The 121,896-nt window shown below is 46.3% G+C and overlaps 3 protein-coding genes across 8 annotated transcripts in view; all 3 read right to left on the minus strand.

Moving 5' to 3' along the window:
- DDX11 (DEAD/H-box helicase 11) overlaps positions 1–16,860 on the minus strand; it is an 84,466-nt gene extending 67,606 nt beyond the window's left edge. For 2 of the 6 annotated variants that reach the window (XM_084809364.1, XM_084809363.1), the window contains exons 1-9: positions 15,846–15,924; positions 13,392–13,538; positions 12,461–12,697; positions 10,528–10,614; positions 9,665–9,822; positions 8,748–8,802; positions 7,631–7,738; positions 5,197–5,284; positions 548–753 (exon numbers count right to left, since the gene is read on the minus strand). In XM_084809364.1, coding sequence (XP_084665490.1) covers positions 548–753; positions 5,197–5,284; positions 7,631–7,738; positions 8,748–8,802; positions 9,665–9,822; positions 10,528–10,614; positions 12,461–12,697; positions 13,392–13,535 — 1,083 coding nt within the window. In that variant the 5' untranslated portion in view covers positions 13,536–13,538; positions 15,846–15,924. Of the gene's footprint in view, positions 1–547; positions 754–5,196; positions 5,285–7,630; positions 7,739–8,747; positions 8,803–9,664; positions 9,823–10,154; positions 10,356–10,527; positions 10,615–12,460; positions 12,698–13,391; positions 13,539–15,509; positions 15,802–15,840; positions 15,925–16,554 lie in introns of those variants that run through there. The other 4 variants (XM_084809360.1, XM_084809362.1, XM_084809365.1 and 1 more) reach the window with 4 other exon arrangements.
- Positions 16,861–25,174: 8,314 nt separating this feature from the next.
- LOC146339439 (uncharacterized) lies at positions 25,175–33,289 on the minus strand. The gene is made up of 3 exons (XM_084809369.1): positions 33,152–33,289; positions 31,232–31,336; positions 25,175–27,295 (listed from the first exon to the last, which is right to left on the minus strand). The coding sequence occupies exons 2-3, from the start codon at positions 31,320–31,322 to the stop codon at positions 26,325–26,327; spliced, it is 1,062 nt and encodes a 353-aa protein (XP_084665495.1). The 5' UTR covers positions 31,323–31,336; positions 33,152–33,289; the 3' UTR covers positions 25,175–26,324.
- Positions 33,290–50,870: 17,581 nt separating this feature from the next.
- On the minus strand, positions 50,871–118,225 carry OVCH1 (ovochymase 1). Its single transcript, XM_084811877.1, has 34 exons — positions 118,183–118,225; positions 116,378–116,552; positions 107,475–107,651; positions 105,615–105,787; positions 103,981–104,076; positions 101,560–101,711; positions 100,064–100,256; positions 99,105–99,231; positions 97,824–97,957; positions 97,370–97,510; positions 95,401–95,531; positions 95,210–95,303; positions 93,952–94,080; positions 92,971–93,039; positions 91,468–91,648; positions 91,296–91,368; positions 89,439–89,634; positions 87,030–87,184; positions 85,703–85,859; positions 80,413–80,514; positions 78,810–79,034; positions 78,046–78,171; positions 75,538–75,676; positions 73,164–73,303; positions 69,622–69,756; positions 67,503–67,538; positions 66,185–66,409; positions 65,096–65,269; positions 63,704–63,736; positions 58,046–58,265; positions 56,204–56,367; positions 55,621–55,719; positions 53,251–53,384; positions 50,871–51,195 (listed from the first exon to the last, which is right to left on the minus strand). Exons 1-34 carry the CDS (start codon positions 118,223–118,225, stop codon positions 51,025–51,027), a joined length of 4,719 nt encoding a protein of 1,572 aa, XP_084668003.1. The 3' UTR covers positions 50,871–51,024.
- Positions 118,226–121,896: the final 3,671 nt, after the last annotated feature.

Consider the following 121,896-nt stretch of genomic DNA (forward strand, 5'->3'; position numbering starts at 1 on the left):
AACAGATCAATTACACTTAAACCCATCTACGTCTTGCCGAAAAACCTCAATATAGGTGCTTTTTTGACATGTCAAAGGACTTGTAAGATAATGTACAATTAAAAGAACACTGACCATGAGAAGACCACTTCTAATATTTTTCCCCATTCTATATTAATTACAATAACAAACCAGACCCAAAATAGCCTCAAACAGATAATTCAATGTGCCCTAAAATCATATCTCTGCACCTAATTATAACATGACCCTCACGTATTAAAAATTGGTCCTTGCTAGTCAGGGAATTCTAACACTTAAAGCTTGCAGCCCAAGTTCGTACACTCAGCTTTAAACCTGCTTTCTCCTCAAAACCTACCCCATGACAATTTAGGGTGCAATCCTATGCAGGTCTAAATCTGCACAGGATTGCGCCCTTAGAGCTCAATTTTTGGAAAAGACATGATTTTTGCACATCTTGTTTAGTAGAAGAAGTCAAGGCTATAAAGGAAGAACACTGGGTGGCTTGTGAGCCCCATGTCCCTTCAAGGCTGGAATACCAGGTACTCACCTGAGCAGCTGGGATGGCGTATCGGCTTCCGTAATATGGGCAGGCCTTCATTTCTTTCCCCAGAGTCACCAGCTGCTCTATATCCTTCACCTGGACCAGAACCTCATCCCGAAGAAACTGCATGTGCTCATAGGAGTAAAATGGACAAGTTGTTCGGCTCACACGCCTCTTCTTCCCCTCTGCCTCCTCTCCCAAGCTCTTCTTCTCTGAAGGTGAAAAAAGCCAGAAATAAAAGCTGCACGAGCAACATGGAAAAAAGTGTTTCATAGTAACATTTTAGTAGAGTCTGCATACGTGGCACTTCCTAGAACAGCCTTCCCCAACCTGAGTCCTTGCTGATGTTTTGGACTTCAACTCTCATCAGCCCCAGCCAGCATGGCCAATGGTCAGGGACTGATGGGAATTGTAGGCCAAAATATCTGGAGTGACCCAGGTTGGGGAAGGCTGTCCTAGAGGAACATAAGCAAAAGGCAAGTCCCTGCTCCAGCCTAATTTCAGAGAGCTACATGGAAAGACGGGAGAGGAAGAACAGCGAGGCAAAAGGTGAATATTTTATTTATTTCTGCATTTCTATCCAACCTAAGAAATATTCAAGTTGGCAAAGCATACAAGATCTGATTTAACACCTAAATCAAAATATTAAAGAGCAAACAACAATAAAACACTTGGTAAAAAAGAACAGCAGTCTGAAAAATTATTTTAACCAGTAGGGCCTAAACACACTTATCCTATATTTTATCCTCCAGGAGATAAGAGGCAAAGCAGGGTCATTCCGCCATCCCTGTTGAAAATCTTTTTCTTTTCCCTCCTCATCCCTTTTTCTTTATGTCTCATGTCTTTTTAGATTGTAAGCCTGTAGGCAGGAACTGTCTTGCTTTACTGATTGTTTGTAAGCCTCTCCAGGAGCCTTTTTTTGAGCCAAGGAGGGGCACTGTTGTTCATTCGGTCAGTCGCTTTCGAATCTTCATGACTTCATGGACCAGTCCACACCAGAGCTTCCTGTCGGCCACCGCCACCCCCAGCTCCCCCAAGGACCAGTCCGTCACCTCCAGAATATCATCCATCCACCTTGTCCTTGGTTGGCCCCTCTTCCTTTTGCCGTTCACTTTCCCTAGCATCAGCATCTTCTCCAGGGTGTCCTGTCTTCTCATTATGTGGCCAACATACTTCAGTTTTGCCTTTCATATCCTTCCCTCAAGTGAGCAGTCTGGCTTTCTTTCCTGGAGGATGGACTGGTTTGATCTTCTTGCAGTCCAAGGCACTCTCAGAATTTTCCTCCAGCACCACAGTTCAGAAGCATCTATCTTCCTTCACTCAGCCTTCCTTATGGTCCAGCTCTCGCAGCCATAGGTTGCTACAGGGAATACCATTGCTTTAACTATGCGGACCTTTGTTGTCAGTGTGATGTCTCTGCTCTTCACTATTTTATCAAGATTTGTCATTGCTCTCCTCCCAAGAAGTAAACGTCTTCTGATTTCCTGGCTGCAGTCAGCGTCTGCAGTAATCTTTGCGCCTAGAAAGACAAAGTCTGTCACTACCTCCACGTTTTCTCCCTCTATTTGCCAGTTAGCAATCAAGCTGGTTGCCATAATCTTGGTTTTTTTGAGGTTTAACTGCAACCCAGCTTTTGCACTTTTTTCTTTCACCTTCGTCATAAGGTTCCTCAGCTCCTCCTCGCTTTCAGCCATCAAAGTGATATCATCTGCATATCGGAGATTGTTAATGTTTCTTCCAGCGATTTTAACTCCAGCCTTGGCTTCATCAAGCCCAGCACGTCGCATGATGTGTTCTGCGTACAGGTTGAATAGGTAGGGTGAGAGTATACAACCCTGCCATACTCCTTTCCCAATCTTAAACCACTCCGCTGTTCCATGGTCTGTTCTTACGGTTGCTACTTGGTCGTTATACATTTTCCTCAGGAGGCAGACAAGATGACTTGGTATACCCATACCACCAAGAACTTGCCACAATTTGTTATGATCCACACAGTCAAAGGCTTTAGAATAGTCAATAAAACAAAAATAGATGTTTTTCTGAAACTCCCTGGCTTTTTCCATTATCCAGCGGATATTGGCAATTTGGTCTCTAGTTCCTCTGCCTTTTCTAAACCCAGCTTGTACATCTGGCAATTCTCGTTCCATGAATTACCTTACAGGCATGTGAAATAAGTGCCACTGTTCGATAGTTTGAACATTCTTTGGTGCTTCCCTTTTTTGGTATGGGGATATAAGTTGATTTTTTTCCAATCTGTTGGCCATTCTTGTGTTTTCCAAATTTGCTGGCATATGGCATGCATCACCTTGACAGCATCATCTTGCAAGATTTTAAACAGTTCACCTGGGATACCGTCATCTTCTGCTTAGGGATGTACGAAAATCACTTACCTTTCGCGGATTATGCTGATGATGGGGGGGGAGGCGCTCCGGAATCCTGGCCGGCCGGCTGTGCTCCGCAGCAATTCTGCGGAGCCGCCGGCCAGCTCCGCCAGCAGCCGGACATCCAGCCGCTGGCCAGCAGGGACGCAAATGGCGGCAGCCGTAGCCGCCGCCGTTTGCGTCCCTGCAGTCAGCTGTGATAGGCTACGTAAATGTTTACGTAACCTATCACGGCTGACTTAAAAAAAAAAAAAGCGCATACGCAAATGGCGGCGGCCATGGCCGCCGCCATTTGCGTTCCTTATTTTGGCACGTCTTAGTCTACGTAAACATTTACGTAGACTAAGATGGCGAAAATAAGGGGAACGCAAATAGCGTAACGTCTACGCTATTTGCATTCCCCTTATTTTCGCCGTCTTAGTCTACGTAAATGTTTACGTAGACTAAGATGTGCCAAAATAAGGAACGCAAATGGCGGCGGCCATGGCCACCGCCATTTGCGTACGCTCATTTTTATTTTTATTTTTTTTAAGTCAGCCGTGATAGGCTACGTAAACATTTACGTAGCCTATCACAGTGTTTTTTTAAAACCTAGCCGTGATAGGCTACGTAAATCTTTACATAGCCTATCACTTTTTTTGTTTTTTTGGTTTTTTAACCTGGAAATGGCGGCGGCAGCCGGTCGGAAGACTGGCTGCCGCAGCCACCGCCCCCAAACCACCACCAGAGCTGCCGCCACCAGGAAGATCCGCCCAAGGTAAGTCCCATCCCGGGGGGGGCAGGGGGGCGGGCCGTTCCACCACCACTTTCGGGGGGCCGAATGCGCTGGCATTCGGCCTCCCCGAGATCCATGGCGGAACTTTCGTACATCCCTACTCCTGCTGCCTTGTTATTAGCAATGCTTCTTAAGGCCCATTCAACCTCACTCTTCAGGATGTCTGGCTCCAGCTCACTGACCACACCGTCAAATTTATCCCCGATATTATTCTCCTTCCTATACAGATCTTCCGTATATTCTTGCCACCTTTTCTTGATCTCATCTGCTTCTGTTAGGTCCTTGCCATCTTTACTTTTGATCATACCCATTTTTGTCTGGAATTTACCTCTGATGTTTCTAATTTTCTGGAAGAGGTCTCTTGTCCTTCCTATTCTATTATCTTCTTCCACTTCCGCGCATTGCTTATTTAAAAATAATTCCTTCTCTCTTCTGGCTAACCTCTGGAATTTTGCATTGAATTGGGCATATCTCCCCCGATCACTGTTGCCTTTTGCTTTCCTTCTTTCTTGGGCTGCTTCCAGTGTCTCAGCAGACAGCCATTTTGCCTTCTTGGTTTTCTTTTTCTTTGGGACTTTTTTGTTGCCGCCTCCTGAACAATGTTGCAAACTTCTGTCCATAGTTCTTCCGGGACCCTATCTACTAAATCTAGTCCCTTAAATCTATTCTTCACCTCCACTGCATATTCATTAGGAATATTAGTGAGCTCATATCTAACTGATCTGTGGGTCTTCCCTATTCTCTTTAGTCTGATTCTAAATTGTGCAATAAGAAGTTCGTGATCTGAACTACAATCAGCTCCAGGTCTTGTTTTTACCGACTGCATAGATGTCCGCCACCTTTGGCTACAAAGGATGTCGTCAATCTGATTTCGGTATCGACCGTCTGGTGAAGTCCATGTATAAAGTCGTCTCTTAGGTTGTTGGAAGAGAGTGTTTGTTATGCACAGTGAGTTGTCTTGGCAAAATTATATCAGCCTATGTCCTGCTTCATTTTGTTCTCCCAGACCATGCTTGCCTGTAATTCCAGGTGTCGTTTGACTACCCAACTTAGCATTCCAGTCTCCTATAATGAAAATAACATCTTTTTTTGGCGTACTATCCAGTAGGTGCTGCAGATCCTCATAGAACTGATCTACTTCTGTTTTTTCAGCATCTGTGGTTGGGGCGTATATTTGGATCACTGTGATGTTAAATGGCTTACCCTGAATTCGAATTGAGATCATTCTGTCATTTTCTGGATTGTATCCAAGCACTGCTTTAGCCACTTTATTATTAATTATGAAGGCTACTCCATTTCTTCTGTGGTCCTCTTGTCCACAGTAGTACATCTGGTGGTCATTTGATGTGAAAAATACAGTAATAGCAAACTCATTATCTGCACATGAATCCCTTATGGAGCCAAAATGGTACCACTGAAACACATACAGCATCCACTGTTTTACGTTTGCACCATTAAAATCACCGCCACCATTAACCCAGCATGAAATACCGTCGTACCATGTTTATTCTTCTGCATCTCCAGACAGTGATCATTGATGAGCTGGACAGCTCCCAGGCGCCGAACCTCCTCATTGACACACAGGTTCTGTGACAGGCAGGCAAACAAAAGCAGAGGCTGGTTAGAAAAATGTCATATTTGAGTGCGTTCCCTTCCAGTGTTGTAGAACAGTCCTGCAAAGGGGGGGGGGGGGCGGGATGGTAATGATAAAAAGCCATACATGTTTAGACACAGAAACCCAAAAGGATGTTCAACATCAGTAATGCCACAAGGGTGACACACTTCCCAATATCTGATCTCTTCTACCGTGTGTGGATTCCCGAAGATATATACAGTCAGAGTCAGAAATATTGGAACAAGGATAACTGTTTTGGCAGTTGGCCTCTGTACACCACCACACTGAAGTTGAAAGGAAACACACCCAGATGGGAGCGAAGTCAGGACTTTCAGCTGTAATTCAAGGGGTGTGACAAAAGTGGGGCACTAACCATTCAGGAAGACTGAATGGCATACAGTGGCATACACACACACCCATCGTTGGGGACTCATAAGTAATGGAACAAACAAACATAATTTCAAACTTAAGAATCGCCTTTAATACCTGGATGAAAAACCTTTGCAGTCAATGACTGCCTGAAGTCTGGAACCCATGGACATGACCAAATGCGGAGTTTCCTCCCTCGAGATGCTTTGCCAGGCCTTTACTGCAGCTGCCTTCAGCTGCTGCTCGTTTGTGGGTCTTTCTGCCTTCAGTCTTGTCTTCAGTAAGTGAAAAGCATGCTCTATTGGGTGGAGATCAGGTGACTGACTTGGCCATTGAAGAACATCCCACTTCTTTGCCTTCAGAAACTCTTGGGTAGCTTTTGCTGTATGTTTTGGGTCATTATCCACCTGCAATATGAAGCGGCGTCCTATCAGTTTGGCAGCATTCGGCTGAATCTGAGCAGAAAGTACAGCCCTGTACACTTCAGAATTCATTCTGCTGCTTTTATCAGCAGTCAGGTGATCAATAAACACCAGTGACCTGGTTCCATTGGCAGCCATACATGCCCATGCCATAACACTGCCTCCACCATGTTTGACAGATGATGTGGTATGCTTTGGATCACGAGCTGTTCCTTTCCTTCTCCATACTTTTCTCTTCCCATCACTCTGGTACAAGTTAATCTTGGTTTCATCAGTCCAGAGAATCTTATTTCAGAACTGGGCAGGTTTTTTTAGGTGTTTGCTGGCAAAGGCTAATCTGGCCTGTCTGTTCTTGAGCGGTACCAGTGGTTTGCACCTTGTTGTGAAGCCTCTGTATGTTCATTCATAAAGCTGTCTCTTGACTGTAGATGTTGACAATGACATGCCTACCTCAAGAGCGTTCTTGACCTGGCTAGATGTTGGGAAAGGGTTCCTCTTCACCATGAGCAGCATTCTGCAGTCATCCACTTTAGTTGTCTTCCGTGGTCTTCCAGGTCTTTTGCTGAGCTTGCCAGTTAATTCCTTCTTTTTCAGGATGTTCCAAACTGTTGTGTTGGCCACTCCCAATGTTTTTGCTATCTCTCTGATGCATTTATGTTGTTTCCTCAGCCTAATGATGGCCTCCTTCACTCGCATGGACACCTCTTTGGCCCTCATGTTGGGAGTTCCAGTGAACAGCTACCAAATGCAAATGTAACACTCAGAACCACCTCCAGGCCTTTTATCTGCTTGATTGGTCATGGGATACCCAGGAAACATGCCACCCCTGGCCATGCAGCTGCTTGTCAGCCATTCGTTCCATTACTTATGAGCCACCAATGATGAGGGGGTGTGCATGCCACTGGCTTTACTTCCTGAATGGTTAGTGCCCCACTTCTGTCAAACCCCTTGAATTACAGCTGAAAGTCCTGACTTCGCTCCCATCTGGGTGTGTTTCCTTTCAACTTCAGTGTGGTGGTGTACAGAGGCCAACTGCCAAAACAGTGATCCTTGTTCCGATATTTCTGGCCCTGACTGTATTTTTATTTTTCCAGTTTACATGCTGGAATGCATAAAACAAAAACAGAAGATGCAATGATTCTTCACCTTGTAGGGTTTTAAAGGATTGCTTTAATGTTCTGCCACTGCTACTGGAAACCCTTTCCAAGTCAAAGATTCTAAGAGCAAGTCGGGCCACAACGTGCAGCACATCTGGCTCCCTCTTCATTCCCCACGAACGCTTAGTAAGGGAGCTGCATGATGACGTGACATCAATGCTTCATGCGCTTCCCCACCCAATATCAGTGGCTGTTGAGAGGGGAGAACACACAACTAAGGACGTCCCATCATACATTTCCCTACTCAATGTTATAGGGTGAGAAGGGGGAACCAGAGACCAGCTTGCTAATTTTGATGGCAACCCTGGCATCAAACCTGCCAAAGGGATGTTTTAGGAGCAACAGGAATGTCAGAATGCTCCAAGCTTACCTGCCTTGACCCCAAGGACACCAGCCGTGTCTCCTGGCCAAAAGGGCTCTTCTGAACCTCGTGCACGAACTGGGCCAGCTGGGAGTGTGTTCGGCTGCAGTAGTAGATCTGGGAAAGAGAAACAGAAAAGAAATGCAACTCAGAGGATAAGGCTACTAGTCCTGGTGGCTATATGCTACCTCCAGTACCAGAGGCAGTACGGTACATGGGCGGGAAGGTGCTGTTGCACTCATGTCCTGCTTGTCGGTTTCCGGTGGGCAGCTGGTTGGCCACTGCGTTAACACAATGCTGGACCAGATGGACCCTTGGTCTGATCCAGCAGGGCTCTTCTGATGTTCTTGGGAACAGAAGTCCAGATTGGATGTTACAGGATTTGTGCTTTTTCCCTGCTTCTGCAGCAGGACAAAGGGACATTTGCATGGCTTGCCCAACAAATACAAAATTTCACCTCCTACATCGGGGGGCAGAACCATAACTGGACCCGGAGGGTTCAGCTACGCCTGCCCCGCCTCCTTCCCAGAGGCGCAAAGGGGCCTCAGCGGCTTTGCTTCGCTGCACGCAGGGCTTCTGTGACTGGGAAAGTCGGCACACAGTGAAGTAGCACAGGGGAATCCCCACTGTTCTCTCCAATTTGTGATCACGGACTGGAGAGAACAGTGGGAATTCCTCTACCTCCTCCCGAACCCTTGGCAGCGGCAGCGCTTATGGGGAGGGTGGGGCTTGAAGTTCCACGGGGGCACAACCCTCCACGGGCCAGAGGTTCCGCACCCCTGCCCTAGATGAAGGTAGTGCCCTAGGGGCTTGCTAAAGCACAACCTGAGCACCCTTTGGAAAGTACGCAAGGGTTTCTTTCCCACTTAGGCTGGGTTTCAGTGAATGAGTCTGAGCTGAGGAGTTGGCCAGGAATCTCAATGGAGTTTAACAAATTTGTGTGAGGGTTTTTTTAACCCCAATCTGTTCTTATCCACCTTTATAGCCATAGGAACGGGACAAGTATACAACAAGATGAATAAGTGGCTGGGAGCAGGGGAGGAGTGAGGAATTCATGCAACCATGTCAGGGCACTTCCCATGTATCGTTTTGCAAAGCAGTTCTAGGACAGCTGCTGGAGCCTGACCTTCATTACATGTTCCTCCTCTAGATCATCATCCTCTTCTTCTTCTTCCCGTAACCTAAGGGGTGAAAATAGAAAGGCGGCCTCCTATTCAGTAGCTCCCCGAAACCTGTGTTTGTCCTATGCAGTGCCAAAGCCATAGCCTCGAGTGAACGAATCGCACAGCACTCGAGCTGGGCTCCAATAGCTTCCGTCCACCTCCTATGGAGAGTCAGCACTGTCCTGCCAGTTCCACACTCCTGTACCTCTAAGTCAGTTGGGGGAAAGGGGTGTGGGAGGGCCAGACTGAGACCACAGGGAGTCCATTCAAACATACTCCCTTCATGTTAAAACTAGCATATTAAAAACTTCACTCAGCACATAGGTGAAGTATGGAATTCGCTTCCAGAAGATGTAGTGATGGCCATCAATTTGGACAGCTTTAAATGGGGGTTAGACAAATTCCTGGAGGAGAAGGCTATCAGTGCCACCTCCACCATCAGAGGCAGTATACCTATGTACCCCAGTTGCTGGGGAACATGGGCAGGAGGGTGCTGCTGCACTCATGTCCTGCTTGTGGCTTTCCCGTGGGCAGCTGGTTGGCCACTGTGTGAACACAATGCTGGACTAGATGGACCCTTGGCCCAATCCAGCACAGCTCTTCTTATGTTCTTGGCATGTGAAGCTAAACTCTTCTCCACAATATGCTACAAACTGGGAGGAAGGAGAAAAGGAGTATGATGTGCAACGGGGGAGCATTTGAGCACAGAACCAAGCACCACTGTCCAAAGTGGTACAGTCAAGGAAAGAATTTGATCAGTTGATTCTGACCGTTATGCTGGTCCATCCTTGCTGGAAAACCTCTGTGGAAGGGGATCCCAGTTTCCCTGAGCCGCTTCGTCCCTCAGCGGAACATCTTACAGTCTCACTGCCATCCTTACCGACTTCCCGCTTTCTTCTCCTCATCGCTCTCGTACTCCGCAAGGATCAGATCTTCCTCGCTCGGATCCAGTGGCTCCGAAGAACCCGACTCGCCCGGACTGGACAAAACATCTTTACTGAGCTGGAGCAGATGCTCCATCTCCTCCTCTTCAAGCCTCTGTGACAAGTACAGTGGAATCATCAAGCACTCCAAGGCAATTAGCACATCATCCTCTAAGGCAGAGGGAGGAAAACTCTTTCGGTCTGGGGGCCGGATTGCCCGGCAGGATGAAGCTGATGGCAGCAAGCGGGTGGGGCCCCTCCCCTCCCTTCTGGCACCAAGCCAGAAACGTGGAAATCTACCCAATATGAACACATAATCCAATTATAGAATTCCTTCCCACTAATGGCCACTAACACAGATGTCTTAAAAGGGGATTGGATAAATTCAGAGTGTGTGTCACTAGCCATGATAGCTAAAGATTACACCTCCATATTCGTATTGATTACCAACAGCTGAGGACAGACAAGGGACAGCTATCGCCTTCATCCCCTGCTTGTGAGCTTCCAGGGTCTCTTGCTGTCCATCACTGGAAACAGAATGCTGGATCATATTTGGTCTGATCCAACAGACCAGGTCTTATTTGTCTACAGGTCAAATATTTGGCTGCAGCTCTTCATAAGCTTCCAATTTGTCCACTTCTGTCCTACTGCCCGACATTTTTCCATGGGGCTTTATGAGATGCCCTAAGAGAAATCATCATCAGAAATTTTATTTCAAGGGCCCTGATCCTATACAACCCATGGCCCTGTAAAACTCTAGCAACAACATTTGGACCTTTAGCAACTCAAGGACCTGCCTCTGGTGTCCAGGACAGCCCACCTTTCTTTTAGATGCATATTTCAGCTGCACATTGTGGCGGATTTGCTCAAGGCGTTCCTCTCGCTTCTTCCTTCTGATCTGCTCTTCCTAAAAGTCAAGTGAGAGTAAGCAAAGCTCAACCACAAAAGTCCTGAAACTAGAAGAGCAGCAGCAACATGTAGCTTCGGTGTCCACAGCGAATTCCAGGCATGTTACGCAAATCCCAGCTTTGGCCTTCCATAAATTATATGTGCGTCTAGTCCTCATTGAGGCATTACATTTTAAAACAGCAGCTGCAATGCAGGCGAAAAAGAAACTTAGTTTGTATGCAAGTGGCAGAGAATCTTTAGAAAATTACCCCAGAAATTTCTTTACTAGGTGAATCAGAGATGCAAAGTTAGTCAGTGAGCAGGTACAGTCAGAAACAAATCAGCATAAGATTTAGTGGTTGTGTATAGCATTACTAAAGACTACAGGTACTACCAAATATTTAATAGGGAAAATAGTGCCTGATGCATTTCAGGCAGATGCTATTCATCAATAACAGAATTAAAGTCTTTTCTCACTAAAAAAAGTGTTTTCTAAAAGATATTTGAGCGAAAGGAGATCTGTTAGTATACATGTCTTTAGCTGGAATAAGACTATATAGATTCTAACCCTGATGAAAAGCACATAAGGCACTATGCTCTCTATGCTCTCTATCTATTAACTATTTGATAGTATCTGCAATTTTAGCTTCTTCTTTTTTTTACCACTGGCGTACTACCACTAAACCTTTTGCTGGTACCTGGGGGTGGGAGGGCTGGTATTCCTTGGCCCTTTAGAGATAATTCCCCCATTTTTAGCTGCTTACAGTAGCGTTCCCCTTGGCTATAACACTGATTTTTTAAAAAATATCAAGAAGTGTTTGGGCACCATTTTCTCCCTGGCTTAGAGTTACAAACATATTCACATAATTATTCTGCACTTGACATATCACCTGCTTCTTTAAAGAGACAATCTGCATAAAAGACAGAAGGGTGGTGGTAGTTCAGGGATGCGGAACATGTGACTGTTGAACTGCAGCACCCATCATCCTTCACCATCGGCTATTCTGGCTAGGACTGATGGGGGTTGCCATCCAGACATTCCTCACCACTGTGCTGGATGGATGTGGCTACAAGATAAAGATGGAAGCTACAGAAGCAACTGTCAGATATGGATCGTCCTCCCCCCTTTGCAATCAACAGTTCACGGAGACTAGCTTCAGGCTGTCACTACTTTATTTTGCTAGGAGCTGGTCTCTTTACAAATGCACATTCCAGGAACACTCTCAGACTGCTTCAGGCCCCTAAACCACTAATCTGCGATCCCTAATAGAGTTGTCGACAGTTTGGGCGTGAACCTCTCATGGCCAGACTTGCTTCGCGGTGATGCCCCTCCCTTAGGGAGGGGTGGCTCCCTCCTATGATGGCTTCCAAGAGTGGTTATCCTGGCAGAGCGTCTAAACCCTGCCCCTAACTTTTCCCACTTGGCTCTGTGGCGCGGCCTCGCGCCTCTCGAGTCACGGCCCTCTTCCTCCTCCTCCTCCTCCTCGGCCATCTGTTTGTCGAGGCCTTCAGAGGAATCTCTCCCAGCATCTTGGCTCATTAGGGAGGTTCCCTCCCCAGCCTCTGATCTAACTGTTCCAACTCTGATTCAGAGTCGGAGCTGTCAAAAATCTCAAGGTGCTTGGACTCATCCCTGACAGCAGCAGTGTCTACCACATATCCTTTTCTATTTACATCTCTGCATTCACCATCTCATTTGGTCTTGCTCTACTCAAGGGATAGGCAACCAGGTGTCCTCCAGATGTTTTGGACTACACTTTCCATCATCCCTGGCCCTTGGACCTGCTCGCTGGTGCTGATGGGAGTTGCAGTCTGAAACATCTGGAGGGCACCAAGCTGCCAATCCTTGCCCTAGTCAATCTTACCTTCAGCCTATGTACTGATTCCCGCTCTTCTTTCTTCTGCACAAACTGGGCTATCCAATCTGGCTCTCTGGTCGAGGTCTGGCTGGCTGTAGTCTCTGTTATGCCTTTCTCAAGCTGCTCTTTCGTATCCTTCCCATTAATTTCAACTGCCAGTAGCCGGGCCTCTTCCTGCCTCTTTTTCTCTTCAAAGTCTCGGAGCCATGAGAGGGCTCCACAAATAAGACTTAAAGATTTTCCCTAAAAATAAAAAAGATGTTTTTAAAAAACAACATATTTATTACAAAAACCTAGGCAGGGCCATTAACATTTAAACACAAAAATGAAATCCCCCAAATTCTTTACAGTGTAATTATTTTTCATAAGCTACCTACCTGCTAGCCAGCTATTCACCTAGGTAGAGTAGCTATTTATTTGAAGTATTTTTATCCTGCTCCTCAGCCAAAAAGGCTCTACGTATCATAAGGAAAGCAAGACAGTCCCTGCCCGTAGGCCAACAATCCAAAAAGACAAAAGGAAAAAGGAGTGGGGAGGGAAGAGGAGGAAAACATTATGCCTTTCACAGCAAGGCTGGCGGAATGGCCACTTCCCACTCTCATCTCTCTCAATACAGTCTGCTGGAATGGTTGCTGGTGGTGTCAGCTGAGGGTGCAGGACCCTTCATGGACGTGGGCTTCGCCAGAACTTGCAGAATGGCCCTGCTTCCCCCTCTCAGCAAAGCAGGCAGTCAAGCAGCAAACCACGCCGCTGTTTCTCCCCTACCCTTTCCATCCACTGCCTCTTCTCTGGCTGCCACTGAGCCCACAGCCCTTCCCCCCTAATGCAGGGCATTCCTTCCTTCATCCACATGCATGTCACATAGAGTTTGAAGGGTCGCTAGCAGAAAGACAAAGCATAAGCATTTTAAATAAATAACACATCAATAGAGACATACAGTGCCAGTCGGACTCTCAAATATGCCAATCTTTCCCTTTTCCAAGACCTCATAAAGTTTAGCCATGAAGTCTTCCTGAATGGGATATGGTGTGTAAGGAAATGGAAACTTCATTAAGGGCTTTTCTTGGATTTCCCCAGCCATCTCCTGCAATGAAAAAGAAACCCATAATAAAACACTATGAAACATCTTACCTTTGACTTCTATAGACAGCACTTTACGAAGGCACGCTAAAAGGAGATCATAAGAATGTAACAAGAACCCTGTTTGATCGGACCAAAGGCCTACACAGTCCAGCATTCTGTTTGCACCATGGCCAACCAGATGCCTGTGGGAAGCCCACAAGCAGGACATGAGCACAACAGCACAGCTCCGAAAGAAAATACTACATAAGCAGACGGGAACATCACAGGGATTGCCAAAGCAACCCTCTCCCGTGCTGCCCACATCCGAAGTTGCCTAATAAATCCAGCAGTGACACCAATGGCCTGCAAGGCTGAATTCATCCCTCAGCTATCTTAGGACTGTTTTACAGGACTTGGTATGGATGTGCCAACAGGTGGGCTAAAACTGCTTAGTTGTGCGGTGCCTGACATGGCAAACGTGCATATTTAAATTGGGCCAAAATTATGCATGATGAGGTGGCAGGCTAAAATATTAAGACTACTGGACTGTACCAGTTTAGACTGCCGGTGGGGCACCTGGCATTTCTGGACGCTTCCTCAACATACAACCCGCCTCTCTGGATGTCGAAAAGTAGCACATCAAAGAGAAAAATCTGTGATTCTAGCCTTCGTTTCCCGTTACGCTGGTGACCGGCCCACGCCACGCCTGTTGCAACTGGAACAGGCAGCAAGGGTTTGCAGCACAGCTGTAGGAGGGCTCCTGGCCTGGCTCCTGCCTCTCCACTTCTGTGCAGCTGCCTGTCCTGTACTGGCGCTGCAGTCAAGGACAAAACCACACTAAACTTGGGGAGGGGAGGAAAGGGGGGGAGGGGCTGCATATAGACCATGGTGCACAATGGAGTGTGTCCGTGTGTGTCTCTCTCTCATACTTTGGACTGGACTTGTCAGCAGCAGGCTTGCTCAAAAGGTTATCTTCCACTGTGGGTTTGTCCCCTAGAACTGAGGCGCCAATCTTACACGGACATTTTACTTCTGAATAGACAGACATGCGTACGATTGTGCTGTGAGTACTGGGTAGTATCTCCGGGGGAGAGAAGAGGGAGCTGAAAGTCCCTCTCGTTATGTTTAGAACAAACAACTCTGGTTTGAGGCACATCCACCCCAGACAAAACCTGAAATGCTGGCTGGCTGGGGCAAGCTGGGAACTGTAGGACTTTTTTTCTGTCTAAACATGCGTAGGATTGCCTCCTTACAGAGCAATCCTACACAGGACTGCAGCTCAGTGGTAGAGCACATGCTTTGGATGCAGTAGTCCCAGGTTCAATCCCATACTTCTGCAGATAGAGCTGGGAAGGACATCTTCTTGAGACCTGCACAGCTGCTGCCAATCAGTGCACAGAGCTGAGCTAGATGAACCAATGGTCTGACACAGTAGAAGGCAGCTTCCTACGTTCCCTGAAAAATATGTTTCCACTGTATTCAATAACAACAAAGTCCTGGGACACCTTAAAGACTAACACATTGATTCTGGCATACATTTTCACAGACTATAGGCCACTTTATTCATTCATTTATTTCATTTCTATACCGCCCAACAGCCGAAGCTCTCTGGGCGGTTCACAAAAATTAAAACCAAGCAGCACGCAATAAAACAATTTAAAATATACAGAACATTAAAACCACTTTATCAGCTGCATGGAATATTACGGAGGCTTAGAATACTGCACGCATGGGGGGAAGAGATCGTAAACAGTGGGGCCAGAAGGAAATTAAATGCAGGAAGTACTGAGAAGCGCCAATCACGTTATTAACTGTGATCATTCACAGTGCAGCTGTTGCTGATTGCACAAAACGTGCCGGCACGCCGGTGTTCAGCTAATTAACACACGCAGTGGCGGGGGGGGGGGGGAATCCTTTATCCCGATTCAGGCCCCTGGTGATAGAATTGAACCTGCTTATGAATTCTAACTCTGCTACCAAAGAACCCGCCTACTCTCTGGAAACGGCAGACGACGGGGCTATCCCCTAGGCAGGCGCGCCTGGATTTGCAGGAATCCTCGCCTTCCAAGGAAAAGACCCCGAGAGCTTAATGATAAAGGGCGGGACAGAAGTGTTTTGAGGGAATAAATGAATCCTCTGGACTTCAGCTGCCCCCTGACAGGCAGGCACTCCGCCCACTCCTGGCACAGCTCCGGCGGTCGCCAAGGCGGTGGGGAGACGGGGGCGAGGCGAGAACGCGGGAGCAGCTTCCCGCCCGGCCGCCCGCGGTGCCCCACAGCAGACTCGCCCCGACCTCCGCGAAGCGCCATTTCAGCGCCACCTACCCCACCTTCTTGTCCCTCTCCAGCCGCCGTCGCGCGCCGCGCCGCCATTTCGAGCCAGGCGCCAAAGCGAGACCGGGCTGCCCTGGCCCCGCCCACCCCTGGCGCGGCCGCCAGAGGCGCCTGTCTCGCGGGCGGGGGGCGGGGGGAAGCACGGAGCGGAAGCGCCCCGCCCACTCGTTTAGATTCTCCGCCGAGCACGCGCGCCCGAACGCTATTGGCTAAAACAAGGACCTGCGGCGCGGCGCCGAGCCGAGCCGCCCAATGAGCCAATCGGGGGACAGCAGCAGCAGCAGCAGCAGCAGCAGCAGCAGCAATGGCGTGGCCTCCGCGCGCGTGCCCGGCCTCGCTTGTCCTCCGTGCAAGGGAGGCTGGCGGCCTCTCTGCCGGTGGGGCGGCGAGCCCGCGCTGGGCTGCAGCCAGAACCCTTCAGGAGCTATGCGAGGCGCTGAGCCCATGTTGGGGGGGGGGGGCGTTCCGCAGCTTGGACAGCTCCTTTGGAGTTCTGCCTGAAACCCAGAGCGGATGCTGTGCCCCGCCGAAGCAGGAGCCACCAGCCTCCGCTGCATCCGTGGGAAGCCATTTCCAGAAGGGGACCCGGGCTATTAGCGGCCTCACGGGCAACACAGCGGCCGGTCTGGGGCGGCTAAAACCAACCAAGAGGCCTGCAGCGGCACTGCACAAACTAGCGAAGGGCGCAGTCCTACTCTTACGTGCCTGTGGTTCCAGCCTTCGTTTCCCGTTACGCTGGTGACCGGCCCACGCCACGCCTGCCGCAGCTGGAACAGGCAGCAAGGGTTTGCAGCACAGCTGTAGGAGGGCTCCTGGCCTGGCTCCTGCCTCTCCACTTCTGTGCAGCTGCCTGTCCTGTACTGGCGCTGCAGTCAAGGACAAAACCACACTAAACTTGGGGAGGGGAGGAAAGGGGGGGAGGGGCTGCATATAGACCATGGTGCACAATGGAGTGTGTCCGTGTGTGTCTCTCTCTCATACTTTGGACTGGACTTGTCAGCAGCAGGCTTGCTCAAAAGGTTATCTTCCACTGTGGGTTTGTCCCCTAGAACTGAGGCGCCAATCTTACACGGACATTTTACTTCTGAATAGACAGACATGCGTACGATTGTGCTGTGAGTACTGGGTAGTATCTCCGGGGGAGAGAAGAGGGAGCTGAAAGTCTCTCTCGTTATGTTTAGAACAACTTAGGCGCATCCACCCCCAGACAAAACCTGAAATGCTGGCTGGGAACTGTAGGCCTTTTTTTCTGTCTAAACATGCGTAGGATTGCATCCTTACAGAGCAATCCAATGCAGGACCGTAGCTCAGTGGTAGAGCACATGCTTTGGATGCAGAAGTCCCAGGTTCAATCCCCGACATCTCCAGATAGAGCTGGGAAAGACTTTTATGGGGGGTGGGGTCCAGATGCTGTTCATCTTGGAACCTGTGTTTTCTCACTGCTTCTGTCTTTTTTCTTTGCCATTCCCATAACACGACAACCCATGGCTTGTTAACAATGAACAACCCACAAAGCCAACCCACTGAATTCAGTTGGGGTTACTTCTGAGCAGACATATATAGGGTTCCTCTGTAAGCTTTAATAATCTAAAAGCGCACTTTGCCCGGAGCAAGACCCGTTGATTTTTTGTAATGTATTTAAAATATTTTTGTTCCACCCCTCAGTAACACTTCCAGGGCAGCTCACAACAGAAAATAAAACAATTAAAATAGATTAAACACTCCAATTAAAAATACAGCGGGACTTACTTCGAAGTAACTTTTAAATTGGAAGGCAGAAATCCTATGCCTACTTACTTGGGAATAAGTATGTATACTTCTTTTGTCTTACACACACACACGGTTTTTGTAAGATCTTGCCAGATGAAGAGATCTGCCCACAACTCTATATAGATTGGGCTCATCCTAATAAAAATATTGTCCGACCATGGATTTTGGAGAAGTGGAATGCAAGGCCACAATTTTATATTAGGCTAGGTACACTTCAACCCATTGATTTCAGTTGGCTTAGGTATGGCTACTTTTTCATAGATTCAGCTGCATAGACCACTGTCCAGTGCAAGGAAGGGGAAGGAAGGAAAGAACTACGATCACCTTGTTATAGGACATCATGCCCATCCTATATTTTAAATATTTTGAGGTTTTCTTCATTAATTATTTGCCCCCTTGAGGATTAATCTTTCTTTTTCCCCTCTGCTGAACTTCATTTTACTTAGGGTGCTTCCAGAGGGCTCACCAATAAAAGACACTGCAGCTATCCCATCTTTTTGGGTGCTTCCAGATGGAGGGCTCCTAGAGCTAGCAATCAAATCATTGTGCCACTGTTTTCTTTCTCCTTAATGGATTTTCTGTGGTAACAGGAAAGAGGGAAGAAATGATGGAAAACATGGAAGGCTCAGAAGTAGAAGACCCCTCTGTAAATGTCCATGAATTAAAAGCCTCGTCTGGGAGGACCCATTGCCCTTAACACTGATTCACACAAAACGACAACCCAGAGTATGGGTTGTCATTGAATCATGGATTGTTGAGTCATGGGTTGTTGTGTGAACCCAGCCATACTAATAAACCATCGTTTGTTAAGCACAAACAACCCAGAGTTCACAATCCAACAACAAAGCATGGGTTGTCTTCGTGGGTTGTTCATGGTTACCAAACCATGGGTTGTCGTGTTTTGCGAATGGCAAAGAAAAAAGACAGAAGCAGTGAGAAATCACAGGTTCCAAGATGAACATCATCTGGACCCCACCCCCTATAAAAGTCTGTGAATGAGATGGCATGATAAAAACCTCATCTGGAAGCACTGAGAGTCCTTTGCCATCTGCTAACATCTTATTTGCATTCTATTCCTACCCTTATTTATTTGCAAGTAATTCTCGTTGATTGCAATTAAACCTATTTACATGTAAGAGGGCTTGGGACTGCAACCCAAATTACTTGGTATCTTTCAGCTATTCTCCGCTAATCTAGTAGGCAGATTGTGTGCCTAACATTGTACTTTCACAGTAGTTTTAGTACCTTTAGCAAAATAGTCTAATGTCAGTTTGTCACATACAATAGAAACATAGAATCATAGAATAGTAGGGTTGGAAGGGGCCTACAAGGCCATCGGGTCCAACGCCCTGCTCAATGCAGGAATCCAAGTCAGAGCATCCCTGACAGATGGCTGTCCAGCCTCGCCTTGAACACCTCCAGTGTGGGAAACGCCACCACCTCCCTAGGTAATTGGTTCCATTGTCATATTGCTCTAACAGTCAGGAAGTTTTTCCTGATGTTCAGCCAGAATCTGGCTTCCTGTAACTTGAGCCCATTATTCCATGTCCTGCATTGTGGGATGATTGAGACGAGATCCTGGCCTTCCTCTCTGTGACAACCTTTCAAGTACTCGAAGAATGCTGTCATATCGCCCCTCAGTCTTCTCTTCTCAAGGCTAAACATGCCCAGTTCTTCCAGTCTCTCTTCATAGGGCTTTGTTTCCAGTCCCCTGATCATCTTTGTTGCCCTCCTCTGAACCCTCTCCAGCTTGTCTGCATCCTTCTTAAAGTGTGGTGCCCAGAACTGGACACAGTACTCCAGATGAGGCCTAGCCAGTGCTGAGTAGAGGGGAACTAGTACTTCCTGGGAATTGGAAGCTATGCTTCTATTAATGCAGCCCAAAATAGCATTGGCCTTTTTTGCAGCCACATCACATTGTTGGCTCATATTCAGCTTGTGATCGACAACAATTCCAAGATCCTTCTCGCTTGTAGTGTGGTTGAGCCACGTATCCCCCATCTTGTAACTGTGCCTTTGGTTTCTTTTTCCTAGGTGCAGAACTTGGCATTTATCCCTATTAAATGTCATTCTGCTGTTTTCTGCCCAGCACTCCAGTCTATCCAGATCACTTTGAATTTTGTTTCTGTCTTCCAAAGTATTAGCTATCCTGCCCAATTTTGTGTCATCTGCAAATCTGATCAGCATTCCCTGCACCTCCTCCTCTGAGTCATTAATAAAAATGAAGAACACTGGGCCCAGGACTGAGCCCTGTGGTACCCTACTTGTTACCTCTCCCCAGTTTGAGAAGTTCCCATTGATAAGCATTCTTTGAGTCCGATTCTGTAGCCAACTGTGGATCCACCGGATTGTTTCATCTAGCACACTTTAAGCTAGTTTGCTCTTCAGGATATCATGGGGCACTTTGTCGAAAGCTTTGCTGAAGTCGAGGTATATTATTTCTACAGCATTCCCACGGTCCACAAGGGAGGTGACTTGATAAAAAAATGAGATCAGATTTGTCTGGCAGGACTTGTTCTTGACAAATCCATGTTGGCTTCGAGTAATCACTGCATTGTTTTCAAGGTGCTTACAGATGGATTGCTTTATCATCTGCTCCAGAATTTTCCCAGGGATTGATGTCAGACTGACTGGTCTGTAGTTCCCAGGTTCCTCGTTTTTACTCTTTTTGAAGATAGGGACAACATTAGCCCTCCTCCAGTCATCTGACACTTCACCCGTCCTCCATGATTTCTCAAAGAGAATAGACAGCGGTTCTGAGAGTTCTTCTGCCAGTTCCTTTATTACTCTAGGATGCAGTTCATTTGGCCCTGGAGATTTGAACTCATTCAAAGTAATTAGGTGTTCCTTGACCATATGCCTGTCGATCTCAAGCTGCAATCCTGCCCCTTCAGCCTCTACTTCGCCTTTGCCAGGGGAGTCATAGATCCTCTTTTGGGAGAAGACTGAGCCAAAGTAGTAATTGAGCACCTCTGCCTTTTCTTTGTCATCTGTTATCGTTCTGCCATCCTTATTTAATAGCTGAACCACCATTTCTTTCCTCTGTCTTTTACTATTCACGTAGCTGAAGAACGCCTTGTTTTTAACATCCCGCACTAACCTCAGCTCGTTCTCAGCTTTGGCCTTCCTGACGCCATCCCTGCAATTCTGTGCTACCTGCCTGTACTCTTCCTTTGTTACTTGGCCTTCTTTCCACTTCCTATATGTGTCCTTTTTTGTTTACAGCTCATCTCTAAGCTTTTTGTGAAGCCACACTGGCTTCTTCTGTTGTCTTCCACCTTTTCTTCTTATTGGAATTGTAGTAATTGTGGCTTGAGAATTTCCTTTTTTAAAAGCTCCCTCCCATCTTGGACTCCTTTTCTCGTTAGCGTCGCTTGCCATGGGACCTTACTGATCATTGTTCTGAGTTTATTAAAATCAGCTTTCCTAAAATCCACGGTACGCGTTTGGCTACACTCGGCTTTTGCTTCCCTTAGAACCAAGAACTCAAGTACTACATGGTCACTTTCCCCCAGAGTTCCTGTAACTGCTACTTTATCCACTAAGTCATCTCTGTTGGTTAGGATCAAGTCACGGATAGCCAATCCTCTAGTTCCTTTCTGTACTTTCTATAGGAGGAAGTTATCTGCCACACAAGTCAGGAATTTCCTGGAGGGGCCATGTTTTGCAGAATTTGTCTCCCAACAAATATCGGGGAAATTGAAGTCCCCCATTACTACTACATCATGCTTCCTTAAAACATTGGCTATTTGCTTTTCAAAAGTTTCATCCTCGTCTTCTCCTTGATTAGGTGGCTGGTAGTAGACTCCGACCATCAGGTTCCTTTTATTCTTTGCTCCATTTATTTTGATCCAGATGCTCTCGATGGGGCTACCAAGCTCATCCTCCTGTATTTCTGTGCAGAGATACGTCTTTTTCACATACAGTACAACCCCATCTCCATTTCTGTTCCTCCTGTTCTTTTTGAACAAGTTATATCCTTCAATTGCTGTATTCCAGTCATGAGAGTCATCCCACCAAGTCTCAGTTATACCTATCAAGTCATAATTTCCCTCTTGTATTAAGAGTTCAAGTTCATTCTGTTTGTTTCCCATACTCTGGGCATTAGCATATAGACATCGAAGACCATGTGCTTCATAGTCTGGCTTTCTTCCTACATGTGTCTGAAGACTATTATTGGGCGCTATTAGAGCTGTTCTCTCCATTGCAGTGCATGAGCCTACATCCATTGTTACCCCAACTTTACATCTCCCTTCCCCGTAGGATTCAGTTAAAAGCCCTCCTGATGAAGTTCTTCATGCTGTGGCCAAACATATTCTTCCCATCCTTTGTGAGGTGCAACCCGTCCCTTGCCAACAGCCCATCTTCCAGGAAGTATAGCCCGTGGTCCCAGAATCCAAATCTCTCACGTTGGCACCACCTTCGTAGCCAGTCATTCACCTGGATTATTTTTCTTTCCCTTTCTATCCCTCTTCGAACCACTGGAAGTATGGATGAGAAAACTATCTGGGCCCCGAAGTTCTTGAGTTTCCTTCCCAAAGCTTCAAAGTCTGACGTGATTTCTTCGTAGCTCCACTTGGCATTATCATTTGTTCCCACATGGATGAGAAAAAAGGGATACCTGGCAGTGGGCTTTATGAGTGCAGGCAACCTTTCAGTCACATCTCTAATCCGTCCTCCCGGGAGACAACATACCTGGCGAGTCCACGACTCTTCACAACGTACTTGGGTCTCGATCCCATGCAGCAAGGAGTCTCCCACTACCATCACTCTTCTCTTGTTGTTGTTGTAGGCCTGGGTTTCATCGACTCTGTTTGACTGACCTTCAGCCTCTTGCTCACTCTCATGTAAGTTCCCCTGTGATTCTTCCTCTGCAGGCTGTCCTCCAGTCTTATCCGCAAGTACCTGGAATCGGTTCCACAGCTCCACTGCTTCCACTGGTGCAGAGTGGCATCTAGTTCTTCTTCTCCTGTCACCCTTTTCCAAGGAGTATCCTCTACTCCATTTTTCTTTTCCTCAGCATTTCCCACTTCTGCCTCATCTTGCTGTTGCTCTTCAAGCTTCTGGTCTTCCCTTTGCTGCTGTAGTTTCCCCATTCTGTCCAAGAACTCTTCGTGTTCTCTTATTCCCCAGAGGGTCGACAGTCGCCGCTCCAGTCCACTTACTTTTTCTTCCAGCAGCGTGATCAATTTGCACTTGTTGCAGGTGTAGGCCATGTTGTTCTCAGGCAAGAAAACAAACATTGCACACCTTGCAGGTCACCACCACTGGAGAGTCTTGTCCTTCCACAGCCTCTTTTCCCTTTTTGTGTCTAGCTTTGTGATTGTTCTAGATATCGTACTCTCCAATGCAGAAATTATATCCACCTTTTGTACAGTGCCTAGTACTTGCAGGCAGTTTATAAATGAATGTAGTAGTCCACATAAGAAAAACATCATGTGGGAAGTCACCCTCACTCAAGGCTCCAATCCTAAAAATATTTAGGTTTATACATGCTGTATACCAGGGATGGGGAAAGTGTAGATCTCCAGATATTGTTGGACTGCAATTCCAATCAGCTCTAGTCAGCATAGCCATTAGTGAGGGATGATGGGAATTTCAGTTCAACAACATTGTCCATCTTTCCCATACAGAACACAATAGAATTTTACAAGCTTGCAAATGGGTTCAGGCTTACAGGCTGCCAGCTAGGCTCTGCTTCATGCCAGTGACTGAACCTGGACTTGCATGTGTGCGACCACGGAGCTCTGCTGGGTAATCAGAAAATCTGTGATTGCTTGAACAAACAGAAATTGGGCTAACAAGATACATTGTATTTATAATTTTAATACAATGTGGTTTCTTTAAACACAAAACCAAACTCTCTTCTCCCCCCCACCTCCCTTCCTGGCACATTTAGCCTTGTCATTTCCTCATCTTCATTTGCAACACAAGGTAAAGTTCTCCTGTTTCACTTGGGGTCAAGCTACATATGACAGCAGGAGATCTGTGTCTTTAAACTACCCCATTAAACATAAAGAAGGGGTAAAGTACAGTTAGGACACTTGGGCAAGGGTGCTGAGTCCTCCCCCCTTCCACCACCTCTCTTTTCCCCAGTAGACTCACTTCCGGTATCCTGCTTTACCCATGACTGCAGACAGGCTTGTGGGGCAAATGACACATGTCTTTAAGCACAAGTCACTGTAACATGACTTTTCCTATACTCAATATTGTGGCATTGCTGCTGCTTTTCCCTGTGGTGAGATGAAACCACTACTAATACTGCTTTAACATTTAAAGCATACAAATTATTTTTTTTAATGAACTTCTCAGGATTTCAACCCATGCCAGAATGAAAAGCTTTCCAACAGGTCTGCTCTGTTTCTTTTCTAGGGGGGCAATCCTGTGGGGATGGCCATAAGCCTCTGAACTGTGGGGTCTTACAGCCATCCAAAACAGAGCAGGAAGCGTGACGGAGGCAATCTTCACCTCCACACTCCTTTTGCTCTGTATTTTTTGCTAGATGGGCTTTTTGCCTGTCTAATGGGGGCAACGGGGAGGGAAGGAAGCTGGGGAGGCCTGGGGACACGGCGTAAGCTGTCACCTCGGCTCCCACCAGCATGCCTTCTTTCTCTTCCCTCCAAGGTCGCCTTTGCGACCTCGGAGAGGCAGCCAGCACAGTTCTCTCTGCAACAGCTACGAGGGGAGCTCAGAACATTGTTTTCGACCTCGGATCCAGGAATCCAAACTATCCTATGCCCCCACCTCACCCCCAGATTCTTTCTAAGGGCCATAGGATTGCTCTCAAATTGAACAAAAGAATAATTGCTCCTGAAATAGACATGAAAACAGATGTTGGAATGGTACAAAGCATGCATATGAGGGGAAACTGATAGTGCTAAAACAGGGGTGGGGAACCTCTTTCAGTCCCCGAGCTGAATTTAATTTCATATAAGTTCTAGGGAGCCTCATTACAGTGGCAAGTGGGGCCAAAATACCAGCATATTATAGCTTAAACCTTTTATGGTCAGTAACTAAACTTTAGTCATTTCAACCCTTTAGAATGGAGGAAAACTGCAGAGGCTGGGAAACCACCAAACCATCAGTGGGTGAGAGAAGGGGGGACAGAGGAAGTGAGTATGGTCATATGGGAACCCCAAAGGGCCAGATTGGGACACCAGGAGGGCTAGATTTGGCCCCCAGATTTGAGGTTCTCTACCCCAGTTCTAAAATATGTAACCACAGTATTAAAAGTTGTAAGGAACTTTTAGTCTAGAACACAAAAAGACCCTAGGATACAGAGAAAGACATTAAGGACAACAATGTTTGATTGCGGCCAATGTTTGATTGTGGATACAAATTAACTTCCTTAACTCCTACCAAACACAATATTATGCCTACTGCAGCTCAATCTTTTGTATATATTTACTCAGATGTGTCCCACTTTGTTCAGTAGGACTTACTTTCAGGTAAGCACATGTAGGATGGCAGCCTTAGCAGTAAGCACTCTGGGAGCCAAGAAATTAGCTTAATAATGTAATTTCATAAATGGTTCATTAATTCTGAGGATCTGATTAGTGACCAGAAACATTTTTTATTTTTTAATATGCACACACATATTCATGCCACCTTTCCAGGCAGAAAGTATCACCAAGGTTATTTACAAAACTAAAACCATTACAAAGATAAAATACTAGTAGTATTTTAAAAAAAAACGACTCAACTGTGAGTTAAGCTTTATCAGGTCTTCCAACAGTAAAGATGATGCAAAAAATGAAGACAAAAAGATTTAGAGATATTTTCAAGAATGAAAAAACCTTGCTATTTTGATATTCATTCCACTTGACAACTAACATTACTAGTTCTCTAAAGATATTAAGTATATTTACTCTACAAATGAATACAGATTTTATATCAGTCTAATTGTCATGACTTCCCCCAGAGAATCTAAGGGTGCTAAGATTTTTTTCTGCTAGAGATCCTTACCCTCTCACAGTAATAGTTTCCTTGGGGAAAAGAAAAGACTACTCAATCAGTTAAAGTCAGTAAAGGCATAATCCTATGCATGTTTAGACAGAAAAAAAGCCTTTTTCCTATCTAAACACACATAGGATTGCAGCCTACGGTAGATATGTCCAGAGCGATTTCAGCTATGTTCTCCTGAAACTGCTTATGATCCAAAGAGGGTTTGAACAAATTACACTCTCAGAACAAATAGAAGAGGAGCTGTACTCTGAATCTGACCTCCGGAGACCTGGCATTCCCCTTTCCAAAGCCTTTCCTCATAGCCAAATGATAAATTACCTAATAGCCAAGCTCCCATCCCGCTACCAGATAAGTCCTACCTACCATAGAAACCCACACCACTGTCAAAACGTGAATACAAATGGAAGTCTCTTTCGCATTACACATATAGGTTTTCTGAGTATTATGTATTTCTTTAAAAATATCCTTTCAAGAAATACTCATTTGGAAAGATATCCATCATCCCATTTACTCCCCTATCTCTAGGTTGCTTCCCTGCAATCTACACAAACCTGGGGCAGGGGTTGGACTACAGCTCCCATCATCCTCAGCCATGGTAGCTGGGGATGATGGGAGTTGCAGCCCAACTCCCAAAGATTTGCTGTAGAACTCCATTGGAAACCTTGTCTGCATTCTGTAGACTTGCATGGAATTTTTTTCCTGCTTGGATCCCCAAATGTAGAACAAGCATGGTAGAATCACTAAAGCTTTCCCCACGCTTCCAGAGAATTGATCTGGTGATTCTTTCTTGTGTGAATTCTCTTGTGAATAGATACATAGGAACTCTGACTGAAGCTCTTCCCGCATTCGGTACATCTGTAAGGCTTTTCTCCTGTGTGGGTTCTCCAATGCACAGTAAGTGTTGATTTCTGCCGAAAGCTCTTTCCACATTTGCTACACCCATAGGGCTTTTCTCCTGTGTGGATTCTCCTATGCTGAATGATGGCCGTGAGGAGGCGGAAACTCTTCCCACACTCTAGGCACTTGTGGGGCTTCTCTCCTGTGTGGACTCTTTGATGAAGCAACAGGGATGCTTTCTCACTGAAGCTCTTCTCACACATAATGCACTTGTAGGGTTTTTCCCCACTGTGACTCCTTTGGTGGCAAACAAGGTGTGAATTTTGATTAAAGCTTTTCCCACACTGTGTACATTTGTAAGGCTTCTCTCCAGTGTGGATCCTCTGGTGCCTAATGGCATTTGACGCCTGAGAAAAACATTTTCCACATTCACCGCACTGATACGGCTTCTCTCCTGTGTGGGTTCTCTGATGTATAACAAGGTCAGCATTCCGAGACATGTTTTTCCCGCATTCAGTACACTTAATGCATTTCCCTCTCGTGTGGATTCGCTGATGTTGCATAAGGTATGACCTCTGACTGAAACACTTCCCACATTCCTTACACTGATAAGGCCGTTTGTCTACACAGTTTTCTTTTATATGGGCAGCAGGTCTGTTTGGTCTATCCACCTTATCAGATGGGTAGAGACCAGTTTCCTCAAGTTTCTCTGAATGTGTTCCATGAGAAGTATATTTCACCACTCTCTTCTTGACAGATCTTTTGGATTGCTTTTTCGACTTGAGCCAATTGTCAGAATTATCTCCCTGATCAGAAGCTGAGAGAAAACTCCCTCCAAGCAACTCTTCAGTGGCATTTGCAAGCCTAACTTTAGCTTTAAAAAATAAAGTGATTTGAACATGATTAATTTTACATACATGGAGAGAGATGCCTAAATAAATACATATTGTAAGGGCTATGTTTTCTCATGCATATACATCATTTGATTGCTCTCGGCTTTGTTACGAAGAACATAAGAAGAGCCCTGCTGGATCAGACCAAGGGTCCATCTAGTCCAGCATTCTGTTCACACAGTGGCCAACCAGTTGTCAACCGGGAACCCATAAGCAAGGCATGAGCCCCTCCCACCCATGTTCCCCAGTAACTGGTGTACACAGGCTCACTGCCTCTGGTACTGGAGGTAGCACATAGCCATCAGGACTAGTAGCTATTGATAGCCTGTTCCTCCAGGAATTTGTCCAAGCCCCTTTTAAAGCCATCCACATTGGTGGCCATCACAACACCCTGTGGTAGCGAATCCCATAGTTTAACTATGCGCTGAGTGAAGAAGGACTTCCTTTTATTTGTCCTGAATCTCTCACCAATCAGTTTCATAGGATGACAGTTGATGTAACTGGGCATTTGAGAACTCCGTTGTTTGAGAGAATTTGATTCACTTTAAAAGTATTAGCAAATTTATTCTGGCATAAGCCTTTGTGGACTATACCCAATGTCATCAGTTGCATGGGAACATTTATAGAGAGTTTCAGGTTCCTATACAGTACATATGGGGGAGGGGAATTGAAAATAGTGAGGCCGGAAGGAAATTAAATGCAGAAAGTATTGATAGCGGCAATCAAAGTATTAACAGTCGCCATTCACAGGGCAGCTGTTGCTGATAACACAAACATCCTGGCACTAGGTAAGTCATAACACGTGCAGTGTGGTGAAAATCCTTTATCCCAATTCAGGCCTCTGGTGATAGAACGCAACCCATTAACACATATAGGATGATAAAAATCCTTCATCCAAATGGCTTACTAAGTGCCAAGATACCTGTGTTATCAGCAATAACTGCACTGTGAACAACCACTGTTAATAATGTGATTGTCACTGTCAATACTGCCTGTATTTCACTTCCTTCTGACCTCACTGTTCACAGTTCTTCACACACCATGTGTACTGTATATAAACCTGGAACTCTAATACACCATGCATCTGATAACGTGGGCCGTAGTCCATGAGAGCTTATGCCAGAATAAATCTGTGAGCCTTTAAGATGTCACAAGACTCTTTTTTGGTTTTTTTGCAATACACTAACATGGCTACCCCCTAGAAATTGAAAAGTATTATTATGGGTTTCCGATTGGATTTCTGTAAGTATGGCTAACAGTGTGGGTTGCCGTAAAAAAACACCTGGCCAGCATCTTAAGACTTCCGGTGATGGTTCTCCATGGGATCTAAAAATGCTAGGTGATGGTCAGAAGAGATGACTCATCCAGATTCCCAGCCAGGGGAAAGTGACAAAGTGTCAGTGTGTGAAAAGAACAACAGCCTGCAGTTTGAGACTGAAAAAGGCACAGAGATTAAGAGAGATGAGTCTTGATGGCTACAAGTCCTGATGGCTACATGCTACCTCCAGTACCAGAGGCAGTATGGCAATGTACACCATTGCACTCATGTCCTCCTTATGAGTTTCCCACAGGCAGGTGGTTGTCCGCTGGCTGTTCTTATGTACTTACGGGTTTGGAGTTTGTGACCATCTGAGGATGCTGGCTGTCTCCCGAGAGATCTGATTTGGGAGCACAGCACTTGTTTTGCAGGTTTAAGCTGGACCTCCACCTAAGTTCAATCTACAAATTTGCAAATAAATGAAAATACTATAACATGTTAATAAGCCTCTAGTGACCTTCCAAAGAAAACTAAACCTGCGTAGCACTGCACACCAAGAACTTCTCACTGCTCAGAGAAGAGCGAGTGTAACAGTACTATGTTTGGAGGAGCCTGGGTGGTACGAATCTTCTGTCTGTGGTGTTTGAGCTGGATTAGCTTCTATACCCAGGGCAAACCATCGCAGTTCTTTGGTGGTGAACTTGCATGTGTAAACCAAATTAACTAGCCCTCACTGGAGCAAGTAATCCTTACTAAAATGCCACTGTATTCAAGAATCTAATTTTAAATGTGCAACCCGTTTCCCTATGGCACAAAGCCAGAGAAAGGGAAATGTGGATAGCATTCCTAGATCAGATGAAGGAACGCACCTTCTAATCCCTTATCTTACCAATGATATCAGCTAGTTCTTAATGCTTTTAAGAAAGTGTATGAATAACACGGGTTACAAAAACAACACAGTTACGTATGCCTTAGCTACATCTAGACTGGATTACCGTAATGTGTTGTATGTGGGGTTACCTTTGAAGAGTGTCTGGAAACTTCAGTAGGTACAGAATGCCGCACCAAGAGTTCTGACTGGAGCCAGGTTCTTTCTTTCTTTCTTTCTTTCTTTCTTTCTTACTTACTTACTTACTTACTTATTTATTTATTACTTACTTACTTACTTACTTATTTACAGTATTTGTATACCACTCCACATCCAAAGACCGCAGAGTAGTGAACAGGCGAAAGAATAAAAACACCATGTTAAAATAATGTAAATTTTTAAAAAAGAAGCAGAGTTCTGATAAACCACGTCTGATAAACTGCAGCCAGTCACTCAGGAAGGCTTCCTGAAATAACAGTGTTTTCAGGAGGCGCCAAAAGCAACACAATGTCGACACCTGTCTGATCTCCAAAGGCAGGGAGTTCCACAGAAAGGGGCCAACACACTGAAGGCTCTTTTCCTGGTGGACTCTAACCAGGCTATGGGTTCATGTGGAACCACCAGGAACATGCCTTCTGAATACCTTAAACCTGGCCCAGTAGCGAATAGGCAGCCAGTGCAGTTCCCTCAGCGAAAGAGTTGCATGCTGAAAAGGGGCAGCTCCTGACAACAGCTGAGCTGCTGCATTCTGCACTAGCTCCAGCTTCCATAGCAGCCTTAAGGGCAGCCCCACGAAGAGCCCATTGCAGTAATCCAGTCTGGAGGTTACTAATGCCTGTACAACCACGGCCAAGCTATCCATGTCCAGGAGCAGCTGTACCTGGTGAACCAGCCAAAGCTGGTAAAAAGCACTCTGAGCTGCCATGGCCACTTGGCCTCCAGCAACAATGATGGATCTAAGAATACCCCCAAACTATGAACCTCATCTTTCACGGGGAGTGCAACCCCATCCAGAACAGGCAATGAGCCTATTGCCCGGACTTGGGAACCACTCATCCACAGGGCTTCCGTCTTGCCAGGATTCAGCTTCAGTTTATTGGCCCATTACTGAGTCTAGGCACTGATCCAGAACTTACATAGCCTCTCCTCTCCCCTACGTTTTTGGAGCACATATGTCCATTACTGTGGCAACTACACTAGCTTCCAGTTTGTTTCTTGGCCCCAGTTCAAGAAGCTGGCTATCACCTTTAAAGACCTCTATCAGCCTTCCCAATCTGGTGCCCTCCAGATGTTTTCGACTTTAACTCCCATCAGCTCCTGTCAGCATGGCAAATGGCCAGGAATGCTGGGAGTTATGGCTCAAAACATGTGGAGGGCATCAGGTTGGCGAAGGCAGCCCTAGATGGAAATCTTGGTTTCATATAACGGTTTGGAGTCCAAGATTAAACCAGTTGCCTGTTTCAGAGGTCACAGGAAACTGTCGCTTAAAGAAACCATGACATACTCTCAAAGTCAGCGCTTGGGGGAGCGGGGGGCTCTGCAGCCCAACACACATTTCTGGTTTAATAACCCAACGTTCATTAAACTGAGATTATTACCTCCTAAGTGGCCCTTGCATTCGGACAGCCAATATGCTCAGAATGTTAACAAGACATGAGGTTATTACAGCTTTCCACATTTCTTTTTAGCAAGTTAGAAGACGTGACAGGAAAGGAAAAAGGCTGGCTCTACGGAAATGAACTTAGCATTTCACTTGTGGACATTTCTGACCTTGTTAAATGGGTTCCTTACCTCCTTTCAAATTCTTCAGATTATTCACCTCATCAGACCCTTGACAATTCTGGGTAGAGGCCCGTAATCTTTGCTTCATGCAGGAGAGCATGGCAATGTACGGAACTAGGAAGAAAAAGATAAGTTACACGTTCAGATGCTTACCGTAGTGCTGCTTAGGGGACGCAGAAACCAACACACAACAAACAGCAAGACTTTCTGGACTTGTGCATAGTTCACCGCCTTCAATTTTCACCTGCCAAATCCTGTCAATACAGCAAAGCAATCCCAAGTACGTATGCTTGGAAGTATGCTGGCCAAAGGTCTGATCACCTGCTTTTCAAGTTAGGTTGAGGGCCGCAGGAAGCTAGGCTGAGGGCCACATATGGCTTTAGGACCGCAGGCTGCCCACCACCGTTTTAGCCGGGGTGCTGCCCCATTTAGAACAGGCTAGAAAACATTCAGCCAGGTGAACCAGCCACCAACCAAATTTGACTAATTTAACTCTCCCTTATTTACATATTTGATGACTAGCTTTTATCCGCTGATGTCATTTTATTGATTTTTATTGATGGACTGTATGGTTTTTGTCTGCTTTCTTAGTCACCCCGGGGAGAATGGTGTGCTGAAGATGCAGAATACGAATTTAATTAATATATTAAATAACAAGGACAAGATTTGCTCCAGTCTGAGCAGAAACATGAACCTGAGTCTGATAGCCTGCACCTAGTTTATCTGAAATATTTTTATGCTGCTTTGCGGCTTTAAAAAGTAACAAAACAGGCCAATAATAACTATACACAACAAAAATCAACATAAGCAACAGCCACAGGCAAGAAGAACCAGGCAAAGAACCAGGCAATAGCTTCGCATAAAGACAGCAGAAACACATCCTTCACTGAAAGTCTTGGACTAATAAAAAGGTCTTACTTAACCTGAGTAAGCGCGCAATCCTATGCATGTCTACTCAGAAGTAAACCCCATTAGGTTCAATGGGCCTTACTTCCAGGTAAACATGTATAGAATTGCAACCAAAGGGGGCAATCCTATGCATGTTTAGACTGAGGAAAAAGTCCTACAATTCCCTTGCTGGCTGGGCAATGCTAGGAGTTCTGGGCTTTTTTCCCATCTAAATATGCATAAGATTGCACCTTAAGACAAATGCCACACTAGGTTACCTGGGGAAGGTGTTCCACAAATGGGATGCCACCACCAAAAAGCCTCTGACCCTAGTTGCCACCAACCTCTGAAGGCAGGAACACCTGAAGAGACTTTCCGAAGCAGGCCTTAAAGATTGGACGTCACATGGGGAAAATGGCCCTTCACATCCCTGGGCCCCAAACCATTTATATAGATAGAACTTTAAAGGTCAAAACCAGCCCCTTGAATGGTCATCTAGTAGGACTACAAAGGTTGTCCTCTCAGTCATTAATATTTTATCAGCTTTAACACCCCACCCCAAAGAAGCTGCAATCCTATGCCCTCTTACCCAGGAGTAAGCCCCACTGAATTCAGAGGTTACACTGAACCTCTGAGTCGACAAGGCGTGGGATCACACTATAAGCATCCCCTTTCTCAAAGAACGCTTGGCGGAGCAATCCTACCCATGTCTACTCAGAAGTAAGTCCCACTGAGCTCAATGGAGCTTTCTCTCAGTTAGATATCTTCGTACAGGATTGCAGCTGCAACAGCCCAACTCTTCTGCAGGTACCTTGTCGACCGAATTGCCGGTGGATGTGAAAAGAAAAGCCACAGGCCAAACTCTTCCCCGTGGGAATGAGAACAGTATCGCCCCCCCCCCCCCGAGAAACAACCCAATTTCCCCACTGCTTTCGCTTTCACTATAAACTGGGGAGTTTTGACCAGCAATGCGAAGCAAAGGCTAGTTACAAGCTAGTTAAAGGCACGAGTTTTGTTCCCCTAAGAAACAACACAAGGCACCTCCACTCTTCTACGTTAGTCTCCTAACACTCAGTGCTCGGCATCTTTTTTGCAAACAGCCACCAAACAACTCTTCTCTCCCCCCCCCCTCCCCTCCCCTCCCCTCCCCTCCCCTCCTGCACTCAATGGTCCAGTCTTGACGTGCAGAGGACTAAAGTAGTAAAAGTCTCGAGATGGTAGAATGGACTGTACCACCAGATTGCAGGTGTGGGGGCATACCATGCTTAAATGCTGCCTATTTAAAAAACAAACGCTCCCTGCCAAAAGAAAACGAGCAGAGAGGGAAGGAAGATTCATTCAAGCCCCGCCCACTCTCCATAGTGCTTGTTTTCTACTTGCAAGGAGAGTTAGTGTTTGATTTAAAAAAAACAAATAGGAGGACATTTCCCCCGCCTGCTGCCTGATTCAGGATTTTACCACCTCTTTCTGCTTGCACGTGTAGATCCAGCCAAAGTTGCGAGTTCTTGCAGTCTCCCCCCCACCCCCCCACCCCCGGAGCATTCCAAATGCTCCTTCTGGAGGAAGTGAATGGATATGGGCCAAATGACACTATCTTAAATGTATAGTTTGGCCTGGTGTGCTTAATTTTTCTACTTTAAATAGTAGCCTTTATATTTTTAGCAGTATTCTTATCCCGCTCCTCATAGATTTCAGGGATTAGACCTGATAGACAGAGTGCCTGAGGAACAATGGACGGAGGCCCGTAACATTGTTCAGGAGGCAGCAACGAAATCCATCCCAAAGAAAAAGAAATGCAAGAAAGCCAAGTGGCTGTCTGATGAGGCTTTACAAGTAGCTGAAGAAAAAAGGGAAGCGAAAAGCAAGGGAGAAAGGGGAAGATATATCCAACGGAATGCAGAGTTCCAGAGAATATCAAGGAGAGACAAGAAGGCCTTCTTAAATGAACAATGCAAAGAAATCGAGGAAAACAACAGAATGGGAAAGACTAGAGATCTCTTCAAGAAAACTGGAGATCTCAAGGGAACGTTTTGTGCAAAGACAGGCATGATAAAGGACAAAGAAGGCAGGGACCTAACAGAAGCAGATGAGATTAAGAAGAGGTAGAAAGAATACACAGAAGAACTATACAGGAAAGATCTGAATGTCCCTGATAGCCATGATAATGCGGTCACTGAACTTGAGCCGGACATCCTCGAGAGTGAAGTCAAGTGGGCCTTAGGAAGCATTAGTAACAACAAAGCTAGCGGAGATGACAGTCTTCCACCTGAGCTATTTAAAATCCTAAAAGATGATGCTGTTAAAGTGCTGCATTCAATATGCCAACAAATTTGGAACACTCAACAATGGCCGCAAGACTGGAAATGGTCAGTTTACATTCCAATTCCAAAGAAGGGCAACGCCAAAGAGTGTTCAAACTACCGCACAATTGCGCTCATTTCACATGCCAGCAAGGTGATGCTCAAAATCCTACAAGCTAGGCTTCAGCAGTATGCAAACCGAGAACTACCGGAAGTACAAGCTGGGTTTTGAAGAGGCAGAGAAAATAGAGATCAAATCGCCAACGTTCGCTGGATCATGGAGAAAGCAAGAGAATTCCAGAGAAACGTCTATTTCTGCTTCATTGACTACGCTAAAGCCTTTGATTGTGTGGATCACAACAAACTGTGGCAAATTCTTAAAGTGATGGGAGTACCAGACCACCTTACCTGTCTCCTGAGAAACCTGTACGAGGGTCAAGAAGCAACAGTAAGAACCAGACATGGAGCAACCGAGTGGTTCAAAATTGGGAAAGGAGTACGACAAGGCTGCATATTGTCACCCTGCTTATTTAACTTATATGCAGAGTACATCATGAGAAATGCCGGGTTGGATGAATCACAGGTCGGAATTAAGATTGCCGGGAGAATTATCAACAACCTCCAATATGCAGATGATACCACCCTAATGGCAGAAAGCGAAGAGGATCTAAAGAGCCTCTTGTTGAGGGTGAAAGAGGAGAGTGCAAAAGTTGGTTTGAAACTCAACATTAAAAAAACGAAGATCATGGCATCTGGCCCCATCACTTCCTGGCATATAGAAGGGGAAGAAATGGAAGCAGTGACAGATTTTACTTTCTTGGGCTCCAAGATCACCGCAGACGGTGACTGTAGCCATGAAATTAAAAGACGCTTGCTCCTTGGGAGGAAAGCTATGGCAAACCTAGACAGCATAGTAAGAAGCAGAGACATCACCTTGCCAACAAAGGTCCATCTAATCAAAGCTATGGTTTTCCCAGTAGTAATGTATGGCTGTGAGAGCTGGACTATAAGAAAGGCTGAGCGCCGAAGAATTGATGCTTTCGAACTGTGGTGCTGGAGAAGACTCTTACGAGTCCCCTGGACTGCAAGGAGGTCAAATCAGTCAATCCTAAAGGAAATCAACCCTGACTGCTCCTTGGAAGGACAGATACTGAAGCTCAAATATTTTGGCCACCTAATGCGAAGAGAAAACTCTCTGGAAAAGACCCTGATGCTGGGAAAGACTGAAGGCCAAAGGAGAAGGGGACGACAGAGGATGAGATGGCTAGATAGCATCACCGATGCAATGAATATGAACTTGAGCACACTCCGGGAGAGAGCGGAGGACAGGAAGACCTGGCGTGCTATGGTCCATGGGGTCACGAAGAGTCGGACACGACTGAACGACTGAACAACAACAATGTCAAAAGCCCAACGATATTCACCCAGATTCTCCACCAAACTCTCCAAGATATCAAATTCCCACAAAATTCCACCTTAGTTAATTACATGGATGATCTTCTTGTCTGTTCACACGATAAAAATGCGTGTCAAGAAAATTCCCTTTATTTGGTGATGGAGTTGGGTGAAAAAGGCCATAAAATTGCCAAGAAAAGCTACAGTGGTGCAAACAAAAGAAGTAGAGTATTTGGGGCACGTTCTGTCACAAGGAACTCAAAAACTGTCTTGTAAAAGAGTCCAAGCCATAGTCAATGTAAAAACCCCATCCACTAAGAGCCAAGTACGAGCTCTACTGGAGCCCCAGTTTTTCTGAAATTGTGAAACCTTGGTTAGAAAAGACAAAAGCCAGTGCTCCAGAAGAAATTGAATGGACAAAATTAGATGAAGCTGCCTGGAAACAAGTAAAAACTCTTTTAGCCTCAGCGCCTGCCCTAGCTGTCCCAGATTACGCCAAGCTGTTTTATGTTGTTTGTACATTAGAACAAAGGGACTGCCTCAGGAGTCTTGTGCCAGACGTGTGGTCCACAGAAACGTCCTATTGAATACTATTCAGCGCAGTTGGACCCCGTAGTGCAAGGATACGTCTCTCGCTTACGGTCAGTAGCAGCCGCTGCATTACTTTTGGGAAAAGTTCAAGACATTGTATTAGGACATCCTTTACAACTTTGGGTGCCCCACGCAGTGGTTGCTTTACTCTCTCAGAAAAATACTCAACATTTTTCTAACGCTCGTTACACCAAGTACGAGTCAGTGCTCTTACAAGCACGTGAAGTGACTATTTTGAGATGCAATGTGTTGAACCCTGCTTCTGGAACCCGATCCTGATCTTCTCCATGATTGTGAAAATGTAGTCAAAGAGGTGGAAATGATTGTGAAAATGTAGTCAAAGACGTGCAACTCCCAAGGGAAGACCTGAAAGATTTGCCACTAGAGAAGGCAGATAATGTGTGGTTTGTAGATGGGTCATCCTGCATAGTAGATGGGGAACGAAAAACAGGGTATGCTGTAGTCTCTTTACAGCCAGTCATTTCCTCACGGGCACTCCCCTGTAGTAAAAGCGGCCAAGCTGCTGTACTGACTGCATTGGCAGAAGCTTGTCACTTTTCCGAAGGACACTCATTGACTGTTTACACCGATTCAAAGTACGCTTTTAGTGTTTGCCATGCCAGAGGAGCCCTTTGGAAAGAGCGAGGGTTCCTAACCACAGCAGGGAAGGCCATAGCAAATGGCCGAGGGATCGCTGTTCTGCTAGAAGCCATCCATGCCCCTTCTGAGATTGCCATCATACACTGCAGAGCCCATAGGACAGGGACTGACTTCATTACCCAAGGGAATAATTTTGCTGATCAAACCACAAAGGCTGCCCTCCAATCTGTCCCCAATTGCAGTTTAGAAATGCCTGTGCTACCTGCTTGTACCATGCTCCTTCATGGATGGTGGAGAGAAGCCCCAAAACAAGAAACGAAAGTATGGGAAGCAGCCAGGGCATACGAGGGTGATGGGGGAATGTGGGTAGTACCAGATGGCCGAATGGTAGTGCCCAAAGCTGGGTTAAGGCTAATAGTGCAAGACGTGCATGAAAAGGGACATGTGGGGTCCATGGGAATTGCCAGAGCTGTAAGCAGAGAGTGGTTTGCCCCAGGAATACACCAAATGGCAAAGCGAGTAACTCAGAGCTGTGACATATGTTTAAAGGAAAATGCAAAAGCAGCCCCACCAGGCCCGAAGGGGGGAAGACCATGGGTTCAACTTCCTTTTGAATCTCTTCAGATTGACTTTGCCTACATGCCTAAATGTAGGGGATTCCAACATTTGCTTGTGATTGTAGATCAATTGTCAGGGTGGGTAGAGGCTTTCCCTTGTCGAGGTGCCTCATCTCTGCTGGTGGGCCAACACTTGTTACAGGACACTGTGCCCCAATTCAGGGGCCCTCAGTGGATAGATTTGGATCAGGGGTCCACTTCACTTCAAATGTCATAAAACAGTTGGTCACTTGCCTAAAGGTCAAGTGGAACCTACATGCGCCCTACCACCCCCAAAGCTCTGGCCAAGTAGAACGCATGAATTCCACCCTAAAGAAAAAATTGCTAACAATATGTCGAACTGCCAACCTGACTTGCGTTACAGCTCTTCCATTAGCTTTGTTTTCAGTCTGAGTAACCCCCCGGCAGCCTCTTGGTCTATCCCCATACAAAGTTTTGTATGGAAGGCCACCTCTTGTTGCCCGAGGTTATGGGAAGCCACATGTGTCATTGCTGGGGGGTGGGGGAGGATGAAGATCTAATCTCTAATATAACCCAGCTACAGGTTCAGTTCCAGAAGCTGAGAAAGCATGCAGAAGCCTCTCAGAGTCTTCCATTAGATGTGCCACCCCACCAGTTCCAGACAGGTGATTCCGTGTACTTAAAGGCTTGGACAGCCGACGGATTCCAAGAGAAGGGGATCGGACCGGACCAGGTACTCCTGACCACGCACATAGCAGTGAAAGTAAAGGGAAAAAACACCTGGATCCATCACACCCATTGTGCCAGACGACCACTCCAAGAGAAGGACAACGCCAGCCCTACAACTGAAATCCCGGACGAAGAAGGGTCAGAAGCAGACGAGATGCTCCAGCAGTGGGAAATAGCAAACCAACGACCCCCTGACGGAGCCTTAGACTCACTAGGATTCCTGCTTTAACAGGCCATTATTGAGTATGCAGTATACACGCGTATACACAGCTACCTGCAAACTGGACTGGTGTATGTTACCCCGCTACTCTCCAACCCCCTTTTGTTTTGCTTCCTAGAGACGCTTCGCTCCTACATCGCATGCACACATCATCAAGCATTCCCTCACTGCACAAGATCTGTGGGCCACCCAAAGTTAGGGAACTGATGTGTGGCCCGCAGAAAGGATAATTAAGTATTATGGTCCTGCTATCTGGGAGCCTAATGTAGCAGGCCGAGAACCTACTTACTTAACTAATCGGATAATTAGGCTTCAAGCCGTAGTAGAGATTTTTGCAAATCGCACTGCTGATGCTCTAGATTTGACAGCTGACCAGCTCACCCAGCTATGTAATGCCGTCATTCAAAAATGTATGGGCCTTGACTATCTGTTAGCAGCAGAAAGTGGATTATGCCAGAAATTTAACTGGACAGACTGCTGTTTACAAACTGATGATAATGGAAAATTAATTACAGATTTGGCATCAGATATCAGGAAAGTTGCCCATGTTCCCGTGCAGAGCTGGAGAGGATGGGACATCACCAGCTGGCTTACCAATTGGTTGCCTAACCTAGCTTGGGTAAAACAATTATTCTTAGGAGGATTAATTATATTGCTTATTTTGTTATGCTTGCCTTGTGTTTTCGCTTGCATGCGCCACATGATTTCCACCGTAGTTTATCACCAAATGCTTATGATGTATGAAGCCATCCCCACTACCGAAGGAGCGTCCGTGCCACTCACCGATGCAATGGTAACAGAATGGATTACTAGCCCTTAACCAAGTAATGGAAGATAGCACGACCGCAGTTTTTAACGAGCAAAATACGGTAAACAGTATGTGCTCGAAGGGGGGATTGAGAAGCACAAGATGCCCCCATAATGAAATGGCTAAATAGCACGTAAGCATGAAGAAGCGCTTTCCCCATTTCCTGATATAATCTCAATAGTGAGGGTTCAGAGGCTTGACCATATGAGGTTAGGAATGTTATCACTGGCCGAGCAGGCGCAGTTTACAAAACAAAGACATGACCTTGGCAAGAAGCCAAAGGGCAGTGGCTCAATGGCAGTCTATGTAGCAGTGTAGAAAATTACTAACGCATGCGTGCTTTTATGTAAAACCAGCTATATATAAAAGCCCAGCCCAAGGTTTCATAGGGGCTGGAGTATATTTTCTTATACTCAGCCTTGCTGCAGCAATAAAACAGCGTTGGATCCTTACCCAGTGTCTATGGCTTTATTGGACCCGCACTAGACACGACCTATGGGGGCCATTTTGCCCTCTTACCACACTGTCTTCCAGGACCCTTCCATCAAACTCTGCAATGCCAGCCATGTCACTGAGGTGAGGGAGTGATAGAAAACCACTAAAACGACGGAGACACTCAAGTCATGAGACAGCAAAGATAAGAAGGAAAGAACCTTGCTAGCCAGTGATGTCACAAGCGTCTCTTGTGACCTAGCAGCATCTCTTCTTTGGTCTTTCCATGCTGTTTCCCCTTGATCCCCAAGAGGCCCGAGTAGAAGCAGCGGTAGGCAAACAGAATAAAGTGAGGATTCAAAGCATCCAAGAACATCCTTTATCTGTACTGCCCCGCTAATGGTTCCTCCTTTAGAACAACCTTGTGGCCAAAGCCTCCACCAGGAAGATGAGGTGGCGCACAGCCACACAGGTTCTCCTTTTCAGTCTTGGTGAGTTTCCCCATCCCTGGTTTACTCCCTTCCTCGCTCCATGATCTATGGAGGAGATACCATCCCAGGCAGGAGAAGCCTCCAGTCAACATTTTCCCTCCTAAGCAGTGGGGTAGTAGTAAATTTTTGAAGTGGAGATGCTGATCATGACAGTCTCCATAGCCACACTCCCAAGGAGAGTCCAAAAATGCAGGCAGCTCTGTTGATCTATATCTACACGCACACAAACGCACACATTGTTGCCGGGAAAACCATGTTCCCGCAGCTACTGTGAGGATTGTACCTAAGTTCAGAGGGAACAGAGAACTCTGAGCAGGGAGTCAGATGACCTCATCGTCCCTGCAAATCAAAAAGTCCTGGCACTTTGACCTGCAAACCCTGGCTTCACTATACCACTGCTCTTCAGAAACAAGGACCATGGGAATGGTGCTTCAGAAGTAGTAAAGAAAACCATGTCCTTTTCCCAGGATGACATGATGTATCAAGGCCTAAACTTTCCCGATAGTCACAGCGGCCACTGCTGTGGTTGGCAGCCATCCTAATCTCGGGTGTATGGGAGCTGATGGAGGTTACTGAGTGGTGATGAGAAAAATTGGTACATTTTTCTTTGTACATAACTCCTCATTTGGTACATAACCCCTCTTGGTACATAACTCCTCACGGATTTCCAGGGTTGGAAAAATTGGCGCTGGGAACCAACATGGTGCTGACCTTTTTCACTGGAGAATTTTCCATCTTTGAAACCTGAACACAGGATGGTACAGTTCAGTCTTACAAATTAGCCTACAACTATGTTTGCTAACCTGTCTACCTGCATCATCATTATTATTATTATTACAGTTATTACAGTTATTACATTTATATTCCGGTTTTTTCTCAAGGCAGCTTACATGATCCTCCTCCTCTCCATTTTGTCTTCATAGTATATAGATATAATGATATGTGATTGAGTATGTAGCCTATATCTGTTAGTTACTGACAACTTGAAAAGAAAAAACAAAAGCCGGTCCTCTTCTGATATTCCAGTCCTTCCTTACCACAGGCAACCCGAGTGCCTGCTGACATGGCTGTAATTATATACAGAGCCTGGCACTTTACCATATCTTCTTGCCAGGTTTGCAAAGTGCCTTTTGGTAGGGACCCTTCTGTTGCTGCATGTCCTCGGCCACACAGACACGTAACTTGTGTGCGTGCACGTGTAACTATCAACGTGGGTATAAGGGGGCTGTTACCCAGTGGTGTGGTGCGCACATAGCGTATTTACACACTATGCTCTAATACAAGCGTGGGCAACTTGTGGTCCTCCAGATGTTGTACTGCAACTCCCATCAACCCTAGCCAAGTCAATGGTGAGGGATGATGGGAGTTGTAGTCCAATGACATCTGGACAGCCACAAGTTACTCTCGCAAATGAGGAATAGATACTTCTGAAATGGAATTAGCTTGAACACTCATTTAGGTCCCAAAGCATAGACTTTATTTTTACCGATTTTGTTCTCAACACACACACGTTTTTCAGAAGAGAAAACTGCTTTGTTGCTGTACCAATCTCTTAGTTCATGCACCAGTATACTAGTTTGAATAGGCCTAACTTGGGGCTAAAACAGACATTATTTTAAATGTATAACCAGCAGCTATGGCTTTTTTTCATTTTTACTTTAGAGCATGTGGGAGGCCCAATTCAGATCAGGATCCTAGCTTCAGGGGGAGAGGGGTACTAAGATGTGGATCAGGACCCTGAGCCTACTCTGGAGTAAATATGAAAACTGTGTAACTTCTTGTCACAGAGTTAAAGTAATGTCTGTTTTGGCCCTCAGAAACTAAGAAAGACAAAGATTGGGCTGTAGAAATGGTAAGGCAGGGATTTGCTGGTTACAACAATGGGCAGCAAGGGGCAGAAATGGATAGATTTAAGAGGAAAGAAAAATAAACAGAGCAGGAGTCCTTATAATTATCAGACTTCAGAGGAAGAAAGAACCAAAAGGAGCTCACTTCCTGGTTGGTTGCTAATAGTTAGAAAAATGTTGTGGGCCCAGACTACCTTCAGGTTTTTCCAAGACACCAGACACACTTGCTCCTCTTCCAGTTGGATTCTCCCTTCCCCAGAACCATATTCTACCACCTACGCTGTGGGAAGGCTCCTGATTATTTATCATCTTTAATTTATATTTTTAATTTGTTCATATTATTTATAGTGATTGTATTGTTTTATGTTACTTGTAAGCCACCTTGGTAGGATTTGTATCCTGAAAGGTGGCATATAAATGATAAATTGTACAAGTCCAAGGGCATAGACAACTCAGACTTTATTCAGCCTTGCAGCCCTAATACCCTTCCATGAGGCTTCAAGTCATGGCTCATTCTCTTGTTTGTTTCACACAGCACTCTCAAAATGGCTTCTCCCAGCAGACACACAGATACAAGAGCCATCGCTAGCTGGAATGCCACTCTCAGATGTCGAATATGAGCAATTCTTCAGAACCCTCAACAGCCCTCGTCGGGTTGGTGCTGTTTGCTTCTTAAGAGCCACGTATGGCTGCAGGTATTCCTTGATCCAGATACTGGACCGATATGAAAACCATGGAGTCATTCCTGAAGGTAAAGCCATTTGCAATGTTCACATGGACAGGACTGTCTCAGCGCCTCTGTATGCAAATTAAAACAAGACAAAGAAAACCTGAGCTCCTAGATCAAAACAGAGCTCCTTGCAAGCCTTCAGCTCCTCTGCAAGTTAATTAAAACAAAGTTTGTCAGATCTACCTGGAAGCAGATTAAAATTTACACCCAGAGGAGATTAATAAAGACTTAATGCTACTCTTCTCCAATCTTAAAGCAAAGTGTTTGTGTTTTTGCTTTCGGAATAAATTTAGGGAATATGATCTGAATAGTCATTTTGTTAACATGACAGGTAACCAGGCTGCAAATGAAAGACCTACACTGCCCCTTTAAAATTCCCCTTTGCAGGTGGAGACGAGGCAGCTGCAGCTTCTCCTGACATTTCTCCTTGGTCCTGTTGACTGCCTCCACCTGCTGTGCAGTCTATCTTGCATTATGCTCATTACAAACAGGGCAGAAAGGAGGAGTCAGTAGGACCAAGGAAGGCACACCTGGGAGAAGCTACAACTGCATCAGGGAATTTAAAGGTACAATCTTCATTGCCACCACCAGCTTTACTACAGTCAATAGTCCAGAAGTAATGTTACTGTTGTTAAGATGGGAGGTTGAACCGACTGACCTCCAGGGCCTCTTCCAACTCATTGATTCCATGGGTGTAAGAGGAAGACTGCTAAGTGATCAGAAATTTTGGCTGGGCCCTGCCTGGCATACCCTCTTTTGTTAAGTAAATAGCCCAGTGGTTCATAGTCATGGGAACTAAGACTGCCAAAAAGGCAGAGGTCATGGGCAGAGATGACTGACCCTTATCCCAACCCACCACTATCTTGGTTATGGGAAGGGGGCAAGGTAGGACTGTGTGTGAGAGGAAACAAAAAGCAGATCACACTCTGAGTCAGACAGAATGAGGGGGCTGCGTCTGAGGCTCTGAGAAAGCTAACACTGTTTTGGGGTGCAGGCTGCAGTGTACCCTGGCTACCTTTTGGAGTGTCTAAGCCACTTCCCCAACCTGGTGCCCTCCAGACATGTTGGACTACTATTCCTACACCTCCCATCATCCCCAGCCATGATAGGCATTGTAGCCCATGACATCTGGAGGGCACCAGGTTGGGGAAGGCTGGTTTAAGCTGGGTGCCGCCTCCTAGGCTTTCCTGGAGCTTCTCACCACTTGGAGAAGTGGAGTGTGCATGACAGTACAGTGCAGATATCTAGGTTGCAACCTGGCAACTGTTCTTGGAATTATTTTAATGCCTGTGGCCCTCCAGACATTGTTGGACTACATCTCCCATCAGGCCCAACCAGCATGGCCAGTGGTCAAGAATGATGGGAATTGGAGTCCCCCCTCTGCTCGGATGTTTGGTCAATTAGAAGAAGGGCTGAGCTTCTAAACACCTCTCCTTTGGATTCTCAGCAGTTGACATGGACCAGCCTTCCCCAACCTGGTATCCTCTAGATGTGTTGGACTGCAACTCCCATCATTCCCAGCCAGCAGGGCCAATGTCCTTGCTGGCTGGAGTTTCTGGGAGCTGTAACCTACATCTGAAGAGCACCAAGCTGGGAAAGCTTGGCATGGACCCTGATGGTTCAGTGGTGATAACAGCAGTGGTGGGGCATCCTTTGTGGCTCCATCAGGATTAATGGATGTAGCTAGCAGGTGTCAATGACTCTTCTCTAACTCTCAGCCTCTGTCCTAGGGCGGGTATGCTCCGACTTGACAGAAATTTCCACCTTTCCCGATTTTTGCACTTTCGCCTTTTATCGCTGCACCCTGAAGAAGTATTTTGTGAAGGTGAGGAAGAGGGGCAAGGGTTGGAAGTGTGGTGGGCAGAAAGGGTAGCCTAAAAGAACAAATAACCAGAAAGGCCAACCATTGGCCAAGGGAGCTGAAGGAGAGCAACAGAAGTCGAAAAAAGGATGGAAGAACATTCCAAGGAAAGGAGGTTTTCAATGTCCTTTACACATTAACTTGATTCTAATGAGACCTACTCCCGACTAAATAGTCTTTTCATTACATGTGTAACCCATTCTTTCTCCAAAAAAGCCAGAGCAATGCACTTGATTCTCTCCATCCTCCGTTTCATCCTCAAAACAATGCTGTTAGACAGAGAGACTGTGGCTGGCCCAAGGTGGCTGAGTGGGGATTTGAATCCAGTTCTCCCCAGTTCTAGTCTAACGCTTCAACCACCACAGCAGCTTTCCTCAACCTGGCACCCTCCAGATGCATTGGACCACAACTCCCATCAACCCCAGCCAGCATACCCACTGACTTGGTGGGGATGATGGGAGATGTAGTCCAACATGCTTGGAGGGTGCCAGGTCAGGGAAGGCTGCACAAGGTCAAACTGGCTTTACGTAGACTGGATAGTAAAACTCCTTTCTGCTTGGAGGGCTTGGGATGAAAATGTAGCTACACCCCCTGCTTTTCATTCTTCCCCTTTCACCTGTCTAAACATCTTTTAGGCCAGGGATGGGGACTAGAGCTTCGGCTATTGGGCAGTATAGAAATGTAATTAATTAATTACATAAATAACAAACCTTCGACCTGTAGGCCAAATTTAGCCTGCCAGGCCTCTCCATCTGGCCCACAAATGGCGAAGCCCTCTTCCTCTCCCAAAGGACCCCAGCCCCACTCTAAGCCCCACCCCATGAGAAGGGTGGGAAAGTGAACCCCTGACTGAGCCCCAACCTCAGGAAGAGCTCCTTGTGACGGCATCTCAGCCGGCTTTGCTCCTCCCTCGTCTCCCCGATAGAGGAAGACAAGGGCGGAGCGAAGCCATCTCCAGACTGAGCTGGCACCCAAGTAGTCTCAAGAAGGGGTGAATGAAGACAGAGGAGCAAGTATGCCACTGTTCACTGCTGGTCAGCTGTGTCTGTTTCTGAGAGTTGTGGAACCAACCTAGGGAGGGGTCTTGATGTGTTCAAACGAACATCAGAGAATTAGTAGCTCTGACAAGTTTTAGCGGCCCCATGAAAGAAAATTTCTATTTTGGAGATGATGATGTTGATGATTACATTTTCTGTTTAGAGGATTCTGTGCCCAGAGGAGATCAGCAAGACATTGGCAGCTAGACATACCATCAAGAAAGAAGTGGAACCTGATAAAACTGTATCATCTTCAACCGAGCTGCTTACCACCACCACACAACCATTTCCCAAGCTCCATGGTGCCAATCCCACGTCTGCCGCAGCTGCCACAGGGGTCAGTCCAGAACTTCGCACCACCCTTCCTGCTGTGAACACCACGGAGTCTGTTCCTGACCTTACGTCTGCCACAACCACGACAAAGTCTTTCTATGACCTCCTCGCAGAGTCTTCTCTTGAGCCTCTTTTTGCCACTGCTGCCGCAATCGCGACAGAGCCGCTCCCCAAGGTTGCTGCCGCCACCACCATCCCCACTTCCACAGAGGCTGCCGCAGGGGCGGATCCGGGCCGTCTCACCCCTCCTGCTGCTGTGGCCATCACCCCGGAGTCCATTCTTGAGCTCCTCATTCCCACTTCTGCCACTACAGAACCTTTGCTTGACCTTCTCTCGGGCTACTCTCTTGAGCCCCCCGCTCCCACAACCCCTCAAGAGCCTAGTCCTGAGTTTTCTGGCTCCACCCTCGCCATCATTCCTGCTGCTGGCACTGCTGAATCTACCCCTCGCCCAGCCACTACTACTGCTGCTGCTGCCCCAAACACCAGGGAACCCTCTTCTGAGCACCTAACTACCAAAGTCATGCGCCCTGCCACTGCAGTCAGTAATGAGATATTTGAAGGGGTTCCCCCTGTCATTAGTGCTGCCACAGCCACCCTGCCCTCTGCTACGCTTCCTGCGAGCAACAGCGCTGCTCCTATTACAGCTCCAGAGGCCCCCATTGCTGCCGCTGTGCCGACCACCTCTTGCATCACACCTGGCAACGCTGTCTGCGTTAACCATCTGCCCTTGATCCCCACTACGTCCACAGCTTCCGCCCTATCCGCCGAGACCACCAGCGATGAGAGCCCCACGGAGATCTCCTCCACTGCCACCACCTCTGCGCCATTTTTGGTCCCGATCCTTGCTCCTCCCCAGTCCAACTCGAGCATGCACGTTTACATCGTCTCTACTTTCATCCATCGTAAGCCGGAGGGTCTGGCCGGGATCATTCCTCTGCTGCAGATTGGGGCAAGGTCTGCCGGTATCGGGCAACAGGGAATGATTCCTGACCCCCAACCTACTGCCGACCTGCAGGACCTCTTCTTCCGCCTGCAGAACAGCCGTGTGCAGCAGCTGATGCAGGAAATGCGGGATCTGATGGCCAAGGGGAAAGCGATACAGAAACGACAGCTGCAGGCCACCTCTCTGCAACTGCTGCGGGCCCTGAACCATGCCAGCAGGCAACGGAAGTCAAAACTAGCCCTAAAGCTGAAAAGCAGGCTGCAGAGATGATACGGCCAGGGGGGCACATGGTCTCTTTCATACAGAAGGCAAGAGTCCAGTGGGCATGCTCTGATCCAGCATTCTATGCCAGAACTCCTCTAGAGCTCTGGGTGCAACGGGGTGCAGGTCACCCGATACAGCCCTGAAGCCTCTCTCATAGGGATAGGCAACCTGACGCCTTCCGGATGTTTTGGACGACAACTCCCATAACTCCCGGGCATTGGCCACGCTGGCTGGGAATGATGGGAGTTGTAGTCCCAAATATCCGGAGGGCCCCAGGTTGCCTACCCTTGCTTTTCTAACATGCTTTTCCCCTCTCAAGGCAATGGGGACCTATCTAAGAAGGGCTTATTTCTGGAGGCTTGGAAGAGGGCAGAAGGTATTAGAATTCCATGAACTCGCACTGGGAAGGGCGTTCCCAGTTCCAGCAAAAAAGTGAAATGAAGCAGCTCTTTGTTAATTGGCCTTCCTTAAATTCGGAAGGCCTCTGGTGCTGAATGGAGGAGAAGACAGCAAAATGATTCATTCTCCTCATTTGGATTTCCAGACTGGACAGTAAATAAATATGGCATTTTGCAAAAACAGTTGGAGCTCACTTCATGAGATCTGGAGGTAGCTAGGCTGGGGATCTGCAAGTAGGCTGATTTCTTTTTCCCCTGCAGGATCCCTTGAAAGAACGACATCTCCCACATCTGAGCATGCCTCTTGCCAATCACCTCTTCTCAATTTGCTCCTGCACAACTGCTGATTGGAAAGCAGGGGGTGGAGGGAGGCAGTTTTGGGAGATGGGCAAGGGTGGCAGAGGTTTGTAGGGTGGGGGAAGCCAGGAATTCTTCTCCAGCCTGGATTTTGATCTGAGCTGGACAAAAGTTTAGGGGCTTTTAAAGCTCACCTCTTGTTTTGAGGTGGGTTTTACAATGCCCTGGTTAGTTTCTGAGCCTGGCCTAGGAGAATGTTGCTGGTATCTCTACATAAAAACAGCTGCTTAGCAACACATCCAAGGTACATTCATCTTCTTAGTGTTCATTGAGCTAGAACAGGGGTGACAAACCTCTTCCCACCCAAGGGCCAAATTAAATGTTGGAGAAGCTCTTGGGGACCACATTGTAGTGGTGGGTGGAGCTGCAGACAAAAAGGGCAGGACCAAAATATGCAAAATATCAGGATATTTAGCTTAAAGTTCTCAGTGCCAGCAACTAACCCTTAGGAGGGGCACTGCAACATTTTAGAATGGACAAAATGTGCAAAATCTGGGAAACCACAAAATGATGGTCAGGAGGGAAGGTGGTGGAGCCAATGGAAGGGGCGTGGCCATTTGGGGAACTACAAAGTGCCAAATTGGGACTGCAGGCAGCCCATAGGGCTAAGGCTTGACACCCCTGGGCTAGAATATAACCAAGCGCTAAGGGAACACATGGCCACTCACAGACCATGCCTAGCATGCAGTTGGTTCTTTCTTTGACAAACCCACACATTTCCTTGCCACCCCAATCTCATGAGTGTAAAGGGGCGCTAATTGCTCACATATTGACAAGGAGATCAGGGTTGTGCTTGGCAGCAAAGCCCCCTTGACAGCAACATACACATGGGCCATGCCTCCCTGCCCTCCACATGCATGTCCTTCACAATAAAGCTATGTGCATATAGACATGCATGCGTACATATTCTCCACCTGAGGGGATCTGGGCTCAATCAGAACTTCCTCATGTGGAGGATCTCTAGGTGCATACATCGGTATGCCTGTAGAGCCCCTTCACACATGTGCCAAACACACACAGCTGTGCCACCCCTCCCACAGTTCTTGAATGTCATCTGAAGCCACCTCTATGAGTAACCTCATCTGGACTTTTGCATTGTCTTCCCCAAGTGGTAGGACATTGTAGGGGAGCCTTTCCACAGCTGGTTTCTTAAGAAAGTCAATTTCTCAGAAATTGTCACAATCCATGTATTTAATTATTTATCAACTTTTTAATTGTAGTTAAACGTAAGCAAATTATGCCAATTCATTATACCATACAATAAGCAGAAAAAACAATCTTCTTCCAATATCCTCAGAATAAGTTCCCATATAAGAATCAACTTGAATGTAAGGAGGCAAGAGGGGGAATAACATGAAAGAGAAAAACATTACAAAATGTGCCATATTTGTTAAAAGAAATCTTAGACAATCTGTTTACTTATAACCAGAATATTTGGGAAGCAGTTATGTCTCCTGCCAAAGAATCTCTCACTTCAGTGAGGGGCCAAGACTTTCTTCACAGGTCAACCTTTGATCAACTTTTGTCATGTTTATCATCAACATGAGAAAGCTCTTTGCTGGAGCTGCAGGACAGTTCCTGAGATTGCAAGAAGCACCTGAGATCTTTAAACAGATGAGATCGCCTCGCCTACCGAGTAGAGTCAGCCCTGGTGGCCCTGGCACGCCCATGCCAACCCAGTGCTGCTGCACCACCACCTGCCACTTGGGCGGGGGGCTGAACTGCGGAGCGCTAGACTCCAGCCCCAATGTCCTGTTGTGGCCGCACCACTGGCCATAATGACACCAAGACGCAGGGCAGAAAATATTTTGAACAAGCTAAAGCTAAAACACATGGTGAGCACATCCCAATTCCAAGTAGGATGCACCGTACAAGCATGTCCTAAGAAGAGCTTCCAGTTGGAACAATTGGAATGTACTGGTCATCAGAAGAGTAAAATGGGATCTCTCACCAGTAGGGAAAATAACAACTGTAGATCCACAGGGTGTGAAGATATATTCCCAGTGCTGCATCTAAGCTTTTGGGTTCCCCTCAAGCAAGGCACCTTAAGAGAGATCCCTTTAGTTTGGAAGAGAAAGGCCATGCAGGGTTTTGAAACTGAATATCTTCTCGGGTCTTTCTTGCAAACCAAGAATAGCCATGCTGTCAAAATGGTGGAGCTTATGCTAGATTCTGAGCCCTGGAAAAGTGCCTAGCCTCACCACCCTCTGGAGATGGCCCTGTATTCATCCTCCAATTGTCCCATTTTGGACAAGAGTTGTGGTTTCCATACACCTCTGAGAGCAGTTCTGAAATTTTTAGCATTTTTAGCCTCTAGATTTGAACAAGCTAGAAAGAGACAGATAAAAATACATCAATGTCGACACTTTTTTATTTTTGAGTTTGCTACTGCACAACAAGTCATTAGGGAAGATGCTGGTAGAAAATATAACTAGATAAACACGGGGTTTCACCAGCCCTGCTGCTGCTGTTCTTTTAAGAATATTTCCTCCCGCGGTACAATAACAATGGGAACCTACTTTAATGCTTTCCTAAAACATTAGAACTGGGAGTAAAATAGCACAAATCAAATAGCAAACACCCACGGGCTTCATTAGAGCCAGATCAGCATAACACATAATAATTTGGAACGAAAGAGAAGCAGCATATACATTTTTCAGGGAGGTTTTCTCTTTTGGGGCACTTAAATAAGTACTTTTAGGGTGCAATCCTATGCATGTTTAGACAGAGAAAAGACCTACAACATGGCTGGCTGGGGAATGCTGGGAGCTGTAGGACTTTTCTCTGTCTAAACACGCATAGGATTGCACCCTCATGTTATTCTACTTCTTTTTTTTTTTTTTAGGAGAGATGATCATCATCTCCCCACTAACATTTGGAAGTTCACGGAAAGGCAGATTGCAGGACCTTTTTGCATCATGAAAAGCGTTCTCTTGGGCATTTCACATACCCCACCCATTAAGAAAAAGAAAAGTAAAGAAGTAAGGATCCTCTCCATTACAATTTTCCATTAGTGACTGTTGAAATCCACATCCTGTAAGCAGAAATCCGTGTGTAGACTGTTGGCAACTCCGGAGCACAGTCGTCGCTAGACCAGCTTACAACACCAACGAGCTTGTAACGTCCAGCAACCTTGCACATCAGCGGCGCTCCAGAACCTCTCTGCAACTATTTGTCAGGGGACGGGAGTAGGAAGAGGAGAGAGACATATGTGTTTCCAGCCACAAAACATAGTACTATGGCTAAAGCACCAGCTGACAATCAACCCGTAGTCAATGTTATGGTCCAGCCTTCCTCAACTTGGCACCCTCCAGATGTGTAGGACTGCAATTCCTATCATTGCCAGCCAATGGCCATGCTGGCTGGGAATGATGGGAGTTGCAGTCCAACCCATTTGGAGAGCACCATGTTGGGAAAGGCTGAACATATGGTTGCAAGGTTTCCAACACCTACATTACCTAGTATTTGAAGTCCTGGGCGCAACTCAGAGCAAGTTAGGAAAATTGGGGTGTGCAGTGTAGAAAGAGCCATCTGATATTCTGGACTAACTGCCTGACCCTAACCATGTTACTCTAGAAGCAAGTCCCATAGACTTCTATGCAATATTCCCAAGTATGCACACTTAAGAACTGCAATCTCTGAAACTTAAACATGACCGTCCTATTGATTTCAAATGATACTTGGACACATCACATTCTTTGGATTTGCAGGTTTCACATCTTGATCCCTGTAACCTTACGGGAAGGGCTGTAGCGCAACAGAAAAGCACCGACTTCGGCATTCGGTCCCTAGCAGACCCTGGAGAACTGCTGCCAATCAGCGTAGATGATGCTGAGTGAAATGGGCCAGCGGTCTGACTTGGCAGAAGGCGGCCTCTTGCATTTCCTGTCCTCAGGGCTGGCTCCAGCTTTCGGAGGGCCCTTGGGCAAGGCCCCCTCCGTGGGCCCCCTCCGTCAGGGAGCCTGCCTTCTCACTGCCGTTGTCACCAGCTTCTCGTGCTCCTCCTTCTTTTCCTCATCATAGCTCCTACCACTTCCTGCTTGAGAGGCAGAGAGCCAGTGAGCAAGTTGGCAGTGGCATCCACTGCTCCTCCTCCTCACCACCCCTGTTGTCTGTGCCAGAGCAAGAGGCAGGTGAACAAGCAGGTTGCGATGGTGGAGAGGAGGGGAAATGCAAAGGGGCTCTTGTCAGTGGGCCCCTGCTGGGTGTGGGCCCTCAGCAGGTGCCTGACTGTGCCTACCCTTGACACAGGCCCTGCCTAATGCCTTCAATATCTCTGATTGATACCATGCAAAAAACCTCTCAGTACCACCGACAGCTGCAAAGGTCTCCGCATCTAACTACAGTCACCAAATATGAGGCTCCCTTTCTGCCCATTTAATGCAGTGGTGTAGTGGAGGCAGGACTCGCAGTGATGCAGCCCTGGCACTTTCTCAGTAGCAGAGACTCTGATGTCATCTGCCACCCCCCTCAGAATTCCGATCCCTCTGAGCTTAGCTGCGATCCTCACTGTAACTGTGGGGGGAATGAATTTCCCAAGCAACAATACCTTGTTCCATGTTGGAATGCAAAGTCTTTGGGATGACTTGGTCTGGAATGGGCAATTAAGACCTATGTGCTTTACCAAAGACGTGCTCCTGGTGAAGACGAAAATTCCTAGAACTGGTTTGTTGATACGGATAGACACAGCTGCCTGAAATTTTTGGACTGCCCTTGGAGACTGGCACGATGAGCTCCTGCATTTCCAAAGTTACCACTACACCACTCTGTGTGTGTGTGTGGGCGTGGTTCAATCCACCTGGGTGTGTGGACATTTCTGTTGGAGGGGGAGTGGGGAGATATAATGAAGTAACTTAGGGAAGGCTAATGGGTAATGTTGGGGCGCTACAGGAGTGTGCAAGGGATCTGTCCATGCGGGCTGAGTTGAGAGGGTGAAGCTTCCATAGAGTATCATATTTTGAAAACCTAAAATGTTTGTGAGTGAGTGGGTGGGTGAAAAAGATGTTAACACCCCTGCATTTTTTCTCAGACATCCAATTGAAATACCATCACCTTACTCTCAGCTGCACTGTTTTTGGATCCCAGTTGAAGGCTGTATATCTTACAAGGTTGTACAATCGCAGAAGGGGGCGTGGCTGCGAGGGGGCGTGGCTGCGACCCTGCACTTCTGACTTTGCCACTACACTACTGATTTAATGAGAACATCCCACACCGGTTACATACAGCACAAGATGTCGACCCAACAGCTCCTCCGCAGATATTGGTATTTTTAATATCTTCACCCCAGTATTTGGCACAGGCTTCATTTGTGAGGAGCAACGTTTGTGTTTGCTGCAGCTTTATGGATACTTCATCCTCTGATGAAAAAAAGGAAGGAGTTTTGATAGACTTAATTGTGGCAAATGGAACAGTTATGAAACTGATGTCAACAAAGACATTGTTGGTGTCCAAGTAAGAACATAAGAAGAGCCCTGCTGAATCAGACCAATCTAGTCCAGTATTACATTGAACAGCAGCCAACCAGCTGCCTGTGGGAAGCACACAAGCAGGACAGGAGTGCAAGAGCGCCCTCCTGCTTGCGCTCCCCTGCAGCTGGTGTACAGAGGCACACTGCCTCTGGTATTGGAGGGAGCACATAGCCATGGATAGCCTTCTCCTCCATGAATTTGTCTAAGCCCCTTTTAAATCTGTCCAAATTGATGGCCATCACTACATCTTATGGAAACGAATTCCATAATTTAACCATGTGTGAAGAAGTACCTCCTTTGGCCTGTCCCACTATTCAGCCTCATGGGCTGACCCTGGGTTCTAGCTTTATGGGAGAGGAAGAAAAACATCCCCCTATCCACTTTCTCCACACCCTGCATAATTTTGTATGCCTTCCCATAATTACTTTTTTTCCCTAAGTGAAACAGTCCCAGGTATTGTAACCTTTCCTTATAGGGGAGTTGTTCCAGCCCTTTGATTATTTTGGGCCCTGTTTCCACGACAACGGGAGGAGTAGCTCACCCACATTTTTGTAGGAGCTGCTTTTGGTCTGGGCAAGGCTCCACGAGGGTGTACATCGCCCCATTCTAAGTGGCTTCACATAGCTTACTTCCGGGTTGGGGGGGTTGGAGTAAATGTCAGGGGCCGCTCAACCAATAAGAGAGGCTCCCCCCTGCCCCAGGCTCCATAAGAAAGGTGCGAAGTAGTTACTTCCCCTTGTGCACATTTGTAAGACAAGCCTCCCAACAAGCCCCAAGCCTCCTTGAACACAATGGGTGCTACTTCTGAGTAGACACACATATGCTTGTGTTGGGAAAGAGCAGGGGGAGAACACAGGGATGGGAAACCAGCTCCCTTTCTAAACAAACCGATACTATGCAGGATCTTTATAACAATGCTAGGACTTAGTTACTTCCTAAGGCAATAAAGAAACCATTGACCACAATGGGAGTTACTTCTGAGGAGACACTAATGGCTTTGTGCAGGGACAGGAAACACACAGGAAACATCCCTTGACCCAGGTCACAGTGAAAGGCACACCCCTGGGCAGGGCTGGCATACCCGAGGTCAATGCAGGGATTCAGGCACACAGCAACTATACCAGGGAGAAACTGACTTCAGGAGAAGAATCAGACTTTAAGCAGCCTCAGGAAATCCCGTTTTTCCCTGATAAGCTCCGGGTGGCTGCTGGATGGCCACAACATCATGTATCCCTAATGACCTCTACATGTTGCCAATTCAGAGTAAATCGTTCATGGAAACAGACCCCCGGTTGCCCTTTTCTGCACAATACAAGTCAGGGGCCTCTATAGAAGGCGTATTTCTGTATCAGGAATTCAGAGTCTAGACTCTCCCCTCTCACCATAAGATATATACATAGAATGTGCCCACAAACATCTTCTGGAGCCTTTTGCAAACCTCCACCAGCTTTGCCAAACAGGGTTAACTCCCCTTGATCTACCCATCCTAAATTCTGAAGTCAAGGCATCTTTGTCAGCAACTTAGCACAAATTCAGAGAGCAGTGTTCTGTGTTCTTAGTGAGTACTATGCTGAAATATTCCTAGGATAGGCGAGTGCCTTTGGCCCAGCAAGGCATGTCATTTTGTTTCAAGCTATGTTTAAATCTCAAAGCTAAAAGGTACTTTCATTTTGGAGTAGGGCTGACTTGGTGCTTATCCCAGGACCCATTAGTCATTTTCACAGTTCTGCACAACACATGATGGTTCAACAATGGTCCCTGTCAGCCATATTTGTTCCACACAAGCAGTTCTCCCCCAGCACACAATTTGGGAATAAGTTCCTCTGTTTCCGATGTTCAGGCTGCTGAGTGCCGTTGCTTATGTAGCCAAAACTGCCCCACCCACAAACAAGAGAGTGGCATCAGCAGGTTTGCACAGAAATATTTAGGAAAAAACCCTAAGGGGGAGGGATCTCAAGAACAGCCCAGTGAGGAGTGAGCACGCTCACTCTTGGGGGGACAGGCAGAAGGAAGTGGCTGGAATCCTGAGCAGCAGGACTCTGCACTGCAACATTTTGTTGTTAAAGTAAAGCCCATTTAACATACGTATTCACTCCGTTATGTAGGAAGACTGGCCTGTACTTACCGCCTCCTTCCGTTGCACCCCATCCTGTGGTCAAGCACTTTGCATCAGCATCCAGTTCTTCATCCTGCGCAGGCAAACAGATGGCTGCTGTGCTGTCTCCTGAATGAGAAAAACAAGAGCATTGGACTGCTGTGACCTCCTGGACTTCATAAAAGAAACCACAAGGAGACAGTCCCCAGTTCATGCAGGGAACGGACGAATCACACATGTGAGGACTTCAGCTTGAAGCAGTAACTTGCTTGTGTGAAGCAGCCCTCACAGTTCAGATAAACCTTTCACGTTAACACACACACACACACACACACACACACAGCTTTTCAATGAGTCTGTTTGCACAAGCGAAAGTCCCATTGAAACCAACAGAGCTTAAGTGGGACATCATCACTACTCTGTCCCATTCTTTTGCTTTCAATGGACCTTAGTTACAACAACTTGGGTTTGATTGTGGCCACAAGGTCTCCAGTGTAGCAAAGCTCTGGATCAACCCCTTGGCAGGTCAAGCTGCATCCCATGTCAGTTGTAGACAGAGCTCTTGTATCAGAAAATTTTTGCTCCAGCCCCCACCCCTTTGCTATTATGGTACCTGACTGGATGGGTTTCTCCAGTTCCAAGAGAGTAAGGTCATTGCTGGAAGGAAAACCACTGAAGTTGGCATGGAGGTGCACAGCTTTCACAAGGGCCTGGGTGCCGCCTTTTGCACTGGGCAACAGAAAGCTGATTCCTAGGACAACTCTGTCTGTCTCCGCACTAAAAGAGAGAGACAACTTTTGGCTGACAAATACATGTAGTCTTTTGTTGTTATTCAATTTTGTATTGATTTTATTAATTACATATTAATTTTAATATTAATTAACATTTAATTTTAAGTTTCACAAGGGGGGGAAATCAACAGCAGAATACTAAACATTGATTATGCCAACATTGTCTCTTCCTTATGTCAACAAAAATGGTGCACATTATCTACATAACCTCACCCTCCTGTTAGGGAGCTTCCACAGAGCAGCCAGGAACCCTATGTGGCTGGTTTAGAAGACGATGCCAGCAGCAATCAGGGGCAGCAGCATGTTAGATCAGGGGCAGGTGATCCAGGGCCCTCCATATGTTTTGGACTACAACTAACATAAACCCTGACCACTGACCATGCCAGCTGCTGATGGCAGTTGTAGTCAAAACAGAAGAATATAAGAATTGCCATGCTGGATCAGACCAAGAGTCCATCCAGTCCAGCATTCTGTTCACAAGTGGCCAACCAGCTGAAGACAGGAAACCCACGAACAGGACATGAGTGCAGTAGCACCATCCTGCCCATGTTCCCCAGCAACTGGTGAATATAGGAATAATTGCCTCTGATACTGGAGGCAGCATAGAGCCATCAGGACTTGTAGGCATTGATAGCCTTTTCCTCCAGGAATTTATCCAAGCCCCTTTTGAAGGGCCATTCAAATTGGTGGCCATCACTACGTCCTGAGGTAAGGAACTATGCACCGTGTGAAGAAGCACTTCCTTTTATCTGTGCTGAATCTCCCACCACTCAGCTTCATGGGATGACCCTGGATTCTAGTATTATGAGAGAGGGAGAAAAATGTCTCCCTATCCACATTCTCCACACCATGCATAATTCTGTACTCCTCTATCTCCCCTCACCCTCCTTTTTTCCAAGCTAATCAATCCCAGCTGTTGTAACCTTCCCTCTTAGGGGAGATGCTCCAGCCCCTTGATCATTTTAGTTACCCTTTTCTGCACTTTTCCCAGCTCTACAATATCTTTTTTTAGGTGTGGTGACCAGAACTGTACACAGTATTCTAAGTGTTGTTGCCTCATAGATTTATACAAGGGCAGTATGATATTGGCAGTTTTATTCTCAGTTCCTTTCCTAATTATGCTTAACATGGAGTTTGTCTTCTTTACAGCAGCCGCACACTGGATCAACATTTTCATCAAACTGACACCACATCTGGAGGGCACCAGGTTGCCCACCTCTGTAATAGATTTTCCAGCCAAGGATCATTCCCATGAAGGACGCCTCTGCCGGTTCAGCTTTGAAAATGCAGTACATGTCCTTAGATTTCAGGGCCGGCCCTATCGTTAAGCAGAGTCATGCAACTACTTCAGGCGGCAGGTACCGGGTGGCAGTAGAGGCCACCCACTGGCCATTCCTTTCTGTTGGAGAACTGAGCTGTGTGTGCCACATGGCCTGTCCTGCACTGACTAAGCTAGCCTGCCGTCCTCAGGTGCCATGCAGGACACTATCCCATCATCAGTGTTGAGGTAAAATTCAACTGCCAGTCCAGTCAGCTTCTGTATGCCAGATGGAGGATGAGGCACCATGTTGTCCTTTGCCTCAGACAGTGAAATGTCTTGGGCCATCCCCACGAGGCTTCCGGGTATACAGTTCTTACAGAAGCAACTCCAGCACGTGCCCTACCTAACGTTACAGTGTCCGGCTGCCAGGACCCAGCTATCCTCGATCAAGGTTCCTTCACAGAAGTGTTTGTTCTCAAACTGCAGGCTCACAAGCCATGGCCAGAATGCTGGACTCCCGAAGGTGCCACCGGCCACTCCCAGCTTGCTCTGCTCTCCACCGGAGTTATTTTCAGACATTTCTTCCATGGAGAACGGGTCCTCCATGGGCATCCCACATTCTCCTGCAATCAGAAGTTCCGGTTGTTAGTCATTCCAGAAGCACTCTAGCACATGTCCCATCATTTCATAAGCCAGTGGGCTCTACCCAAATCTAAGGCCGTGCACTGCCTCTTGGCTGCTAACACTCTCAGCCCAGCACAGAGCAGCTGGAGGGATTCCAAGGGATACTGCGTTTCTGAAGGCAAGTGGGCCCTGGGAGTAGGGCCCGAAAGGTGCCGCTTTTCAGTACCTTAGGGGAGAATCATACCTGCGATCAGGCCAGAGCTGTCATCAATATACAACCTCTATTTGCTCATTGATGGAGATATACAGCGTGCGGTGTGGATTGCATGGATTGTTGGCTGCGCACATCTACAAGATTGCTCAACTACATTTAGGTGTGAACCAAGAATTATTTCTAGCAGGCCAGGCACAGGTTTATTCCATGTGTTCTGTGCAAAGTATAGGGAAGGAAGGAAGGAAGGAAGGAAGGAAGGAAGGAAGGAAGGAAACACGGATTTGCACAAGAACTGCTAAAGGGCAGGGAAGGGAAAAAACAATATATTGTTACATATACTCCAACGTTCCAAGTGGTGAGAAGTTTCAGGAGTGCAGTTCTTCAGCCTCCTTCACACCGGCTTTTATACTGTGATTGAGGTCACTCCTTTATGGAAGTTTGCGGGCTCTTTACATGACACTGTGATTATCCCAGGCATCTCCTGCACTAAATGCCCTTTGTTCCGTTTTTAAATAGATCGCAGATAATGAGCTATCAAACTACCCCCTTGTGTTCCGCTTGAGTTCCCGCAGTGAAAAGAGGAAAAGCAGCAAGAAGAGGCATGAGATCAATGAAAGAGAATGGAAGACTCAGATACGGGGGGGGGGGAAGGGGGGGAAGGGAGCACGTGTAACCGGAGTCAGTTGTGATCCTGCATTTAAAAAGGAAGCAGAAAGCCCCTTTTTAAATGCAGGATTTCAGGCTGGTGGAGAAACACCCTTCATCAGGGTGAGTTGACTTTGGAAGAAGGTCACTGGAGGCATATTCACATTTTCTACAGTGCTGGGCCAAACATTTTTGCCCAGCTTTTTTTTTTAGCAATTGATGCGCAGGGACGACAAAATGCTCCTGAAGTCTTATGACATGGGAGAAATTTCCTGGAAACTTCAAGGGGAGGAGTGCCTTTATCTTAGGTAACTTATGACATGGGCAAGGGTCGTCCCCCCAACACACACACACACACACACACTTTCCTGCGCCTAGGAAGAACACCTTGCCGCTCTCCTTGTTTCTTAGCCTCACAATATCCCCTCTTTGTGCGCTCCAAAGACAGCCTTCCAGCTCTCCGTAGCTTCCCAGTCCCATCACATTTCCTAGAGTGTCTATGGAAACCACGCTATGTGGCACATGGACACTCCACCTGGAAATGTGATAGGGTTGGGAAGCTGAGGAGAATCACAAGGACCCTCTTTTTTAACTGCACAAAAAGGGAAAGAAAACACCCAGGTATGAAGGGCCACAGGACTCCTTTTATAAGTGCCAAAAAAAGGGGAAATATGGCAAGGGCAAGAAACTAGGAGTTGTGACTTTATGTGCAGAAAAAGGGAGGAAAGCCCCGCATCCACCTCATAAAGTCCGCTAAGGTAAAGTGAGCCCTGGCCTCAAAGTGTTCTGGGAAATTTCTCCCTCCAGCAACCAAGCTGCAAAAACACACTCCTCATTTGCATGGGGGACAAACAGACCCACAAAATGCAGAGTGGTTTTCAACCCACCTTTAGTTTTGTATTTTTCTGCTTATTTACAAATAGAGAGGTTGAGCATAGATAGAAGCACACTGCTTAAATACTCCAGGAGGCAGCCACTGTCCACGGCTCCCACATCAGATCACCAGGGAGACAGCCGGCACCCTAAGATGCACCCAGAGTCCAAAACTCAGCACTCTGCACCGGTTCTCAATCTGCTTCAAACTGACCCTTTCTCTTCACATAAGGAACCTGGACTACAACATCCTTAGCTGGGGATGGGAGGGAGGAGATAAGATTTATGTTGTTGTTGTTGTTCAGTCGTTCAGTCGTGTCCGACTCTTCGTGACCCCATGGACCATAGCACGCCAGGCCTTCCTGTCCTGCGCTCTCTCCCGGAGCGTGCTCAAGTTCATATTCATTGCATCCCTGATGCTATCTAGCCATCTCATCCTCTGCCGTCCCCTTCTCCTTTTGCCTTCAGTCTTTCCCAGCATCAGGGTCTTTTCCAGGGAGTTTTCTCTTCGCATTAGGTGGCCAAAATATTGGCGCTTCAGCTTCATTATCTGTCCTTCCAATGAGCACTCAGGGTTGATTTCCTTTAGGATGGACTGATTTGACCTCCTTGCAGTCCAGGGGACTCGTAAGAGTCTTCTCCAGCACCACAGTTCGAAAGCATCAATTCTTCGGCGCTCAGCCTTCCTTATAGTCCAGCTCTCACAGCCATACATTACTACTGGGAAAACCATAGCTTTGATTAGACGGACCTTTGTCGGCAAGGTGATGTCTCTGCTTCTTACTATGCTGTCTAGGTTGGCCATAGCTTTCCTCCCAAGGAGCAAGCGTCTTTTAATTTCATGGCTACAGTCACCATCCGCGGTGATCTTGGAGCCCAAGAAAGTAAAATCTGTCACTGCTTCCATTTCTTCCCCTTCTATATGCCAGGAAGTGATAGGGCCAGATGCCATGATCTTAGTTTTTTTAATGTTGAGTTTCAAACCAGCTTTTGCACTCTCCTCTTTCACCCTCAACAAGAGGCTCTTTAGATCCTCTTCACTTTCTGCCATTAGGGTGGTATCGTCTGCATATCAGAGGTTGTTGATAATTCTCCCGGCAATCTAAATTCCGACCTCTGATTCATCCAACCCGGCATTTCTCATGATGTACTCTGCATATAAGTTAAATAAGCAGGGTGACAATATGCAGCCTTGTCATACTCCTTTCCCAATTTTGAACCAATCGGTTGTTCCATGTCTGGTTCTTACTGTTGCTTCTTGACCCTCGTACAGGTTTCTCAGGAGACAGGTAAGGTGGTCTGGTACTCCCATCACTTTAAGAATTTGCCACAGTTTGTTGTGATCCACACAATCAAAGGCTTTAGCGTAGTCAATGAAGCAGAAATAGACGTTTTTCTGGAATTCTCTTGCTTTCTCCATGATGCAGCGAATGTTGGCGATTTGATCTCTAGTTCCTCTGCCTCTTCTAAACCCAGCTTGTACTTCCGGTAGTTCTCAGTTCGCATACTGCTGAAGCCTAGCTTGTAGGATTTTGAGCATCACCTTGCTGGCATGTGAAATGAGCGCAATTGTGCGGTAGTTTGAACACTCTTTGGCGTTGCCCTTCTTTGGAATTGGAATGTAAACTGACCTTTTCCAGTCTTGTGGCCACTGTTGAGTGTTCCAGATTTGTTGGCATATTGAATGCAGCACTTTAACAGCATCATCTTTTAGGATTTTAAATAGCTCAGCTGGAAGACTGTCATCTCCGCTAGCTTTGTTGTTACTAATGCTTCCTAAGGCCCACTTGACTTCACTCTCTAGGATGTCCGGCTCAAGTTCAGTGACCGCACTATCATGGCTATCAGGGACATTCAGATCTTTCCTGTATAGTTCTTCTGTGTATTCTTGCCACCTCTTCTTAATCTCATCTGCTTCTGTTAGGTCCCTGCCTTCTTTGTCCTTTATCATGCCCGTCTTTGCACAAAACGTTCCCTTGAGATCTCCAATTTTCTTGAAGAGATCTCTAGTCTTTCCCATTCTGTTGTTTTCCTCGATTTCTTTGCATTGTTCATTTAAGAAGGCCTTCTTGTCTCTCCTTGCTATTCTCTGGAACTCTGCATTCAGTTGGGTATATCTTCCCCTTTCTCCCTTGCTTTTCGCTTCCCTTCTTTCGTGAGCTACTTGTAAAGCCTCATCAGACAGCCACTTGGCTTTCTTGCATTTCTTTTTCTTTGGGACGGATTTCGTTGCTGCCTCCTCAACAATGTTACGGACCTCCGTCCATAGTTCCTCAGGCACTCTGTCTATCAGGTCTAATCCCTGAAATCTATTTGTCACCTCCACTGTATATTCATCAGGGATATGATTTAGGTCATACCTGTATGGTTTAGTGGTTTTCCCGACGTTCTTCAATTTAAGCCGAAATTTTGCAAGAAGCAGCTCATGATCTGAGCCACAGTCAGCTCCAGGTCTTGTTTTGACTGACTGTATGGAGCTTCTCCATCTTTGGCTGCAAAGGACATAATCAATCTGATTTCGATATTGACCATCTGGTGACGTCCATGTGTAGAGTCGCCTCTTGTGCTGTTGGAAAAGAGTGTTTGCTATGATCAGCATGTTCTCTTGGCAAAACTCTATTAGCTTTTGTCCTGCTTCATTTTGTACACCAAGGCCATGCCTGCCTGTTATCCCGGTGATTTCTTGACTTCCTACTTTAGCATTCCAATCCCCTATGATGAAGAGGACATCTTTTTTTTGGTGTTAGTTCTAGAAGGTGTTGTAGGTCTTCATAGAACCGATCAACCTCAGCTTCTTCGGCCTCAGTGGTTGGGGCATAGACTTGAATTACTGTGATGTTGAATGGTTTGCCTTGGATTCGTACTGAGATCATTCTATCATTTTTAAGATTGTACCCCAGTACTGCTTTTCCCACCCTTTTGTTGACTATGAGTGCTACTCCATTTCTTCTAAGGGATTCTTGCCCACAATAGTAGATATGATGGTCACCTGAATTAAATTCGCCCATGCCTGTCCATTTTAGTTCGCTGATTCCCAAGATGTCGATGTTCAATCTTGCCATCTCATGTTTGACCACCTCCAGCTTACCTTGATTCATTGATCTGACATTCCAGGTTCCTAAACAATATTGTTCTTTACAGCATCGGATTTTCTTTTCACCGCCAGACACATCCACAGCTGAGTGTCCTTTCGGGTTTGGCCCAGCCGCTTCACTCTTTCTGGCGCTACTTGGAAATACCCTCTGCTCTTCCCCAGTAGCATATTGGACACCTTCCGACCTGAGGGGCTCATCTTCCAGCGTCATATCTTTTAGCCTTGTGATACGTTCCCTGGGGTTTTCTTGGCAAGAATACTGGAGTGGGTTGCCATTTCCTTCTCCAGTGGACCACATTTTGTCAGAACTCTCTGCCATGACCTGTCCGTCTTGGGTGGCCCTGCACGGCATAGCTTATGGCTTCACTGAGTTACTCAAGCCCCTTCATCACAACAAGGCAGTGATCCATGAAGGGGAAGATTTATGTAGATCCCCCCCCTTCCTACATCGAGAAGCAGTTGACTAAGTATCTAGTTACCATAGCAACGTATTACCTCTAGTTTACCTAACAAAGAATGCGCTAGGCCAAACCCATCTCCAGTCCACCCCTGCCAAGCCCCCACCCCACCCCCACCCAGCTTACAATATGCATTTGTGGAATGGTATTTACTTTCTTCAGAGGCAATTAGTTTGCCAGGTGAACCTGAAAGAGGAGAGAAATGATATCAGCTACTATGATTATGATTATGATTATGATTATGATTATGATTATTATTCTGTAAGCATCCTGTCCAGACAAATCTTCCAAAGGGGCCTCCTACTAGTCATGAAGTGTTTTCTTTCATAATTTCAAGAAGTTAACTCCCCACCGCCCCAAGCATTCTATGAGATAGTACCATTGCTACTAACTATGGTATAAAGGGACAGTAAGACAGGAGAGGGAAAGAGGCACACGTGCGCCTGTGCTGGTGCGGAGGGGGGTATTGTGTGCACTCAGCCTCTAAAGTGGTTTGGACCGAGGTGTTGTTGTTTTTTAAAGTAAAGTTAAAACGTTTTTAGAAGTCTCATAAAACAGCCCAGATCTTGGTTGTATCCAATGCTAGTCCTATTAGAGTAGACCCATTGAAAATAATGGGGTTTAACTTAGACTAACATTGGATACAACCCATTGGATTCAAGTCCATGGTGAAGTGGGGAGAAGGGAAGCTGTGTCGTTCATCACAGGTACTATCCAACAGGAGTCACGGGGCCATACCTCCTGCGGCCATTGCAATAGTTTTCTGAGCTGGGAGAATAATCGGATGCTCATATAGACCAACTTATAGACTCTTCCAACTTTGGGTCCCCGGGTGTCACTGGACTACAAGTCACATTGTCCCCAGCTAGCATGGCTAGTGATTGGGGATGATGGGTATTGCCTTTCAACAACATCCCAAGCCCGAGAAAGGCGGATATAATGCTGAGGAAGAGTGTGATCCTATGTGTATCTACTCAGAACCAAGTCCCAGGGTTGAACTCTTCTTATGTACGTGTGCATAGGGTTGAAGCCAAAATGAACTGCTCCCCACCCTCGAGGGTAGACGTCTGGATCTGGTGCAACAAATCTGTGCATTCATGCTGCTCAGCAATTCCAAAAACACCCTTAATATGACCACATTTGGCACACGAACATAACAGTATTACAGTGCAGGCCTTCAACTGGGCCTTAAAAACATACCTGTTCCAGGCCACCTTTCCATAATACTGTTCTACTGTGTTTTGTTTTCTGCTGTTGCTACTGTTAGTTTTTGAATTCCTGATCTGTGAGGGTAGTGCCCTAAAAGGTGGCCTATAAATATTTTAAGGGCGCAATCCTATGCACGTTTAGACAGAAAAGAGTCCTACAACTCCCAGCATTACCCAGGCAGCCATGGCTGGCTGGGGCATGCTGGGAGTTGTAGGACATTTTTTCTGCCTCAACATGCATAGGATTGCACCCCTAACAAGTAAGCAACAACACAGAGGGAACTATCAGGAAGTGTGGGGGTCTATAGAAGATGGATGATTCCCAGTTTTAAATTACATTGACTGTTGAGTTCTATCCCATTCTTGCTTCTCTGAGCTGGTCCTCGGTTCACCTCTTCAAACAAGATCTGGAACCCCTGGGCCCCGACTGAGCCATCTGTTTCAAAACGCACTGTCAAGTAGCTGCCGCTCGAAAATACTTGAAGATTCCTTCTTCGGCCACATAATCTCCCTGCCAAACACGAGAGATAAAGCACTGCTTGCGTACAGAGAAGATTGCTATGGCGACTCTTCTCTGTCCACAAGCTGTAACAGGAAGGAGTGCAAAGAAGACTTGGGATGGAGAATATTGCATGTCTCCTGACCCCATGACATGCACTACCATTAGCTGATGTAAAGCAGAAAACCAACACAAATGCCCAGGCTTTCAATGGCCCATGGTTAAAGCATGTAAACACACGCACTGTGCAGTAGGTATGGACAAACCTTTCAGTGTAAGTTTCTTGCAGTTTCTCATTGTTCCACTCTTAAGTTCAATTCTTCCTGAACTTTAAAAAAATTCTCAAAGTTCACATGAACATTCATAGGCATTTTTCTGAATACATGTACTTTTGTATGCAATTTTGTCCATAGTATCTCGTTTTTGCAAGTAATTTTCCTAATATAATGCATTTTCAACCATTATTTTGACAAATGCATGCATTTTTGTGTGCACTTCCCCCTAATACACACATCTTCATATGCATTTTTGGATAGGAGAACTCCCTTGCAAAATTTCAAAGGACAACCGGAGTTCAATCCAAAACAGCAAAATGTGAACTGAACGGATTTCTCCCCCATCCCTACACACAGCGAAGGGCTGCAATTCATTGTACTTGCTTTGCATTTTTGTATGCATTTTTGGATGGGAGAACTCCCTTGCAGAATGTAAGATCTCGGGCCTCATTCTGGGAATTTCTAGTTCAAAGAATTGTCCTGGCCAAAGAACAGTGAAGAAGCACCGTTCCCTAGCTTGCAAACAGGGCATGCTTAATCCTCCATTTGGTTCTTCCGATTACAGGTGATAAAAAGCAGAAAAGCAGCCCTACACAGAGCAACATCCTTTGGTATACAAAGATGGAGAATTACTACGTACACACCAACATACCAAGCAAGACTGAATGTTGATCTGGTCCATCGTAAATGCTTAGGGAGTCCCATATACAGTCCTTACTGTCCTCTGTTGCAAGATCTCTGATTGCACCTTTCAGCTTGTTTCCAGAAGCAGAATAGACTGTCCAAGTGCAGGTCAGTAAATTGGGGTAAATCTCTGGGTAATTTGGAGAAACTATCTCAGCGACTCCTGCTGGGATCAGATCCAAAACTGGACATGCTTAAAGAAAAGGGGGAAACATCCATTAATTTGCTGGGATTGTGCTTGTCTCTGTTGCCAGGTAGAAACACATGGGGTCCCAATTGATATATATGATGGGATCCCAATTGATATATATTCTTACTATGCTCAAGCATATTCAAGGACTACCCTTTTGCACCCAACCTTTCTCAGCTACAACATTTGCTCATGGTTATATTAATAAACAAACACAGAGACACTCACCACTAATTCCACTCCCCACATCCTGCTAGTGCGAGCTCCAGGTTTTGGAGAGCCCTTGGGCAAGACAACCTCAATGAGGCCCCCCCTTCAGTGACATCAGCTGCTATTGCTTCTCATCCTTTTTCTCATCATTGCTACCACTTGCTTGTTTGACAGGCAGAGAGCTAGTGAGCAAGCAGGCAGGGGCATCTCCTCCTCCTCCTCTTCCTCCCTTCACATCACCACTGCTGTCTGGGCCGGCGCGAGCATGAGGTGAACAAGCAGGTTGCAATGGTGAAAAGGAAGAGGAGCTCCAGGGGGCTTTTGTCAGTGGGCCCCTGCTTGGGTGCGGGCCTTGGCAGGTGCCCAACCAAGCCTACCCTTGACACCAGCCTGGCATCCTGCCCTGCTCCTGGTCAGTTTACTTTTAGTTCAAACTAAAAACACTGGGTCGCCAGTAGATTGACACAGGAGACAATCTTTCACTGAAAACATTCTGCAGACATTTCTCTACCCACTGAAGCAGGCCTAAAAATAAGAAAAAGGCCAAAACAGGTTGGGCTTCCTACAATTTATATATATATATATATATATATGTATGTATGTGTGTGTGTGTGTGTGTGTGTGTATGTATATGTATATAGCATCCTGAGAACCTGTTTCTCTTCTTTGTGATTTACTTTGGATGCTCACCTCCTTCTGTTTTCTTAGCTATCCAAGTAAGCCACATTTAGGCTACAATCCTATGCACACTTACCTGGATCTACTGGGACTTAATTCCAAGTATATAAGCATAGGATTGCTACATCAGACTTTCTAGAAAATGAACTGCATGTTGGTAGCCTACCATTCATGTACATTTGTCAAACGGGCATAGCGCTATTCATACCTTTACCAGCATTTCTTACTCTACTTTGTGTTGGACCTTTTAAGAGAAAAAAATGTGTATCAGGATAAACAGTTACATTTCAGAGATAATTAAAAGATGATGGTGGTCCAACAGGTAGACACACATGCTTGAACACTTAATTGAAGAAGGTTCCCCTCCGCCCGAACCAGCAATTCACAAGGAACTGCCATTCCAAAAAATCAGCTACACATCTGTACCACCACACTATTTATAAAAGTAAAGGATTTTCCATGGATGAAAAACTCCACCGAGGTTATGACATAACATGAAAAAGATGCCAAGGAGTCGATTTCACCATACAAATGCGGACATGGCTGGAACCCTAAATAAATGTTAGAATAGCACAGTATTTGTGGTAGAGGGTTGCACATAAAAATATCCATCACCTTTTCCGTGAAACCTCAGCAAAACCCCCCACCCCCCAGTTCCGATGCTCTGCTGTAGCCTTTCCCAAGCTGGTGCCCTCTAGATGCATTGGACTATAACTTCCATCATGGCCAATGGCCATGCTGGCTGGGGATCATAAGAGTTGTAGTCCAATGTCTCTGGAGCACAAACAGGTTACAAACAGGGTAGGTTATAGCAGAGCGTGGGAACTAGGTTTTGTTGCGGTTGTTGTTTGCCAAAGTTTCACAGAAAATGTAATAGATATTTACTCTGCTATAACAAAGCCTAAGTACATGTAACTGAAATAATTGTAATAATGCTCCAGATCCCATATTACAGGAGATGATCACATACTTTACAGCAGGTTATAAGCCTTTTAGGGCGCAAAAAAGTCCTGCAATTCCCAGCATGCCCCAGCTAGCCTTGGTAGGACTTTTTTCTGTCTAACCATGCATAGGATTGAGTCCTTAGACCCTTTACCCAGCCTAGATGCCAACAACGAAACATATCACTAAAAATAACAAAATTAATCTCTTCAAAATTCCTATAAGGACCTAAGAAGAGCCCTGCTGGACCAGACCCAAAGCTTATCTAGTCTAGCATCCTGTTTCCCACAGTGGTCAACCAGATGAAGATGGGCAGGCCACAAGCAGGACATGAGGGCAACAGTCCTCTCCTGCAGCTGTTCCCCAGTGAATGGTATCGAGAGGCATACTGTCTCCAGCACTGGAGGCAGTATGTGGCCATCATGACGAGTAGCCATCGATGGCCATATCCTCCATGAATTTATCTAATCCCTTTTAAAGCTGTTTCAGTTGGTGGTGATTGCATCATCTTGTGGAGTGAGCTCCAACGTGTGAAGAAGTACTTCTTTTTATGTGTCTTGCATCTCCCACCATTCAGCTTCACAATGGATGACCCTGGCTTCTAGCATTATGGGAGAGGGACATTAAAACATAGAGGCACACTTGACACTTACACCCCAGAAAAGGTTAGAGTACATGTAAGAGAAATCCACCCCTTGCCTCTCTTCATGAGTCATTGATCTGGACATACCCCCTGGCTGGAAGGCGGTGAGGCTAGAACCATGATCTATACAGAGATAGAATGGGCACCCTTCTTTGAAGTGGGCAGTTCTGCTATATCTCTGCAGATGGACCTGATGTCATGGACTACAACTCCCACCACTTTCCTTGACCACTGGCCATGTTGGCTGGGGCTGATGGGAGTTATTGTCCAAAACATTTCGATGGTGTCAGTTTGGGGGAAGCCTTAACGATCCCATCAAACCCTATGCAGCAACATAGAAGGATTATCTCCCCCCCCCCCTCGGCTCCCCACAACAACTCCCCGGCAGAAGCAGATGATAAGGAAGCAAGGCTAGAGCAATGAACCATGCAGATATGCAACAGACACCCTCCCCTCTGGGTGACGGGTGGATTCTTTGGATTCACAGGAGACTTTACATTATTTCATTTCCTTCACACAGCACCGTACCAGTTCTTTCTTGGCACACAGGGTTTGAGAACTGCTGAATTAACTGAAGGAATGGTTTCCCTGAGCATGTTTCCCTTTTCACTCCCCCCAATTCATTTTTTCCAAGGAAAAAATTTGCATCTCCTATTTTTTTCCCTTCAACATTTTTACATTCTCTCACTCAGGCTATGCACCTAATTCCATATCCAAGCCTCCTGGAAAGTCTTCCACTTACTGGGCTGTATTTCATGCGTTCCATAGGCAAGAACAAAACCTTTCACATTCGTGTCTGTGCCCGAAGCAAAGAACAGTGTCACCACAGGGCCTCGCAACTTTAAAGGATAGCGTGGAAATTCATTGCAGAAGTTACCTGTCAGACATATGTAAAAAAGGCAGTTCGACAGCTCAGTCTCTGTGGTTATGCTGAATTTCCTGGGTGGAAACACTGGAATGTTGTGTGATAAAAAGCTGCCTCTTAAAAGCAGAAGAGCCAATATCATGAATAAAAGTATTTGGGCAAGACAGAGTCTAACAGTGTAATCCTAGGCAAGTGATTCAAAAAGTAAGTCCAACCAAGTTCAATAGGGTTTACTGCTGGGTAACTGTATATAAGCAGGGGTGTGGAACCTCAGGCTTGCTGGCCCAATCTGGCCCTCTGGAGTTCCCCAGAAGGCCACTCCCCCTTCCACTGACCCCCCCCCCTTTCCCCCAACCACCAATGATTTTGTGGTTTCCTGGCTTTTGCACAGTTTTCCCCCCATTCTAAAAGGCTAAAATGCCTCTCTTAAGGCTTAGTTACAGGCAGTAAGAGCTTTCAGCAAAAAGACGCTGCTATTTTTAGTATTTTGGCCCCACCCTCTTTTGCCTTTGGCCCCACCCACTGCCAGAACACAGCCTCCCAGAGCTTCTCGGACATCGAATTTGACCCTCAAGATGACAGATGTTCAACATCGGCGGTGTATAGGATTGCAGTCTTAAACCACCAGCCTGGGTGAAATGTTAGGAGATGGCCACCACCAGAATACTACTCCAGCAGTTCTTCTGGAAACCTAAAATGGGAGGAACCATGCAAAGCTCAGGGCAATCCCACTCAGCCAGCACCAAATGCATAAGCAGCACATGGGGGAGTACCCCAGGTTCAGCCGCTGGCATCTTCAGGTAAGGCTAGGCAAAACTCTGATCTGGAACCCTGGAGAGCTGGTGCCAGTCAGTGTCAACGATACTGAGCTGGAGGGATCAGTGGTATGATCAGTGGAAGCTGGTGGCAGCTCCTTTAGAGTTATGACTGGTTCTGACCAAAACCTGGAGTGGATTCACTGTCTCACTGACATTGGAGCCACCAGTCTCCACTGGGTCTAACTCACCATAAGCAGCTTCCTATGTTCCCCAGGGTGGCTAAAATCCAAGCTGTCATTTCATGTTTATGAAATTATGAGAATACCCCCATATCAGTCGGCAAGATTTATTAGCCTTGACTCTGTTCTCTCAGGATAAAATGGCATATTATAAACAAATCCCATGCAGCTGACCCACCCTTTCCTTCTTTTCTCTAAAGTAAGTGTGGATCTGGATCTGGACCACTGCAGGCGGATAGGGGGAGATTTAAACTCTCTCTTCCCCGCCATTTGTTTTCTAAAAACTACTCCCTCCCCAGCATAGTCAATGGTCAGGAATTATGATTATTATTAATTAATAGATTTATATACTGCTGCCCATATTTAAAAATATCTACGAGGTTTACGAGAAAATTAAAAACATTACGATACATCATGATATGCATTAAATACAATTAAAATACAAAATACAAAAACATTTATATAAAATAATAAAAACATTTAAATTAATTTAAAAGTACTATAACACATAATTACAAACAAACTGACTGGGCAGTATACCCATTCACGGAAGGCCTCAGTAAAGAAATGGGTCTTTAACTGGTGCCTAAAACATGTTCTAGTTGGCACCTCCTGGATACTAGGGGGAGATCATTCTATAAACTGGGCGGCACCATGGAGAAAGCCCACGTCCTAGTTGCTGCAAGATGGCAGCCGACAGGTCGTAGTACAACCAGGAAGACCTCCAATAATCTTAATGATCACACAGACTGGGGAAGGCGATCTACTATATACAATGATAGAAGTTATATTTCAAAATATCTGGAGGGTGCCAGATGGGGGGAATGCTGAGCTATCCTTACACCATTCCTGTGTTGTTTCTTTTCTAGGTTAGAAATAGCCTTATGGGCAGAATATCTCGAATACCCCAGGGCATGGTCTGAAGGCACATGAGGCAGATACCCTGCTGAAGCTAAGCAGGTTCAGGTCTGGTCAGTGCTTGGATGAGAGACCAGCTGGGAACCACATGCAGCCTCCTTGAGTTCCATGATGGAAGAAAGGTGGGATATAAATGTAATAAATAAAATAAATAGATCTTCCCATTTCAGATTAAGCCCATTGCTTCTTGCCAGCTCCCAGCAACACTCATGGAAGACACTGGCAGGGATGAGTCTCCCTCCCCTTCAGATGTCTGACAGCTCTGATTCTGAGTCAGAGTTAGAACTGGTAGATCAAGGCATGGGAGAGGGACCCTCCCTAGAGCACCCAGACGCTGGGAGAGATTCCTCCAAAAGCCTTGACAAACAGATAGCCCCGGCTCAATCCCTGCCACCTCCCTCCACTGCGAGAACTCAAGTTTCGAAGGAGGAGGAGGAAGAGAAGCGTGACTTGAGAAATGCTAGGGCACGTGACAAAGCTAAGTGAGAAAAGTTAGGGGCAAGGCTTAGATGCTCCACCCAGATGTTGTTGTTGTTCAGTCATTAAGTCATGTCCGACTCTTCGTGACCCCATGGACCATAGCACGCCAGGCCTTCCTGTCCTCCGCTCTCTCCAGGAGTGTGCTCAAGTTCATATTCATTGCATCGGTGATGCTATCTAGCCATCTCATCCTCTGCCATCCCCTTCTCCGTTTGCCTTCAATCTTTCCCAGCATCAGGGTCTTTTCCAGAGAGTTTTCTCTTCGCATTAGGTGGCCAAAATATTTGAGCTTCAGCTTCAGTATCTGTCCTTCCAATGAGCAGTCAGGGTTGATTTCCTTTAGGATTGACTAATTTGACCTCCTTGCAGTCCAAGGGACTCGTAAGAGTCTTCTCCAGCACCACAGTTCGAAAGCATCAATTCTTCGGCGCTCAGCCTTCCTTATAGTCCAGCTCTCACAGCCATATGTTACAACTGGGAAAACCATAGCTTTGATTATACAAACCTTTGTCAGCAAAGTGATGTCTCTGCTTCTTACTATGCTGTCTAGGTTTGCCATAGCTTTCCTCCCAAGGAGCAAGCGTCTTTTAATTTCATGGCTACAGTCGCCCAGATGGCCACTCTTAAAAGCCAACACAGAAGGGAGCCACCCTAATAAGAAAAGCACAATTGCAAAGCAAGCTTGGCCATGAAGTTCATACCCAAACTGCCAGCAACTTCTTTAATCTCTTGTTCATCTCCTCTGCTTAGAGATCGTTAATGAATTGTTTACAGCCTAAAGCAGTCTAAGAGTTTCCTTGAATATGCATTTGTAGAGAGGCTAGTCTCTAGCAAAATAAAGTCGTATTAGCTGAAGCTTTGTCTATTGTGGTGTGATTGCGAGGGGAAAGGACCATCCATTTCTGACAGACACAGAGCCCTAGTCCCTTTGCAGTGCCCTTTTAAAGTAACTGAAAGTCATTAAAATCAAGAACAAGGTCAACTGGACTGCAATGCCACATCACAATATTATTAGATATCTTACCAAGCACCTCCTTTGTGGTTCCAAATCCTTCATAAACTGTAAGCCCGCCGTGACATTTAGAAGGGGATTTCTCAATCATGAAGTCCAGGAAATCCAACCGAATGATGCCATTTAATGGGCCTACAATTCTCCAGTGACAGCTGTGGCAACAGCAACAATAGTTAAACACAGCTGGTTCAGATGTAATCAACTCAGCTTTATAAAGCATGGTTTAGCAAACCAAAAATAAGCATCACCCCTCTTCTCCTCCCCTTGCATGCGAGCTTTGGGGCCCTATAGGATAAATTATAGTTTCCCATTAACATGAGAACTAGAAAACTGCAGTCTAATCATGGCTTACTAACCAGAATGAGATCCTGAGAACGAGGAGTGTCAAGGTGTTATTCCTTGGTTTATTAAGCCAAGTTTGTTACATCTAAAACGGCCCAGAGACAAGAAAAAGAAATGGAATCCATGCCCAATACAATACTGTGAACATATTTGTACTCTCATGAGAAGAGGAACTCTGAAGGCGACCTGAATGGAAAGGGAATACAGATGGGGGAATAGAGGAAAGTTTTTTCAACCCTTTAAAAAGTGGGACAGGGTGAAGCCAGATCTCAGTGGTTGTGCCATATATATATGGGTGCATAAATATATTGGTGTGAGGTCAATAGATTCCAAGAGGGGAAGCTCTGAATTGCACGGTAACTCTTCCCATACAAGCTCCAGCATAACATTTCACGTGAACACTCTAACCCTAAACATACCTCCCCGTCCCTTTTTTCCCTTTTTGTGCCGTGATTTTAGACTGTCAGCCTGAGTTGAGGCACAGACTGTCTTGTTCCTTCTGTTGATCTGTCAGCCCCTCTGGGAGCCTTTCTGACTGAAGAATGGACTAAAAATGCCATAAATCATTAAATTAATAATTTACCCAGAACTATAATGCACTGATTTCAATACAATTTATATCCAAGTACAGATGTTCAGAATAGCAGCCTTAACTAAAATTATAAATTTAAGGTTCTATTTTTTATAATTATTATTTAAATTGTAGGGATCCCAATGTATGGGTTGGATACAGATTTAGGCACAAGCAAACTTCGTCCTCCCCTCCTCCCCACAGCAATGCCTCCAGCCCCCTGAAAATGCTACACACAGGGCTGGAAGACTCTACTGAATGGGGTGAACTGTGCGGGGGCGGGGGAAGGGGCCGGTCTCTAAAATTCAGGCCAAAGCGCCTTCTGTGAATGGAGACCTTACATTCATGGAAGGAAGATCCTGGAGCCAACCCTTATATCTTGAGTAGGCATTCCTTGTCTGCCAGACATTGATTGATTTGAAATACTCAGTACTCTGCCCTCCAGTTTGACAATTTCCAGGACTGCTTATAAACAATAGTTTAAAAACAATAAATAAAAAATACAACTAAAAAAGAAAAACTCAACAGAATAAAACCAACCAACAATTAAATTAAAAGGCCCGGTGTCAGGGTTCCCCTTATGTCCTGGACCCCCTGAGCAGCTCCTTAAGGATCTCTTGCCTCCTTAAGAATCACACCTTCCTTCTTTTAAGCTTCCCCTTCCCAATAATGTGGCGTTTAGGCTGTAGACGTGGGGTGATTGACACTCTAGACACAGGGTTTAACCACAACGGTTTACTGGTAAATTAAAGCAAGCAAATCACAACTAAAGGTGTTTACACAATAGAGCTGAGTGATACAAAAGGCATTAAATTAAAATAAAAGTTGCAAAACGCAAGTTCCTTTACCCTAGCTGCACTTAAACTTCTCCAGGCTGCTTCTTCCTGTTCCTTCTTCAAGTTTTGATCTCACTGACTCTGCTCTTCTGCTCTGGTCTTTCTGACTCTTTCTTTTTATATTCTCCTCCCAAAACCAAAACTACTGTTTCAAACCTGAAGAAATGACACTTAACTGGGGAAATGAAACAGAAACTTAACCGGGGAAATGAAACTACTCCTCTCAGGGATACCCCCTCCCTACAAAAATTCCTGACCTTTTTCTTTTCCTTGCCTCTGTAGGCCTCAAACTTTCACACCCGGGTTTTCAAAAAAGAAAGAGTTTTTCACCTGGCTCCAAAAAGTCAGAAGATTCCATCCCAGCAAGCCTCCCTGGGGAATCAGTCCACAGACAAGGTGTCACAACTGAGTGGGCCCAGCTCACACACAAGATTATTTGTCAAAATGATTTCTATACCATAGCCTTCTCCCACAGGGTGCCATAGGCCATGCTGGCTGCAGATCATGGGAGTTGTTGTCCAATACATCTGGAGGGCACCTGGAGGGAGAAGGCTGTTGTATACAAAATGGGCCCACAACAGTTAGAGCTCGAGACATTAGAGTCTGCAAGAGGTCAGAAAGAAAGCCACACTCTCACCTGGTAGCGTTGGAGGAGCCATCGGGGAAACCAGGGGACTTGATTATTCCGTCCTGAGCTGCAAGGATGACATCCTGGCAGTGGGACAACTGCTGGCTCAAGTCATTGGAGTATTTCATCCTATGTCCCATCTTTGGCCCTAGGCGGGGGATGTGGAGAGGAATGAATTCCCAAATGGCTACTTTTGATTTCAGTTCCAGCGCTGGGATGGTCCTTTTTTCAATGGTTAAGGCAACTCTGCGGAGACCTCTGTGAAATGTCTTGGCCAATGATAAAAGTGGCAGCATCGATAGGATAGAAAAAGGGAGCCATCACCTAGTTTAAACTGAACTGAAGAAGGATCTCAAGGGCTATTTATCTCAAGCACAGCTACAAAATAGCGCATGCACTAGCAAAAGGTAGCAGTAAAAGACACTCGTTCTGCTTATGCCACATAATACAGGCAGAGGCAAATACAGTTCACAGCTTCCCAAATACTCCAGGAGAGCAATTTGGATCCCTAGCCTTAGACCCCCTAATTAGTCTAACACAGGGCCAGATTATGTCAAAGGGGCGGGGCTCTATCCCGAAGCCCCGCCCCATCCTATGATGTTATCCACCTCCACCCCACCCACTATTTTTTCCTCCACTCAGAGAAAGGCATGGAGCTCTGTGCCTCTCTCTGCACAGAGAAAGGAATTCAGCAGCCGCTTACAGGGCAGCTCCTGCAAGCTGCTGCCCAGTTCCTCAGAGGAAATCCCCATGTAATCTCCGATCTGTGAGCGGAGATAACAGAGGGTTTCCTCTGCATACTGATCACCGACCTACAAGGATTCCTCTCCCCTTGCGGGGGGTGGGGCTTAGGGAGGGGGAGGGGACCACAGAGGCTGCCTAACCCTTCAAGGGCTGGATTGGGAAACTCCACAGGCCGCTTCAGACCCATGGGCCAGAGGTCCCCCATCCCTGGTCTAACATCACCTCAGGTGTTATGAGCCAAATTTGGTAATGTCATCCCCATAACAAGGGCAATACTGCCATAGATTCATCATGCAGCCTTGCAGAGTTTATCGTTCTCTTATTCTATATTTTTCCCATTTTTATATATATCCCGCCCTTCCTCCAAGAAGCTCAGGGTGCCATATATGGTTCTCTCCCCCATCACCATTTTATCTTTATAACAGCCCTGTGAGGTAGGTTAAGCTGAGAGAGAGTGACTGGCCTGAAGTCACCTAGTGACCTATGTACCTGTTGAATGGGGATCTCAACTTTGGTCTAGCAGGTCACAGTCTTCTAACCTCAGTTTCCCTAACTGTAAAAGGGGGAAAACATTGACCCACCATACAGGGTTGTTGAGAGGGTGGGCAACAGAAAGACTGAGAAACATTTCTGTGGTCTATAAAATATAAAATATAAAAAATAGTGATATTAATCAGATTCAAACCCCACTCAGCCATGAAACACACTGAGTGACCTCAAGCTGCTCTTTGGAATGTAAGGCTGTTTTGAGGATTCACATGAACAGGTGCGGAGCGAAACCCATAAACCACTTTGTACACCGAAAAGTGCCACAGACATTATTTTTAAGTTGTTGTAACAACAAAAGCAAATATCTCTTTCAAAATAAGAACGCTTGAATGCAGTTTTGGTTAAAAGGCAGCACTGAGATCGTTCTCTTTGTAGTTTTCATGGCAACTCCCTTTCCGAAGATCCACTTCTGGATTGTCTATTCCTCTTTTAGAACTGCATTTTGAAGCACTCTTGTTCTTCTTTCTAATTTAATAGTTCTGTATTGATTCCCAAAAGGGGATTGCTTAAGGAAACAAGACAGACATCCAATCACCAAGAATCAGCCCCCCTCTCATTTCAAGAACTAGGGTGGCCACTTATGCATCACTCAAAAGGAGGAAATGCATCACCAAAAAAAGAAAACAGGACACAGTTTTGCATAACATTTGCATCTGCTAATTTACACATGTAAATGCAAATTTAGAAATCATTGCTGTAATTTAAATAGAAATACAATTTCATATTGGGGAAGGCTGAGCACGTGACCTGTTTGGTCTGGTGTCCAGGTGGTAACTGTTGCTGGGGCATGTCAGGGCTCAGGGCATATGGTATTCAGAGAAGACTTCAGGGACCTGCAATCCCATCTTATGATTATTTATCTTTAAACCACACAGCCTGTCAAACAGAGGATGGCTTCAAATAGAGGACAGCCCTCTGTAAAAGAGGACACAAGAGCTAAAAGTAAGAGGTCTTCTAAAACATACTCCACATGTAACAAGCCAGTGTGGTGTAGTGGTTAGAGCACTGAACTGGGACTCAGGAGATCTAGGCTCTAGTACCCCTCGGCCATGAAGCTCACTGGGTGACTTTGGGCCAGTCACTGACTCTCAGCCTAACCTACCTCACAGGGTTGTAGTGAGGATAAAATGGAGAGAAAAGGCAGGATACAAATGTAAAGAAATAAAGAATCATCTGTGAAGGGGAATGATTCAACAGCTCTTTCAGCGGGTAAGAAAGCCTTACCTTGAACTCTGAGGACCACATAGGTCATAGCAAGGGCACTGTGCATGGTGGAACGCAGCTCCACTTTTACCACAGGACCTGGACTGAGGAAGGTCATGGGAGACTGCAGGACACCACACAGTTTAGCTAAGGAGGAAAACAAGCCGCCTCAAATAAAGTGCACAAAACCAGACTGAGGCATTTGGTCATCTCGGATAGAACACCATGATGGGACTCCTTCTCCCTTTCCCCTTCAACACGCGTGTGACAAAGAAGACCGACATGATCACGGAGCTGGAGCAACTCCCCTGTGAGGAAAGGCTACCATGACTGGGTAGCCACCGTGGCTTCTTCCCCCGTGTGCCGCTCGCATGCCCGCCTAATCACCCGAGAGGCCAGCCTTCCTAAACCTGGGGCGCTCCAGATGTGTCAGACTATAACTCCCATCATGGGCCATGCAGGCTGAGGGTGCTGGGAGTTGTAGTCCAATGCACTTGGAGGGCGCCAGGTTGAGGAAGGCTGGTGCAGAGATGGACTCAGCATAATGCAGCCTCTCCTACATTCCAGCTGAATGGAACCAGCCGTTTCCATTTAAATGTACTGCCTTCCTTCAGCTTCTTGTTATGTACAGAGAGAACAAGCCCTGAGAAGAAACACTTGTTTTCTCTGACATTCCTACCACCCCCTCTCCCCAGTTGCCTATCATGGTCCCCTGGGGAAATATGCTTTGTGGATCAGAACAGGTGGAGCACTGGCACTGAATGTGGAAGACCCTCTGGAGTTACCTAGGACTTTTCTTCCTCGTTGGCTTTCTTCATAAACGGCAAGGAACTCTGTTTCGCAGTTCTCAGATCCCAGGACTGACAGATGATTTATGATCAGTTTTGCCATTCCTCTTGGGGAAATTCTGAGCAGCCAGATGCACCGCACATCGCCTGTGTACTCCAAGGGGCAGCAAGGGGAGGAGATGAACCCCCTGGGCTTGCCCAGAGCCAACTCAGACGGGCATGCTGCAAAGAATATATGCCACGCAAACGGTTACAAGTCCTTCAAGGACAACAGGGGGAAGGCTGGGGAACCCTTCTGCAAAACAGACAAACAAGTCCAGTGGTGTAGCAGTAAATTTTGGCGTGCGAGCACTCGTCAGGACAGTGTCCATAGCCACGCCCCCAAGGAGAGTCCAAAACTGCAGGCAGCTGTGTTGATGCATATCAACAAACCAGTTCTAGCAGCTTTCATCTCCACCAAGAGAGGGTCTTTTGTAAATCGAATGGGTCTCTATTGCCCGTTCAAGACCAAGCCACCACAAAATACTTTGCATTATAACAACAGGGATAACTCACAACAATACATTTTTGCTGGGAAAACCCATCTCCCTCCAGCTACCATGAGGACTGCAGTTAAGTTCAGAAGGAACAGCTGCCAGTGAGATCACATCACTCCAGTGCTGAAGGAGTTGCACTGGTTACCAGTTGTTTTCCGGGCCAAATTCAAGGTGTTGGTTTTGACCTTTAAAACCATATATGGTTCCGGCCCAGCCTATCTTAAGGAGCACCTCCAGCAGCACCAGACAGGCCGCTTAACAAGATCAGCCTCGGATGGCCTTCTCTCTGTCCCATCAGGCAGGACAGCTAGACTGATGGGGACGAGGGAGAGGGCCTTTTCTGTGGTGGCCCCCACTCTGTGGAACTCCCTCCCTAGGGAACTCCACCATGCCCCCTCTTTAATGAGCTTTCGTCGTGCATTAAAAACTTGATTGTTCAGGCAGGCATTTGTGGTGGGCTAGGGTATTTTACAAAATGTTTTTATTGTAGAATTTTATAGTTTTAAACTGTTGCTGTACATCACCCAGAGTGGCTGGGTGACCAGCCAGATGGGCGATTAATAAATTTAATAATAAACAAACAAACAAACAAACAGGAGTGTCTAAGGGGGGGTGCACCAGATGACCTCAGTGTCCCTGCTAATAAAAAAAAAGTGCCAGCACTGCAACATTGCAAATGCTAGGTCCACTACACCACTAGAAATGTCATTGATCATGCACTTAATAAAACTGCAGCTGAACGAACAGAGCAGTGCATGCAATTTCTGCCACGCGATCTAAATGCTATGGCAGAAAAATAGCGTATCTGCAATCTACATTTAGACTGTTTTTATACCAGTTTAACAGTCACAGTTTCCCCCAAAGAAACCTGGGAATTGCAGTTGGGTGAGGGTGTCGAAAATCCCCCCCCTAGAGATCCCTAGACCGTCCCCACAACTTGGTAGGACTGCAGTTTCTAGGGTTTCACACAGGCAGACTTAGTTGTGCGATTCACTGGGTTGCGCTTGTTGCATCCTTGACAAAGGCTGGGTGTTCCCAGGCATAAGGTGCGGGGATGTTGTTACCATGTCCATCATCAGCTCCCATCAGATTCATAGGTGGTTCCAGTGACTGCACAGATGTTTCACGACCAGCGTTGTTTGTTGGAATCTCCACTGGTCCCTTTTCTGTTATGCGACAAAAGCAACACAGGGAGAAAGACTACTTAGAGCTCCTGAAAGTACAGTAAAATAAAACATTAGCTGCACTCACTGTTTTGGTCCCGCCCCCCCCCCCGGCCCCCCACATACCTGCAGTTTATTGTGGAAACACAAGTTTTGGTGCAAAGTTTGGCACTCCAAGATTGGTGCAGTCCTTTCATAGGCCTGTACCATATCAGAATGTACACGGGGGAGGAAATTCTATGTCTGACAGTGTGCTCAGATCAAAGATTCCCTGCACATAGAATATACTGGGGCTGTTCACACAACATGCTAACCCATGCTCAGTGGTTGTGTGAGTTGCTTTGAACCATGGGTTGTTTGTTGAAGCATAGGCTATCATGTCGTCTGGACACATCAAGGGTGGCTTGTTAACCATGCATTGTGGGTTATTTTTCTCGAACAAGCCACCTTGAGAACCCATGGTTTGTTGTTGGGTTGTTCAGGGTGGTTAACAAGCCACCCTGGTTGCGTTCAGACAACGTGATAACCCAATCCTGCGGAAAATGTGCTGCATTCAGACAACATGCTGTCAGGGCGGACACTGAGACCATAGAATCCCAGAGTAGTTCTGATTCTGAGGAAGAGCAGTCGCTCCTGCGAGAGGAGCGCGCTCTGCTTTCCCAGGGCCCACAGCTGGCGGAGATTCCTCCCACCTGCATTCCTAGACTTGAAAGCAGTCCAGGGAGTGACAGAGCAGAGTTAGCAGACTTAGTGGATGCGCGGCGCAGACGCAGAGAGCGGCACCAAATGGAGAGCGCGGAAAGGAGGCGTAGCGCCCGGTTGGCGCTCAAAGAATGGTTGCGCCCAGAGGAGCCAAGGGAAAAGGGGAGGGATTCTCCCTAGTCCTTATATTCAGGGGTCTGCCAGTAATTGCCTTTCAAACGGGGACCAACTGTTCTAACTTAGGGCATAGGGATGCTGCTGCTGAGATCTAGTTGCTACCTGTAGAGCTGTTAAATTGTAAAAGAAGAATAAAGCTTTGAAAAGAATCCCTTTGTCTGTGTCTGGACTTGGCTACTGGATTAGACTGAGAGCCCTCCAAGGAGCCCTTGACAGCTTGGTCCCCGTTCCTCTTTTTTTTTTTTCTCTCCTACTGCCTTATGGAGGGTGCCGGGAACCCAACGGTGCAAGCTCTGGTGCAAGAGAACCAGATGCTCCGTGATCAGATGGCTCAACTGACGGCTGCCGTGCAGAATCTACAGGCAGCGTTTCAACCCCGCCCCACCTCCGATTCCCCCACGCCGCAAGTGCCCAGTGGCGTTGCCAGAGAAATTTTCTGGTGAGAGAGGACTTTTCCAGATTTTCAGGGCCCAGTCAGAGCTGTACATGCGTCTTAGACCTGAGGATTTCCAGACGGAACAGGTTCGTGTGGGTTTTGTTGTTAACCTGCTGTCAGGCATGGCAGCTAAATGGGCTTCGGGACTTCTTCTTGCTAATGACCCCCTGCTCGGGGACTATCAAGGTTTCATGACAGCCATAGCACGCTTTTTCGGTGACCCCCTGCACACGCAGACGGCTTCTCAGGAGATTCGCCGCCTCCGGCAGGGCAAGGACTCAGTTTCCAGCTACGCGACAACCTTTAGCTTGCTGATGCAGGATTTACAATGGAATGATGCTGTGCTAGTGGCTCAGTTTTTGGATGGTTTGAACAACGAGATCTTAGATGAGTTGGCGCGCATGCCCTGCCCACCTACTTTTGAGGAGCTCATCCAGACCTGCCTTCAGATAGATAGTCGGCTGGAGGGGCGCCGCCAGACCTGGCGGGGCACCGGGAACTGGGATTTCCCTCCTCCCATTCCCCCATGTTTCCTGCCTCCTTCCCCACCCCCCTCTCCGGTGCTGGGGGTGGAGGAGACCCCGATGCAGCTGGGGGCTACCCGAGCCTCACTGCCGCCAGAGGAGCTTCAGCGCCAGCGAGTTGAGCGCCGATGTTTTCGATGTGGAAGTCTGGGGCATTTCGCCAAGACCTGCCCAGTTAAATCCACGGCTCCGCTGCCTTCTCCTCCTCTCCTTCCCCCTCCTCCTCCTCCTCGTCCCCAGGCTTGACTAGACTGCCCCCCAAGCTTGTTGGGGGCCTCCAGTGTGGGGGCCAGCTCCCCACCGGCTGGGTGCCTTCCCCAACCCCCCTATCTGCGGTTGCATGTTCACCTCCGCTCCCCACAGTGGGGTGGGGTGGAGGCACTTTAGTGGACTCGGGGGCTATGACCAGTTTCATGGATGAGACCTTCGCCCTCTTACACGGGATTCCTACCCTGTCCCTTCCTGCCCCCTTCGCAGTGCAGACCATTGATGGGCGTCCTCTCTCTTCGGGCGAGGTGACCCGTATTACAGTTCCACTCACTCTACGCACCCAGTCCCACATTGAGCAGATTCAATTTCACTTAGCCAAAGTTCCCTTATACCCAATTGTGCTGGGTTTTTCCTGGCTCTCTAAGCACAACCCTCAGATTTCTTGGGGGTTTCAGCAAATGGAGTTTGCATCTCCCTACTGCTGGGAGCATTGCCTCAAGAAGGAGGCGCCAGTCCCTGCCCAGGCTTTCACCCTTCCCCCCCCCCCTCCTTCTCTGCTTCTGGCAGTCCTTCAGCTACCGTCATCCTCCCAGAGAAGTATGCAGCTTTTCGACATGTGTTTGACAAGAAGGAGACCGACCGGCTTCCCCCCCAAGGCCTGGCGGCAGCTGCGGTGCCTCACTCTTGGGAAGAGATCCTTCACTCTGCACAGGCTCAGGATGATTTTGTTCGCACAAAGGTGCAGGAACTGGGGCTAGCCTCTGCCCCCCCCCACTCTACCCCCTTTTCTTTGCGAGGTGGCCTGCTTTACCATTCCGGCCGGGTCTATGTGCCTTCTAGACCCCTCCGCGAGAGGGTCCTCCATCAGTGCCACGACTCCCCCACCGCTGGGCATTTTGGCGTCGCCAAGACCCTGCATGGAGTGATGAGGGATTTTTGGTGGCCTCGTGTATGTCAGGATGTCAAGTCCTATGTCGCCTCCTGCCCAACCTGCCAGCAAGCGAAGGCCCCCTCAGGCAAGCCCACAGGCTTGCTTCACCCCCTGCCTACCCCCTCAGGACCTTGGAAACTGCTCTCCCTTGACTTCATCACTGACTTGCCTCCCTCACACAGTAAGACCACCATTCTGGTGGTGGTGGATTTGTTTTCTAAGATGGCCCATTTCATCCCCTGCTCGGGGTTGCCCACAGCCAGGGAGACGGCGGAGCTGTTCGTGACGCATGTTTTCCGCCTCCACGGATGGCCCGAGGGCCTCATGTCCGATAGGGGGGCCCAATTCACTGCCCATTTCTGGAGGGAGCTACTGGCGTTGCTCCATGTGACGCTCCGTCTTTCCTCCGCCCACCATCCACAGACGGACGGTCAGACCGAGCGCACCAATGCTACTCTGGAACAATATCTGCGCTGTTATGTCAATTACCAGCAAGATGACTGGGTTTCCTTGCTGCCTCTCACAGAATTTGCTTATAACAATATCTGCCAGCTTCCACCCGCCAAACTCCATTTTTTGCCAATTTTGGCTACCACCCCAAGGCCTTCCCGTCCACCCTAGCTCCCTCTTCGGTGCCAGCTGCCCAGGACTTTTTAGAGGAGTTGAGAGCGGTGCACCACCTCTTACGGGACTCCCTCAAGCAAGCCAAGACAGCCAACAAGGCCTGAGCAGACCGGTGGCACCAGCCGGGTCCGTCTCTGCAACCGGGGGACTGGGTTTGGTTATCCACCCAATACCTCCCTTCTCACTCGCCCGCAAGGAAGCTCGCGCCTCGCCGCACTGGGCCTTTCCAGGTTACGGCCCAGATTAACCCTGTTGCTTTTCGCCTGGCTCTCCCCCCCTCCATGAAGATCCATCCTGTTTTTCACCGGTCCTTGCTGTCCCCCCTGGTTTCTGGCGATCCTCATCGCTCAGTCGGCTCCCCACCACCACCAGTGCTGGTGGAGGGGGAGGAGAAGTTTGAGATCACGGAGATTCTGGACTCCCGCCTTTCTCGTGGCCGCCTGCAATATCTGGTTGACTGGAAGGGGTACGGGCCTGATGAGTGATCCTGGGAACCCGCAGAAAATGTGCATGCTCCGTTGCTGCTGCGGCGCTTCCACCAGCTGTACCCCCACAAGCCCGGGGCCCCAGGGGAGGAGCAGGAGGGAGGGCCTCATGGGAGCGGGGATGATGTCAGGGTGGACACTGAGCCCATAGAATCCCAGAGTAGTTCTGATTCTGAGGAAGAACAGTCGCTCCTGGAAGAGGAGCGTGCTCCGCTTTCTCAGGGCCCACAGCTGGCGGAGATTCCTCCCACCTGCATTCCTAGACTTGAAAGCAGTCCAGGGAGTGACAGAGCAGAGATAGCAGACTTAGTGGATGCGCGGCGCAGATGCGGAGAGCGGCGCCAAATGGAGAGCGCGGAAAGGAGGCGTAGCGCCCAGTTGGCGCTCAAAGAACGGTTGCGCCCAGAGGAGCCAAGGGAAAAGGGGAGGGATTCTCCCTAGTCCTTATTTTCAGGGGTCTGCCAGTAATTGCTTTTCAAACGGGGACCAACTGTTCTAACTTAGGGCATAGGGATGCTGCTGCTGAGATCTAGTTGCTACCTGTAGAGCTGTTAAGTTGTAAAAGAAGAATAAAGCTTTGAAAAGAATCCCTTTGTCTGTGTCTGGACTTGGCTACTGGATTAGACTGAGAGCCCTCCAAGGAGCCCTTGACACATGCTAACCCACGGTTCAAAACAACCCACGGTTCAAAACAACCCACACTCAACCACTGAGTGTGGGTTAGTGTGTTGTGTGATCAGCTCCCATGTATATACATTATAATGATACATGGCATGCATCAAATAAGAAGACTAACCTCTATGCCACTTTCCAAGTGTGAATCAGGTCAGTTTGTGAACTGTTTGGGGCCAGTACTAGCACTGCAATGATCTCGTTTGGGCTCTTGGGATAAGCATCAGGCAGGGGATGGTTACCCTGAGATTTCCCAGAATCCTTCCTGTGCTCCAAGATGGCACTGCAGTATTTACTCTGGACATTCCTATAGAGCTTTGCTACAGCCCAGAAGAACAGTATAGCTCAGATATCCTAGAAAAACAAAACCTAATAATAGATAGCATTTACTACCATGGACAGGGTGGAGACAAAATACAGCAGTGTTTACCTTTCATTCTGGATACGATCCAGTCCAAAAAGGTGCTCACCCTTGTATAAACACCTGGTCTCTTTGGCCTGGCACAACCCACACCCCAGCTGACAATACCATAGAGGGTGAACAGCTCCTCCTTGCTTTGGCAAACCAGCGGGCCACCTGAATTCCCCTGGGAGGAAGACACACACAACAGGTGCACAATTTACAACAGGAAAAGTATATTGATACAGCAGCTCAGCTTTCTCCAACCTGGTGCCCTCCAGATGTTTTGGACTGCAACACCCAGCATTCTTGACCACTGGCCACATTGCCTGGGACTGAAGGGAGCTGTAGTCCCAAACACTGGGAGGGCACCAGGTTGGGGAAGACTGCAGTAGTTGTGGCCTATATTCATGGTTGGCTGTTCCAGCACCCATCTGGAAGCAAGCAACGGCAGAACAGCCAAAAAATCATTTTCTGCCCCTCGAGTGATGAAGACGAATGCTCAGAAACCCTGGCAGCGGTTCTCCAAACATTTGACTTCCACACTCAAACAGTGGTGTAGTGGAGCTGGGGTTTGCAGGGATACAGCACTGGCACTTCTTCATTAGCAGGGATGCTGACATCACCTGCCACCCCCGTCAGACTTCCCTGTTCCCCCTAAGCTTAGCTGCAGTCCTCACTGCAGCTGGGGGTAAATGGGCTTTCTGAACAACCATATATTGTTCCCTGTTGTAATGCAAAACATTTTGCGCTGGCTTCTTCTGGACTAAGACTCAGGAGCTTTAGGAAAGACCTGCTCCTGGTGGAGATGAAAAGCGCTAGAATGGATTTGTGGATACGGATCAACACAGCTGCCTGAATCTTTGGACTCTCCTTGGCGGCGCAGCTACGGGGACTGTCATGATGAGCGCCTGCACGTCAACATTTACCACCACATCACTGCACTTGAGGCATGGAATGAAGGCCGCCCTTTGTCTGTTACCTTTTCTCCCTCCCCCAAAGGTGTGGGCTGTAGGCAGGACTTTTAAGGGCAAGATTTGCAAACCACAGCAGAAACGGGGCGGAACAAATGTAATTGCGGAAATTCAGTGAGCTGAACAAAAGCAAGCTTGACAGGATCGCCCATCCCTATTTCCTAGTTCGTGCTAATTCCATTTATTTAGTAGTGGGCCATAGGCCAGTCACAACTGGTGCTAATTCATCCTGCCCTTCTGCTCTTTTATGCTGCACATTTCTATTTCTAATCTGCAGCTTCTGTAAGCATCACTCGATGTACAGATGCCTTCCGAAGGACACCCCCCCACACACACACTCCCCCCATGTCTTCTAGTGTAGCTCATTACTGGGGCCAACTCACCTGGCAGGTATCTTGGCCTTCAGAAGATGCAAAACCAGCACAGAGCATCCTGGCAGTGATCCCTCCAGGGTGGTTCAAATAGTAGTTTTGCTCACAGACGTCACTGCTGAGGATGGGAACACGAGTCTGCTGTAAGCGGCTGGCAAGGCCCTCACCTGCAGGACAGGTAATGTGGTAGAGGAACAGTTCAGAGGAATGTACATCTTCGTAGGAACATACAGCTGAGGGAATAAAGTCAACTTGGGATAAGCAAACAGACCACACTAAGAGCTGCTCAGTTTGCGCCCGAGCCACAATGTGCTATGGCTGAAGAGGGAAGCCAGAATCAGTTGTTGGATTGGTGTAAATCAGGGGTGGGGAACATGTGGCCCTCCAGATGTTGCTGGGCTGCAACTTCCATCAACTCTCACCATTGGTAGAGCTGATGGGAGATACAGTCCGCCAACAACTGGAGAACCACACGTTCCCCACCCCTGGTCTAGATGGAACCCTGTTGGCTCCTTGGGTCACCTGATCCTTGCTGTGGCAGCACTGCAGCGCAGCAGAGGAGCAAGCTGGCAGTTCCCTCCAGCTGCAAGCTGCCAGGTTGGCTCAGGGAGTGAGATACCTGGGCGCGCCATGACCGCTGTCACCCGTTCCAGATCCCTGGCACTTGTCAGCTTTTCCAAAGACATAAGTGTTCCCCCAGGACCCTGTCCAATGGCAACACGACCAAGGACTACTTCCCTCCTACACCACAAAAACATTTCACTCACTGTCTTACAACAATCCTGCAAGGTATGAAGATGCAACTCCGGGTTTTCTAGAGATGACTATGGAGATCTTCCTCCACCTACAAGGCCACCTAGTAAATCCATGAATGAGCTAGTGGTCAATGTAAAGTCTCCCATCTATAGTTCCAGCTCTCTAGTGACTGGATTGCACTGAATTAGAGGAGCAACTCTGCTAGATTCGTGTAAATTAACACTTCAAAACATCTACACACTGTTCTTGAAAAACAGTGCATTTATTTTTATTAAATGGCACAGTGTATAACATGAAAGCCACTAACTTATTTTATTTATTTATCATTTATTATTAAATTTATTAATTGCCCATCTGGCTGGTCACCCAGCCACTCTGGGCGATGTACAACATACAATAAAAACAGTTTAAAACAATAAGATTCTACAATAAAAACATTTTCTAAAATACCCTAACCCACCCCAAACGCCTGCCTGAACAACCACGTTTTTAATGCATGACGGAAGCTCATTAAAGAGGGGGCATGGCGGAGTTCCCTAGGGAGGGAGTTCCACAGAGTGGGGGCCACCACAGAAAAGGCCCTCTCCCTCGTCCCCACCAGTCTAGCTGTCCTGGCTGATGGGACAGAGAGAAGGCCATCCGAGGCTGATCTTGTTAACTTAGGGGTGTCTTCCAACCCACAGGGCGAATTCTGTTTCAGAGAAGCTCTTGGGAGGTGCATTCCACTTGTGGGTGGGGCCAAAGACAAAAGGGGTGGGCCAAGGGGGATGGCCAACAACTAAAGAAACCTGAGCATCTTTTAGCTTAACGAGGACACAGGAGAGGCATTTCAACCTTGCAAAATGGGGAAAAACTGAGCAAAAGCTGGGAAGCCACCAAACAACAGGTGAGGGAAAGGGGTGTGGCTGCGTGGGGAGCCTCAGAGGACCAGACCGGGACCCCAGGCAAGGAGAGGATGAAAATGTTGCTCTTTTGTTTTTTAGGTTGCTGTATCTAAAGAGGTGTGAGAATGTCTAAATCTTTCAAATTCCTGAGGAAGGAAGTCCTCGACTCTGAAAGGCCTTGAGCATGATAACAGTTTGCTCTATCCAGCACCTGAATGTGTTCTCTTTTTTTAGGTTTCCATTTTTAAGGTGCTGTTTTCTCCTCTCCATTTCATCGAGTTTGAGAAGACCAATATGGGGGAAACAATAGGCCAGCTTGAGTTTCCACATTGTCCAGGGCATCTTACCTTTGTGATGGTGCATACATGTGAATGGAACTGTCCCCCTTTTGCTCAAAACAGGTCATTATGCACTGGATGTAACGTTGACCCATTTCATCTAAACCTGCCAATTCGGTCAACATCTTTAAGTTTTAAGCTTTCATATTTTATATTGTTTTATGCTGTACTTTGTGGTTTTCAGTTTTGGGAACTACCCAGAGTTCTTCAGCTACTGGGCAGTATAGAAAATAAATAAATAAATAAATAAATAAATAAATAAATAAGTAAGATAGCTCTGGCAAGATGTCACTTTGGTTTTCTTCAAGCTTACCCTCTGTTAAGTGTCACTGTTCTCCCTCCAGGCTTTTACAAACCAACATAGTGCTTGGCGCACTTCTTTTAAAAGGTAGAGAAATAACTTGGTCAATGGCATTGCCACTTGGTAGAGAAAGCGGACTTACCTTCTTGGAAACTCCCCCAGCTAGTCATAGCACAAAGTACAGAGGGAGACAACGGCTCGGTGGAGCTTGGCAAACAAATTGGCCTCACCACAGCATTGTAGGAGAGAGGGGTTTGTAGCTGGACCAGCGCGATGTCAGAATCATAACTTGTGACATCAAAGTCTGGATGCATCAGAATGGTTTTTGCTCTTCTCACCTGCATAAAGAGAATGATGTCAATAGGATGGCATGGTGGAAGAGAGAATTGGCATCCAGCCCCTTCCCTTTAATGGAAAGCCATTAAAACAAAATGCGCACCAGCCTAGCTTCAAACATGATCCCCCATGTTCCTAGCTTGCATCTCTTTGCTAAATCATCCGACGCTTCCCCTTTAGATCCCTCTCTAATCAATGGGAACAACAGAAGAAAAAAAGAAAATAACTTGCTACAGCAACGATCACATCTATCTTTTTATTAGGCTGTAGCAAACCTCAAACTTTGGGAGAGCCGGCTGAAGCCTTCCTGCATTGGCTGGGCATAAGCACCCATTGACCATGTCTTTTCCTATTGCTTCAGTCCTGCTCCAGTGGACTGAATGCTCAGATTTTAACCTTTTTTCCCCTCTTTGCCTCAGTGTGGGCCTATAGAGCAGCGGTGGGGAACCTGCGGCTGTCACCCTCATGTTAAACCCCTCTCAAGCAATCAGTCCGGACCTCTGGCAAGAGCAATCTGTCCCTCCTCCAGCAGCCTGCTGGGCAGGGAGGAACAGAGGGAAGTGGGGGGAGGCAGAAAGAGAGAGAGAGAGAGAGAAGGAAATGGGAAGTCAGGAGAGAGAGAGGAAAGGGGGTGCCACCCATGCTGCATGTGGACCCTGACAGATTTCTCTGAGGGAATGTGGTCCTTAACAGAAAAAAATGTCCCCCATCCCTGCTATAAAGGCTTGGTGGACAGCAGAGGTACAGAACACAACCCCCAGGAGCCACATCTGTCCCACCTAGGGGCCAAATCCTGCCTCCCAGGGTTCCCAGAAGGCCACACACCCTTTTTCCCCCACAACTGATCGTTTGGTGGCTTCCTGGCTTTTGTACAGTTTTCTTCCCGTTCTAAAGGTTGAAATGCTTCTCCTAAGGCTTAGTTACTAGCAGTAAGTGCTTGAAGCTAAACTAGGCTGGTATTTTGACCCTGCCCCTTTTGCTTTCAGCCCCACCCATCACTGGAAAGCCGGTTCGAAGAGCGTCTCCAAAATTAGAGATTCGACATCCCTGGTATACCAGTGTGGTGTAGTGGCTAGAGTGCTGGACTGGGACTCAGGAGATCTGGGTTCTAGTCCCTACTCGGCCATGGAAGCTCACTGGGTGACTTTGGGCCAGTCACAGACTCTCAGCCCAACCTACCTCACAGGGTTGTTGCTGTGAGGATAAAATGGAGGAGGATTATGTACGCCGCCTTGAGTTCCTTGGAGGAAAAAAGGTGGGATAGAAATGTAATAAATAAATAAATATACACAAAAATGAGGTGGTAAAATGGACTGCATCAGGGTACAGTGTCAGGATTCCCTTTTGTCCCTGCTGAACTTCAAAAACACAGACAAGAGGCTTCTATCCATGGATCTTTAATCCTTTACTTCAATGGGTCATACAGATGCTGCAAATTGTCAGTAACTCACAGTCTACGAAGGAAAAGCCTTCAGGGAGTTCAAGGGGAAGCTACCCAGGTTGAAAGCTCTCCAGGGCTTTGGACAGGTGTCTTTCCCAGTCCTACCTGGAAATGCCAAGATTGAACCTGGGACCTTTTGCATGCAAAGAAGTTGCTCTACTGCTGAACTATGGAGCTGGGGAAAGAAAACACAGCCCTGTTCTAAAGTCTCTTTGCCTCTACCTGCTCAGTTGGTTCCTTCAGTTCTTGGTCGTGGTCTCCAGCAACAACAGTCCAGTGTGATGCATCATTTGTTCTAGAAAAGAAGAGCTGTGCTGCTATGAGCCTTGCAATTTGCATTCATCTGTACACAATAATGCATACCGACATCTGTATGCCAGCCTGATATACTTACATCTGTACACAGTTAGCTGCTGTGAGCACCCACGTTGGGCCGATGACAACACCCCCACACTGGTAATCACCCAAGAAGTGCAAACCCACATGCCATGGCCAGCAGTGGGGACAGGCTTCTTCTCCCCCAATGACGCGCATGGACAGCCACTGAGGACCAAAGGGAGGAGAACCGCAAACATCTGCAAAAGAAGAGCAGCCCAAAGGCTAGCAGGAGCTCTCTGGCTTCTTGTTTTAAAGACACCAGCCCATGCCACAGTAGAAAAAGAGGGCTTTGCCACACTGGTCTGAGGGACTAAAGATAGGGCTGTGGGCTAAAAATGTATACTTTCTATACCAGCCTGAGCCTTCCCCAACCCAGTAGCCTCCAGATGTGTTGGATTACAAGACCCATCATCTGTAGCCAGAATGGCCACTAGGAATTGTAATCCAACACATATGGAGGGCATTAGGTTGGGGAAGCCTATATCTATACCAAGAAAAGTGGTATTCATTAAGGCCGCAACCCTATGCACATTTAGACAGAAAAAAGTCCTACAACTCCCAGCATTCCCCAGCCAGCCATTCCCCATGGCTTTATTCTGTGCTTAGGATTACACCCTAAGTGTGTTTGTGCATGTATATGTATCTAACTTCTCCCTATCCCACTTGTCATGGGGGAAGGCAAAGAGTTATACACGACACAGACACTCATCTTCTGAGCACTCGAAGTCCCGCTTCCACCCTCTCCTCCAAAATTTGGGGGTTTAGAGTTTTACCCTTAAAGGCAGCCTAAAAATAATCTTAAATACATCAAAATAAAAAGTTTACCAAGCAGTGCCTCCCTACTATCAACCTTGTCTTCGTATTCTTAACAGCTAAAACCTTGTGTCGTCCCCCCTCCTTCTTAAAATGGAAATTCATATTATCAGAATGCTGAATTCTGCAAACCATGTCAATTTCCAGCCTTGTATAGTGTGGGATGATGGCACCAGGTTGGGAAAAGCTGATGCAGTTCTTAGGGATGGGTGGCTTAGTGAGTTTCATTTCCTCCTGCGCTGAAATGTTTTAAAATTTCAAGTTCTTTCTCTCCCGAATATGCAGAACTTTGTGAATTCTGGTAAATTCTTATCAAAAATGCACTGCAACTAAATTCTCACCCATCCCTAGTAGTTCTTAACTCAAAAAACTGCCTTGACCTGTCAAGCAGAGCTTCAACCATTACTGCAAGGCGACCCCCAGCTCATTATAACCTTCTGAAGACAGAGGTAGTGGTGGGAAAACATGGAATGATTACAAGGGGGCCCATAATGGTGTCTGAACCATCTGTAAAATTCCAGGAATGAGGTAGAGAGATTGCATAGTCAAAGCCTCGCTTTAGCACCCAAAAGTCAATTTCACTGTAACTGGTTGGCTTCTGTGTCTGTCCCACTTTCCTCCTCATCAAGCTCTTTATCCTAGGAAATTCAAGAGAGGGATGTGCTGGGCCACTGGGGGACGAATACTGTTTTGGATCCTTGCTTACCCACAGGGATATTCTTCGGCTCAGATACCTGCAAGACAACAGGCCCTGCAAAGTCAGCTTCAGATGTTTCTGCAGGAAATAAATGAAGCTCCTATTCACTTCTCAGCAAGACATTATTTCCCAGTGACCTCCAAGTCTCCTCCTCACCCATCCTTCCCAACTGCTTTTCCCCATTGCTCCTGGCTATTCTCACTCGGAATGACAGCTTAGCACTTCAGGGAGGCGGTTGGGCCATTGGAAGACATTTTGCCACCTGAAGCGGCTAAACCACCTGACCCACGGGATGCATCCCAGGATGCTCCGCAACACTGCAAAGGGTCCTGGGTCATCACAGCACAGTTCCTCACCCCCATTCCACCCTGACAGGACTCAGAATCTTTTCCAGGCTTGCCCCATCATTCTTTGAAACCTTAAAAAGCAGCCTTGGGATTGCCTGCACAGCTTTGCCTGAGATGCAATTAAAAGGTCCACTGATTTGGACAAAAAGTAGATAAAACTCTGAGGGTAGGGCAGTTAAAAATGACTGGGCAATTCAATGAGGAGCAGCCAAGTTTATGAGTCAATTTAGAACTCTCGAGAAGAACTGTGTTTCTCTCTCTCCCTCTCTCTCTCATGCGCACACGTTCCAATAAGGCTGGAATTGCTGGCCCACTTTCAAATGGAGCTGAAAGGTAGCGATGGACTAACTCCCCCCAAAAGCATTGCTGCCCCAGTAGACTGCTTGGATTGGCTATGCCAGGGGTAGGAAACGTTGGACTTCCAGATTTTGTTGGACCTCATCTCCCATCATCCCTGACTGATGGCTGGGGCTGATGGGTGTTGAAGCCCAGCAACATCAGAATGGCTACAGGTTCCCCATGCTCAGGAAACCCTTCTTCCACCTCCTCCCTTTCACAACCCTCGGTCGGTGAGAAAGGCAGTTCTGTCACCCAGCAGCAGCAGTCACAGAAGAGGGGTTAGTGTCAAGGTCACCCCGCCAACCTGAGGGGAAAAAGGCAAAGCTGGCCTTGAATCCTCGGAAGTTATTCTCCCTGTCACTCTCAAAGCGGATCAGCATGACGTCTCCAGAGCTCCAAACCGGGGAAGGAACTGAGAAGCCGCAAAGGAGAGCTGCGGGAGAGAAAGGAGCAGAGAGGTTGCAGCCATCACAAACCGGCTCCTCTGTACTTGGGGTGAGGGGAAGAGGACCACAAAGGGAGGGGGACATGTTCTCAGTTTCTAAAGGTACGTGGGGCGTAAGGAAGTGGCGATGGACCCCTTCGAGGGCATAAGCCTTGGCAGGCGACTGGGGATGCCAGTCCCCGATGCTGGCCCGGCCTTCCACACACCAGCCTTTCCCTTACTCTTACTCATTTGTCTGCTCCCTCTTCCATCTAACGTAGAGCACAGGCCTATTGAAGAGGGACGTCCAATACCTCCAGATGCAAAGCAAGTAGAGTGTTGTGCAGGAATGGGGGAGTTGTGGTCTCCCAGATGTTGCCAGACTCATCCCTCACCAGTGGCCATGTTGGCTGGGTCTGACGGGAGTTGGAGTCCAACAACATCTGGAGAGCCACCTGTTCCCCAGCCCTGGTGTAATGGCTGGAATGTTGGGCTCATAGGTTGGGGAGCCAGTAGATTCAAGCCCACTGGTCAGGTGGAACCCCAGCTTGCTGTTTCAAGCACCTCGGCCTGCCACATCAAGCTGACCGAAGGACAATGTCCCTCACCTGGCAGAGGTAAAGCGGGCAGATATTAGGATGTGAACCCTCCTTTGAAGCGTTCTTCACCACCACTGTGCATTTGCCTGCATTTGCAGTGGGTGGAGGGCATCAAGGAGGAAGACGTGGAGGGCATCAAATGTTCAGAGACGGAATGGATGATTTAGCATGAGAAATCATGTGTCTCTCTGCCAAGTGGATATTATGGCCCTCCAACTCATTACACCCCTTGCTCTATAACAGTTTTCCCCCAGCTTTAAGTCTCCAAATGGTGTTGGACTAAAAAAACATCATCCCCAGCTAGCAATGACATTGCAGTCCAACCACATTTGGGGATACAATGTTGGGAACTACTGCTATAAGGAAACAGAGTATTGTTAGAAAGCCAAATATTTTCTGAATTATATTATAATCGTGTGTGTGTGTGTGTGTGTGTAACACACACACACACACACACACACACACACAAGCACAGAATGGTTTTTATTTTTCATCTTAGAAATACCCACGGCATTCCATCAAACTGAACCTGATACTACCTAGCTGGTGTTCCTCTTCTGTGTCGCCATAGATAACAACAGCATCATAAATACAATCCTGGCTGATTTCAACTGCGAAGTCTTCAAACTCCAACTGAAAAGAAAAATGGCAGTATTCACCACCCAAAGGTCACAATACAAGCACAGCAGTAAGCAAAACAAGTTCTTTGAGCAAAACAGTCTTTCACGACCTTTATGACATGTTCCATCGGGGCCTCAATGAGCCAATGGCATTTGGTGCTGCTGGGATACAAGCCTGGGTAATTAGCTGTGTCAATCTTCCCTTCATCCACCAGTACTGCAACACTGCCACAGCCAGAACCTACAGAATTGGGGGAGGAAATTCAAAGCTACCATTTAGGACATAGATCCCTTTTATAAGTTCGATAAGGAAGAGTGACACAGTGGCAAATACACTGAGGTGTCATTTAAAGGGGATCAGTTGTCCGTCACTGAATGTATTACTAAGGAAGACAGAAGTGACAGTAAAACACAGGAGTAAAACACAAATTGAAGATAACACTGTCTGGACCCCCTCACCCCTCATAAACTTCCATGAATGAGGCAGGGTGATTGCACAATAAAAGCCCTATCTGGAAGCACCCAGAGGCAAAGGACATTTCAAAGGTAGGATCTACACTGGAACCCTTTTCAGTTTGTGAGGCACCACTGTGCCAATATTTTTTCAGCTGCAACTGCTTGTCTGTGGCATGTGTTAATGAATACAGGATAGTATCCACTGTTTATAATGTGATCAAGTGCCACACACAAATGCATAGTGTTGTAATTGCAGGAGGAGGAGCTTGAAAGGTCATGTGTGTTGTATCATTTGTATTTATAGCACATGAAAATGCCACAGTTCTGGGGAAAGGGGGAGGCCATGCTGCCATTTCAGGTTGCTTTGCTTTGCTTTACTTTCTTTGTTGTTGTTGTTTTTAAAGACCAGGAACTGCATGTGCACCTTCACAGCTGTGCAGGCATGCAGGTTTCAAAATAAATTGTGCAGTTATTTGCAACTGCACAGCTGTGTAACTGTGCAATGAAAAATAGGCTGGAAAAAAAAATTAGATTTCCTGCCCACAAATCCCATCAAAATCCTTGTGAGGAAAGAGCAGGCAACAAAAGGAAGAGGAAAAAGATGCAGAGGGAGGGAAAAGATTGCGGGGGTGGGGTATGTTGTTCTACAATTTTAAACCCACTCCCACCAGTAATATTGGAACACACAACTCAGCAGTGCAGGGAAACTGCATTCACCAAAGAAAACTTCATGGAAGTAGTTAAGAGAGAAATGGAATATTGAGGGAGAAATAGCATTGAGGCAATGGGTTGGCAGGTGTGTCGCGTGCTGTGTGAGTGAGCTGGATTTTACAGTAGTTGATAAAATGCTAGTACTGATTGGCCCAAAGTGTCACAGTTTATAGATAAACACTACATTTATTTTTCCCTTTATACTGTAATATTTGCAGACCAAAGGTTGCAAGTTCTACCCTTAATTATTAAACTGAATTATTGCAAAGATTACACTGCTTAAAACTGCAGAGTAGCTCAGGTCTTACACGGAGATGCTAAATCCAGCAACTAAGCTCTTGTAAAGTTTCCCTAGCTTCTTCCAGCCACTCATGGCTCCCTTTAGAATATTTTACTCACATTTACTCACATGCTGGCTGGGGAATGCTGGGAGTTGTAGGACTTTTTTCTGTCCAAACATGCATAGGAGGGCACCTGATGTGGAGACAGCTGGAACTAGGGGTGCAGGCTTTGTTGTGGGGGAGAGCTGGGTTGCACAAGCTGCTGTCTGGGGATCTGCTACCTGCTGTAGGATTGCTTGCTTGCTTCCACTCTGCTCGTATATTTGTACATTAAAACACCCAGAATATTATAAAAGTCCTCCCTCAGCCCAAAGGAAAGCAAACCCTTTTGCACTGTCCTTGGAACTTCTTTCTGCTTGGAAATGGAGAGTGGGCGTGCAAAATACCGCTGTTATTGTCCCCATCGCTAAGATGACTAAAACAGAGGTGGCACACCTGCCTGCCTTGCGAGAGTTGGCACAGCAAGGAGCTGCTGTTTCCTCCCCATGTCTCATGGAGCCCATCTGGGGAAGTCCAGCCATCTCCTACAAATACGTCAAGAGGCGCCAAGAAGAGGCCCGTCTGGAGTTACCTGCTTCAGATGCCTTAGGCACAGCACTGAACGTGAATTCAAAGCCCCCAAAGCTTTTGCTACCATCAGACACAAAAGTCACAGTGGCTTGGTTAGACTCCACCAGCAGAGGAGATGGCAATACCCCACCACAGATTTTACCTGGAAAGGGAGAGAGAGAACAGATTTAAGAGGTACCATTAAATTAGCACCACCAATGCGCATATGCAGCGTACTAAATGCAGGGTAATAAAGATCAGTCCAGCGCAGGGGTGGGGAACCTGTGGGCCTCTAGATGTTCTCGGACTACAGTTCCCAGCATCCCCAACCATCGGCCATGCCGAATCCCGATTTACCGGATCAAATCTCTCCCGCTCAACTGTGAAGCTCAGCAGGTGACCCTGGAACGGTCGCTCTCCGGACAGGGGGAGCCACAAATGCTCCTTGGGTGATGGGCAGGGCAAGTTCCACATACCGATGAGCTCCTTGTCGCGTGAACAGAAAGTCACATAGTCGCGGTCACACCCAAGCTGATCTTCTATGTCTACCCGGATAAACTGCACAAGTATCATTTTGTCTTCTGGCACAGTTATATTCCATATGCACAGGCTAGAAGAAGGCAAAGCAAGCCATCAGCCAAAGACATGGAGAACACGTTGTGATGCTGCTGCTCCCACGTGGCGAGTGCGCTGAATTTTCATGAGCCCCTTTGCCCAAAGACGCTGAATGTTCACGTCCCATGAGGTACGAACGTTGTCCATAGACATTCTATGTTCACATCCCCTGGGGTGCAAGGGTTGTGCCTACAGACTTTGGCTTCCTAATGAGGTGTCGTGGGTGCAAGAAAATCAGAAGTCTCCCAAAGGAAAGCTGCTGTGCCAAAGACAAATGACACTTAAGCGGTCATTTAATTGTCCGCTTAAATGACACTTTATTTAAGCAGGCATCTATTTAAGTGTCTGCTTAAATAAGGGATTGGGTGCATTGTCAGAGCAGAACTTCATGTTATTTCAGCAAACATGGAGGTTCGAAATGTGTTTTTGCAGGGTTATGCTAATACAGGGGGCATGTGCTGGGGAGATCAGACAGGAAGGGTTGCTTAATCTTTACTCACACAGTAATTCCTACTGAAACACACATACACACACACACACACACACACACACTTGCTTTTCCCTTAGCCAGACTTCAAGACAGGAAGTTAACTCAGCTGAAGGCAAAAACATCCTTTCCGCGGAGGTGCGTGTGTGGGAAAGTAAAGCACACCATATCTGCCCATTGCTTCTCCCCTGCAAGTGTCCCCAGCCCTTACAGCAGTGCCAGTACACACTTGAAAAGCCCATGCTGGCCAATTTTACCCCCATCCAAAGAGCTGAAAACATCACGACAGTGAGAGAGTATCATGGGATGCAGTGGAAGCTGGTGGCTCCAACGTCAGTGGGGCAGTACATCCGCTCCAGGTTTCATTCACAACTCTAAAGGAGCTATCCAAGGTGTGAAGCACCTTGGATGGCTGATTTAGAGCTCTGACTCGTTCTGACTGAAACCTGGAGCGGATTCACTGCCCCACTGACATCAGAGCCACCAGCCTCCACTGATGCGATATCTTGGCAAGGCAGGGATGTGCGACCCTGCGCTCAGTTACAACCCTCCTTGCATCTCAGGAGGCACCATCAAGGCATCCAGCCAGCCCAGTCAGCCACCTTCTTAAGAGAGCGCACTAGGCAAAACGGATGGCGGGAACTGCAGCAAATACCTATTGTCAAGGTAAGTCTCCTCGGTTAGGTGAGGGTGCCGAATGTGACCACTTTCTCCAAACACCAACATCCCATGGGAGTTGCAGTCTTCTGGGCCAGGGAAAGACAGGTCACTTGGACCAGGTACTGAACAAGAAAAGGAAAGGAAAAGGAAACAGTACATGAAGTATTTTCACCATGAATTGAAGAAACGCATCTAAATTATCTATCTCAAAGTTCCACTTTCTGCATCAGCCTTCCCCAACCTGGTGCTTTCCAGGTGTGTTGGACTACAACTCCCTGAATCCCCCAACCAGCATCTGGGAGTTGTAGTCCAACAAAGACTGTATGTGCCCAATCTCATCTGATCTCAGAAGCTAAGCAGGGTCAGCCCTGGTTAGTACTTGGATGGGAGACCGCCTGGGAATCAGGCTTCCTTCATTGAACAGGGGGGTGGACTTGATGGTCTTGTAGGCCCCTTCCAACCCTATGATTCTATATCTGAAGGGCACCAGGTTGGGGAAGGCTGTTCCACACGGTGGGCATCTTTCGGAAAAGAGCTTTGATCTTCCGATTGACCCAACAGCATGAGCCACCAGGGTCCATGCAGAAGTTACCGCTGCTGGCTGACCAACATAAATACTAGTTTGCTCTGAGCAGTCTCCCTATAGGAATACTGTGGGATCAGAGGAAGGATTTTCACCAAGGTCATGGCCCCACCTCTGTGATTAGAAAAACCAGGCCCACCCCGTCCACGCAGATTTGTTGTACGTTCAGGCTTTTGCTCACAGTACAGTGCTACAAAGAGACAAAATCCAGGAACTGGAGGCTTTCATGGGAGGCAACTGGCCAAAAAAGAAAAAAGAAAAGCGGGGAGGGGGGACAGAGGTCTGTAAATTGCCTTAGAAGTAATTCTCCAGTACTGTGGATTTTAAAGAAATGAATGGGTGGGAAATGGTTGGCTAAACCCAGTACTCACCAGTAACCATATTCTGGGCAATGAAGTCCAGTAGCTCATCTACTTTAGCGAAGATGCCCGGGGAACCTCTACCACCATTGCTTGTCTTGTTGGCTCGCCACCCTTTTGCACAACCAATGCCCCAAGATGTGACGCCTGCTAGAGCCCAGATGCCACTGGCCCTTCTGCAGGCCAACGGTCCACCCGAATCACCCTGACAGAAGACAGGACAGTGTCAGGATCAGCATCCCTCCAGGCAAGTGGTTTGTAACACAATCTGCCTCAGAAGAATTGCATGTGGAGACTTGGCACATCCCACAATCTCTCCCTGTCAACGCATGAAACCTTGCACCTCATTAAAGACACACATGCTGTTGAGTGATTGGTCTGGACAGAAATCTCGGGATGCCTCACTTCCCTGGCCAATGTCCCTCCGCCTTTTCATTTCATTACCTTTAGGCCTCTGCGTGACTTGCAGGCAGGTCAGCAAGGATTTCTTGATTCCCAGTTTAATGAGAGCAACAATGAAATGATTCACCAAGCTGCACTAAATTACACTGCTGAAATTCAAGAGGCTTAGGGTGAACTGGGAATGGATTTCTGTGTGGAAAGACCATGAGCGCCATTCAGTTCTGGAACAGAGTACAAATTCCTGGGCTCAGAATTCTTTAATTCTTAGTGAACGTATTTTGTACCAGGTGGATCTTGGGATTCTAGTAAAAAACAAAAAAACAAAGCAGAGCCCACAAGCCTGCAGTAAGGACAGGCGGACCCGTCAAGCCTATTTCCGTAGTCTTCCTCTTTTTCCCACCTCCAATTCCATTCCATGCAGATCTACTTAATTTATTTTTTGACAGGGAAAAATCTGCATGTATTTTTCTGTGCATTATTCAAATGGGTGCACTAAAATGTTTAATGCGCATTTTGTAAGTGCACAGTGTCTTTTGAGCATTTTTCACATGTGTTGTTGGACACATTTTTTTTCTTTCACAGAATGCATCACAAGTCTGAGTATATGTGGATTTCCAGGGGCAAACTGCATCCGTTCCCGCGTTTTGTTCCAGGAGGTGCAGATTGAGTAAATCCATTCTTAAAAAGCAATGGAACAAATTTCTCAAATTTCTTCAGGCTAAATTTTCCCATCGCTAGCCTGAAGTCTGCTTACCCCTGTGCTAGGACACTTAGGATGATAGGAAACTGTCTATATAGTATGGCAGACCCTTGGCCCATCTAGGCCAGTATTGTTGACACTGACTGGCAGCAATGGCTCTCCAGGGTTTCAGCCAGGATTCTTTCCTAGCCCTACCTGGAGAAGCTGGGGATCGAAGCTGAAACCTTCTGCCTGCAAAGCAGGTGCTTCTACCACTAAGCTACAGCCCCTGCCTTAAAGCTTAAAGCACTTCCTGAGCTTCTGGTGAGAAGCTGCGGCAGCAGTTTGAAATCACAAGAAACTGCCTTTTGGACATGCTCAGTTCCTTTTCTGATCCGTCTTACATCCTCGACGGTGCGCTTCCTACCTTGCACGCATCCCTTCCACCATCTGGAAAGCCAGCACAGAGCATGGAACTCTGGACTGGAGGCAAATTCAGTGCTTTCAGGAGCTCACTGCAGGTTCTGTCGTCAATGATGGGCAACTCCACTTCCTGTAGGACATCAGACAGAGCACCAGCTGCAGAGAGAAGGAAGCCAGCAATTGCTGAAAGGCTTTTTCCATGAGCCTCCAAATGGTACAGCACAGCTATGGAGCCTTAGTTCCACTTGAACCATTCCAAGGTACTAGCCCACATGACCTCCTTATGTATTCAAATGGCAAACGCGTTTTTAATTTAGCTGGGTTTTTAGAATGGATAAGAGAAACATTGATTTTAAGGTTTTAAAAGCTTTTATTTTTATTTTATCACTATAAGTGTATGTAACTTTTCCCCTCTTCTTACAAAAATATAAGGCACCACCATGTAATGAAGAGAAGGATTCCCTCCCTCCAAAATGCTAACTAACATCTGGATTTACTTCATTGCCATCTTGTCAATCCTTGGGATGTGAATCTGTTTTAACTTCCAACCTTCCCACCAATCCTGGATCAGAGAAGCTTCCCAATGTCTTCTGCAAAGTCTCTGCCTCTCCAGACAACTGAGTCCCCCACCTCTCAACTTTGCAAGGCAATTTAGGGCACAGTACTATGCATGTTTACTATAGACAGAAAAAAAAAATCCTGCAACTCCAACATGCCTCAGCCAGCCATGCTGGCTGGGGAAAGCTGGAAGCTGTAGGACTTTTTTTCTGGCTAAACATGCATAGTATTGTAATCATCCAGCTAGGATCTATTCAGGTCTCCTGTGCTTCCCTGCTTTGTCCACCCTGCTCCCTTAAGCCTCTTCTGGGAAAGAAGGAATCCTTTCCCTCTCCTGTAATTTGCAAGAAAACTGCAGAGCTTCTCTCGCGTTTCTTAATATGCAAACAAAACAAAAAACCAGGAAACTTCAGTGCCTAGAAGAACATCACTCCGGATGACAAACTGTATAGGCTACACCACCATTAACCACTCATATCTAGGTGGAAGATTTATAGTCTAGGGTACAGGAAAGAAATGGAGGGGGACATGACTGAAATCTGCACTGGGGAACTTTTAGCCCTCCAAGCCAGTCCATCCAGCCTGCAGGGCCTCAGGGGAGACCCCCACTTCCCTAAGCCCCACGAATATGGGGGGGGGGGAATCCTCACTGTTATCTCTGCTTTGCCCACCCCACATCCTCCCCAATGGCTAGGGAAAGCTTGGCCATGGAAAGCCCACATGAGTGAAGTGGCCCACAGAGGGCTCAGTGGGGTGGTCATCCAGCCCCCCCTCCCCCTTGAGCTCAACACCCCTAGTCTACAATCATGAATGATACTGGAGCACTCCAATATGGCAAACGTGTTCACTCGGAAGTCTCTGCCTGGTTACCAGTCACCTGCCCCTGCAATTGTGAAATATGGTGGTATATAGGCGCCACTCACAAATGGATAAATATATGGATATTTGGTTCACTTTTCTTGAAGCTTATGCATAATTTCCTTTTTTAAAAAAAGAAGAAGTTGTATTTGTTGGAATATTGCTATTTCTATGCATGTAGTTTCTTGTTCTTTTTTTCTTTCTTGTCATGATTTGCTTTTTGTTTTGTTAAATTCACAATAAGAAGAAAAAATAATTTAAAAAATTGTTGGATAGACTTTCAGAGTTTGGGATGTGGCACTTATAACAAAGTTAACAAATATGATGAGAACTAGGGAAGGTAGGCAAAACGATGGCAGGTTTATTAAAAGGTGAAGCCTTTTTACTGACATATTATGATGGAATACATCATGATTTGTTATTAGATATAATGTAAGGCTAATATTCAATGTGAGAAGGATTAAAGAATTATTGCTGCTGGAAATGTATGTAAAAACATCTATGTGTTTATGGAATTTTTATACCATTAAGTAAAACAATTAGGGTGCAATCCTATGAGGATAGGCGGCCACCTCCTGCCCTGCATTTGCAGCTAGACAGCCGATTTCGGCTATCTAGCCACGGGAAGGCAGATCAGGGGAGGAGGCTGCTGGATGACACGTAGGATGTGGTGTACCGGCCTTTCCACCTTCCCTGCCCCGGAACACCCCCTGGAACGCCCTGTTTTGGCCGCTTCGCGCTCCTCTTCTGAGCGCGGAGCATAGAGCTGTTCTGTGCTGCCTGCAAGGCAGCGTGGAAGAGGGAGGATGGTTGATTCTACGGGAACCAACCTTGGAGCGCGGGCTCCGAGGTAGTTTCCTCAAAAACCACGTATTCTATGGCCATCTAGCCGCTGACTAGTGGCCATAGGATTGCTCCCTCCACCATTAAAAAAAAAAAATTCTAGCAAACTAAAGTGAAAAAACCCATCCCGCTCCTCCTCCAAATTATGTGCTTGCTATTTACTTACCTTCAGAGACTTTGCCCCACCCACTCACAACACAGAGCGTCCCAGCTTCAAATAGATCTCCTTTGTGCGGAAGACAGATGGGCTGAACTTCATGTCCTAAGGGAGGGAAAGGATGAGAAGCAACATTTAATTTTCTTTTAAGTGCGCAGAATACTTCCAAATATTTTCTACTGGGATACAGCCATAGCTCATGGGAGGAGACCACATGCTCTGCATGCAGAAGTCCCCAGGTTCAAACCCCATCTCCCGCTAGAAGGATCAATAGCAGATGTGGGAAAGATCTTTCGCCTGAGACCCCATAAAGCTGCTGTCAGTCGGAGGAGACAATAGTGGGCTGAACAGTCCAGCCTGGGACGAGGCAGCTTCCTATTCTGAGAAGGGAGTGCCTCGGCCTTATAGCACTAACTGGAAACACAGACGGGAGCATCTACAAAGGTGACTTATAATACTGCCCACAAAGTTCTGGGAAACATTCCTGGTGCTCTCCAGATATGCTAGGCTACACATCCCATCACCCCCAGCCAAGGAATGATGGGAGCTGTAGTCCAACACTTCTGGAGGGCACCAGGTCGGGGAAAGACAACACAGGGCACATCTATAAGCACAAACTATAAGCAGTTTTAATCCCCATTCTTTCCTTGCAAGACACGAAGTGGGTGTGTGGGTGGAGCCTTATCGGCAAAACCAGCTGAAAGTCAAGTATTTATTTTATATATTAAATTTATTTCTTAAATTTCTTAATCGCCCATCTGGCCAGTCACCCGGCCACTCTGGGTGATGTACAACAGTACAATTTAAAACAGTAACATTACACGTTAAAACATCTTCTAAAAATACCCTAACCCACCCCAAATGCCTGCCTGAACAACCAAGTTTTCAGTAAAATGGCCGCAGCTCGAGGTTGCACAGGCCAGATCTCAACAGGATTCCAAAACCTCACATTGTTGCATAGGAGGGAAAGTTCTGTCAGGAGCGAGTTCTCCCTGCACCTGGCAGAATTCTCCTTTCTGTACAGCTCTGCAGTAAAGTGCTGCCCGCACCACCAATGGGTCCCTGTTGCAGTGATCATACAGCCCCCACTGAGCCCCTGATCTGAGTGGAAGGGAACCAGCAGGGAGCTCAATACGTCAACAAGAAGACCAGATGCCACAGCAGCCTTCCCTGACCAGATGCCCTCCAGAAGTGTTGGACTACAACTCACATCACCCCCAACCATGATATCCAGAGGCACCAGGACGGGGAAGGTTGTGCTACAACATCTCTGCTCCTTACAAGGTGCCCCACATTACTGGATGGGGGTGGGGGAGGCATGGAATAGGAAAAAAAGATTCTTTTTTAGCCTTTTGTAAAGTGATTGACTTGATTGTGTTAGGGATTTATCCCTACACTCAGATTTTGCATGTTGTTGTTTTATATTATTGCGCTTTGTTTATTGTTTGTTGTAAGCTGCATAAGAAGACTCTTTAGCATTGATGGGTGGGGTTTAAATGGTAGAACTAAATAACATTATTTGAAGTACAGGAACTCTCTCAGAAACTCAAGTGCAAGTACAGATGACAAAAGATGTCATGCTCACAACCCATAATACCTCCCCTTCTCTGGAACAGCCATTACTGATCGAGTCTTCCTCTTACCATATCTCACTCTGTATTTCAGATACAGCAGTGCTATATCCGAATCCATATATCCAAATCTGTTGAATGCAGGATGGATAATGATTTTCAAGACAGGGACGTTCTGTTCTCCTTCATCTGTTGTTCCAAGGCTGTATTCCCCAACAGTCACAACCAGATTCTTCACGACTCTCCTGCCAGACAAAGGGTGAGATCAAGGAAAGAGAGGGAAGGACAGTGGTTTAGTTAGTAGAACTTTGCACCTTGAAGGCCCCAGGTTTAATATTTCCAATTAAATCATCTGATGAAGCAAGCCTGGGAAAGGTCCCAGAAACCCTGGAAATCTGCTGCCAATGCCACTCAGAGTAGACAACAGTTGTTACTTTGCTAGAACCTAAAGTTGCAAAATACTCATTTTGCATCTTGGAGCATTTTGAAGCGTAGCGACCTTATTAGGGCAAACCCAGTTGGTTAGATGCCTGACGTGGCTGACATGAACAGAAATACATTTCAGTCTAATGCAGGTGGAGGGCACCAGGTTGGGGAACGGTGGCCTACACAGACTGGCAGTGGCTTGCCAGGGTCTCAGATAGGGGTCTTTGTCATCTTTTCCTGGAGATACCTGGCTAGGATTGAACCTGGGCCCTTCTACACACAGCGTATGTGTTCTATCACTGAGCTACATGCTTTCCTCTAAGAATTATCACATGTGACTGAGCACACATGTGATAAAGACAGTGACTGAAACCTGGAGGGCATTTCCCGACCCACTGACATTTGAGCCACCAGCCTCCACTGCCCAAAGAGTGGGGTGGGAATTCCCCCCACCTTCAACAAGTGGAAGTGTTTTCTAATAACCTTGGTCATTGTCAGGGTGGACACTGAGCCCATAGAATCCCAGAGTAGTTCTGATTCTGAGGAAGAGCAGTCGCTCCTGGGAGAGGAGTGCGCTCCTCTTTCCCAAGGCCAACAGCTGACGGAGATTCCTCCCACCGGCATTCCTAGTTTAGTTAGCAGTCCAGGGAGTGGCCAAGCATGGATAGCAGACTTGGTGGATGCGCAGACGCACAGAGCGGCGCCAGATGGAGGGCGCGGAAAGGAGGCATAGTGCCCGGTTGGCGTGCAAACAACGGCTGCGCCCAGAGGATCCAAGGGAAAAGGGGAGGGACTCTCCCTAGTCCTTAAGTTCAGGGTCTGCCAGTAATTCCCTTTCAAACGGGGACCAACTGTTCCAACTTAGGGCATAGGTACTCTGCTGCTCAGATCTAGTTGCAATCGGTATAGTTGTTAAGTTGTAAAAGAAGAATAAAGCTTTGAAAGGAATCCCTTTGTCTGTGTCTGGACTTGGCTACTGGATTAGACTGAGAGAGGCCTCCAAGGAGCCCTTGACAGCCATGTCCAGACTTTAAAGGCTCAGCTCAACCACGGAATCAGTACGATAACGCAGCAGCAGCAGGCAGCGCAAGGGGGGACGGGAAGGAAGCGAAGAAAAGCCAAGCACATAGGGCGACAGACATGAAGATTTCCCGGATGACCCCCCCCCGGCTCCCCACATGTTCAGTGAATGCGTGAGGGGGATGTGGGATTGCACCCGCCAGCCACGACCCCAACACGGCACTCCCACCGGACACACCTCCCAGAGAATGGATGTCCTTGGGCGGATTAAAAACATAATAAAGAAATCACCCCCTTCACACCAAGTTCACATTTTTACAGGTCGATTTCAGAGGCTCGCATTTTACCCATGCGCACCATTCTGTCAGCTGCCGCCACCTTCCTCCAGGTCAGCAGCTAGACCTGCTTGCGACGCACCTCATTTTGTCAACAGGCCTGCTGAAGTCACCACTCATTTCCTCTGCACAAGTGCTTAATACAACTTACAGGTCAAGATCCACGACGCAGTGAGCTGCAGTAACCACCACATCCTCACGGATCAAACTGCCACCGCAGAAGTGGGAACGGCCCAACTTGACGGAGACCTGTTTAGAGGCAGGGAGGTGGAGAAGGATGCAAAAACCGGGCACCCCACGGACAGTTTTGTACAACTGCAGGCACTGCCTTACGGGACGGCAGAGAAAATGACTAATTCATGGAGATCATGCACTTTTGGGAAAAAAAGCATGAAACTTTCCACAAATGATCTATATCCATGTAGGTTTAATTCTGAGGCAGGGCCCCCCCAAAATGGCCACTGTTTTCAAAATGGTGGCTATATAAGAAATGTATAAAAATATGATCATAATTTTACACATGCACTTTATATTCATCAGTCAAAGCATCTGACTCATGGGGAATATCTAACTACTAAAATGTGCTTTTATATAAAGCTATGTAAATAAAATTTACATTTTCTATAAGAATTATATATAAAATCCACTTTTATGTTTTTAGGTTACATTACATGAATAATGCAATGGTCGTCACATGACAGCCTGGCCACTTTAAGCTTCTAGATCAGAGGCGAAGAACCTCAAACCCAGCCTTGCGGGATTCTAGAGATGCCCCCCCCCCCTTCACCTGATCGCTGGCTGTTTGGTGGTTTCCCAGCTTTTGCACAGGTTTTCCCCCATTCCAAAAGGTCAAGATGCCTCTCCTAAGGCTGAGTGAATGGCAGTAAGAGCTTCAAGCTAAACCATGCTGGCATTGTTGGTGTTTTGGCCCCACCTCCTTTTGCCTCTGGCCCCACCCACTTTTGCCTTCACCCCTGCCCACCACTGGAATGCAGTCCCTGAGAGCTACCCAAATTCCCCCCAAATGTGCATTTTCAGCCAGGGTTTTTTTTTATTATTATTTTTGCGTATTTTTCTACGATGAAATTTGCACAAAATTCCCCAAAGGTTAGAAAAATGGTCCACAAGTCTGCAGAATCTGCCCAACATGGGAAAAGCCAGTCAGCTGCAGAATCGGATTCATAAAAACCCAGCCTCACTTGGTTCCGTTGTGGATTTCTCTGATATCCCTACCTGCAGAAAGCTAGCAAGTCAGAAAGAAAGATTCTAGCTTAGAAAGCTCTTATACCATGGAGAAATCTATGTGCACAGAGTTTCTTACGTAGGGAGAATCAAAAAAGGAAAGATGAATGTTGAAGCTGCAGATCTCTAAAAGAGCCTGTACTACATGCTGCTTCTTCATATATAAATCAGCTGAAAGGCATGCTGTAAATGAGCTCTGAAAGTAGCATTCCAAAAAGTGGCAGAACAGCATTCCCCAACCATGCGCTCTCTGCTGCAGCTGTGTTGGACTACAACCCCCATCATCCACAGCCAATGTCCATGCTGGCTGGGGCAATGGAAGTTGTAGTCCAATACATCTGGATGGCACCCAGTCAGGGAAGGCTGTGCTAGAGCCACGTATAGCTCTGAAACTGCAAGGGCAGCATTACCACCTAACCTTCAATTCAGTGATCTGATAATTCCCATAATCCGCAAACTCCAAATACAATGTTTTAAGGGAAAACGGTTACACACAGTCCAGGGAGGCCTAAACATGCCTTTAAGATGTTTTGGTCTACAATTCCCATAATCTCTCACCATCTATGCTGATTAGAGTTGATGGGAGATGTAGGTCAAAACCATCTGGAGATTACCACTGGAATGAAACACAAGAATTTAAAATGCGCTTGTATTGTGGAGTTGGGGAATTGTTAACTGTTAACTCCGAGAGGACCTGAAGGGTTAGCCCTAGACAAGATAGTGCCTCCAAGACAGAAGTGCCTCTTCCATTTGGTCAACTTATTAACTCCTGATCGTTACTGCATTTTAGTCCATTTCACAACTGCGATGCCCAGACTGCAATGCATGATATATCCCTGGCAGAAACTACAATATATTGGCACAACAAGATCTGTAAATCTGATGTAGAGATGGACCAAGAAATTAAAAGGGATTATATATGGAGATTGAATCCCATATTATTAACTAAGGAAGATATTAAAGCTAAGATAAAAAGGAATATAGAAAGATATTTTGAAGAAAATAAAACAGGGGAAACAACAGAAACAATTAGATGGGAAGCGGGCAAGGCAACAATAACAGGAATATGTATAAAAGAGTTCAGCTTAATAAAGAGAAAGGAGAAGAAAGAGACAGTGGATCAAGAAATCAGTAGATTAATGGAGCAGTACAAGTATGCTGGTCAGATCAGAATTACAAAAGAAATGGAAAAATTGAGGAAAGAAAGAGAGGCATTAGAAATAAAATAATGAGAGATATTTTATATGTTAAGCCAAGGCATTATGAGTTTACGGGAAAAAGTTCAAAACTGTTGACGAACAGACTCCAGAAAAAGAGAACTAAGCACAGAATTTTAGCTTTGAATACAAAAGCAGGAATTAAAACATATGATCAAAAGAAAATGAGAGAAATATTACAAAGTTATTTTAAAGATCTTTATGAAAGGAAACAGATAGAAATAACGCTGATTCAGGAATCCCAAGACAAAACAAAAATACCCCCACTAAAAGAAGAACAGAAACAGTTTTTAGAAGCTGAGACAGGAGAAGAAGAGATTAAAGAAGCTAGAAAAGAATTAAAAAATAATAAATTGCCAGGCCGAGGCAGGTTTATGGGCAAATTTTATAGAGCACTTGTGGATGTGTTGGCGCCACAACTGAAGAAATTATATCAGGAAATACAAGAGGGGGGGCCTACTCCCAAAAACATGGACACAAAATGTAATAACACTGATACCTAAATTAAACAAGGATAAATGTAATCTGGACTCCTACAGACCAATATCTCTATTGAATGTGGATTGTAAGATATTTACTAAAATATGGGCAAAACGCCTGAAAAAAGTTAGTCCCCTGGACTGCAAGGAGGTCAGATCAGTCCATCCTAAAGGAAATCAACCCTGACTGCTCATTGGAAGGACAGATACTGAAGCTGAAGCTCAAATATTTTGGCCACCTAATGCAAAGAGAAAACTCCCTGGAAAAGACCCTGATGCTGGGAAAGACTGAAGGCAGAAGGAGAAGGGGACGGCAGAGGATGAGATGGCTAGATAGCATCACCGATGCAATGAATATGAACTTGAGCACGCTCCGGGAGAGAGCGTAGGACAGGAAGGCCTGGCGTGCTATGGTCCATGGGGTCACGAAGAGTCGGACACGACTGAACGACTGAACAACAACAAGGTTTGGATCAATATGGCTTTTTAAAAAATTGATTTATAGCAGATCCAATTAGGAAAGTTTTGGTGTGATTAACATTTGTAAGAGAAGAAAAATCCTGGTTGTATTAATGACACTTGATCTCTATAAAGCATTTGATACAGTCAATCCAAAATTTAAATTAAGTCTGCTAAATAAGTATACTCTGGGGAATAAGTTTAAACATATAATAGAGGTGATATATGTACAAACAGCAAAAATAAGGTATAACAGATTAGAGACAGAAGAAATAAGGCTTAATTCAGGAACAAGGCAGGGGTGCCCCCTTTCACCACTCTTATTTACAATGGTAATTGAGTTTCTGGCTGACAGAATCAGAGGAAATAAGGATATCAAAGGGATACTCATAGGCAAGAGAGAATTTAAATTGAACCTATATGCAGATGCCCCTTCATGGATCACTGCCTTGTTGTGGTGAAGGGGCTTGCGTAACTCAGTTAAACCATAAGCTATGCCGTGCAGCGCCACCCAAGACGGACAGGTCATGGCAGAGAGTTCTGACAAAATGTGGTCCACTGGAGAAGGAAATGGCAACCCACTCCAGTATTCTTGCCAAGAAAACCCCATGGAACGTATCACAAGGCTAAAAGAGATGACGCCGGAAGATGAGCCCCTCAGGTCGGAAGGTGTCCAATATACTACTGGGGAAGAGCAGAGGGAATTTCCAAGTAGCGCCAGAAAGAGTGAAGCGGCTGGGCCAAAGCCGAAAGGACACTCAGCTGTGGATGAGTCTGGCGGTGAAAAGAAAGTCCGATGCTGTAAAGAACAATATTGTTTAGGAACCTGGAATGTAAGATCAATGAATCAAGGTAAGCTGGAGATGGTCAAACGTGAGATGGCAAGACTGAACGTCGGCATCTTGGGAAACAGCAAACTAAAATGGACAGGCATGGGCGAATTTAATTCAGGTGACCATCATATCTACTACTGTGGGCAAGAATCCCTTAGAAGAAATGGAGTAGCGCTCATAGTCAACAAAAGGGTGGGAAAAGCAGTACTGGGGTACAATCTCAAAAACGACAGAATGATCTCAGTATGAATCCAAGGCAAACCATTCAACATCACAGTAATTCAAGTCTATGCCCCAACCACTGAGGCCGAAGAAGCTGAGGTTGATAGGTTCTATGAAGACCTACAACACCTTCTAGAAAAAAAGATGTCCTCTTCATCATAAGGGATTGGAATGCTAAAGTAGGAAGTCAAGACATAACCAGGATAACAGGCAAGCATGGCCTTGGTGTACAAAATGAAGCAGGACAAAGGCTAATAGAGTTTTGCCAAGAGAACACGCTGATCATAGCAAACACTCTTTTCCAACAGCACAAGAGGCGACTCTACACATGGACATCACCAGATGGTCAATATTGAAATCAGATTGATTATGTACTTTGCAGCCGAAGATGGAGAAGCTCTATACAGTCAGTAAAAACAAGACCTGGAGCTCACTGTGGCTCAGATCATGAGCTTCTTATTGCAAAATTTCAGCTTAAATTGAAGAACATAGGGAAAACCACTAAACCATTCAGGTATGACCTAAATCATATCCCTTCTGAATATACAGTGGAGGTGACAAATAGATTTCAGGGATTAGACCTGATAGACAGAGTGCCTGAGGAACGATGGACGGAGGTCCGTAACATTGTTCAGGAGGCAGCAACGAAATCCATCCCAAAGAAAAAAAAATGCAAGAAAGCCAAGTGGCTGTCTGATGAGGCTTTACAAGTAGCTGAGGAAAGAAGGGAAGCGAAAAGCAAGGGAGAAAGGGGAAGATATATCCAACGGAATGCAGAGTTCCAGAGAATAGCAAGGAGAGACAAGAAGGCCTTCTTAAATGAACAATGCAAAGAAATCCAGGAAAACAATAGAATGGGAAAGACTAAAGATCTCTTCAAGAAAATTGGAGATATCAAGGGAACGTTTTGTGCAAAGACGGGCATGATAAAGGACAAAGAAGGCAGGGACCTAACAGAAGCAGATGAGATTAAGAAGAGGTGGAAAGAATACACAGAAGAACTATACAGGAAAGATCTTAATGTCCCTGATAGCCATGATAGTGCGGTCACTGAACTTGAGCCGGACATCCTCGAGAGTGAAGTCAAGTGGGCCTTAGGAAGCATTACTAACAACAAAGCCAGAGGAAATGACAGTATTCCAGCTGAGCTATTTAAAATCCTAAAAGATGATGCTGTAAAGTGCTGCACTCAAGATGCCAACAAATTTGGAACACTCAACAGTGGCCACAAGACTGGAAAAGGTCAGTTTACATTCCAGTTCCAAAGAAGGGCAATGCCAAAGAGTGTTCAAACTACCATACAATTGCGCTCATTTCACATGCCAGCAAGGTGATGCTCAAAATCCTACAAGCTAGGCTTCAGCAGTATGTGAACAGAGAACTACTGGAAGTACAAGATGGGTTTCAAAGAGGCAGAGGAACTAGAGATCAAATCGCCATTATTCACTGGATCATGCAGAAAGCAAGAGAATTCCAGAAAAACGTCTATTTCTGCTTCATTGACTGCGCTAAAGCCTTTGATTGTGTGGATCACAACAAACTGTGGCAAATTCTTAAAGAGATGGGAGTACCAGATCACCTTACCTGTCTCCTGAGAAACCTGTACATGGGTCAAGAAGCAACAGTAAGAACCGGACATGGAACAACCGAGTGGTTCAAAATTGGGAAAGGAGTATGACAAGGCTGTATATTGTCGCCCTGCTTATTTAATTTATATGCAGAGTACATCATGAGAAACACCGGGTTGGATGAATCACTGGTCGGAATTAAGATTGCCAGGAAAATTATCAACAACCTCAGATACGCAGACGATACCACCCTAATGGCAGAAAGCAAAGAGGATCTAAAGAGCCTCTTGTTGAGGGTGAAAGTGGAGAGTGCAAAAGCTGGTTTGAAACTCAACATTAAAAAAACTAAGATCATGGCATGTGGCCCCATCACTTCCTGGCATATAGAAGGGGAAGAAATAGAAGCAGTGACAGATTTTATTTTCTTGGGCTCCAAGATCACCGCAGACGGTGACTGTAGCCATGAAATTAAAAGACACTTGCTCCTTGGGAGGAAAGCTATGGCACACCTAGACAGCATAGTAAGAAGCAGAGACATCACCTTGCCGACAAAGGTTCGTATAATCAAAGCTATGGTTTTCCCAGTAGCAATGTATGGCTGTGAGAGCTGGACTGTAAGGAAGGCTGAGCGCCGAAGAATTGATGCTTTCGAACTGTGGTGCTGGAGAAGACTCTTACGAGTCCCCTGGACTGCAAGGAGGTCAAATCAGTCCATCCTAAAGGAAATCAACCCTGAGTGCTCATTGGAAGGACAGATACTGAAGCTGAAGCTGAAATATTTTGGCCACCTAATGCGAAGAGAAAAGTCACTGGAAAAGACCCTGATGCTGGGAAAGATGGAAGGCAAAAGGAGAAGGGGACAGCAGAGGATGAGATGGCTAGATAGCATCACCGATGTGATGAATATGAACTTGAGCACACTCCGGGAGAGAGCGGAGGACAGGAAGGCCTGGCATGCTATGGTCCATGGGGTCACGAAGAGTCGGACACGACTTAACGACTGAACAACAACAATATGCAGATGACATTTTATTTACATTAGGAAATTCAGAAAAGGGAATAAAGGAACTGGTAAGAGAAGTAACAATTCCAACAGGTGGCAGGACTAAAGGTAAATACAAAGAAATCTGATTTGATGTGTCTGAATATAGAACCACAAGAACAACAGAAATTTCAAAAATGACAGGTATCCCTTTAGTGACAAAAGCATTTAGATATTTAGGAGTTAAAGTCCCTAAAAGTCAGAAGTATGTGCTGAAACTAAATTATGGGAAGTTTTGGAAGGAAATAAAGAATGACATAGCCGGATGGGAAAAGATAAATTCAACACTTTCTGATCAGATTATGACTAAAAAAATGATGTTATTACCAAAATTTACTTATCTTTTTAATGTGCTTCCACAAGAAATTCCATTTAAAAGGTTTAAAACATGGCAAAACAGGATATAAACATTTATTTTAAAGACTAAAAGGCTACAAACAGCAAAGACTTTCAGATGCAGCCATCTGTCAGGTATGCTTTGACTTAGTTTCCTGCACTGAGCAGGGGGATGGACTTGATGGTCTTATAGGCCCCTTCCAACCCTACTATTCTATGATTCTGTGATTCTACAGATCTATGCAAGAAGGAGGATGAGGTACACCACCTTTAAAAACATATTATGATGTGTACCAACTAAGACATATATTAACGATAATGAAGGAAGGAGCGAGGGTAAATGGGATAGAAATAGAAAGGGAATTGATGGGATTAAAGGGATTAAAGGGAGAGGAATTACAGAATATGTTTTATAGTCGATATATAAAACAACAAAGAAACAACAGAAATACAATAAAAGGATTATTAAAAGCATGGAACTTTAGGAAAGAGAAACTAATGCCAGGGGTTTCTCCATTAATACTGATTTGGGTGCACCCAGTGTTTGATATAAAAGGGAAAGTGGTGGGGAAAAATAAGTTGAAAGAAATAAGATTGACCTAAATTTGAATTTTTTTATCAACAGCAGAACCCTATAACACAAGAAATACGGAATAATCGTGTACAAAGTATAGGAATGTCATAGTTAGTATGGATGCAAATCAATAAATTTATAAGAATGAGAAAGATAAGGCAAAGTACAAGAGATTTAACAGAATGGGAAAAACTTGTAGATAATTATCAATTAGGCAATAAGGGTGTAATAACTCAAATATATAAAATTCTGATAAAACAGGAGATAAGGGAGATGTAACAATAAAGCAGATATATATTGAAGAGGAGACAGAGGAAGAAGATTGGAAACAACTTTTAGATAGATTTCCCTTTCAAGCAATACCCACCAAAATAAAAGAAAGTGGACTAAAGTTGGTTCAGAAGTGGCATTTGACACCAGCTAGCAAAAATGAAAATGAATCTATCGCCTTTGTGTTGGAGAGGATGTGGAATTAATGGTACTCAAATACATATGTGGTGGGAATGTAGGAGGTTTAGAAAATTCTGGGACAAGATATTTCAAGAAATAGAATTACTGATCAAGGGATTTGTAAAACACTAGAATTAGCTTTATTGAATATGTTCGTAAAAGAAAATAGAGAGATTACAGAAAAAAACATTAACTCGCTTCCTGTTGACAGCCACAAGGCAATTAATTGCAAGTAAATGGAAGATAGCCCGGATGCTGACAATACCTTTGTGGAAAAACAAAATCTGGGACATAGCGATAAATGAAAAATTGACACAGAAGTTAAGAGTGCACAGAGGAATAAAGAAAAGAGACACCTTCAAGAAGGACTGGCAAAAATATATCGACTTTATGAAAGATTCGAATAGAATAACCTTGGTAGAAGCTTATAGAAATTTGTGGGACTCATGAAAAGAAGATAATAACGGAATGAAACATTAATATATTATTGAAATAGAAATAGAAAATAAAGGAGAGGAGAAGAAGAATCCCAAAACTGTCCAAGCTGGGAGAGGGATTCTGAATCGATATTAATGTGGTTTTGTAATTTCTTTTTAAAAATTAAATTAACAAAAAGATCTGTAAATCTATACTTATTCATGCCATATGAGCTGTTTGTACTATTTGTTTCATCGATGCCCCCAACTCCCACCCGGTCCAGTGCCCAGACAGTCACCTGGGCTACCTCATCTAACTCAGACAAGTATGTTCTCAGCACAGACCTGCCACGGTTGTCCACCGGGCTCTGATGTCCTCCCTCCAATAATTCTCGAAAAGAATGCAGGTGGCCAATAATCCTCCAGATCCAGGGAAGGGACTCCACATTTCAATCCTACAAAAAGCACAATGGTGGATACTGAATGGAGATTCTGGGACTGCAATTCTATGCACTCTTACACAGGAGCAGGCCCAGTTGAAATCAGAAGACCTTTCTTCTGAGGAAGCATCATTAGGATTGGACTATCCGATGTACCCCAATCTCTCAAAAAGGTCTCTAAAATGCCTGGAAGAAAAGAAAGGTCTTTGCCTGGAGCCAAAAAGATAACAACGTAGGTGCCAGGTGAACCTCTTAGGGAAGTTTATTCCATAAGTGAAGTGCCACCACTGAGAAGGCCCTCTCTCTTGTAGCCACCTTAGCTTCCTTTGGTGGGGGCACCCAGAGGAGGACCTCTGAAGATTACCTAAGAGTCCGAGCAGGTACATGCAGGGGGAGATGTGCCTTTATGTAGGAAGGACACATGAAAGGATGCCTCCAACATAGTTTGAAGAGAGAGCAAAAGAGCCCAACTCATCCTTCCAGGTCTTACCCTGGTGCTGGCTTAGGAATGTAAGGAGTTGTAGGACTTTTTTTTGGCTAAACATGCATAGGATTGTGCCCTAAAACTACAGCTGAGGGGTGGGGTCTTGATGCAATGAGGGTGGGTGGGTCCTTCTTCTCCAGAGCTGCTTTCCTGTTGAACCACACACACACACACACACACACACACACACACGTGTTGTTTGCCCTGACTGGAAAAACATATGGACACATCCTGTGTGCCTGTATGTTTTTCCAGTTGGGGCAAATGGCTTCAAGAGCCCATGTTCCCAGAATTACTGGCCATGCTGGCTGGGGTTGGTGGGATCTGAAGTCCATCTGGAGGGCAACAAGTTGGGAAAGGCTGGAGGAGACAATGCTAGGCTGTCTGAACTAGTAGTCTGATGGCGGCTTCCTGGGTTCACTGCCTGCCAAGCCCTTCTCCTTATTCAAAGCGCAATCCTGGCGACCTGACCACATCCTGTCTGCTCCCCAGGCAAAACCCACAAGCAGTAAAAGTAAGTCAATTCTAGCTCAATTGCCTAGTGACCTCTCTCTCTCTCTGTGTATGTGTATTTTAAAAGTTTGATTTCTACAACTGAGTAGATTTTCTGGCAGGGCTGGGAATAAAGAATGAAATCTGTAGGAAGCTAATAATAAATACATTCAAGAAACATTACCGGAGATAGGTGCAGATGTGTTTGTTTTCTAACGCAGAAGAGAGATCACCATAAGGAGTGGTATCCAGTGGGTTGTACCCAATTGGAGTCTAACTTAAGTCCCATTTATTTCAATGGCTCTACTCTAAGTAGGGTTTACATTTCATATAATGCACAGTATGGCTCCTGACAAAGATACTACAACATAGGCCACTGATCTTCAACTGGTGGGTCAGGGGGACCCACAAATGGATCCCACCAGTGCCACCATCACCATGTTCTTTTAAGGAGAATTTTCCCAAGAGAAAGAAAATGGAGAGAGAAAACAGGGAGAGCAATACCAAATCTCAATACAGTATTGAGATTTGGGGGGTAAGGTATAACAATTTGAAGGAGTTGGAGGTTTGTCTAAACAAGTTCCTGAGATATTTATTGGCAGTACCTCCAGGGACCACAGCTCCCTTCCTCAGGGCAGAGACAGGCATGGTATCAGTAGAAGCTAGGGCTCAGAAGGCAGCCCTTTTTATTATTAGAGGGTCTTGGATATGCCAGAAGACCACCTCCCCAAGCTTTGCATGAGAGAACAAATGAAGGAGGGTGGCTGGGCTAAGTCACGGCAAGAGTTGCTAATCTCCAAGAACCTTCTACCAGATAGTTTTACCATAGTGGGAACCAAAGACAAATTGAGAGATTGGATATATGGGAAAGATAATAATCAGGACTTAGATCTAATTAAATCTTCAAACCTTTCTCAATGGTACTGCCTCTTTAAAACATACGTATCATGAAAGAGCCCAACACCTACAAACTCTCACTTTTGCTTCTTTCAGAACCTCATGTACAGAACTACGCTTCCAAACCATGGCCACAGCATTCTTGGATGGAAGATATTGGCATGTTCCAAGAAACCTACGGTTCTGTATTTGTGATATGGGAGAGATAGAGGAGAGAGCAAGAGGAGTGCTAAATGCAACACGAGGCAGGGCTTTCTACCTTCAACAGTGGTGGTGAAGAGGGAATTTCAATAGATACCAGTTCAGCTGATATCCCATCTTTCCTCCAAGAAGCTGTTGTACATGGTTCTTCCTCCCCTCCTGGCCATTCTAGTCTCTCAACAACCCTGCGAGGTAGCTTAGGCCGAGAGAGAGAGACTGGAGCCAGCGAGCTTCACATCCAAGTGGAGATCTGAACTTGGATCTTCTTAATCTCAGTCTCCATTATCTAACCCAGCCTTTCCCAACCTTGGATCCAAAGACAATGTTGAACTTTAACTCCCACCACTCCTGAGCATTGGCCATGCTGGCTGGGCATGGTGGGAGTTGCGGTCCAATAACATCTGGGGAATTGAAGGCTGAGAAAGGCTGTAAGTTTGACCACACTTCCGCCTGCATGAGAAGCTGGATCTACCAGAATTCTCTCTTCAACACAGCCCTTGTTGAAGGAGCTTCCCCCAACCTCCGTGCTGATACTCACCTTTGAGAGATAAGGAGAAATAATGTTTTAATCAACAAGGACTAAGCTAGATGCAAGGACAAGGTATTTTATAAGTAGCCGCTGCAGTGCCTCCCCTCCCCTCCGTCACCCTGCCCCTTCCAGATTGGAATTGTGGGGAGAGGAAGTTTCACCCTTTTCTGCAGTTCCTGCCAGAACCTCAACTCTCCTGAAGCAATTTGCTCCAGCTGGAAAAACATACACACACACAGAGGATGTGCCCATATGTTTTTCCAGTCAGGGCAAACAACACCTGTGTGGGGTGGCGGTGGGGTCAACAGGAAAGCAGCACTGAAGAAAATGGCTTAGGACGCGCGCGCGCGCAGACACACACACACACACACACACACTACATCAAGACCCCATGTTTAGCCAGAAAAATGTCCTACTGGCTGAGGAATGCTGGGAGTTGTAGAACTTTTTTCTGGCTAAACATGCCTAGGATTGTGTCCTTAAAGTTTAAGGACAACCAGTTTATCCCTTGTCACATTGTGATTAAATGTGGGTCTCATATCTGGAAACCCATAGGGCATAGTGAAGGCCTCTGTTCTCAATATACTTTGCAGCATTTAAGTGATATTGGCAATGTGAGATGTTTGATATGAAAGGATGGGGGCTCTCACCCTACTTTAAATATTTACTATAACTTGAACCTAAATACTTTAGGAGGAAGCCTTTCCTGCCAAAACCATATAGGCTTTGCTACCTCTCCCAAGAATTCTTTAAAAAATAAAAGAAAAATCAGTTCTTATCTAGTAGTAGGATGTGTGAATTGTTCTCTCTTCACGGGCTCTCTTCACACCTGAGGTTTTTTTAGCAGGATCGTTCTTTAATCACTGGCTTTCACGGGAGCTTTAAACAACAATGCTACTCTCCTGCTGCTATCTCACAACTTTCCTTCCCTCTTCACGTGTTATCTGAGAACAGGGAAACCCCCATCATTTTCTGTGCTTGTGATTGAAATCGTCATTTCCCCCCTCTGTCTCTCTTCACACCTGGCATTTTATCCCACTACAAACCTGTCCTTTTGATTCCAGATCCTTTCTGGGATTTACACTGGCCCTGTATACGGCCATCTCTCAAAGCGCGTCCCTCTGCCTTATATCTTTTCATGGCTGGGCCGAACTGCAAGCTGCAGTTCATCATGCAGAGCTTGGAATGGTCATTTTTAATAGTTTCCTTTTGGGATGTGGAGTTGTTTTAGATAAGGCAGCAATGCTGAGGTGGTTTTCCATAGTACTCCCTCCCACCTAGCCAGCCACTAGAAATTCAAGAAATTCCTGACTTGTGTTGCAGATAACTTCCTCCTACAGGAAGTAGAGGAAGGAACTAGAGTATCGGCTATCCTTGACTTGATCCTAACCAACAGAGATGGTTAGTGGATAAAGTAGCAGTTACAGGAACTCTGGGGGAAAGCGACCATGTTATACTTGAGTTCTTGGTTGTAAAGGAAGCAAAAGCCGAGTGTAGCCAAACCCGTAGCCTGGATTTTAGGAAAGCTAATTTTAATAAACTCAGAACAATGATAAGTAAGGTCCCATGGCAAGCGACTCTAATGAGAAAAGGAGTCCAAGATGGGTGGGAGCTTTTAAAAAAGGAAATTCTAAAGGTACAATTACAAACAATTCCAACAAGAAGAAAAGGTGGAAGACAACAGAAGAAGCCAATGTGGCTTCATAAAAAGCATAGAGATGACCTGAAAACAAAAAATGTACACATATAGGAAGTGGAAGGAAGGATAACCTACAAAGGAAGAGTACAGGCAGGTATCACAGAATTGCAGGGACGGTGTCAGGAAGGCTAAAGCTGAGAACGAGCTGAGGTTAGCGAGGGATGCTAAAAACAACAAAAAGGCTTTCTTCAGCTACAGGCATAGTAAAAGACATAGGAAAGAAATGGTGGTTCAGCTATTAAACAAGGATGGCAAAATGATAACAGATGACAAAGAAAAGGCAGAGGTGCTCAATTCCTACTTTGGCTCAGTCTTCTCCCAAAAGAGGGTCTATGACTCCCCTGGCAAAGGCGAAGTAGAGGCTGAAGGGGCAGGATTGCACCTTGAGATTGATAGGCATATGGTAAGGAACACCTAAGGACTTTGAATTAGTTCAAATCTCCAGGGCCAGATGAACTGCATCCTAGAGTAATAAAGGAACTGGCAAAAGAGCTCTTAGAACCACTGTCTATTCTCTTTGAGAAATCATGGAGGATGGGTGAAGTGCCAGATAATTGGAGGAGGGCTAATGTTGTCCCTATCTTCAAAAAGGGTAAAAAGGAGGAACCTGGGAACTACGGACCAGTCAGTCTGACATCAATCCCTGGGAAAATTCTGAAGCAGATTATAAAGCAATCCATCTGTAAGCACCTTGAAAATAATGCAGTGATTACTCAAAGCCAACATGGATTTGTCAAGAACAAATCCTGCCAGACTAATCTGAGCTCATTTTTTGATCAGGTAATCTCCCTTGTGGACTGTGGGAATGCTGTAGACATAATATACCTCGACTTCAGCAAAGCTTTCGACAAAGTGCCCCATGATATCCTGATGAGCAAACTAGCTCAAAGTGGGCTACATGAAACAACTCTCAGGTGGATTCACAGTTGGCTACAGAATTGGACTCAAAGAGGCAAAGATCAGTGGGATCTTCTCAAACTGGGGAGAGGCAAC

The sequence above is a fragment of the Heloderma suspectum genome, chromosome 7, assembly GCF_057233095.1.
Source record: "Heloderma suspectum isolate Gila_16-S chromosome 7, 16-S_ref, whole genome shotgun sequence".
NCBI classification, from domain to species: domain Eukaryota; kingdom Metazoa; phylum Chordata; class Lepidosauria; order Squamata; family Helodermatidae; genus Heloderma; species Heloderma suspectum.

What these genes read in the sequence shown, in the direction of transcription:
- OVCH1 (XM_084811877.1), bottom strand. Translation starts at nt 118,225, where the DNA reads ATGCCTGTCTCTGCCCTGAGGAAGGGAGCTGTGGTCCCTGGAG. An exon ending in GAAATACAGAGTGAGATATG is followed by an intron (nt 104,077 to 105,614) that starts GTAAGAGGAAGA and finishes TCCCTCCCTTAG; the next exon opens with GACATGAAGTTCAGCCCATC. An exon ending in CTGGGGGAGTTTCCAAGAAG is followed by an intron (nt 87,185 to 89,438) that starts GTAAGTCCGCTT and finishes CCTGTCCTGCAG; the next exon opens with GTGAGGGCCTTGCCAGCCGC.
- LOC146339439 (XM_084809369.1), bottom strand. Translation starts at nt 31,322, where the DNA reads ATGCTCTCCTGCATGAAGCAAAGATTACGGGCCTCTACCCAGAATTGT. An exon ending in TCTGAAGAATTTGAAAGGAG is followed by an intron (nt 27,296 to 31,231) that starts GTAAGGAACCCA and finishes TATTTTTTAAAG; the next exon opens with CTAAAGTTAGGCTTGCAAAT.